Genomic DNA, 144179 nt, shown 5'->3' on the forward strand with positions numbered 1-144179 from the left:
CTCATGATGTAAACAAATGTCCTTTTCAAGGTCTACTTAGCACCACATTTTCCACATCTTTTTAATTTTTAAAATTGTTTTTTTGTTTTATTTTTAAAGACTTTACTTATTCATTTGAGAGAGAGAAAAAGAACAGGCAGTAGGGTGGGGCAGAGACAGAGAGAGAGAGAGAGAGAGGGAGGGAGAGAGAAGCGGACTCCCTGCTCAGCAGGGAGCCCGATGTGAGGCTCGAGGCTGGATCCCAGGACTGGGTGATCACCACCTGAGCCAAAGGCAAATGTTTGACTGAGCCATTGAGGCGCTCCTTTCACATTTTTTTGTGTAATTTTTTTTTAAGATTTTTTTTTTTTTTTTTAAATTCATGAAAGACACACGCACAGAGGCAGAGACACAGGCAGAGGGAGCAGGGTCCCTGCAGGGAGCCCGACGTGGGACTTGATCCCGGGTTTCCAGGATCACGCCCTGGGCTGCAGGCGGCCCTAAACCACTGAGCCACCTGAGCTGCCCTTTTTGTGTACTTTTTGTTGGTGATTTTGCTTCTAACAGTGGCCCACAAGAGTAGGCCATGTGAATGCTGCCTGGTGCTCTAAGTGCAAGAAGTCTGTGATGTGCCTTATGGAGAAAACATGTGTTAGATAAGATTTGTTCCGCCTGAGTCTCAGTGAGTCCAAAATCTGACGGCACAAGCTAACAGGCTGGAGACTGAGGGAAGAATTGCCATTCTGGTCCGAAGGCAGACAGCTAGCAGAGTACCTTCCTTGTTGGGAGAGGCCAGTCTTGTTTTAATAAGATCTTCAGTTGATTGGACTCTTCCACATTATGGAGGGTCATCTGCTTTACTCAGAGTTCAGCTGTTTAAGTGTTAGTCATCTAAGAAACACCTTCATAGAAACATTCCTAATAATATTTGACCTGATATCTGGGCACTGAACATCATGGCTCATCTATCTTGACACATAAAATTAATCATTGCAAAAACCAGTTTTTTTTTTTTTTTAAAGCATAGGAAATAGTACTTTTGTGAGGTTGACAGCCAAAGAAATATATGGTAATGTTATTAAGGAAGATGTCAGGCCTTTGTTGGCTGGTATATTATATGACTAATGATTTGTAGGAAATATATATTGCCTAAGGTGTCTGTAAACACCAATATACAAACAAGGATATCTATTAAAGAGTTGACAAAAATACTGTGATCAGAGGCTCTAAGGAGCCTAGTCTTTTATTTCCTAGGAGCAACGGCTATTTGCTAATTCAGTATTGGGTGGTGATGGTCTACCCAACTACCGTGAATAACCAGAATCAACTGTCTATGCAGATGGTGTAAAAATCTGTCTCACGATATCATACTCCTACAGTGATTTGCAGGCCACACATCCTCATGCCTTCCTGGTTGCCTAAAAGGAAAATTAAACCCCAAACGTTGCATATTGAATTATCTTAGCCATCTCTACCATCCTTTCTCCTACCTCCTAAAATTCTGTCCTTCCTTTACATTCCCTAACATCCATCAAAGAGATCATCGTCCAATCAACAAAGCAAGTCAGAAACTATGACACCCCTCTTTAGTCTTTCTTTTCCCTTAATAAAACTCCCATGACTCTTATGATTGACACATCCTGGTTTTGTTTACTTGCTTGTATTTTGACCTTGTACCTTCTGTGAATTCAAGTTATTCCACTCTCTCACTATCTCTGTGGTGTAGACTTGGCAGCTGAGGACACTAGGTTTACAGTCAGATGGAGCTGACCTTGATAATCAAAAGGAAATGAAATTGACTACACTTTAGTAGATAGGAAAGTATTGGGTAAATTAACTTAATATAAGGCTCAGTTTCCCCACTTGCAAAGTGTGGATGATAAAGCTACCTATGACACAATATAATCTGGAGGATTAACTGTCAACAAATTTACACACGAGTGCTTTGTACAGCTGTGACTGACACTATCATCCAAAGAAGTGATTACTCTTATTTCTCTAGAAGTCCATCACTGCTGAGGGCTAGAAATGTGACAGTGAATTTCCAATGAATGGAAGCCATGTCAATGGCTTCTGTTCTTATAAAATTTATAACCTATTTGTGGAAATTCTACTTAAATAAATAATTATGTTTATCTTAGCTTTTTCTTTTTCTTTTGCTTAGGCTGCTCTGTTTTCAGTGGCAATCTTCCCACTTGAGAACATTGGAATTGGAGTAAGAGTTGACATGAAAAGATAGGAAATGTCTTTATTTCATTTCTGCAACATCACACCACAAGAGTGGGTCCAATTTATTTCTAGCAAAGGCAGTTATCAACGGGTTAGGTTTTTTCCTGTACTGAAATACACATTCTCCACAAGACTAAAATCATTCCATTTGTTTCTTATTTTCGTCAACACACTGTAACTATCCTGAGGAACTGTGTCTTTAATTATCATGCTTTGTATAGGGGACAGCCTGCAAGGACCAGGACAAAGCAAAGCAGGGAAGAATGCCTTTGAATTCAAATTTCAATCACATTGTTGTTTGAGTCTTGAGATTAAAGATGGGGACAAATAAGAGCTAATGTGGGGCCTGGGGACAGTGAGAAGGGGTGTTTTGCAGATGTTTGAACGTCACTGAGAGCTACTGGGATAGGCCAAGGATCTATGCCTATTACCTCTATGTGAATGCCTCTAAAGCAGCATTACCCAGACATATGGAACAGGTTTTTCTGTCTCCAGAAAGAAATTAAAATTTACGGGAAGGAAGTAGAGGGAGCAGACACAATTTATTTAGGATGTGGCTCCTATGGACCAAGTTGCTCAGAGAACGACCCCTGCAAGCCCCCATGCCACAGTGGCTTTTGTGACTGACCAACTCAACCGTGTGTTTAAAGCTTTTTAAATTTCCCCAGAGCTGAACTCTCTGAAATGCAACTGAGATCTCTTTAGTTGATCCAAGAGGTTTACTATGACTTTGAACAAACCTCTTGGAATCAAATAAAAAAAAATTTAAAGGGCCCAACTATCCACTAAAGAGTTCAGAATCCACTGTAAATCCCAAATTAGCAGAGATTATTATTATGCTTTAACTTTTTTATATCTCTTAGCACTCTCGAGGGTAATTCTGGCTTTATCTTGCAGGTTAGAAGGTAAGAAAGCATTTTTAATGCAGCATCTTTTGTTTCTAAGCAGAACACACACAGATTCTTTTTCATGTGAAGCTCAGTAAGATACAGTATTTATCTCTAGAAAACATCAGTTTATTAAAATGAAAAAAGATGAGTGCAGTCCAAAGAAGAAAAGTATGAAGTACTGCTTCACAACAAGCAAAACACAAGATATTTAGTAGTTATGACTTATGTCCAAGAGACTAGAATCATACCTGTATTTTAGTTGTTAGGTTTTCCTCTTCTCTATATATTTACCCTTGATTATTGCCTGCAAAATACTCTTTCTTGGCAAACTTTATTTTCAGCAGCAGGAGGCAAATTAGACATTTAGAGAAGTCTCAAAGCAAAGCAGGGTAGAAAGTCTTTAAATTCAAATTTCAGACTGTTGTTTTAATCATGAGATTAAAGATGCGCACTAATAAGAGTGTGCAGACAGTGAGAATGGGGTGTTGTACAGATGTTCAAAAAGTTACTGAGAATTATAAATGGAAACACCCAGAAACTGTGGCAATTACCTCTAGCAGAATGGAAAACTACCCTTTTGCTAACCATATTTGTTATAAATACATTAGATTTGTAGTATGGATTCTGCAGATATGAAATAAAGACAATTTTTAACTTTTCATATCAAGTGTTGTTTTGATGTTGCTTTTCAGGAGTGAAAAGTCTTTTATTTTAATAAGGGTTTTAATGAATCTTTACATATGCAAAGTCCAAAGCTGATGAGTGGATTGTATAAATGGCCATATGTGAAAATGTGATGGGAAATGTGTTTCAAAGGCACCTGAGGGTACAATTGCCTGAGAAATGGAAAATCAGAGAGATAAGAGGAGAATTTTTAAAAATATGGCCAAAGCACAGAGAGAGAGAGTCTAGAGTCAGCAAAGGGTGGTGGAAAGAGGGATTCCAAGAGACACAGTGGTCAACTGACTTGTGAGAACACCCAAAAGCTTAGGAAAATGATACATACAAGAATGTTTTGGCAGTTTCTCTAAGGTATTAAGGGAAAAGAGATATGTTCCAAGTTTGAATTATTGTAAAAATCAAAGGAAAGAATGGTCACATGAAATAAATGTGAGACATTCTTAATCTACAAGAACACAAATGAAGGACTTGAAGTTAGTGTAATTTTGTATTTGCTGCAAAAATCAGACTTGGGCTAGCAGATTAAAAGGAAGCCTGGCTCAACATGGGTTTAGCAGAGCCTTATGAGTATGGAGATCTAAGGAAATCATTGGTAAAGAACTGATCCTAAAAAAGAAAGAAACCAAATAAAACTTGAAAGATTTTTTTTTTAACTTGAAAGATTAATGAGAAGAGAAATTTTTGAGTAGAACAGGGTATAATTACTGAGGCTTACATTGTACTTTGACACTAAGTTTGGTAGAGAACACCAGGGAAAAGAGGGGAAAGAAAAAAGGAGTTGAATCAGGCGTGCGCGCGCGCGCACACACACACACACGTGGTGGGTATAGGCAGTGCTCCTTTAGAATCTGTAAACCCAATGCAGGGCTAAAGAGGAGAGTATTTTCTTGTATTAGTCAACATGTATGTGTACTGGGGTTCACAACATGGCAGTCTGATTGAGGGATTTGGCCCAGGAAAGAGGGTGCTGCAGTGATCATTTAGCGAGACTAACCCAGGTCCAATAAAGAACTAACAGAGGGCCTTGTGGATGGGGCCATCGTGGGCCATGACAGCAGCAGCAGAACAGGAGGGGGAAAGAAAGTCAACCTCAGAGGGCGGCTAAGAGGCCTGTATTCCTGAGCACCTTTACTAAGTACCCTTTGGCTTATCTGGAGGACACTTGGGGAGGGTGGACTTGTAGAAATCTGCAGGTGGGAGCTAAACTGGATCACAGCATTTTGTTACTACTCCTATAATGATATTTCACTCCCATTCTGGTGTGGATTGAGTCAAAGAAGTAATCTAATTTTAAATTTGTCTCAGTGTTCATTATTCGGAAACAAATTACTGTTCAACTTTTGGTTCTTCAGTGGATGTAATATGTTGACAGCAGGCTTGTTGCTTTTAATAATTGCCACTCACCTGCTTGGAGTCACATCCTAGACTCACCATTGTCCACTATTGTGGACATGGGTGGAATGAGTCACACACATACAGACAGTATCATATGTAGGACATCTGCCGAAGACAGACACACCTTTCTTCTATGTCTTTCTTCTTTATTGCTTTCAGCGGGGGAGGGGGTGTTGGGAGGGATGGCGGGGAGGGAGTGAGGGTGGGTGAGGCGGGAGGGATGGATGGGGAGGGAGGGAGTGGCGGAGGAGGGAGTGTAGGAGGGGGATGGAGGGAGGATGGAGGGAGGAGGGAGGGGGTTGAGGGGGGAGGGATCGTGAGAGGGTCGTCTTGGGTTCTGGGTGTTTGCGGGGGAGGTAGCTTTCTTTCTTTCTTTCTTTCTTCTTCTTTCTTCTTCTCTTTCTTTCTGTTATTCTTTCTTTCTTTCTTTCTTTCTTTCTTTCTTTCTTTCTTCTTTCTTTCTTCTTTCTTCTTTCTTTTAAGATTTTATTTATTTATTCATGAGATAGAGAGAGACAGAGACAGAGACACAGGCAGAGGGAGAAGCAGGTTCCACGCAGAGAGCCCGATGTGGGACTCAATCCCCGGATTCCAGGATCACACCCTGGGCCAAAGGCAGGTGCTAAACCACTAAGCCACCCAGGGATCCCTTATTTGCTTCTTTCATGTTTGAAAAGTGAGTATTATTAGCAGATAAGATTTTTTCACATTCATAGAAAAGTACAATGTTTGCCTTCAGAGAAGAAAATGTTTGTAGAGAATAGCCTACCCTTGACTGTTATATGGAGGAAAGATAAACCAATGTATTTACCTGGTTTTGTCTATGAAAAAGCTTTTGACACTTTTCTTGCCAAAGGTATACTTTAAGGTTGAAATAATACGGTAATTGGGGCAAATTTTAGTTATGAGAAGTCTATTGGCTGAATCAAAGTCAGGGCAATCATAATTCTCTGGTTGTATATCCTTGGGGAAGTAATGTTAATGACAATCACCTTATATTACCTCTTTTTAAGGTGGTTATAATAATACCTTTTTAAGTCACAGGAATTTTGTGACAAATGAGATAATATGTGTTTAAGCACTTTGTAAGGAAAACAAAATTCTTTTAATTGCTTGTTAGTAGAAATTGAACTAATCATGGTAGAGTCCCTGAGAATTGCACCTGACTGACATTTATCCACAGTTTCTGTAACTGAACCATAAAAGAACTATTCAGTGATTTTCCAAGTGTGAGGATGATATAACTTCTTTTGGGTAATTAATAGGGTAAAATGATAGAGTATTCTTGAAGTTATGAACAGAAAGACAGATGAAGAATGTTTCTTTGGGCAAAGGTCCTACAAATATATATATAAAATGGTCATTAAACACATAAAGGAAAAGTTCTAGATAACATTTTTGATACAGATCTGAAATTGGTAAGCATAACAAAAAGGGTCAGATAGTAAATATTTCAAGCTTTGTGGGCCATATGGTCTCTGTCAAAACTACTCAGTTCTGCCATTTTAGTGAAAAAGTAAGCACTAGAATGATGAGTGTGGCAGTTTTGCAATAACACTTTGTTTATAAAAATGCACATGTCCAGATCTGGCCCATGGGCCATCATTTGCCAAGCCCTAGTATATAGTAAAAATAATGATATAATTCTGGACTATTTCCTGACAACTTTAGGCTAATAGAAGACAATGACATACAAAAGACTTTGATGGGCTGGCAAACTGAGGAACTCTGAGAAATTAAGTGCTTATATATTACCTAGGTAAGAAGACTTGCAGGACATGGGCTTTGTTTGCCTTCTGAGGAACAAACATGGGTTGCATGATGACTGGTTGTTATACTTCAATAATGCTATAATGGTGAAGAAAGTTTTTAAAGACCCAATTAGACTGATCAAAGGATTGGAAAGGTTCTTTATAAAGATACACTTAAATCATTAGGACTCACAATCTGGAAAGAATAACTAAGAGGTTATGTGTCTGAATTTAATAGAAATAACTTCATAGATGCTAATAGGTTTCATGTGGTTATTTATATGGTAAAGATAGCTTGGGGAGTCACTTCATTGAATGTTTTTGTGCATGCTACTTTAACAAAAAGACAACATTATAGCAGAAGAAGAAATAGAAGTTCTTTAAAAAATCATAGAGCTCAGATACTCAGCATTTCATGCTTTCCTTATGTATTGTCATTCAGATTTTTTCCGTACATATATATTTTTGCATTGTTCTCATAGCTGAGATATAATATTTTTCTCACTTACATTATAGTATATATTTTCATGTCATCAGTCATAATTCTATTCCATTTTGGTGTTCTCTTCTAATGCCTTTGACTTTTCACTCTTTAGTATTTATTACCATTTGATGTCTTCCTAATATATTTTATGTTTAGCAGAATTTTCTCTCCTGCACTCCAGATACTTCCTTCACTTGTCCATTGCATGTTCTTAGTCTACAGTTACTTAACATGTCCTGGAAAGAAATTACCATTAACCTTGCTCAGAGCTATTATGCTTCCTTTACTCATCATCTTTTCAAATGATGTCATAAACCAAACTCTCAAACAAGATTCTGAGGGTGAAGATTTCTCCTGCTCTGCTGAGTCCCTAAATGAATATATATTAAATCCTGTCACTTTTACCTCCTTGAAACCAACGTCTTAGACTAGCCAATAATTTTGTTCATTATTATTGTTGCGAACAACCCTTCCCTGTCTTCAGTCCATCTTCCATCCTGCTGCAAAAATGGTCATTCTATGTATACATCTGATTCTGTTCCTGGTTAAAATCCCTCAGTGACTCTCAATAATAATCCAGACTCTTTTAAACACAAATAACAGAAGTCTTACTTAAGCTGGTTTACAATAAATAAGACTTCTCTTGTTCACCAATTTAGAAGGATGTAATGGGCTGACGAGATCCCCGCTCAAATGATGTCATTTGGTGTCTTAGCTCTGATTCTCTGTTTGTGTATCTCTATCACTGCTTTCACTCTTTTTCTCTGCTTCATTCTTTCTCTCCCACCTTCCTTTCTCCAAATCATTTAAAGAGTAACTAAAAAGTTTGACATGTGTCTAAGTATCTCGGAGGAAAAGTGCATTCAAGAAAGAAAAAGAAACAGTTAATGTAGGGAAAAGAAGCCTAATGGTCTAAACATTGCTCATGCTAAACTCACGGATTTGTCTGGACCAACTGAAATCCCACTTGAGGGGCACCTGGGTGGCTCAGCTGTTGAGCATCTGCTTTTGGCTCAGGTCGTGATCCCGGGATCCTGGATTGAGTCCCTAAAAAAAATCGGATTCCTTGTAGGGAGCCTGCTTCTCCCTCTGCCTATGTCTCTGCCTCTCTCAGAGTCTCTCATGAATAAATAAAATCTTAAAAAAAAAAAAAGAAAGAAATCCCACGAGATTTAGACATATTACTAGACACACAAATGATTTTTATTTGAGTTATAATTTGTATGAATTAATGCATGTAATTTATTTCACCATTTAATTTATTCCAGTTCACTTTTGTTTCTGATTTTTTATTGAGCAAGTTAACTAAACAATATGCACCGATACTTTCTCCAGTCATATCTTATTAAATAAGAATATTAATAACAAAACATGAAAAGTGCTTTGGATATCTAGAATGTATAGACTGATACAAAACATTGAGAAATTTGAAAGTTGCATGTGTACACATAGATCCATACATACAACAAACTTTTTATTGTTTCATATATTCCAAACTATGTAATGGTGTTCAGTTCATGCTTTCTAAGTTAATATTCTTGAAACAGTAAATTGTAGGTGCTAATTATTATGGGAATCCAATACATCGATAATAAGGAAGAAAATAACAATTTTTAATTCAAAAGTATAGATTCAAAATGTTATTTATCACCTAATTTTTTACTCATAGTGACATCTGTAGATCTTTCATACCATATACTACTGCATGTTACAATGGAAACCAGTATAAGGAGGGCATTAACTCAAACTCTGGGGTGGTCCTCTGGGTAGGAACAAGGAGTATCAATTTACATATGCAGAAAGAGGTTTCAGGGCCTTTTTGCCTGCTGATGAAGATGGTTAGCTATGTACAGATGCAAGGAAGAAGGGTCTCCACAGCAGATCTCTGAGGTGAGTCTCCATCCTGATCAATCCACCAGACAAAGAAGGAATACTGCATTAGTAGATAGGATTTATTCATTCCCACGGTGATTTATGTATTTATAGACATGTGTTTCATTTTTTTAATTACTGAATCTTGAACCACTTAAAGCCAGACTATGCCAATCATCAACTACAGCTGTCTTAAATTTCAAATTTCTTGACAGTATTTTTAAAGTTTTCTTTTAAATTTTCATATACATAGATGCCCAAAGTCCCAACACTTGAATTCTCCCATTTAGAAGTTATATGAAAGACAATACTAATATTGTAATTCCTTATATGTATGATAAAGTTGTTATTTTTACAAGGGAAGAACATGATCTGTTATTTAAACTTTATTTTCTCTTTTTCAGGTGATTACTTTCCAATATAATTGAGACTGAATCATTAATAACTATCTAATGCTACATAAAGACATAATACTACATTAAGCATTATGAGTATTTACCTTTGATTATTATGTTAGTTTTTTATTATTTCTTGACTAATGATATTGAGATGAAGAAGGAAACATATACTTAATATATATAATTAGTCATCATATTTGTCAGATTATATTTTTTTATTTTTAAAGATTTAATTTATTTTATTCATGAGAGACACAGAGACAGAGGCGGAGACACAGGCAGAAGGAGACGCAGGCTCTATGCAGGGAGCTCGACGTGGGACTGGATCCCGAGTCTCCAGGATCAGCCCCTGGGCCGAAGGCTGCACCAAACCGCTGAGCCACCCGGGCTGCCTGGTTATATTTATTTTTAATAATGTGGAGGAGGTTATCAAAAAATAGTACATTAATATTTGCTAAGATTGGATATGTACAATAGAAACATTCTTAAATTTGACCATATTGCTAGAAACAAACAAAAAAGATAAGATCAGGTGATCATCAGATAACTTGACATGGAGTTAATTAACTCTGTAACTATTTTATCTATTTAACTATATGATAAGAAATCATGGGGGGGGGTACAATATAGTCCTAAATATTGACTCTGAACTTGAGAGACTAAAAATGAATAGCAGAATTCACAGAAACTTTGATAATGGTAATAAATGTAACACCACATTAGGGAAACATACTATTTTCAAACCAAATTATCAGAAAGCTCTGGTATCTCAGGAGTAACTCAAGGATTTTGAACTCTTTGGCTTGGAACTTTATTAATAATCAATATATTTAAATACTTAAAGTTGTCTTAAAAACAAATGAATAAATTCCTCAGTTTGAATACATTAGAGAATACCAGGAGAATAAGTTTTGCTAAAAGGCACAGGCACTTGAATTCATTTTGGTGCAGACCTAAAACTAAATCTCTAAACCCACCTCAAAATGCAAAATGAATTTCTTGTAATGCATAATGGGTTTTCATCTGAATTCACATCTGCACACAGGCACCCATGTAAAATGTATGTCTTAGTACACAACCAGAACACATGTGCATCAGGTGCCATTAAATGCCTAGTATGTCTCAACTATGTGTCTGTGAGCACATCCTCATCACAGGGTAATAGTTTGTTTTGGGTTTTTTTCCCCCAATAAAAAGTAGGAGGCATAACACACTGTGCTGTGATAATTGCATCATTTTAACATTTAAAAATTTTAGTAAATATGTTATTTTGGTATTGGGGGTACCTGTGGCACAGTCAGTTAAGTGTCCTACTCTTGGTTTTGGCTCAGGTGGTGATCAAGCCCTATGGCAGGCTCCTGTTCAGTGGGTAGTCTGCTTGAGATTCTCTCTCCCTCTGCCCCTCACCCTACTTGCTCGTGTGCTCTTACTCTTTCCCTGACTCTCAAATAAATAAATCTTAAAAAAAGGAATTGAGAGCAGTTGATTAAATTCACACGCTTTAAGGTTTCTAGATCAATTTAGTTCACCAGCATATGGTATTGCAAACAATCAATCAAACTATGAAACAATGTCTGGTTACTATGCTTTAAATATAGAGACTATTTCTGGATGATACATAGAACAAACTATTGCCAAAGTTATTCTTTGTAAGAGATCCTAGTTCTGGGTAGGAGGGAAGATTAATTTTTTTAGTTGTATTCCATTGCAGACTTTTTAAAATAAAATGGTTATTATTTAAAAATTTTACTATGTGCCATCTGTAACTTTTTAAATTAATTGTACAGCAAAATGTGGTAAATGTTATAATTAGGAATTGTTTTTTGAAATGTCATTTGCAACTTCTTGATCGTGGGAATCCAAATGGTCTTGATTCTACGCAACCAATATAAAGTGAGGTGGAACTTTGAAACATAAATATTCTTGTCAATAACCTTTTCATAGGAAAATATTTCATATTTCAACTCAGGACATACTTTATAGAAATGCATTTGAATATTATTGTTTTTGTTGTTGAGCTACCACTAAAAATTTCATCTAGGGAAAAGTTTCAATTGCCATTTTTTAAAAAACCACTGATAAAAGGCTTGACTTGGTGATACATTTTTGGATCATTCAATTCTTACAAAATATATATGAAGTGAGAATTACTATATCCATATTTATTTATTTATTTATTTATTTATTTATTTATTTATTTTTTACTATATCCATTTTTAGTGACAAAAATCGAAGCTCAGAAGTTTATAGCCTTCTCTAAGACCAAATGATTAGTAAATGTCAGAGCTGTGGCTTGATTCAGGTGTTCTAAACTCTGTATCCAGAATTTGCTCTTTTTTCTCACGATTTTTCACATGGAGGCATGATGTACACATTTTAAAAAGTATGTGGTTGAAACTATAAGACAAAGATATACAATAATTATAGGTGTTCCTCTTCAAGAAATTGAGAATTCAAAAAATGAGAAAGGAACGGAAATTCTAGCCCAGAAACCTTGTGAGGAGGTGGTGTGGCCTTAGTGCTCTGAACATCAGCGCAGATACCCATGGGAATCTCTGTCTGCATGTTGGCGCCCAGGTATCTGTTGGGTTCATCAGGCCTAAGTCCCTGTTTAAAGATTCTTTCTGCTCTCCCTGTTGCTTTAGGATTGAAACTTTGACTTTTTTTTCTCAGACTAGTGCCTGAAGTATAGTAAGTGCTCATTCACAAATTTCTGATGAATAAATTGTCCCTCTTTCCTGTCATCCACTCAGAAACAGCTTTTGTTTTCTTGAACCCAAAACTGATTATTAAGACATGATTACCTTTTGTTATAATTGTATAGAGCACCTAAATATTTAAATATTTAGAGATCTAAAGGGAAAAGTAGCAATATAATAGTAGTAGGGGATTTTAGCACCTCATTTACATCAATGGATGGATCATTCAGACAAAAATCAGTAAGTAAACATTTGCCTTAAATGACATGTTAGAACAGATGGACTTAACAGATATACACATAGCAATTCATCCAAAAGCAACAGAATGCGTATTCTTCTCAAATGTACAGGAAACAGTTTTGAAGATAGATCATGTGTTAGACCACAGACCAAGTCTCAGTAAATTTAAGAGTACTAAAATTATATCATGCATCTTTTCTGACCAGAAACTAGAAACTAGAAATTAATTACATGAAAAAAACTGGAAACTTCACAAATATGTGCAGATTAAACATTCTGCTGAATAATAAAGGGGAGGGGTGAAAAAAAAGAAATGTTTTGAGATAAATGGAAATATACCAAAATTTATGGGATGCAGCAAGAGCAATTTGAAGAGGGAAGTTCATAGCCATAAATGCTTGCCTCAAGAAAAAAGAAAAATCTCAATCTAAATTTACACCTCAAGCAACTAGAAAAAGAAAAAGCTCAAAATTAGGAGGAAGAAAATAAAAAGAGAAGAGACTAAAAAGATGAAGGATCGGTGAAATTAAGAACTGATGATCAGGACACCTGGGTGGCTCAGCGATTGAGCATTCGCCTTCAGCTCAGGGTGTGATCCTGGAGTCCCGGGATAGGGTCCCACACTGGGCTTCCTGCATGGAGCCTGCTTCTCCCTCTGCCTCTCTCTCTGTGTGTCTTTCATGAGTAAATAAATGTAATCTTAAAAAAAAAAAAAAAAAAAAAAAGCACTGATGATCTTGGAAAAGATAAACAAATTGACAAATCTTCAGTTAGATTGACCAAGAAAAAGGACTCAAATAAAATCATTAATGAAAGAGATTTACCGCTGGTACCAATAGAACAAAGGACTGTAGAAGACCACTATGAATACTTGCTTACACATCAACAAATTGGACAACCTAGAAGGAATAGAGAAATTCCTAGAAAGATAAAATCAAGACTGAATCGTAATAAAATAGGAAATCTTACCAGCCCAAATTCTAGCAGGAAACTGAGTCAATAATCAAAAACCTCCCAACAAGCAAAAGTCTTGAGCCAGATGGTCTCATTTCTGAATTCTAACAAACATTCAATAAAGGATAATACCAATTCTCAAAATCATCCAAAAAATAGAAGCAGAGGGAACTCTTCCAAATGCATTTTATAAGGCCTCCATTACCCTGATAGCAGAACCAGATAAGGATAGCACCTAAATAAGTAAATAGTCAAAAAAAAAAAAAAATACAGGCCAATATCTCTGATGAACATGCATGCAAAAATCCTCAACAAAATATAAGCAAACCAAATTCAATAATACATTAAATGGATTACACACCATGATCAAATGAAATTTATTCCAAGGATGCAAGGATGTTTCAACATCCACAAATCAGTCAGCGTGATACACAGCATTAATAAAATGAAAAATAAAAATCGTGTGTTCATCTCAACAGATGCAGAAAAGAGCACTTGACAAATTTCAAAATCCATTTATGATAAACACTCTAAACAAAGTATACAGAGAATGTACTTCGACCTAATAAAGGCCATATGTGACAAGCCCATGGTTAACATCATATTCAATGGTGAAAAGCTGAATGCTTTTCCATTAAAATCAGTAACAAGGGGGATCCCTGGGAGGCTCCGTGGTTTAGTGTCTGCCTTTGGTCCAGGGTGTGATCCTGGAGTCCCAGGATCGAGTCCCAGGTCGGGCTCCCTGTGTGGAGCCTGCTTCTCCCTCTGCCTGGGTCTCTGCCTCTCTCTCTCAATGTGTCTCTCATGAATAAATAAATAAAATCTTTAAAAAAATCTGTAACAAGACATAGATGTCTGCTCTTGCTACATTTGTTTGACTTAGTGCTGGAATTCCTAACCAGAGCATTGAAGGGGGGAAAATAAAGCATCCAAGTTGGAAAGGAAGAAGTTAAACTATTACTATTTGAAAATGACATCATATTATATATAGAAAACTCTAAAGACTCCAACAAAAATCTGTTAGAACTAATAAACAAATTGAGTAAACTTGTAGGATACAAAATTAACATGCAAAAATCTGTTGTGTTTCTTTCACTAATGAACTATCAGAGAAATTAAGAAAATCCTTTTTGTAATTGCATTAAGAATAATAAAATTCATAGAAATAAATTTAACCAAGCATCTGAATGACCTATATACTGAGAACTAGAAGACATTAATGAAAAGTTGAAGAAGACACAAATAAATGGGAAGCTATTCTATGCTCACAGGTTGAAAGAATTAATATTGTTAAAATGTCCATACTACCTAAAATGGTCTATAGATTCGATACCATCCCCATTGAAATTCCAGTGACATTTTTCACAGAAATAAATAATCCTAAAATGTGTTTGGAACCACAAAGGGCCAGAATAGCCAAAGCAATATGAGAAAAAAAGAACAAAGCTAAACATCATGATCTCTGATTTCAAACTCCATTACAAAGCTACAGTAATTAAAACAGTATGGTATCAACACAAAAACAGACACATAGATGGATGGAACAGAATAGAGAGCCCAGAAATAAGCCCACACACTTAAGGTCAATTAATTTATGGCAAAGGAGCCAACAATATACAATGACAGAAGGATGGTCTCATGCAAAAAAATGAAACCGGGCCACTGTTTTATGCCATACACAAATCAAGTCAGAATGAACAAAAGAATGTAAGACATGAAACCATAAAAATGCTAGAAGAAACATAGGTAGTAAACTCCTTGATATAGTCTTAACAAGGATTTTTTAATTTTTATTTTTTAAAAGATTTTACTTATTTATTCATGAGAGACGCACAGAAAGAGGCAGAGACAGAGGCAGAGGGAGAAGCAGGCTCCATGCAGGGAGCCCAATGCGGGACTCGATCCCCGGACCCCAGGAGCATGACCTGAGCCAAAGGCAGATGTTCAACCACTGAGCCACCCAGGTACCCCAGCAATGACTTTTTATTTTAATCTGACACCAAAAGCAAAAGCAACAAAAGCAAAAATAGGCAAGTTGGACTACATCAAACTTAAAAGCTTCTGCGCAACAAAGGAAACCATCAACAAAATGAAAAGCAACCTACCTAATAGGAGAAAAGAATTGCAAGTCATATATCTGGTAAGGGCCTGATATCCGGAATATGCAAAGAAATCATACAATTCATTAGCAAACTAAGATCCATTTAAAAATGGGTAGAAAAAAAAGAGCAGAAGATCTAAATAGCTTTTTTTGTTGTTTTTAAAAGAAGACAGGGACATGAAAAGATGCTCAACATCATTAATCATTAGGGACATGCAGATCAAAACCATAATGAGATATCATCTCATGCCAGTTAGAATGTCTATTTTAAAAAGAACAAAAAATAACAAGTGTCGGTGAGGATGTAGAGAAATGGGAATTTTTGTGCACTGCCAATGGGAATGTAAATCGGCACAACCACTATGGAAAACAGCAAAAAATTAAAAATAGAACTACCATATGATCCAGCAATTCCACATCTGAGTATTTATCTGAAGAAAATAAAAACACTAACTCAAAAAGACATCCGCACCCCCATGTTCATTGTAGCATTATTTACAATATCCAAGGCATGGAGGCAACCTAAATGTCCATCAATGAATGAATATGTATGTTCGTATTATTCAGCCATAAAAGAAAGAAACCTTGCCATTTGTGAAAAACATGAATAGATTTTGAGAGCATTATGCTAAGTGAAAAAGTCAGGCAGAAAGACATATACAGTATAATCTTTTTTACACATGAAATCTTAAAACAGAGAAGCTCATAGGTATATAGAACAGACTGACATTGCAGGAGGGGATGGGCAGATGGGAGAAATGGGTGAATTATTTTTTTATTAAGTTTAAATAAATTGAATAAAAATTTAAAGAAGACATGTAGAGACCTAATTCCACAATTGTTCTAATTCTCATGTTTTATTTGCCTTCTTGCATTATAAATCTTCAGCTATTCATTGGCCCCCATGTTCATGTTCAACTAACTAGTCAAAATACCAGAATATAACTTGTTATTTTAGGTTGTATTCTGAACCTCCCACCCCCATTCCACCGATGCATGCCAATTTGCCTTGCTAGGTATTATCAGGATCCCATGTTCTATCTTGTACTCCCAACCTCCTGAGGAGCTTGCAGCTTACGTCATTAACCAAGTGTTCATCCCACTTAGTTTATAAGTTTCGTTCCAGACCAGGCCTACTCCATAAACCCCCGCCTGTATATTTAAGTAGACTGTGTCCTGGCCTGAATCATCACACAGAATAGTATTTACCATGTTATTCTGTGCAAAGTTTCTTCTCTAGCAGATATTTGACAAAATGGGGACCTTGGAACATATCTTATGGTTCATTTATGGTGGTGTCACTAAGAATAAACTCAAGCTCTTGAAACTCCATTTTTTCCTCTCCTCTCCACTGCCATGTCTTCTAGTAGCTTTGCTCTCTCACGTCATCCACTACACTTCAGAGAAGCTTCAGCTCTGCAACTAATCTTAACCACTGTACAATACATATAAAGCCAATAAAAGCCATTTAATTCAGGCTTAAATATACGAATTTTTCTTTCAGTAAATTCTAGTTGATAATTTCTTTTCATCCACAAATTTCTTCCAATGATCTTGTTAACATGATTATTCTGGTATATCTCATTCCACTGTTTTCCATTCAGTTAAACGTGTTACTTTAGTTCTATATTTCATTTGGTCTTTGGAGGACTAGTGTCTTTTCTTTTATTTCTCAGTGTTTTCTTCCCAGTCTTTGTAGCATATTACAATGAATGGAGTTGGACTTTTGAGTCCAGCGTTTTAAGTCTTAGGACTGATTTCATCACTACACTTAGAACCTCATGTAATTTATTTTACTTCAGGAGACCTCAATTTCATTATCAAAAATTGGGAGTATTGATGTTGAAATCTCCAAGATCCCTGTTACATTACAATGTGACTATCTTTTGAAAGGTGTTGCTTTTAATGCTGACTCTGATTCTTTGGATTCACCAACCTATAGTATATTTTCTGCTATTTTTTTTGTCCCCATTAAGTATAGGTAAATCCACAAATTTTCTGCAAGTATACTCATGACTTCATATCACTTTAGGGAAGGATAATATTTTGTTACAACTGGTTGGGAAATATTTCAGGATTCTAAGGGGTTTTAACTATCAACTTCAGAAGAACTCATGTTGAACATGAATAATTGTATATTCTTTTATTTTTTTAATTTATTTTTTATTGGTGTTCAATTTACCAACATACAGAATAACCCCCAGTGCCCGTCACCCATTCACTCCCACCCCCCGCCCTCCTCCCCTTCTACCACCCCTAGTTCAATTCCCAGAGTTAGCAGTCTTTACGTTCTGTCTCCCTTTCTGATATTTCCCACACATTTCTTCTCCCTTCCCTTATATTCCCTTTCACTATTATTTATATTCCCCACATGAATGAAAACATATAATGTTTGTCCTTCTCCGACTGACTTATTTCACTCAGCATAATACCTTCCAGTTCCATCCACGTTGAAGCAAATGGTGGGTATTTGTCATTTCTAATAGCTGAGTAATATTCCATTGTATACATAAACCACATCTTCTTTATCCATTCATCTTTCGATGGACACCAAGGCTCCTTCCACAGTTTGGCTATTGTGGCCAAGGCTGCTATAAACATCAGGGTGCAGGTGTCCCGGCGTTTCATTGCATCTGTATCTTTGGGGTAAATCCCCAACAGTGCAATTGCTGGGTCATAGGGCAGGTCTATTTTTAACTCTTTGAGGAACCTCCACACAGTTTTCCAGAGTGGCTGCACCGGTTCACATTCCCACCAACAGTGCAAGAGGGTTCCCTATTCTCTGCATTCTCTCCAGCATTTGTGGTTTCCTGCCTTGTTAATATGCCCCATTCTCACTGGTGTGAGGTGGTATAACATTGTGGTTTTGATTTGTATTTCCCTGATGGCAAGTGATGCAAAGCATTTTCTCATATGCATGTTGGCCTATGTCTTCCTCTGTGAGATTTCTCTTCATGTCTTTTGCCCATTTCATGATTGGATTGTTTGTTTCTTTGGTGTTGAGTTTAATAAGTTCTTTATAGATCTTGGAAACTAGCCCTTTATCTGATATGTCATTTGCAAATATCTTCTCCCATTCTGTAGGTTGTCTTTTAGTTTTGTTGACTGTATCCTTTGCTGTGCAAAAGCTTCTTATCTTGGTGAAGTCCCAATAGTTCATTTTTGCTTTTGTTTCTTTTGCCTTCGTGGATGTATCTTGCAAGAAGTTACTGTGGCCGAGTTCAAAAAGGGTGTTGCCTGTGTTCTTCTCTAGGGTTTTGATGGAATCTTGTCTCACATTTAGATCATTCATCCATTTTGAGTTTATCTTTGTGTATGGTGAAAGAGAGTGGTCTAGTTTCATTCTTCTGACTGTGGATGTCCAATTTTCCCAGCACCATTGATTAAAGAGACTGTCTTTCTTCCAATGGATAGTCTTTCCTCCTTTATTGAATATTAGTTGACCATAAAGTTCAGGGTCCACTTCTGGGTTCTCTATTCTGTTCCATTGATCATTGTGTCTGTTTTTGTGCCAGTACCACACTGTCTTGATGACCACAGCTTTGTAGTGCAACCTGAAATCTGGCATTGTGATGCCCCCAGCTATGGTTTTCTTTTTTAAAATTCCCCTGGCTATTCGGGGTCTTTTCTGATTCCACACAAATCTTAAGATGATTTGTTCTAACTCTCTGAAGAAAGTCCATGGTATTTTGATAGGGATTGCATTAAACGTGTATATTGTTCTGGGTAACATTGACATTTTCACAATATTAATTCTGCCAATCCATGAGCATGGAATATTTTTCCATCTCTTTGTGTCTTCCTCAATTTCTTTCAGAAGTGTTCTATAGTTTTGAGGGTATAGATCCTTTACATCTTTGGTTAGGTTTATTCCTAGGTATCTTATGTTTTTGGGTGCAATTGTAAATGGGATTAACTCCTTAATTTCTCTTTCTTTAGTCTCATTGTTAGTGCATAGAAATGCCACTGACTTCTGGGCATTGATTTTGTATCCGGCCATGCTACAGAATTGCTGTATGAGTTCTAGCAATCTTGGGGTGGAGACTTTTGGGTTTTCTATGTAGAGTATCATGTCATCGGTGAAGAAGGAGAGTTTGACTTCTTCTTTGCCAATTTGAATGCCTTTAATGTCTTTTTGTTGTCTGATTGCTGAGGCTAGGACTTCCAGTACTATGTTGAATAGCAGTGGTGAGAGTGGACATCCCTGTCTTGTTCCTGATCTTAGGGGAAAGGCTCCCAGTGCTTCCCCATTGAGAATGATATTTGCTGTGGGCTTTTTGTAGATGGCTTTTAAGATGTTGAGGAATGTTCCCTCTATCCCTACACTCTGAAGAGTTTTGATCAGAAATGGATGCTATACTTTGTCAAATGCTTTCTTTGCATCTAATGAGAGGATCATATGGTTCTTGGTTTTTCTCTTGCTGATATGATGAATCACACTGATTGTTTTACGAATGTTGAACCAGCCTTATGTCCCGGGGATAAATCCTACTTGGTCATGGTGAATAATTTTCTTAATGTATTGTTGGATCCTATTGGCTGGTATCTTGTTGAGAATTTTTGCATCCATGTGCATCAAGGATATCGATCTGTAATTCTCCTTTTTGGTGGGGTCTTTGTCTGGTTTTGGAATTAAGGTGATGCTGGCCTCATAGAACGAATTTGGAAGTACTCCATCTCTTTCTATCTTTCCAAACAGCTTTAGTAGAATAGGTATGGTTTCTTCTTTAAACGTTTGATAGAATACCCCTGGGAAGCCATCTGGCCCTGGACTCTTGTGTCTTGGGAGGTTTTTGATGACTACTTCAATTTCCTCCCTGGTTATTGGCCTGTTCAGGTTTTCTATTTCTTCCTGTTCCAGTTTTGGTAGTTTGTGGTTTTCCACGTATGCGTCCATTTCTTCTAGATTGCCTAATTTATTGGTGTATAGCTGTTCATAATATGTTTTTAAAATCGTTTGTATTTCCTTGGTGTTGGTAGTGATCTCTCCTTTCTCATTCATGATTTTATTAATTTGAGTCTTCTCTCTCTTATTAATAAGGCTGGCTAATGGTTTATCTATCTTATTAATTCTTTCAAAGAACCAACTCCTGGTTCTGTTGATCTGTTCCACAGTTCTTCTGGTCTCGATTTCTTTGAGTTCTGCTTGAATCTTTATTTATTTATTTTATTTTTATTTATTTATTTTTTTAACTTTTATTTATTTATGACAGTCACAGAGAGAGAGAGAGAGAGAGAGAGGCAGAGACACAGACAGAGGGAGAAGCAGGCTCCATGCACCGGGAGCCCGACGTGGGATTCGATCCCGGGTCTCCAGGATCGCGCCCTGGGCCAAAGGCAGGTGCCAAACCGCTGTGCCACCCAGGGATCCCTGCTTGAATCTTTATTAACTCTCTTCTTCTCCTGGGTGTAGGATCTATTTGCTGTTTTTTCTCTAGCTCCTTTATGTGTAAGGTTAGCTTTTGTATTTGAGTTCTTTCCAATTTTTGAATGGATGCTTGTATTGCGATGTATTTCCCCCTTAGGACTGCTTTTGCTGCATCCCAAAGATTTTGAACGGTTGTAATTTCATTCTCATTAGTTTCCATGAATCTTTTTCATTCTTCCTTAATTTCCTGGTTGACCCTTTCATCTTTTAGCAGGATGGTCCTTCACCTCCACGTGTTTGAGGTCCTTCCAAACTTCTTGTTGTGATTTAGTTCTAATTTCAAGGCATTATGGTCTGAGAATATGCGGGGGACAATCCCAATCATTTGGTATCGGTTCAGACCCGATTTGTGACCCAGTATGTGGTCTATTCTGGAGAAAGTTCCACGTGCACTTGAAAAGAATGTGTATTCAGTTGAGTTTGGATGTAAAGTTCTGTAGATATCTGTGAAATCCATCTGGTCCAGTGTATCATTTGAAGCTCTCATTTCTTTGGAGATGTTGTGTTTAGAAGATCTATCGAGGTTAGAAAGTGCTAGATTGAAGTCACCAAGTATAAGTGTATTATTATCTAAGTATTTCTTCACTTTGGTTATTAATTGATTTATATATTTGGGAGCTCCCACATTTGGGGCATATATATTGAGGATTGTTAAGTCCTCTTGTTGGATAGATCCTTTAAGTATGATATAGTGTCCCTCTTCATCTCTCACTACAATCTTCGGGGTAAATTTTAGTTTATCTGATATAAGGATGGCTACCCCTGCTTTCTTTTGAGGACCATTCGAATGGTAAATGGTTCTCCAACCTTTTATTTTCAGGCTGTAGGTGTCCTTCTGTCTAAAATGAGTCTCTTGTAGACAGCAAATAGATGGGTCCTGCTTTTTTATCCAGTCTGAAACCCTGTGCCTTTTGATGGGGTCATTAAGCCCGTTCACATTGAGTTACTATTGAAAGATATGAGTTTAGTGTCATCATGATATCTATTCAGTCCCTGTTTTTGTGGATTTTTCCACTGGACTTCTTAAAGGGGAATTTTGAGAGTCCCCCTTAAAATTTCTTGCAGAGCTGGTTTGGAGGTCACATATTCTTTCAGTTCCTGCCTGTCTTGGAAGCTCTTTATCTCTCCTTCCATTCTGAATGAGAGCCTTGCTGGATAAAGTATTCTTGGTTGCATGTTCTTCTCATTTAGGACCCTGAATATATCCTGCCAGCCCTTTCTGGCCTGCCAGGTCTCTGTGGAGAGGTCTGCTGTTACCCTAATGCTCCTCCCCATAAAAGTCAGGGATTTCTTGTCTCTTGCTGCTTTAAGGATCTTCTTTTTATCTTTGGAATTTGCAAGCTTCACTATTAAATGTCGAGGTGTTGAACGGTTTTTATTGATTTTAGGGGGGGGAATCTCTCTATTTCCTGGATCTGAATGCCTGTTTCCCTTCCCAGATTAGGAAAGTTTTCAGCTAGAATTTGTTCAAATACATAATCTGGCCCTCTGTCCCTTTCGGGGCCCTCGGGAACCCCAATTAAACGTAGGTTTTTCTTCCTCAGGCTGTCGTTTATTTCCCTTAATCTATCTTCATGGTCTTTTAATTGTTTGTCTCTTTTTTCCTCAGTTTCCCTCTTTGCCATCAACTTGTCTTCTATGTCACTCACTCGTTCTTCCACCTCGTTAACCCTCGTCGCTAGGACCTCTAGTTTGGATTGCATCTCATTCAATTGATTTTTAATTTCTGCCTGATTAGCTCTGAATTCTGCAGTCATGAAGTCTCTTGAGTCCTTTGTGCTTTTTTCTAGAGCCACCAGTAGCTGTATAATAGTGCTTCTGAATTGGCTTTCTGACATTGAATTGTAATCCAGATTTTGTAACTCTGTAGGAGAGAGGACTGTTTCTGATGCTTTCTTTTGAGGTGAGGTTTTCCTTCTAGTCATTTTGCTCAGTGCAGAGTGGCCAAAAGCGAGTTGTATTGGGAAAAGGAGAAAAAGAGAGGAGAGAAAGAAGGAAAGAAAAGAGAAACAGAAAAAAGAAAAAAAGAAGAAAAAAGAAAAAAAGAAGAAAAAGAGAAAGAAAAAGAAAGAATGGGAAAAAAAAGGTGGGGGAAGGAAACAAATCAAAAAGCAAAACAAAACGAAACAAAACAAAACAAAACAAACAAAAAAAACACGGGGGAGCATCTTCTGATTCTGTGTACTTTAAGTCCCTTGACTTCCCCTGGAACTTGTCCGTCTCGCTGGTCTTCTGGGGGAGGGGCCTGTTGTGCTGATTTTCAGGTGTTAGCACCTGGGGGAGCTGCTCTGCTCCTGCCTGGTGCAGGGCTCAGTGGGGGTTGTTTACCCCGTGAGGCCGCAGGAGGAACAGCCCCAGTGGCGGGGCCAGCTCTGGAGCCCTGGAGTCAACCCCCGCAGGAACTCCGGAGCTCTCCGTCTGCAGGGCCTGGAGGCTCCGGGGCGGGGCCGCTGATCTGCTCAGCTCGGGACAGGAGCGTCCTCGCTGTCCTGGGCCCTCCCGGCCTCTGCCTGTCCCGGGGGAGGCGGGATCCTGGGCTGTGTCCTGGCGCCCTGTGCTCCCGGTCTGCACTGGTGGATTCGCTCTCAGGCCCCACAGCCCCCTCCGCGGAGCCGCCCCCCGAGCCCCCCCGAGCTGCTCCCGGCCGCGCAGCCCCCTCCGCACGGAGCCTCTTCCTCCGCCCGAGCCCCTCCGAGCTGCTCCCGCCCCGCAGCCCCCTCCGCGGAGCCTCCCCCGAGCCCCCCCTCAGCTGCTCCCGCCGCGCAGCCCCCTCCACGGTGCTCGGCGCACTCTCCCGGGGCGCAGGTGTCTGTTAGTGTCCCCGGGAGCCCGAGGGCATCCCCGCCCTCCTGGGTCCTGCTCCAACTCCCTGCGAGCCCCTTTCCGCCTGGGAAGGTCGGTGCAGCTCCTGCTTCTCTGGGACGGGGCTCTCCTGTCCTGGGGACACTCGCCCCGGCCTCAGCCCGGCTCCTCGCGGGGCCCCTCCCCCTTGGAGGCCTTTTGTTTCCTTATTTCTTTTTTCCCGTCTTCCTACCTTGATAGAAGCCGAACTCTTCTCACTGTAGCATTCCAGGTGTTCTCTCTTTAATTCTCAGGCCGAATTCATAGATTTTCAGGAAAATTTGAAGGTTTTCTAGGTAATTTGGTGGGGACAGGTGATTTGGAGACCCTACTCTTCAGCCATCTTGCCCCTCCCCCTCCTGTATATTCTTTGAATTCACTTAAAGTTGATTTGAGATCTTCTACAATGTTTAGCAAAAGGACAATTGCTAAGCCTTGCTATCTGAAAAACACTGGGGGGGAAAAACACGGTTTATGCTAATTGACAGATGGCTCACGGCCATAGGTTCCTTTTCATAAAACTTTATTTTTTTATCCCTTCATTTGGGATGAGGTAATCACATTAGTGAACTTTTCTTTTTCTGGACTTAATGGTTTTAGAGGTTTATGAACGACATCACATTAACTCCCGTGAGAAAATGCAACACATTAAGGCCAACACTCCCACTGGTGAAGTGATGTATGAAGTACAGATAGTCAAAGATGACTTAAATATTGCCCCTACCAATAAGAGTTTTTGTTAAGCAAGAGAAAATTTGTAAAGAGATATAATAAAAGGATTAGTACGATAACAGGGGATTTAGAGAAAATATTAAAATTTTGTCAGATTGTTTCCGGTTAGCTATGTTTTAATAACCTTGTTTTCTAATGTGCAAGGCTAGGAATAGATTTTAACAGTGTATTTATACAGTTTACATTACTTTTCTGAGGAATCTGGACTGTAATTTAATGTTGAATACTGTGAAAGTGGGATAATGTTTTGGCAATAAACTAGGCTTTCACATTAGCCCTTTCATTTTTTTTTAAAAATTTTGTTTATTTTTCATAGGAGACACAGAGACACAGGCAGAGGGAGAAGCAATCTCCTGAGAGAGCCCAATGCGGGACTTGCTCCCAGGACCCCAGGATCATGACCTGAGCCAAAAGCAGATGCTCAACCACTGAGCCCTCCAGTGCCCCTTAGCCCTCTGATTAACACTAGGCAACACACCACATTTCTACGTATGAGGCCAGCCATGGTTAAATGGAAAATGTTTCGTGTCGATGATAAATAAATTTATGGAACACTTACTACAGATCAGACACTAATTTTACTTCATTCACATAGTCCTGACAATAACCCTTTGGAGACTATCATGATACACACATCAATGAAAAAAATAGTGAAGAAACAGACACAAGACAGTAAAGGGAGTCACCTACTTAGGAATCATCACACAAGTGGGTTTACTTCAAAAGTTCACATTCTTAGTCTCTGCCTGTATGTCCCCTTCAGGTAAGAAAGCTGCATGATCCACTTCAAGGAGAAAGGTTCAGGGTCACAAGTCTCAGATATGAGCTTATAGGTGGAAAGTATGGCTGTAGGAGGGAGCAAATGGCTAGCAAATCACAGACTGTTCCTGAGACTGTATGAATCGTTTATTTTGATTTCTTTAGGAAATGAAGCCGAGAGAATATATGAAAAAAATATATATATGAAATGCATAGTTCACTTCTTTGAGTGAGGACTCTTCTTGCCTGGTGTTCAGCTTCTGCCCCATGGGTAGGAAGTACCAAGAATCGCATTAATAAACATAGATCTTACAAAGGCACATGTATTTAATTGGCATCTTTTCAGTGTGTGCATATGGGGTGCCTCACACTGAGAGATAAGTGCATGCCCCGGTGGCGGAAACATAGTTTGCAAAATAGTTGTACTGAAAGTTTGTTCTCTTACCATCACCTCACCATCAGAAATAGCTGGCATGATCACAGTATCAGAACAGCTGTGCTATTTAAAAGTGTTTTGATTCCTAAACAGCCTCCCACTATTACTCCCTGTTTTCATCCATTTGTACAAATGAGTTATTATTTGAACATGAAACAGAGCAGGAGAAAATATGAAAGAAATATGCTATGGTGCACATATTTTCAGGCACAGTGGTCATGGGTGCAACTGATTTGCTAATTACACTCAGTTTATACATTATTAAAAGATGATTCTATTACCAGGAAGCCAGAGTTGAGACAGTCCAGATTGGTCTGTGACAGTTTCCTTCTGTTTTTTTCTTTTTTGACATAATTTAATTCTGAGTCAACAAAATGTTTTTCTGTATCATGCATCTTGACAGTATTAATTGAATACTTCCCCTTAGAATTTGAATCATTGACAATGAAGCCAAAATTTTGTTTCTAAAGGTTAATGATCAGTCAGTAGTTTTCTTCGCAGGCATGGTTGTTCCCTATAAAAAGGATCTTATTATATTGTCACACAGTTTAATACTCAGCTTGCTGGGTGAGAAGGAAAACGGATCCATTGCAGGGTGAACGTAGTGTCATGATTACTGAGGTCAAATTTGCTTGTTCAAGAATCTGCTTTGAATTTTGGTTATTCAGCTGTGTTTACTAATAAACTATGCAAGCATATAAACAAGGGTCCTAGAGACACAATGGCTAGACTTTCTGTTTCCAAAATATTGGCCCAAAGTGCAAAGTCCATTCACAGAGAGTACATTTCTGTTGGCTAAGCAAAGGATTGCTAAGCAAAGGAGATGGAATTATTCTAATTTTGTGGTAGTTTTGATGGCATATTCCAAACATCTAAGGCATATCCTAGGTATTACTACCAAAGAACAAAAATAGACTGAATCGAATATAAATACATACCTTTAACTGCTACTGAGAGCTTAAAGAAAAACAAAGGAGGTAATGATAACATCTTAGAACTCAAAGGGATTTACATTTCAGTCACTGACTCAATTTTCAATTAAAGATTCTTTTAAAGAGCTACTAAAAGTTCCTCATTTCGTTTGTAAATGAAGGAAAGAAAAAATGATTTTGAAAGATTAAGACTGACTGTTTATGGGAACTAGAATGGATTTTTCAGGAACATCCAGAAAAATGCCATTTTTACAGGAATTTTTTCCTAGTTTTATAACGTGGATCAGTGGTTCACTTCAGTATTCTCTAAAATTTCATGGACTCTGGGTTTTGATCCAAACATAAATATTTGGGGGGGTTAAATATTAGCCAAAGCTTTGGAGAAGATTCTTGAATCTCCTCCGTATCCCCTTGGGACTGTGGCAAACCATTTTCAGCCTTGTGATAGAGTACCGCTGCAAATACCTCTATCAGTTTGCCTCTTTGAGGCCCATTCTAGTTTCAAAGCAGTGATGTGCTCAGGATTTCACACCCCCAGGGTCAACCCTTAACCAGTGGAAGATTTGGTGAGTGACAATTGGTGGATGACAGGCAAGCGCCCCATAGTTTCTCAGAAGGGAGTCAACAGAAAGGAGCATCATTTGCCACAGCAGAAACCCTCTCATTAATATACATTTTCCTGGCATTTCTTCCATTTCTGTCTCACTCATCTTACTGCTTCCCCATTCATGTATTTCCTAAGATCACCTAGACTCTATGCACATGAGTCCTTGTCTCATAGTTGACTTTAGGGATCACAAACTGAAACACATTGACTTCCAATTTCTATGAAGAGATACTTAAACATTTTCTAATATCAATAACCAAAAATTCAGTAGGACTCTTGAACATCAAAAACTCACTGAGCAATATTTTGATGAATTAAAGTTTAATGATTTAATGCCATATGACCCACTGCCTGTCTTTTGGTACAAAAATGAAATGAGAGTTGCTCCCACTTGTCCTAAATTTTTGGTTTTGGTGGTTTGTGAAACTTAAATGTTGCTTTACTGTTTATATTTGAAGAAAAAGGAGAGGAAGGAAGAGAGGGAGAGGAAGAGAATGGGAAGGAAGGAAGGAGAAAAGAAATATGGAAGAAAGAGAAAGAAGGAAAGAAAAAAGGGAAAAAAGAAGAAAGAGAGAGAAAAGAACTTGGCCAATTCTCTTACCATTAAGAGAACAACTTACATGACTGATGCCAAGAATGTGGAGATGTCCTCTCCAATAGAACATACGCCAAACCACTTATGTCCTCTGCGTTTAACATGATTTTTTTTAACTGAGTAATTCTAATTTTGTTTTTAAAAAGATCACAATTTTAGATGAACTATTTGCTTTATGATTCTCCTTTTTTTCCCTCAATAGTACTTCCCATTTACTTTAAAATATGAACAAAGTAAGCCTATCATACTATATTTGGTAAGAAATTAAATGAAATGGTATTATTTCTGCATCTTTTCAAGAACTACTAGCAGCCAATAAAACAGGAAATTCTCAAGTTCTGGAGTTTATATTGGTTTTCTTTTTTCTTTTTGTAGTGAAAATATATTAATACAGTATATAGGGATTTTTTCCCCTCAATTAAAATCCCGAAGCAGTGAAAAAACAAACAAAATCTCGAATTAGATGTTTGAGACAAATATAAATAATAATAGAAAAACATAACAAATAATCATTAAATAATTTAAATTTAATTTTATGTAATTAAGGCAACAAAAAAATCACAGGGAGAGGACTGAAGGAGACAGGTGAATAAATTGTCAGAAAGGCGATTTAGTCTGCCAAATCCTAAACAGACATAGATCTACCCAATCTAATCAAATGTCACTTGAAAACAGTCATGGTCTTGGGGCCCTGGGGGCTCAGGGGTAACCCCGGGTCCCGGGATCGAGTCCTGCATCCAGCTCCCCACGGGGAGCTGCCTCTCCTTGTGTCTGTGTCTCTCATGGATAAATGAAACCTTTTAAAAAAATAGTCATCAAAAAAAGGTGAAAGCTTTTTATAATTATACTTGTCTCATAGACAAATGAAATGGCTATTTCAGAGAAATTTTGTTTTCCCAATTTGTTATGTCTTCCTGTTGACATGCTCGTTACTTTATAGGGTCAAAGTGTCTCTTTGAAAAAACTTTGCCCTTTTCACATCCTCTCCCTTAAATACAGAACTTATACATTTTTAAAGTAGTATATCATTAAGAACCATAAATGAATTGAAACCTTTATGAAAATTTTCCTTTCCATATATTGACATACATACAATTCACTTTTCCTTTAACAGACAAAAGTAAATCTTGCACCTTATCTAGCTTCAAGGTAAGAGTCATCACCCTTTTAGTTTGTAAATACATTTTGTTAGGCATTACATTAACTAAAAAAAATTAATATTGATTGATGGATAATTTCCAGCAATCCATATCATCACAAATAACACACTTATTATTTTTATGGTAACTGTATGGGCGTTCATCTGAATAGTAAATTTGCAGGATGACCTCCAGGCTCAGTTGAGACTAGCTTTCCTATCTCATTTTCCTCCCTAAATTCTTTTCTGCCTCCTCTCTATGATGAAAAAGGAGAGAATTACCTCTTGATCAAAAGCCAAGAATATGACTAAATTAAATGAAAGTTGTCCTCTTTCTTCCAAACCTTCTATATTTTGGCTAAAACACTTCCTGGAGACAGGAAGCAATTAATTACGTGTTTTGATTTTTTATCGTCTGCCTCTCCATCTGGTACTTGACTGCACATTATATATAGGAGGGTGTGAACAGAAGATGGTGACGATGTCAACTAAGACTAACACTTTTGCAGTATGGAAGTAAAGAAGCTGATAACATAATTATGACGTTGAAAGACAAATTATGGAAACATGCAACAATGAATAATTGGAAAATTGGCTCTGTAAGTTGGAGTATATTCTTAGTTCAAAGATGTGAATGAAAAGTCATGTGTAATGAATTTCTTTTCATCAAACAAAATTAGAATACAGTTTCTCAGCAATATTAAAACTAACATTTAGGCTTAATATTATTTTAAAAGCCGCAGCTTTTTAATTAATCATTAACCATTAATTTTTAATTAACCATATTAATTTTAAATAATAAACTATTAATTATGTAGATATTCAAATAGATCATTTCTCTATATATGAATATTAATTTCATTTTAAAGAGAAGAGATCTAATAAATAAAATAAAGCATTAGAGAAAGAAGGTATAGTGTGTTGACAGATGTCCTTTAAAAAAGCCAACACCATGTCCTACTCCTTGGAACTTGTGACCTCATTTGTAAAAAACCAGTCTTTGCAGATGTAAATAAATATCTCAAGTGAGACTGTACAAGACTATGCAGGTGGCCTGGATATCCAATGACAATTGACCTTCTAAGAGACAGAAGAGGAAAGAGAACAGAATAGAGGCCGTGAAGCATAGAGGCAGAGATTGGGGTTACTTAGCGAGAGAATACGTGGAATCCCCAGAAGCCAGAAAGAAGCAAAGAAAGATTTCCTTTTTAAAGTCATACATATTATTTTGCATTCGGACACACATGGGATGGGGGCAAGAGTTTTCATAATGTATTTTAGAAAACTGTCCGTATTTTCTCATGTTCATCTGAATAGAAGACCTAGACACAAAACAAGTTACCCGAGCACTCAGTCTTTTTGAACCCTGTATCCAAAAGTCAGGCCTTTCCCCCCCCTTCCTGTTCATAATCATTATAAACAGAGTCCATAGGCTTTAGAGACCTGCCATTCCTGTGACAAGGCTCTTGAAGACCCTGAAGCCTATGGTACATGAAATGTGGTGCTGAAAGGAAGTGCAGGGCTATTTTTTTTAGAAGCAAAAGGGATTGAGGCTCTTAGAATACTTCTTTGCCTTCTCTACTTACATCCACTGCCTAGATGCAAGCCAGAGTATTCATTTGTCCAAATCGAATACCCACTAAATAAATATATCATGGGCAGCAACTCGAGATTCATTTTGGCCAGTCAACAGGTTGAAATTACTAAGTGTCCACTGGTCACTGTGTGCGTTATAAGAGTATTTGCTGGCCAAAGATGTGGCCCTTACTGTGGTCCAGGTCATTGCCTCCAGGGACATAGAGCTTTTGAGGAGAGTTCAACACTAAACACATCTTGATTTTGGGCTTTTGGCTTCCAGGACTGTCAGAGAGTAATTTCTGTTGTTCAAAGGCACTGATTTTCGGTAATTTGTTACCACAACCCTAGGAAACTCTTAGAGAAGGTGGCAATGCATTTTTTTTTTATAGTTTACGTCTTCAATTATCATTTATATAGTCAGTATTACATATTAGGAATTAAAACTTCTATTCTTTATATTCTCCAACACTAATTAGTGTAATTCTCACAACAACCGAAAGTATGTACCAGGAAAGTAGAGAAGTGCAGCACACATGACGTCACTGGCTGGGGGTCCCGTGCCACCCAAGTGGTGGGACTGGGATTTCTAACCCTAGCTGGGCTCTGGGGTTTATGTGCTAAATTGTCCTCTTAGATGAATTGAGGCAAAAACAGGTGATAGAATTCAAAGTAATACTCCACAAAGATGCTTTCATCTTCTTTTGAATAAGACTGTGAAGACAGGGAATTTGAGTCTTTGAAAATCAGATGGGCCACACAGGAGGATAAACAAATATATCAGTAATGAATCATGGTGTTCTTCAGGTCTGTTTTCTCCTTCCTAACACCAAAGACTATCTGGCTTATGCTGGCAAAAAAATCCAGTTACACATCTGCATCTTTCAGGTTTCAGTGGATTTGGAATTATGCAATGAACCTTCCCAACTAAAACTGCATGGAAACTAAATGCTTTCACTTACCTGACTGTGTCATTACTTTAGCAGATTATTTTAACAGGTGTAAGGAGGAGAAGATACTTATGAATGCAAACAAAAATGAACAAAATATTTCAGCAGATTAGAGCTTGTTTTTATGTTTTCCCTGAAAACCCATAAATTTAAACCAACCTTACAACTTTCTCTTGAGGGACGCCTGGGTGTCTCAATCGGTTAAGCATCTGACTTGATCAGGGTCCTGGAGTCAAGTCCTGCATCGGGCTCCCTGCTCAACGGGGAGTCTACTTCTTCCTGTACCCATCCCTGCTGCGTGTGCTCTTTTTCAAACAAATAAAATCTTTAAAAAAAAAAAAAAAAACAAAAAATTTTCTCTTGAAAACAACCATCCATAATTTCAAGGCTGGTACTCATGCACACTCTCTCCATATATATAAAATATAATTTATAAAATATAACAGTTCTATATTCATAAAATAATATGTGTATACTCTAATATTTTTTCCTTAAAAGTTGTTTAACCATATTCTTGTTTTTAATACATAATATTTTGCTTTGGTTCTGTGGCCTAAAAATACAAAGCAGTGGATCTACCCAGTTCGCTCACTGATCAAGAAATTCAAAGCATAAGAAGCTTGCCAGGCAGAATGTTGGTGTATTATCCTAAATCCAATAACAATTGTCCTTTTAAGAGATAAAAGGGCATTCTGTCTCAGACATTTTCAAGAAGTAGGAATTTTTAAAATAAAACTCTTATGAACATAGGTCTATTTATTTCAAATCCATTTAAGTCAATATTGATTTTACATGCAATGTCCACTCCTGAAATAAACCTGTTACAGATGGTCTGTATACCTTTGGCATATGAGTTCTTTCATCTCTAAATTTTACTAACCATTTCTTATACTACCAGTGTGACTTTTTACGAAGTATTTACAAAGGCCTGGACTGATGAAATGTTCTCATGTGACTGTTTTTGTGGCTTCTCTGTCCATGTCCTGGCTCCCTGAATTGAAGTACTTACTACCAAGAATACCAGCCCTAAGCTGTTACCATATAGTGCAAGTAAGTGGTAAAGAATGAATTAATGGAAAAATATTTGATTTGTTGTATTTTTAAAATATCAACTGAAATATTTTAACAGTCATAAATTAAATACATATGTATCTTTTTAAAAGTTTTTATATGGAGTTTTACTTCTGCATTCTTTAAATAAAGAAGAGTGGATTTTTCCATTTTCTTTCTCTCCTTTTTAAATACAAACTTACAATATTGATGTATCAAAAACATGTAGTGGCTACCACAGAAAACAGTATGGGAAGTCTTCAAAAAAATTAAAAAAAGAACTATTATGTGATTTACAATTCCATTTCTGTGTATATATCCAAGAAGAATTGAAAGCAAGCTTTCCTTTTTTATGATTGTATTTATTTATTTATTTTAGAGAGAAGGTGAACTTGCACACATGTGGGGGAGGGGCGGGGGGACAAGCAGACTCCTTGCTGCGTCCAGAATCCCACGATGGGCTCCACATGAGTCTTGATCTCAACACCCTAAGACCATGACCTGAGCCACAGCGAAAAGTTTGTCACTTAACTAACTAAGCCCCCCAAGTGCCCCAAAAGCAGACTTTCAAACAGATCCTGTAACTGCCATGTTCACTGTGGTACTATTCACAGTAGCCAAGAGGTGGGAGCAACCCAAGTAACCTTTGAGGGATGAATGGATAAACAAATGTGATGAATACATGCAATGGAGTATTAGTCACCTTTAAAAAGGAAGAAAATGCTGTCATGAACTACAGTATTGATGGAACTTCAGGGCATTATGCTAAGTTTGATAAGCTATTCCAAAAAAAAAAAAAAAACCCACTGTATGATTCCTAGAATAAGAAGTCTGAAAAAAAAAAAAAAAAAAAAAAAGAAGTCTGTAAAGAAGAAATTAGAGTAGTGTTTACCAGGGACTAGGGCAGAGAGAGAGAAAGGGAAGTTGTTGGTTAATAGATACAGAATTTCAAATTTGAAATTTGAATGATGAAAAAGTTCTTGAGAACTGTTTCACTACTATTTGAATAAACTTAACATATTGAATTTTACACTTTAAAATGGTAAATTTTTATATTACGTGCTCTTTACTGCACTTGAGAAAAAACACGAAGAAGAAAATCTCTGAAGCAGAAAGATGATTCATTCTTATAATATAGTTCACATTGCAAAGTAATAAAATGAAGGTATATTTTAAAACATCTGCCAGAGGAATTTCATTTTGGTTCCTTAATCAGGTACTTCTTAGATACTATGTTAGATGGTAAAGTCTAAGGGAAAGTTTTTGATCTAATTCTTCATGAGGTTGGGCAGAAATCCTTAAGCTTAGTGAAAAACGCTATAGAAAAGAAAGAAACCAACAATGAAAAAGATTTGATTTGACTTGCTTTGGTTGCATATTATTGATCACCTGTCATCATGCACCTAGCATTCGTGGGTTAGCTTATTTATTTGAATGGAATTAAAACAATATTTATTGGTAAAATCAGTAATTTTTTATGTTCAGCTTATTGCGGAAGAAAGAAGTAACTCATAATCTTTTCAGGTGTTTTTCTATCACCTCAACTTTTAATATACAAATGCTTTCCATAATTGCTGAAGATCTGTAGGTGTTCCTGAGGAAATGAAAATTTGTTTATAGAGGTCAACTGAAAATCCTTGAGTGTGAACATAGATAAGCATTGTTAATTGTCACTCAGAGTTTTTTTTAGTTTTGATCATCTTTGTGTTTCAAATAATTTTTTTTCTTTGTAGAAAGAAAAATAAAAAGAGGCAAACAGAAGAAAATACTTAATGTCTCCACAATGAACCTCTATAAGACATCAGCGTATGTGTCTGTTTTCTTTCTTCATCTACATCTTATACCTCCACACACACATACACGGGCACACCCCCACACACACAGCTTCTATGAAACCAAGCTATTGTGTAATTCATTCTCTTTGGCTTTATTTGTCAGGAAGTTGATTATTTTTTCTGCCCTTTTATTGATGGAGTTGCTCTTTGGTGTGCTCTTATTTTTGTTCTGATTTCATTTGCAGGGGTACCTGTTGCATTATCTGTAAAGAGAGTTGAAATTCTGGTGTCTAGAGTCCTCTCCTGACACAGTGATTCTAAATTCTATCCACAATCCCCAGCCACGACTACGGGGCTGCCTCTGGTTCCCTGGCCCACGTTACTGTGAAGGGCTGACTTCTCTGCGTTCCCGTGGCGACCTTACTCGTACAACCAGTGTGGTATCTACAGGGCAGCTGATCTCTGAAATTTGGACAACCCTAAGGATAGACCTATGTGTTATACTCCTTCGTGTTCAACATAAAGAGGATGCTCATTATCAACACAAAAAGTAATTCTCAGCTTTATGGTATTGTATTAGAAAGTCAGTGCCTGTTTCTTAATTAATTTCTTATCTTTCTCTGGGGTAAAATCTTTTAATAGAGTTTTCACCCAGGAGACTGATTTGAATGTAAATGAGAGTCAGTAAGTGTCATTTCTTTTGTTTCATCCCTTTCCCCCTTTGCATCCTCCTTTAGAAGTATTGTTTTCCTCACCAAAGAAAGAGCTTTGAACCAATAGATGTTTAATCATAGTCTGGAGATTTGTTAACACATAATTAAAATATGTAGTTGCTTGAGTTATTGAACAATAATGATTTTTTGATAGGTGTCAAGTTATCAGATATGCACTTAAGACAGACCTCAAAAACCCCTGTTTGCATATAGGTACATAGAGAATCATTAGTATAGACATGTGTTTGAAATCTAGCTTTGCTATTTATTTGAATTTAGAAAAGAAAATGGGGATCCCTGGGTGGCTCAGTGGTTTAGCATCTGCCTTTGGCCCAGAGCCTGACCCCAGGGTCCTGGGATCTAGTCCCACATCGGGCTCCCTGCATGGAGCCTGCTTCTCCCTCTGCCTGTGTCTCTGCCTCTCTCTCTCCGTGTCTCATGAATAAATAAATACAATCTTAAAAAAAAAATTTAAAAAAAGAAAAGAAAAGAAAATGAACCATTCTGCAACTGTTTCATCTGTAAAATGGTAATGATAAGTAAGAACTCTCTTGTATTTTTGTTGAAAGGATTCCTTAAGATGAGGTACATAAACCACTTGGCATTTCTTGGTATAGAAAGCCTCAATGAGTCGTGTTGTTAGCATCCCCGTTATTGTCTAGAGTACATTATTACTCACCTTTAGCCATGGCTTGCTTTGGATTGTCAGATTAATTTGTTGTTGTTGTTTAAGATTTCTTTTATTTATTCATGAGACACACAGGGAGAGGCGGAGGCGCGGGCAGAGGGAGAAGCAGGTCCCCGTGGGGAGGCGGACGCGGACTCGATCCCGGATCCCGGGGTCACGCCCTGGGCCGGAGGCGGGCGCACAGCTGCTGAGCCCCCGATCCCTGTCCGACTAATTTGTGGGACCTCAATGGAAGGCGTGTGGGGAAGTAGAGGACCCGTTGAGCCTCAGATCACGGAGCCTGGGGCCTCCAGGCGGCGGGGACTCCTGGGAACACACACTTGCTCACCACCGCCCCTAACACACGTGCGTTGTATGGATGGGCTGAGGGAGGCCCTGGGGGCTGGAGTCAGTGCATCTGGTGACGCAGGCAGGAGGGCGCCGGCGCGGTGGAGAGGACACACTCACCTGAACAAGTCGGGGGCGGCAACGACAGAGGCCCCGAGACCCGGCGGGCACGGCTGTTGGCGGAGCAGCGGCCCGCGGCGGGGCCCCGTCCTGTTGTGGGGCTCCCGGGGGGCCCGCTCGGCTGGCGCTGGGCGGCGGGGACCAGGACGCTGGGGGGCGGGGACCAGGGTGCTGGGCTGCCGGGATCAGGGTGCTGGGCGGCGGGGATCAGGGCCCTGGGCGGCGGGGGGCCAGGAGCTGGGGCCGCCAGGGTGCAGAGCTGGGGCCGCTGGGGTGCAGAGCTGGGTCGCCGGGGGCCAGGAGCTGGGGCCGCGGGGTGCAGAGCTGGGGCCTCGGGGTGCAGAGCTGGGGCCGCTGGGGTGCAGAGCTGGGGCCGCGGGGTGCAGAGCTGGGGCCGCCGGGGTGCAGAGCTGGGGCCGCGGGGTGCAGAGCTGGGCCGCCGGGGCCAGGAGCTGGGGCCGCGGGGTGCAGAGCTGGGGCCGCGGGGTGCAGAGCTGGGACCGCTGGGGTGCAGAGCTGGGGCCGCGGGGTGCAGAGCAGGGGCCGCTGGGTGCAGAGCTGGGGCCGCTGGGTGCAGAGCTGGGGCCGCGGGGTGCAGAGCTGGGGCCGCCGGGGTGCAGAGCTGGGGCCGCGGGGTGCAGAGCAGGGGCCGCTCCCCCGGCCACTCAACCCTGAGGCTTTCGGTTCTGTAGGGGAGTTGACGACACGTCCACCCCTTGTCCAGGAACCCCGCCGGGTCCGTGCGACAGGGTTCAGCAGCTTGTCCACTTGATATTATAGAAAACTTCAATATTCAACAAGGGAGAGGAGCCAAAACAAAGTCTCTTAAATGTTAATGGATTCAGCTCAATTGTGAAATGTCAGCATCACTCTGCCGTCTTGCCTTAGGACCCACAGCGCTACCTGCCTTAGGGCATGCGCCAAACTCTGCTAGGAAAAGGCCAGAGACACTCGGGGCTCCGGGGTGGAGCGCCCGCCTTCGGCTCAGGGCGTGACCCCGGGGTTCCGGAATCCAGTCCCGCGTCGGGCTCCCGCTTGGAGCCTGCTTCTCCCTCTGCCTGTGTCTCTGCCTCTCTCTCTCTCTCTCTCTCTCTCTCTCTGATGAATAAATAAATAAAGTCTTTAAAAAAAATAGAAAGAAAAAGGATCAGCATTTAAAAATATCTTCCAAAAAATAAAAATAAAAAAATAAAAATAAAAATCTCTTCCAATTTCCTAAAGCTGGATTAGAAAAATACACTGTCTTTGTTCCTTATTAGGCACCACTGTCACTAAGTGTATCCGATCATGTGAGCATAACCAGTTAGGCACCGGGGACTGACCGTAACCCTCCTACAGCACAACACAGCGGAAGACGTGGGGGCGCCTGCGGGCTCAGTCAGTTAAGCCTCTGCCTTTGATGTGGGTCCTGGGATCCAGCCCTGCTTGGGACTCCCTCCCTCTCCCTCTATCTCTGTCCCTCCCCCTTGCACTCTCTCAAATAAATAAAATCTTAATAAAAAATGTGTTGAAAATTATCACGCTGATAGGTATTTTATAAATTTGTATTTTACTTATATTTTATATATAGCTAAGAGTAGCAACTAGTAAAATACCCAGTTTTTTCAGTCTTTCTAATTACAAAATCATACAGATTATAACTGAAAAGATTTATATAGTAGAAATCACGTGACTATCTTATATCTGAGGTGAAATTTCCACCCCCCTCCTGAAATTTTTATTCTGTTTATTTATAAGAAGCCATTCTCACTGGCTTCTATAAAATCATTTACACCTAACTCTTTAAACATTAGTCATTTTCTTTAAAGATGAAATTTAAGATATCAAAACAACAAAGGGATGAATTTCTGAAATTTATCTTCTATCATAAAGAAGGCATTTTTTAAAAGCTTAATTCTTTGCAGTTTTCTAGCTAATTTTATATAGAAAAAATGAGCTTATCTCAGCATAACGTTATTAAAATAAGCTTGCTTTTGCCTCACTTAAAAAATTGATAATTTTTGCTTAAATTTGTCCATAACAAAAGGTGTTCAGTTTTTCTGTTCCATTGTAAATAAAGACAAACTTTAAGAGTGTTCTTTTATAAATCTCAAGACAATTGTATCTTAAAAAAAAAACCAAAAAAGCAAAAAATCCAATTTCTCAGTGGTGTTACAATCACTCAATCATGTCATAAGCACTGAAAGAAATTAGGCAAGAAATAAATAGCATTCAGTTCTGTCACATTGTAAAGGATAACGATCTCAACTGAGCTTGAGGGCTTGTTATCTCTGTTGACATCCATTGATACTATTCAAGATAGTATTGACATTAAATATTATTGAAACATTAAAATTTAAAGAACTATAAATGCAAGGCTATAGTTACAAGTGATGTTCCTGTGTATAAAATGTACTTTTCCTTTGTTTGTAAAAAGTCAACATTTATATACATAATATCAAGATTTTCTGTTTTCAAAGAAAGAAAGATTTTCTGTTTTACGTCTTTATTCCTTCAACCTTGGATGGCTTTCAAATGCCTTCATTAGCATAGGATTAGGCTGTTTCAAAATACTGTTTCCTGACCACGAATATTGGCAATGTGATATACTAGGTGAACTTGTAACTCTTGACTGATATCAAGCCTTGGCTAATGTCCTCTTTCTGAGAGTGCTCTACTGCAATATTTTTGTGCTTTGTTGATTTTCCTAGTCAGAATAAGTAGCTAATGTAGGAAAAGTGGCTCTTGTTCACTGTGATTTTTATATTCATGTAAAATGTTCAGTATTATTTTACAGTCTTCTTAAATGCAATCGGAAAAACTCCAACAACAACACCACCAAGAAATCTGGTATTCTCGTGGAAGAAGGTGTACTAATCTTGGCTGTTTTTCCAATAATGTGTTTGGCACTTAGTGCTTATAATAAACAGCTTTCTTTCTGTGCTCTGAGGGAATCAGATCTTTCACTGAGCTAAGTATTGCCCCAGGCTGTAGAGAAGATGGAAAGAATGTAGAAACCTCAAAGTTGGCTTCCATGAACACCTGGTCATTTATTTGAGACAGTAAATGGGAAGTATGGCAACTAAAAAATAATCCATTTCTAGACTACCATCATATATGTGCATTCACTTGTTTTCCTCCTTTACCACTTGGAATGATATTATGGAAGATAATCCTTCAGATTCTGGCTTGATTATCTAACTAAAGTACAGGATTAGTCACCAATCTTTAGACCAGATACCTAAAGAACTACCAGGTCATTAGGACTGGAAATCATAGTACATGGATAACTTAGGGAGATTTTGAAATCTTAGGGAATTTTTGAGCTCTTTGAAATTAGTCTTATGAATTCTTTTTTTTTAATTTTTTAAAAATTTATTTATGATAGTCACAGAGAGAGAGAGAGAGAGTGGTAGAGAGACACAGGCAGAGGGAGAAGCAGGCTCCATGCACTGGGAGCCCGACGAGGGATTCGATCCCGGGTCTCCAGGATCGCGCCCTGGGCCAAAGGCAGGCGCCAAACCGCTGCGCCACCCAGGGATCCCTTATGAATTCTTTTAAACATTAGGTATATTTGTGATTTTTTAGAGATGTGGAAACATATTTAGCATTGAGACTCATCTCTGTCCCTTTTTGTTAGTTGCTATTATGGCTGTTCATGTTCCCTGAAAGGTAAGAAGAAAAATTATCCCATTGTCTTTTAGAGTAAAATTAACCACAAATAATAGTTAATAAAATATGCTATCACATGACTTATATTAAACTTTTGTAATAATATTATTATTATTATAGTCTTATTGATTAGAAAGTTTAGGCTTAGAGTAGTTAAATGATTAGGTGCCCAAGGTGCCCAGTTTGCAAGTGGTAAAACTGGAATCCAGAGTCAGGTGTAATGATTCAGACTTTGAGTTCCTATTAGCTGCTACATTATACACTGAATCATTGGGCTGTATTAAGACATCCAGTATAACCATTATATTTGTAACTATGCACAGTCAGACACACTCCCCTGGAAATGAATATGGGTATGACAGGGACCTCTTTTTCTTCTCCTATCTTTATGCTTATTGGAAACTTTCCTAAAAAGTGAAAGGTCAGGGGCACCTGGGTTGCTCAGTGGTTGAGCATCTGCCTTTGGCCCAGGCCGTGACCCTGGAGTCCCACATTGGGCTCCCCCCCCGGGAGCCTGCTTCTCCATCTGCCTCTCTCTCTGTGTCTCTCATGAATAAACAAATAAGATCTTAAAAAAAAAAAAAAAAAGTGAAAGGTTCATCTTATGAGAATATTTTCCATAAATTCTGAATATTTGCATATGTCATGTTATCATCAATACAGAGCTCAGTGATGAGCATGGCTTCACACATTGAGATCTTTAATTTCCATTTAATAAACAGCTCATAGTTTGTTTCCAAGTACTCATGAAACACAGGTCAGGGTAGATCTTACCTTCAGGCAAAATCAGTAACTTGCTATATATGTAATTGACTTCAGAGGTGCCAGGAGAGATATCCTGCATCATCCTTCCCTTTTCACTTCCTTCTCCCACTCACCATGGACGCCTCACCTACTTATCACTAAAGTCTGATCTACCATGATGCCCTAAACATGAAAAAGCCCCCAGTGGGGAAAGGATTGGTAGTTGGAGGTGACTACAGGTTTGGGGCTTGATGTACCCCCATTCACAGAATTTAGGACAAGGCAGTCTCTCACTGGAGAAAAGTTATAACAAAGGCAAAAATAAAACTATGTGCCTTTAAAATTCTAAATGATGTTAGGGCCTAGAAAATGGGATTCTTTTCATCAATATCATTATAGAATTTCATAAAATTAGCTATATGGAAACTTTAAAAAATCTAATCTGATCCTTTCATTTTCAGATACTATTTTAGAAGTGATGTTTAATTTTCCTCATAAGATTTTGGTTGGAGTCAAAAGAAAAATCAGAAAAAATATTTTTAATGCTATTATTTTAAACTCTTTTTTTTTTTTTTTTTTTTTTTTGCTTTTCTTCAAACAATTCTATTGTCACTCCTATGGTAAATTACAAACATGGCCACAGATCTTACACTCCCTATGCACACTTACTTTTGCTATATACCTTTGTTTCTTATTTTGTGGTAAAAACATTTAATGGAAAAGCAGCCCTCTCAATAAATTCTTAATTACACAATAAAGTATTGTTAGCTATGAGCACTATGTTGTACATCAGATCCTTAGAACCCAGTCATTTTGCATAATTGAAACTCTACAACCGTTGGACAATGGCTCCCCGAATGCTCTGCCCCCAGCCACTGGCAGCTCTACTCATGTTTCAGAAGTTCCACTAGTTTAGATATCTATAAATAGAATCATGCGGTACTTGTCCTTCTGTAACTGGCTTGATTTCTCTCAGCAAAATGTCCTCCAGATTCATCCATGTTGTTGTATATGGCAGGCTTTCCTTTGTTTTAAGGCTGAATAGCATTTTGATTATATATATATATATATATATATATATATATATATATATATATATATATATATGATATAGTGTGTGTGTGTGTGTGTGTATCAAATTCTCTATTGATGGACATTTAGGTTGTTTCTATACCCTGAATATTGTGAATAATGCTGTGGTAGTACAAATATATCTTTGAGATGCTCATTTTAACCCTTTTTGATATAGACTCAGAAGTGGGATTCCTGGATCATATATTATCTATATTTTAATTATTTAAAGACCTTCTATACTATTTTCCATAATGACTATACCAGTTTACATTCCCAAGAAGTATTTCAATTTCTTCACATACTCTCTAACACTTTATTATCTTTGTGTGTGCATGTGTTTGATAATAGCTATCCTAATAGGTGTGAGTTGATATTTCATTATAGTTTTCATTTGCTTTTCCCTGGTGGTGATTAGTGACGTTGAGCACCTTTTTCATGTATCTATTGGCCATGTGTATGTCTTCTTGGGAAAAATGTTTATTCAAGTCCTTTGCCAATTTTAAAATCTGATTATTATTATTGCTATTATTTTTTTGATTAACCCTTTATCAGACATAGAATTTGCAAGTATTTCCCTCATTCTAAATAGTTGTTTAATTTTGTGGGCATCTTTTACAGTGCAGAAGTTCTTTAGTTAGATGTAGTCTCACTTGTCTATTTTTGGTTTTGATTCCTGTGTTTTTGGTGTGATAGCCAAGAAATCATTGCCAAGACCACAGTCAAAAAGCTTTTTCTTTATATTTTCTTTTTGGGGTTTTATAGTGTGAAGTCTTAAACAAGAGGTGAAATTCTTGTATATTGAAAACTAAAAAAAATTTTTTTTTGAAAAGTAAAAACTATTGATGAAAGACATTTTAAAAACAAAAATACATGGAAAGACATTCTAGATTCATGGAATTTAAGACTTGATTCCATACTACCCAGAGTGATTTTCAAATTCAACACTATTCCTATCAAAACCCCAGTGGTATTTTTTATAGAAATAGGAAGGAAAAAAAAAAAAAACCTCCTAAAATTCATATGGAACCAAAATCTGGACAAATAAGAACAAAGTTAGAGACATCACAATAATTTCAAAATATATTACAAAGGTACATAATCAAAACAGTATGGTACAGGCATAAAGACAGACCTATAGGACAGTGGAACAGAACAGAGAGCCCAGAAATAAATCCACACATAGACCGTCTTCAACAAAGATGCCAAGAATACACATTGGGGAAAGTATAATTTCTTCAACAAATGGTGTTGGGAAATCTAGATATCTAAATGCAAAACAGTAAAACTGGACACTTACCTTACAACATAAACAAAAATCTCAAAATGGAGTTTAACTTCACATCTTTTCTAACTTGCAACTCTTCCATGGAGAGAGAGTTCATTTTCCTTCCTTGATTCTTGTTCTTAAAATGTAACTTGCTTTTAGTAATGGAAACTTAGTAAGTATAATGCAAATATTCAGAAACTACCTATACATTGCATCTTGCTCTCTTGCTGCTCTTTGGAACCCTGAGACTACCCAAAGCCCAGGGTAGCTCTGGAGAATGAAAAACCTTTCTGCATGAGGACTCTGTAGACCAATCAACTTGGTAACCATCAGACACGCAAATGAGACCATTCTCAACCATCAAGCCTTAGTTGAGCCCACTTAGAGAGGGACAACTGCCTAAGAAGTCCAAAAAACCTTAAGAAGTAAAAAATGCTTGTTGTTTTAAGCCATTACATTTTAAGGTAGCTTGTTATATTGCAAAAGCTAATCTATGCATTTCCTAGTTTCCCTTTGTTATTGTTATTGCAAATACACATCTTTAAGGAAATCTCACAAGTACTTCCTAGAATAAAGAAAATATCTGGGAATATAAAAATATGAACTTCCACTCCAGTCAGTAATTCTAGGAGAGAATCTGATTCAGAAACACAATAAATGCCATTGCTCAGTTCACAGAGCAAAGCTAGTTCTCTCTGTGCTGCCAATATTATATGTGAAGAAAATAAGAAGTACAGTTCTGTTTGGGTTGACACGTCTTCATTGCAAGGTTAAGCATTTGATTTGTTTATACTGTCGCCCACTTCCCTGGTTGAGCTGCACTGTCTGGGTTTTAACAGGCTTCAGTGTTCCTCCATTCATTGAGACAGTGTCTGAGTTAAGGATTAACATTTGTATAGTTAAACATAAATGCTTGTGAATTGTATATAATATTTTAGCAAAAGATTAGTTTTACCACTTTTACAAATTTTTGGTCAAGCAAGCAGCCTTTTGTTATTCCCTTAGCAGCCCAATTTGATGGCTGCTAGCAATGCATTAAGAAAAGTAGATTCTTAAAAAGTCTGTAGATCTAAATAGGTAGCCGCTCTATGCTATGAATTAAAGAGAATATTTTTTACAGTTTATCTTTTCTTATTTCTCTTTTTCCTCCATCCAGTATGCCTATCTTAACAAATGAATCTAAAATGTTTAAGTAACGTTCAAATAAGTGTATATCCTGATCAAATTAAGTAAAAATAGTACTTGAAAAGTTTTTTTTTCACTACACAAACAATTCTATATGACTACAGCACATTTTTTTTCCATCTTGTGTATGTAAAGTTTGTTTCTGAAATCATTTAGTTTCCCTGTTTTGCCCTTATTTCATTCTCCTGGAGTAACCTCTTCCTGTCTTCAGAATCCAATGACCTAAATATATTAGAGCTGGAAGGAACTTAGAATTTCTTTGGAGTCTATATTTAAAATAATTTTTTCCATATGCTTTTATAGACCCCCCAACTTACTTTATAGTAAGTTTCACAAATTACTTAATAGTCAATGATGCTTGCAATCCTATTATTCCCTGTTTGTTCTCTTCTAACTGGTCTCTTAATGTTAGTCCTCAGTTACTAAGTTGATTTCATCTTTACTATTGGATTTTGACCTACTGATGGAAAAATTCCATTCTCTACTAGAAGGAAGAAAAACATCCACAGCTTTAGATGTGAAATGATGTAATCCCTTCTTCTTACCTCTCTATACTCTTTTCCTAGCAAAGAAGAGATTTGTCCCTACAGACTTCAGTCCATTGGCCAGAACATCTCATGAATCTTCTACTCTTGGATCTCCTTTTCTTTGATTTCTTGTTTATTACTTAGGACTCCCGAATTGATTTAGTTTATTTCATCTTTCTCACAGTTCTGTGTCTTGTCACTCTGTGCTCCTCAAACCCTGCTACAAACATACCCTACCTCAAGATACTCAGGCTCTGTTCTTTCCTAGCTCATGTTTATATTCCAGTGACTGTGCTCCACTTTCCTGCTCTTGGACACCACTCCTTATGATCACAGCCCTTACTTACCTTTGTCATCCTGTGGAACCCCAAGCATATAGGAATGATTTAGAATGCCTGGGATCACCAATGGATAGCAAGAATGACTTCCAAAAAGGAAGAAATGAAAGATATTACCAGAAGAAATGGGTCCCTCTACTGGTAGAAAACCATTTTCTTTATTTCATTAACTAATTTTTGCCCTTGAATACTTTTTTGTCACTTTTCCAGATAAATATCACACATTTAAATTGAATAATTTAAAATTTTACAAATTTTCCTTGGTGAGAAACAAGTCAGGTTACCTTTCATGTATAACGTGAAGCCCAGTCTCTCCCGACTCCCAGGGCCCTGGCTCAGGGAAGGACAGATCTTGCTTTTCTGTCTCTAGTGTCTGCTCAAACGTAGATACCCTCATGGCTATGAACTTCCCCAGCTTCTACTTTCCTTTGTCTCTCCCACACCAGGCTGTGCAATCTATCATTACTCCCACTTATCTACTTCCACTTTTATGAGAAATGGAGTAATGCTTCTTTCAAACCACAAGGTATCCACTCTTGCCAGGCACATCCAATTAAAGTGGGGTAGGTTTTTGAAATGATCAGGTTTCCACCATTATTTACAGGGCTGCTTACCCATAAGATGAAGATGCTGTAATATTGTCCAAAGAATCTCACTGTGGAATGAACTGAGTATCCTTCTCTTGAGATCTAAATCATCTCCCCTTACTTTCTTCTTTGCTCCTCACCAACCAGAGTTCTCAGGTACTGAGTTTATCGACCTCAGCTAGACGTAGATAGGAGGCAAAGTAGAGGGTCATTGGTCTCTGTAGGAAGGCTCCTGTGGTTTAGTAGTTTATGAAATTATATTTCTAACTGGTAGACTTCTATGGGGAGGAAAGAAATTCAGTCAGTGTGGGTTAAGAAAATGCTTGAGTGACAATAATCTCTATGTTTGATAATCACCACATACATTTTCTTATGCCATCCTTTTGTTAGCCAGATTGCATACTGATTGTTTCTATCACTTTTTTTTCACAGTAGAATAAATCACACAGTAATATGGTATCTTTCCTGAAAGCCAACATATAAATTGTTTTTTGATCCTTTTATCTGAAGAATTAACTCAAAGTTTTTCATATTGGAAAAGAAAGCAAAAAGTAAAATCTAGTCTTAAATAAAAGAACAGGTGGATATCCTGAAACTTGTAAGACTCCCCCCCAGCCAATGCAAGATGGAAAATTATAAGAGCAAGCTAAACACAAATGCTGCCAGACAATGTTCCCTAGACATAATTTGTAGGGCCTCGTACACCCAGTACAAAATTAAAAAGGTTTCATGTTCAAATATCATTAAAAGTTCAATATGGCAGTAGCAGACCATTACACCAAACTCAGGCCTTTCCATAGATCCTGAATTTAAGCAGGTACTTGCACAGACCATCCACCTGTAAAGCCAGCTCTGTCCCTAGAGCTTTTCCTGAAAATAGACTGAAAGCTTTCAGTCCCTTCCTCACCTGCTTCCTTCATTGCATCAACTAGTGTCTCTTCTATGTTTCACAGACAGACTTGTGAAATGATGGCCTAACTGCTAATAAATATTGCTGGAAATTCAACAAATATTTTTGAAATAATTGAATAAAAGTTATAGAATTACCAGAAAAAATACTGCTGGAAAAAAATATATATGAACACATGTGGAATAAAATAAAATGAAATTTTTACTTCATTACTACTTTTTAACTACTTTAAATAGTTCTAAAAGGATTCAGGACTGAAAGGTGAAAATATAAAAGTTTTAAGAAGTTATAGAAGACAATAGAGATGATGACTTTAGCTCAGGGAAATACTGTCTGAAGAATGTGCTCCCCCCCCCCCCAAAAAAAGGTAAGATTGGTACATTTAGCTATATTAAAATTTAAAAATTACTTTAGGAACACCTGTGTCACTCAGTTGGTTAAAGTATCTGATTCCGGCTCAGGTCATGATCTCAGGGTCCTGTGTTCAAGCCCCTCGCTCAGCGGGGAGTCTGCTTCTACTTCTCCCTCTGGCCCTCCTCCCTCGTACTTGCTCTTTCTCTCTCAAATAAATAAAATCTTAAAAAAAAAAATTACTGTAAGTTAAAACATGCTTTAAACAAAATGCAAAGACAAGCTATAATCTGAGAACATTATCTGTCATACATATAGCTGCCAAAGGATTTTATCACATTATATAAAGAATCCTTTTAAAAGGGCAATGATACATTTTAAAAATACAATATGAAAAATGAATAAATTTGAATGGTCAATAAGCCTATATGAAAAATGTTCCTTCTGAGAGCATGGAGAGGTACCATTTCACACCTCATACTCCATATCCTCATCTCTTTCCACAAGTGCATATATGCCAGCAGCCTTGGACACAGTCACAGAGCTTCTGATTCACCAGGGTTGGGGTGGGGCCTTGGAAAGTTAACTTTGAAAAAGCTCTCTGAGGGATTCTGATGTGTACCATGGTTGACACATAATTTCCCGAATTTCTACAAATCCTCGTCCAAAGCAATCAATCATCATATCCTAAAATTGTAACTTCTAGACAGTTTTTCAGTCTGTCATTTCCTCTCCATTACTTATTTCAGACAAGTTTAGAAAGGGACTTTGGTATGTAAAAAGAAGTTAGTCTTGAAAGCCATTTAGCAATGTGCTCCAGTTGTACAGGTGGTGTAAGGCCATCAGCCAGAGACTCCATTACCACATGGGATGAGGATGGTGTTCATGAGTCTCCATCTATGTTTTCTTTCTTAGATGTCAATATTTTCCTCTACTCTGTTTCTCTGTAATTCTACATTTCATTAGAGAGATTTGAATCTCTGAAACTCCACAAGAGCTCTGTCTCACTTGTTGCCTTCCTATTCCCAATAGATAGAGAGAAGGAAGTATGACTTCTTGGGAGAGAAACAGGGAGTCTGCTTCTTCCTCTGATCCTGTGCAAGTGCATGCTCCCCCTCTCTCTCCTTCTCCTCCCCTTCCTCTCAAATAAATAAATAAAAACTTTTAAAAGATTTTATTTATTTAACAGAGAGAGATCACAGCTAGGCAGAAAGATAAGTAGGGGGAGAAGGAGAAGCAGATCCTCCACTGATCAGGGGTCCTGATGTGGGTTTCCATCCCAGGGCTCCGAGATGATGACCTGAGCCAAAGACAGACACTTAACTGACTGAGCCACCCGGGTGCCCCAATAAATAAAATCTTTAAAAAATAAAATAAGAAGCATTTTTCTGATAACAATAACTTCTGTATCACCTAGATCATAACAGGAAGTTCACATAGCACCTTACAAAAATAAGTACTAAGTAGGTGTTAGAAATAATGAGAAAAAAAATTGTATAAATTAATGAAGAATTGGTATCTAGTCCATATTTTACAGGTAAAATCAAGGTGCAGATGTTTAATAACTTAATAAGCTCTCATGTGGGAAAACAGATAATTATCCATAAAGAACCAAGAAAAGGATGAACCAGAAACTACTGAAAATGCTTATTTACAGTGGATGGGAGGGAAAGGGTGGAGTTGGACATAAAATTTTTAACATAATTAAATATTTACACATAAAAATAATATCAAAAGTAAAAGGAAGCAAACTGCAAATTGTAATCAAAATAGAAAAATGAACTAACTATATATTAATAAGATAACTATATTATAAAAAATACTTCAAGTAACTTTTTAAAAAAGATTTTATTTATTCATCTGAGAGAGAGAGAATGGTGCATAAAGACAGAGAGAGAAGGAGAAGCAGACTCCCCAGTGAGCAGGGAGCCTGACATGGGGCTTGATTCGAGGACCTGGAGATCAATGACCTGAGCCTGAAGGCAGATCTGACTTCAAGTAACTTTTGAACACAGTGCTCTGACCACCCAATCTTAATAAGATCTATTCTAGGAATAAAAAATATTAGGAAATAAAAATCTAAAGATATTTATTAAGTACATTTATTAGTAGTAGTAATCTGGGACATTTCTAGTGTTATTTATTTTATGTGTGTTGTAGACAAAAATAAATAGGTTAATGTCATTAAAAGGAAGATTTTCACAGACAAAAAAAAAGGTACAAAAATAAAATAAAATAATGTAGGAAAAACTTAGTGTTAAATTTTTGTTAGAAATAATAACTTGGGAGCTCCTGGATGGCTCAGTCAGTTAGGCATCTGCCTTCAGCTCAGGTCATGATCTTAGGGTCCTGGGATCAAGCCCTGATTGGGGCTCCCTGCTCAGGGGGAGCCTGCTTCTCCTTTTCCCTCTGCCTGACACTCCCCCTACTTGTGCTCTGTCTCTGTCTCTCTTTCTCTGTCAAATAGATAAATAAAACCTTTTTTTAAAAACATTTTTATTTACGATAGTCTCATAGAGAGAGAGAGAGGCAGAGAGATAGTCACAGAGAGAGAGAGAGAGAGAGAGAGGCAGAGACACAGGCAGAGAGAGAAGCAGGCTCCATGCACCGGGAGCCCGACGTGGGATTCGATCCCGGGTCTCCAGGATCGCGCCCTGGGCCAAAGGCAGGCACCAAACCGCTGCACCACCCAGGGATCCCCAAATAAAACCTTTAAAAAAATAATAGATTGAACTCTTGATTAAAAATACTAACAGTGAGTGGCTATATCCATACACTTTAAAGGTGTAGAATGAGTAATGATAGCTGCAGTGAAATACCTAGCACTGAGATCTTAGTTTCTAAATTCCCTTTTTTTTTTTTTAGGATTTTATTTATTTATTCATACGAGACACAGACAGAGAGGCAGAGGCAGAGGCAGAGGGAGAAGCAGGCTAATGCCAGACTCAATCCCAGGACCTCAGGATCATGACCTGAGCCAAAGGCAGATGCTCAACCACTGAACCACCCAGTGCCCCTCTAAACACCCTTATTGATGAAACGAAATGAATATGTATTATGCCAGTAAAAAAAAAAAGTGCTAAAACACTAAAAGAATTCTGGAAAGAAAAGAAGGACTCAACACTGACCTAAAGGAACTTACACTATTTTGGTTAATTTGAGAATCTAATAGGATGACAGATTTAGATTATAATTCCTTTAAAAATGTAAGTCCAAAAACATTTTAAAAATAAAAGAAAGCTCTTTTTTTTTTTTTTTTTTTTTACAGAAGAATGTCAACTAATGACTGTAGAAGAAATGATGAAATTTGTGAACTAATCAGTATGTCGCTCCCAATGTAATAAACTAATTTAGGCTTTTACTACAAATAGATGCTAAAGCCATTGGCTAAAAGATTGTTAGAGGAGATAATTTTTTCTTGGTTGCAAGTTATCATCCCACAAATTACTAAATATAAGGGAAAACATTAAAGCAAACAGGTATTACGATCACCACCCTTAACCCCATGATCAAGCTGTCTCAACAATAGTGAGAAAATCTGATAAGATCTTACCTCCTTATGCAGTGCTATAAAAAGCACACAGAATCACACCTATGTGCCATTCTTGCTAAACACATTTTATGTGAATGTAATTACAAGGAAATAAAATAAGACAAATCCACAAAGTGGACCATTCTATGAGACAAATGGTTTGGACTCCTCAAAACAAAATGCAGCCAAAACAAAAAACAATGAAATTGTGGAAAATAAGATAAAACAACAATAACAACAACAGGAGAGTCTGCAATAAAATAGACTAAAGAGCTGTAACAATCAAATGCAATGTATGAAATTTGATTGGAGTCTATATTAGGAAAAAAACTATAAAGGACTTCTGAGACAATTGGGGATGATGATTGTAGACTATATTTTATGAAATTATTTTATATCTGATAGTGTGGTTATGCAGGAGTATGCCTCTATTTTTAGAAGCTGATGTTGACATATTTGTGAACTATTATGCCTACATTCTACTTACAAACTGGTTAAAAATATACACAAATATATATAGAGATAAAGTGATAATGAAAGATACGGATACTTGGTAAATCTAGGTGGGAGGTTTACAGTTATTCATTGTAGTACATTTTTTCAGTTCTCTATAGAATTGGCTTTTTTAAAAGTATAAAGTTGGTGGCAGAGTAGGAAGAAATTTCTATTTTTACCTTTTGCAATGTATTCTGCAAACAATATCACTTCCCTTCCCATATGGTACCAAAAATCCCTCATTAAGCAGCCAAGCTACAGCAACAGTAGCCACACCACTGCACCCCCAAACTGATTGTTTGCACATTGTCCTTTCACTTCAGGGAGCCAAGGCTTCTTGCTCTTCCTGCCTCTCCCCGCACTGTCTCTAAAAGGAAGAAGCCCAGCTAAACAGTGACCCAAATTTATATTAATGTATAATATATATGTATACCTGGTTTCGATTTAAGGTAATTTTGTTATTGTTATTGCTGTTGTATTTGTCCATTCATATGATTTTCCCCAAAAAACAAAAGGACCATATGAAACTGGGATTTGTACTTTCTAGCTTTAGGAAAACTACAATTACCTAAAATCCTCTCAACATGCTAAATTATATGGGTTGATAGGATATCCCCACAAAAATTTCTAGTAGGTAAATATTCACCTCCTGAAATAGTCATCCTACTTGTCATTTTTTTCCTTCAATATCAGTCTTCACTCTTCTTTTAAAAAAAGATTTATTTATTTATTTAATTTTATTTTTAAAAAGGTTTTATTTATTTATTCATGAGAGACACAGAGAGAGGGAGGCAGAGACATAGAGGGAGAAGTGGGCTCCATGCAGGAAGTCCGATGTGGGACTCGATCTTGGGACTCCAAGATGACGCCCTGAACCAAAGGCAGAACTCAACCACTGAGCCACCCAGGCGTCCCTATTTATTTATTTTAGAGAGAGTATGTCTATGTGAGTGGGAGGGCAGAGAAAGAGAGAGAATATCAAGCTGACTCCACAGGAAGCACAGTGCCTAAAGCAAGTCTCAGTCCCAGGACCTTGAGATCATGACCTGAGCCAAAATCAAGAGTTGGATGTTTAACTAACTGAGCCACCCAGGTGCCCCTCATTCTTCACTCTTAAATTACATCTGTATGATGTCTAAAACCTATGAATGTTTAATAAATATATGGTGAATAAATCACTGAATGTGTAGTGACTTGGAGACCAATAGCAATAAGCAATAGATCAGTCTGTGAGCATAAGAGAGGTCTTCAGAGAAGATGAGTTGAGAGAAAAGAAGGCAAATCGAAAAGGAAAAAAGGAAATGAAAAGGAGAAATTGAGGAAATAAATGCAGACAATAGTGATAGTGGGTAGCATAACCAAAGAGTGATATCTCATTGATATTCTTTATTATTCTCTCAACCTTATTTTAAATGTGCTCACTAGCCACATGTAGCTGAAGGCTACCATGTTGGATAGTGCAGTTTTCAGAAAATTCCCTTATTATGAAAAGTTCTATGGGACATAACTGGTTGAGAAAGTATAGAGCGAAAAAGGGGCAAAGAAGTAAAATCTGAAAATATAAAAAATGTATAGATTAGAAAAGTATGTAAGGAAGGATAAATAAAACTAAATATTCAGTAGAGGAGTCTAGAAGAATATGGTATCAAAGGAAACTAGGAAAGTAATATAATCAAGAGTGTTCTTCAGAGGTCAGCTTCCTCGAACATATTTACTTGCTGCTTTAGGGACATGGTGGAAGAGATCACAGAAATCCATTACGGAAGTAACCTTTCCAATTAAAATTGCCAAGTTTGAAAGGCATGAAGCAATATTTATGCTCCTGATTTTATATTCTATTAACATATTAAGTTTGGCTTCTAATAGATTCTTACTTTAATATTTCTAAATATTACAGGAAATAATTCACATTAACATTAAAAGAGATAAAAAAAACATTAAAAGAGATAATAAAGACTCCTACAACCAGACCCTCCAAAATTGTGTTTGCTGCATACAAAATAATCATTGCTGTAGCAAATGTCTCAAAAGCTAAACTTGAGGCACTCCAAAGATGTGTGATGGAAAGAGAGGGGGAGTTAAGTCAAGAAACAACAATTAAGGAAATGTCTTAAACACCAACTCTATTTTGGTTTTCTCTAGCCTTTCCACTGTTCCCACTTGTGTTAGTCACTATCCCACAGTTTCCTTTCATGTCACTGAAGCAAGTCAAGTCAAAAAATAAAGAGTCATCTGTCTCGGAGCTTCCACGAATCTAAAAACAACTTGCATTGCCCACTACTAAGGCAAGTCTAGTCATACTCATTTTATTCAAGTACCTTTCACTGTCTGCTCAGAATAAACAGTATTGGAAAAATGTGCTCTTGTAATCTTATGAGAGTCATTTCCCCTTCCTTGAACTCAAAACATTCCTTAAATATGTGAGCAGGGCAATCCCAGTCATCACACTCAATGGGATTTCACTGAATCCTCTGACAGTTCAGATAAACTGCTAAAAGAATGTTTATTGGAAGCATGCATGAAGGCGATACATTATAGGGAAGAAACTACTTGAAGAAGTTATTCTACCTGTAAACAAGATTGCCTAGATGGATTTTATTTCATTCCTAGAAAAATGCCATGACTTACATGGAAAACTAAAGAGTATGTCACCATAATTTTGTTTGGCTGAATCTGCATCTTGTATGCCTCTTCCCATAGATTTTGATCTTGGCCCAAGTCAACACTTGACAACAAACTATGCATTTTGCTGTTCCTAAACATCATGACTCTTGAAAAAAAAACCACACATTATCAGCTGCAGTGATCACAGGAGCTGATGAAAACTAGTGTGTGTGTGTGTGTGCATGTTTGTGTGTGTGTGTAGGCCATTAAGTATGTGTGTATATTTACAGCAGTCCTAAAGGCTTTCATGAATACTGTGCTTCTCACTAACAGATCTCAAAGTTTATTTTAACTGTCATCATTAAACCCAACAATAGCTAGAATTTACCTTTATTTTCAATAATAGTTTTAACATAAAATGTAACACTCAATATCAACATCTATATGATACCTTTAACTACTTTAAGATTTATTATGTTTTTATTATCAAGATTCTACTCAAAAGAAAAAGTAAGATCTGTTAAGAATCTAGATAATTCAATATGTTATTTTATAATAATCTAAAAAATAGCATGGCTAACTAGAAAACCATGGCCATGAAAACATATACAGTCAGAATAGAAGTGAAATTTGTGTTATATTGGACTTTGGGCATCCTCAGATGACTCTATACATGATCCAAATTGTTCATCATAATACTATAGCAATGTTATGCATACATTCACAGTTATTTAATTTAATGGCTTATCTTGTCATTTCACTCTGTAAAAAAATGCACAAATAATGCCTTTTTTAGGTAGTGTGAAGCATTTGACTAAGCAAAATATTCCTTTATATCAATACCCAAAAGAAAAAAATCAAAGCGACTCATGTCACCAAAAGAAACAGGAAAGAAATATTCTTTAAAACCTACTCACAGCTGTTACCATAAACTATTGTAGACTTACCATGTAAGATGGAAAAACAACCATAAAATTACATAATTGTCCTGATTTTTATTTCCTTCCCCCTGGGAAAGTGACCCTTACTGGACAGTGAAACTTTTTTCTATTTCAGTGCAGGTGAAAAGAAAGGAGGCTTTGGTGTTTGTGTTGAGTTACTGTCATTCTATAAGGATACTCTAAAATATATTTTCATATTAATCTCAAAAATTCTAAATTATAAATTCTAAATCAAAAATTCTAAATCAATAAAGATAAAATGCAACAATTTTCAAGTCATGTAGAAAAAATAGAAACTTTCAGATTAAAATTATATGTATATACCACAAAAGACCCTGAATAGCCAAAGCAATCTTGGAAAAGAAAAGCAAAACTGGAGGTACCATAATTCCAGATTTCAAGTTATACTACAGAACTGTAGTAATCAAAACAGTGTGGTGCTGGCACAAAAATAGAAACATAGATCAATGGAAGAGGATAGGAAGCCCAAAAACAAACCAATAATTATATGGTGAATTAATTTTCAACAAAAGAGGCAAGAATATGCATGGGAAAAAGTCTCTTCAAGAAATGAGGTTGGGAAAACTGGACAGATACATGCAAAAGAATGACACTGGACCACTTTTTTTACATCATATACAAAAATAAAATAAAAATAGATTAAAGACCTAAATGTGAGACCTAAAACCCTAAACATCCTAGAAGAGAGCACAGGCATTAATTTCTCTGACGTTGGCCATAGCAGCATTTTTCTGGATATGTCTCCTGAGTCAAGGGAAATAAAAGTAAAAATAAACTATTGGGACTACATCTTCTATACACTGAAGGAAACAATCAATAAAACTAAAAGACAATCTACCAAATGGGAGAAGATATTTGCAAGTGAGATAGCTGATAAATGGTTAATATCCAAAATATATAAAGAACTTACAAAACTCAACATCCAAAAAACAAAAAATCAAATTTAAAAATGGACAGAAGACATGAACAGACATTTTTCAAAGAAGACATCCAGATGGCCAACAGGTACATAAAGATGTACTCAACCTCACTCATTGTCATCTATTAGAATGGTTAAAATCAAGAGCACAAGAAACAGCAAATGTTGGCAAGGATGTAAAGAAAAAGGAACCCTCTTGCACTGTTGGTGTGAATTTGAACTGGAGCAGCCACTCTGGAAGACAGTATGTAGTTTCCTCAAAATGTTAAAAATAGAACTACTCTATAATCCAGCAATCACTCTACTGGATTTTTACCAATACAGAAGAATACAAAAGCATTAACTTGAAAGGACATATGCACCCCTATGTTTATTGCAATATTATTTATAATAGTCAAACTATGGCAGCCCAAGTGTCCATTGACCGATAAATGGATAAAGAAGAAGATGTTGTTCATCTATAAAAATTAATGAAATCTTGTCATTTCCAACAACATGGATGGAGTTACAGAGTATAATGCTAAGTGAAATAAGTCAATCAGAGAAAGACAAAATACCATATGATTTCAGTCATATGTGAAATTTAAGAAACAAAATAAAGGGGGAAAAAAAAAGAAACAGACCAAAAACCAGACTGTTAACTATCGAGAATGAATGGTAACCAGAGTGGAGGTGGTGGGGGGAATGGGTGAAATAGGTGAAGGGAATTAAGAGTACACCTATCATGAAGCACATTGAGTAATGTATAGAATTGTTGAATCACTATATTATACACCTGACAGTAATATATCACTGCATGTTAACTGCGTATATTAAAAACTTAAAATTATATATATTTGTATACACACACACACACACACACACACATATCTCCTATTTATTCTGTTTCTCTGGAGAAACCTAACACAGTACTCAATCATACATTACACATAGCAAGTTGTTACTACTCAAAAACTGTTAGATGAATAAATAAACACAAATCAATTTTCGAAATCCTATTCTATATAGAACAGTACTGCAGAAGAGCGCAAGGGTGTGCCTGAGGTGCAATCAGTAGAGTTCCCAACACAAAATTTAATATGAACTTATTAAGCAGAATTTATGATAAAGGGTTTAATAAGTAAATATTAAATAAATACATGGTTTTTTAAAAATATATATATTATGGCCCCTAAAAAGGAGCACGGGAATTTGTACCCATTACACAATAAATATTTGTTGGTGTGAGTTGATGTAGTTTGAGTTAAAATGCCTCAGTTAATTCCATTTAGCTTAAAAAGTTCTGTTTTGGAAAGGGTTATTTTTCCAGTTAACAGGCATCAATGACAGTTTATTACCACCACATCTTGTCACAAGAAGACCATGTTTTGACAATGGCCTCAATCATAGTGCTAGTGTATTCTTTTTTTCTGAAAGCAGCACCAAGCTGTAATAGCCACCCACCCCCAGCAGGACGCTGTGCTCTGATTGGACGGTGAGCTTGAAGGTGGGCCTGCTTAGACTCTGACCACACCAACTGCATTCCCCAGAGTTGTGGTCATGAAATTGGAAGCCACCTTTGTGAAGCAAAAAGCCTCAAAGTAATTGCTATGTGCTGTAACCTTCCCTCTCGTTTGGAAAACAGAAATAAACAGTGCGTTTTCTTCATGAACCTACTGTATTTACCAATATTGTTTATGGGGTATACTTTGCCAGTTGACATTACTTTAGTAAACTTATTATTATATGGTCAACACCTGCCCCATAAATATAGAATGGAGAAGTTATATTATATTTGTGTTTGGTGAAATGAAGTGTTACCCAAACTCTGATGTGGGGAAGACCTTTGGTGCTCTCTGTATTTATGGGAGCTACATGCCACTTAACATATACCAAATCGGGTAAGCAAACATGCTTGACTCAAAGTTCAACTTTACATGATCTCTGTGACCGGAGATTGGGTCATTTGGTTTCTAATGTATAGTTTTAACTACTTTAGGATGCTAAATATGTTTTTAAATTAGCTTTTTGAGTTTTTATTGAATAGCTGTATATTGAACAAAAAGAAGCCATGTATACCATGTTGATGGGTTTACGTATTTGCATAGGAAGCCATTGGAAGTTTAATCCAAGATTAGATAATCCTTAAGAAGATATAATTAGAAAGTACATAGCCTTATCTTTTTGTGAAGCAACACGATATAATGGTGAGAGAGGCTGAAGTCAGAGAGATCTGGACTTGCAATTCAGCTACTCACTGCAGCTGTGTGTGCTTCAATCATTCAACTCTCTGAACCCTGATTTCATTATTTAAAAATACACACCCTATCCTGAAAGCTGATTTAAGTGTCTAGAGATAGCTCATGCAAACGGCCAGTCTCTGATAGAGAAAACTATAAATATACATATTGTTGTGCCTGTTTTTAGTACACTACTCTTGTACTTTTATTTTTATTTATTTTTTTTACTCTTGCACTTTTAGAAAAATATTTTATCACCTCATTACCCATAGTTATTTCCACTTGTCTGATTGTGAAGGCACCAAAAAACTGTTATCAGCACCAGTAACCACAAAGATATTATTGAATGTCTACCGTGTCCACTTGTTGCTAGACAACAGGGCTATAAGAAATAAAAGATAAACACAACTTTCCAGCCTCTTTCCTCAAGTCAGTTTTCATTGCTATTGAAAAGGAATTTGGTCAGAACCTTCAGAAGAAGTTATGGTAATAGAATCAGGAGTCCTAATCCCTTGAATTAATTAACAACAATTTATTTTTCAGATAGGAATAGAGACATATAGAAATAAAGTGAACTAATAAATAAGTGATATATTTTTAAAAATATTTAACCCAATTACCTTCAGGTGTGGCTAAGTACCAAAGCACAAGGGAAACGTCAACCTTGAGTTCTTGTAAGTAAATTGTCTACTTCCCTCAGACTGAAGGAAATGACGCTATCAGGTGAAAAGGTAGTGAATGTCTATCCTGCTAAGGATACTGAAAATTGTGGATTGGAAGATAAAACAGGGTAATATCCGTTAAGGAACTTCTTACATTGAGAAATATGGCAGGTTACTAGTTTCTCCGTTGAATACAATGTCCATTGTCCTGCTGCTTCTTTTACTTAGGAGCAGAATTTGGGATTCGAAATATGCTGCAGTGACTACTCTTGCACATATATCTTGGCCCACATGTGCAGGTGTCTGTGGCATGCCTTCCTGAAGCAGAATAAGAAGGTCTGAGAAAATACTAATTTTTAATTTTGATTGAGAGGACAAAGTTGCTTTCTGGTGGATTTTGTTCCCTATTTTCCTGGTGCTAAGAAGGCTTGGGAGTCTCTGCCCATCAGTAGGAAGAACTGACATGCGATTAGTCATGTTTCTATACAATGGCATAGACTACAACCATTTGAAATAATTGAAGCAGCTTTATATAAAGTGAATAAATCTTAGGACATGTTAAGAGAATAGAGCAAAGTTTAGAATGAGAATATAATTCTATCTTTTTTTATTCTGGAACTTAGCTTAATTTCATTTTTTAAAATTGTGGTAAAAAATACATGACATGAAATTTACTATCTTAACCATTTTAAAGTTGAAAGTTCAATAGTGTTAAGTATATTTACATTGTTGTGAAACAGACCTCGAGAACTTTACTATCTTCCAAATCAGAAACTCTATTGGATGTATAATGTATGTGTACATGCATACATATATGATATATATACATACATATATATATATATAATTTAGCTCACACAGAAAAGGGTTTTAAGAATAGAGCAAAATATCATCTTAATTCCTTACTAAGAGAATATTATTATTCTTCCCAAGATATAAACACTCTTATCAGTTCAGTATATATCCCAATGATTATTTTAAATAAACTTTCAAATGTATATGTATGTATAAAAGTAGGACTATATATTCCATGGTATCGTATTAATTATTCTGCTATGTTCTTTTTAAATATAACACTCTTTTGGTGTTATACTTGTGTCAGTAAATAGGACTCTATTTCATTCATTTTAACTCTTGATTAAATATACGATAATTCTTGATTATGTGCAATGCTTCCACTTCTACCTTTCTTTTAGCTATTTTTGAAGTTTCATGCACATATAAAAAAGTGAACATACTGGTCAACATTTCTAGCCAACCTTCAGAATAACCACTATCCTGATTTTATGAGCATAGATTAGTTTTGCCTCTTTTTGTACTTCATGTAACTGGAATCATATGTAGCATTCTTTTTTGTGTCTGGCTTTTTTTCCCCACTCGGCATTGTGTTTGTGATCTTTATACCTACTGCTGTAAATAGTGGTAGATTTTTCATTCTTATTGCCATGCATCACATTGTAAGAATATAAAAATTTATTATTCTACTATCATTTATTTTTTAAAGGTTTATTTATTTATTTTAGAGAGAGAGAGAGAGAATACAAGTTGGGAGAGGAGAAGAGAGAGAATCCTCAAGCAGACTCCCCAGTGAGTGTGGAACCCAACACAGGGCTCAAACCCAGGACCCTGAGATCATGACCTGAGCCCAAATCAGGTGTCCCTACTTACTCTGTTTTTAATAGGAATTTATTTTTTTTTTAATTTGGGGCTACTACAAATGGTGCTGTTATAAACAATCTCATTAATTTCTTTTGGTACACATATGTACACATTTCTGTTAACTCTATATCTGAGAGTAGAATTGTCCATTCATAGATTTAGCAGATTCTAACAAATCATTTTCCAAAGCACCTGTATTAATTTTCAATCTGGTCAGTAGTGTATATATAGATAATTTCTTGACATTAGTGTCACATTTAACACTTTTGATCATTTTTATTGTAGTCACTTGGGTGGGTGTGCAGTGGTATCACACCGTGACAGACATACACAGGCCATTATAACCATGGGCCATTTCTGGCAATACCACATAGTACTTTGGTGATTGGCCCCAGGGACCTAGAATTTAAGTGAGCTTTATAGGAAGTATTACTTTTCACTGTGTATTCTTTGAAATTTTTACCATGTACCTGCATTACCTCTTTAAAGTGTTCTTTCATTTCAGTTCAGTTTTCATTTTTAAAAGAACAGTTATGTGAGCCTAAAGTCTTCTCACCTATAGTCTCAGTCTGCAAAGCATTCAGTTTTGCCTCAAAGACACCAGGAGTAGGATAATCATGTCCTTAAGGAAATATAAAGCACTACATTTTTTGCCAATTCCTAAGTTGAGGACAGTTCAGGGAGATAGGATACAGGTCAGGGAATAAGACTGAAACCCTGGAGGAACATAGACAGTCAAATATCCAGGGCCTTCTGAAATCTCTCTTTCTGTTTTCTCCTTTACCTGATTATAGATGCTATAAGATTACACACACACATACATACCATCTCCAGGGAGCTGGTTGAGAGTTGTGAAGATGAATGCATGTCTCTGCCTCCTCCATCCTGGTTGGCAGATTCATACTGACTTGAGAGGAGGTCAAGGGAAAAGCCACTGACCTAGAATATAGGGACTGGACTACCACCTCACTGTTGTTAAGAGGCACAGAATGCAAGGGCAAGATAGACTTAAAAAGCATAATATGACAACATTTTTGTTTTTTATTACTTCTGGATAGAATTACCCTGTAGGACTTAATAGATTGATGACTATTTGAGAGAATTGTACTGTTTGGAAAATTCGTCCTTAGATGTTAACTACCTGTAATTGCCCTGAGAACCTATAGGACCAAGGCTAGTACCCTATGAGTGTGACTGTGGAGATTACTCAACAGGAAAGTGCCTCCCAGTGGGTCAAAGCGATGAATTTGTGCCACTAGCAGAGAGGTCTGAGCTCGTGATTATTCCTTTCTGCTTTTCAAAGAGGAATATTTATTGTACTGTCTTTATTTGTCCTAACACTGTCTGTTGTGTAAGATGGAATGGTTATATTTGTAATTAGAATTTTGTTATAGTACTGTGGGGACTCACATCTGGATTTGATTAAGAGAAATGCATTTTACCCAGAGAGGCCAGCCTTAGAACAGGATGACTTAATGTGTCTTTGAGTTGTGCCCTTTTGGGAGAGGATGAGTACATTTTTATGGTAAGTGAAATAATTATGTTAGGTGGAGTTACTCATCAGATTGTTTATATGCGTGTTATCTGGGCATCTAAGAGATGAAATCCAAAGGACAGAATTTTAATACCTTTATTTCTCTGCATTTCATGTATTAACAACCAACTCTATCCTTTCTTGAGGAGCTTTTTGGTGGGACCAGTGTCATGCCTGCTTCCATATCTTTTTCTCTCTATAGCTAGTGAAATATCTGGCATCTGTCTGACTTATAATACACATCACTCTAGCCACAGTCATTGGCCAGTGATGGCAATAAAACAAACTCTTTATTGGCATCTAACATGTAGATGCTAGAGTGGAAAATAGCATATTCCTTTGAGTTCAGTAAGCTTTGCTAATAACAGTCTTGCTCCTTCTGTGGACATAGTATTACTACTTCCTCTCAGTTGGAGAAATTTTACCTTTGGCAAAACTATGTGACCAATAGAGAAAAAAACAAGAGCTGAAAAAAACAGGAGACAATGAATCCCAAAGTCACTAAGTACTGTGTGGCCTCTAAGTAACCCCAGAATCAGAACTTTCTACAATTCTACAGCAAAGCAAGAACTAATCAAATAAAGATATCGTGGATGAGAGGCAAGCTAATTAAGTGATGGTAACCTAACTCTGAATCAACCTGAATCATAAGAATTTGATCATTTGTTTTGAATATTTAGAAAATCATGATAATAATAAATCTGAAAAAGCTTTATGTAAAGAAAAATGGTTGCTTTATGTAAAGAAAAAACTCTAAAATTCATATATTCATTAGTCAAAGATGAATATTTATATAAGTATGCAACTTTATGTATTGCTTGATGTATGGTTTTCCACCCAGTTTGTCTAGCCTATGAATCAAACACAGTTTAAGTGAATATTGAATAATTAATTAATTAATTAATATTTAAAATTATTAAGAAATAATATATTAAACATATCACATTTTTATCAAAACAGACACATTAAAGGCATAAATCTATTTCATATTATGCATAATATGTGGTTATGATTGTTAGAGGTGAAGCAGAAATATGCTCTTCTTACCAGGTATTTAACACTACCTAATAATATATATAGAAAGATAAACACTCAGGAAGAAATAAAGATTTATGTTCTGCTATAAAGCATAATTTTATATTTTATTTAAGATTGAGCCTTACCAAAAAAAAAAAAAAAGATTGAGCCTTACATTGATATTAAAAACTGTGCTTCATGGTTGGAGCATAAAATTTAGTTCATACTATATTAAGCCAATTTAGCAAAAATAATCCAGTAACTTAAATATATCACATTTTTTAAATGATGCATTGGAGAAACAGATACCTTGCTGCCCTAATAATGGTTTGTAACATGAAGCACTGTAAAAGTCTAATCCCTTCAGGATATTGCTTTTTCCATTTTCTCAGCTGAAATGATCAAATGAATCTTTCTGATTCATGTTTTGAATGAGTTATAATCAGCAGTATCCTGTGCTCAGTTAACAGACTGTACCCAGAGCAAACAGGTGTGAGAGGAAACAGAATGTGACTCATTATTTACCTGGACTTCAAAAGACTGTCTTTTCCCTCACACACTGTCAAAATCGGATGTTGTATCATAAAGCTGAGCCTTCTTCTAAACCGTGTTTTAAGCCACTTAGCTATATATTGACCTTGTGAAGCAGTGGCAAAAAGGAAAGGATATGCATTGATTTTTTTTTTTTTTTTTGTACTCTGCTGATAGACAGGAAGAAACTGCTTGCTTAAGCAGTGTAATTGGCAGACTTTAGATTTGCTAAATGATAAATAACTGTAGGCTTTAGAGATTATAAATAAGTTTACCTATTAACTTATCTAATATGATGAGATTATTTTCAATACAGAATGCATATTTTCTATGTTTGATTCATGAACTACATGAGGTTATTTACCTATTACCTTGTTAAACTATCCATGATGAAGACCCAATCCTATATATGTTTTTTAAATGGATATTCATTAAGAAATATATTAATGGGGCACCTAGGTGGCTCAATTGGTTAAATGCTCAGTTTTGGCTCAGGTCATGACCTCAGGGTCATGAGATCAACCCCACATTGGGCTCTGCACTTAGCACAGAATCTGCTTGGGATTTTCTCTCTCTCCCTCTCCTTCAGCTCCTTTCCCTGCTTTCTCTCTCTCGTATAAATAAATAAATAAATAAATAAATAAATAAATAAATAAAATCTTAAAGAAAAAAATATGATATTAGTTTATACTCTATAATGATGAGTGATTAAATAACTGGTTATTAATTGCTCAGACATGGTTAAAAATGTATATTAACTAAATATGGGCTTTACAAATTTTTTTGAGCGTACATAGTTTGTGCTCTCAGTGTATTGAAGGTACACAGGGTGGGGTATTATTCAGTGACACGGTTAAAACTAGTGCTATTTTATAACAGAGAGGCCAAAATTTCATGGGCTGGGCTAAGATTGTGTTAGAGGAATTCAGCAAAGTAAAGCAAAATTTTTTTATTTGTTTTTCTCAGAAATTATACAAATTAATGATGCAAGGCTCCTTGGAAAATTCTTGCATGTGAATCTAAAGAGATGCTAGATAGTTTCTTTCCAAGATATTAAAATAAGACTCTGCTTGGAAAGAGGTTAGATAAACTTTGGAGGACCCTCGGGTTCTCGAGTCAGTGATTCTCTGCTGTAAGCAAGTAAGACAGTATGGATTTGAAGTGGATATGTTTTAGCCAAGTCTTTTTAGAAGCCAAGCTAGTCATCTGGTTTTAATGAGGCCCCTTGGAATGCAAGAATTTTAATGTTTTGCTTGAGGGCACTTTAGTTTTAATTACTGGTATTTGACATGTGTTGAGCCTCAACTAAGCACTAGTAATTAACCAAAGACAGCACTTGGGCAATGCCAGCCTCATTTAGATTGAACTTTAAAATGACAGCATCTTTCAGGTAGAATAAGGGTTAAGAAATATAATGATAGGGCATTGGTATTTCCAATGAAGCCTGAAAAAATTCAAAATAATCTAGGGTTAGCATGACCTTCTGTCCACTTTTTTTTGTACATAGTCTTTCCAAATATGTAAAAAAATAGTCTGAATCATGTAACTTAAATGAGAGGATTGTGACTATTTGATCATAACCAGATGTCTTCACTCTCCACTAACTACAGACAAAAGGACAGAAGATTATAGACTGCATCAGTTAAGGACAGTTACTTCACTAAGGTGAAGGAAATTAGTATCTACACCTTTTCAAGTCTGAAGACCTGATTTTTAACGTGAGCATGTTTTGTAGATATCCGCTAGGGAGTAAGTAGTGATGCTTTCAGCAACTTCTGATTAGGATAATGTGTAACAAATTATCATGTGGTCAGTGATATCTTCAAATAAGTTTATGATTTAAAAATTGTATCATGGGCATTTGAAAAATTAAGTATGATATGGGAGATACTGTTTACTGAATCTACAAAATCATCCATAATAGATTTTCAGACCCCTTGTTACTACTCTGAGAACTCCTTGAAGTTTCCTTCATCTCAATGATAAGATTTACTTATTAGAAACTAATCTGTTTAATATCAATTTACTATTTAAATGAAGAAATCCTCATCATGCAGGGGTGCCTGGGTGCTCAGTCTGTTAAGCACCTGATTCTTGGTTTCTGCTCAAGTCGTGATCTCAGGTTTATGAGATCAAGCCCCACATTGGCCTCTGCTCAGAATCTGCTGGAGATTTTCTCTCTCTGCTCATATACTCTCTCTCTCTTCTCTCAAATAAGTAAGTTAAATCATAAAAAAAAATCCTCATCATTTAAGCCTATTTTCAGAACACATAAAACTGTATAAATACAAACTAAAAATAATAACTGAGAAACAGGGAATATACAGTTGACCTTTGGAAAACAACTAGTTTGAACTACATGGGTCCAATTATACATGTTCTTTATATATATAAGATAGTACAGTACTATAAATGTATTTTCTCTTCCTTATGGTTTTTTTAATAATACTTCCTTTTCTCTTTCTTCCTTAAGAATTCAATATACAATAAATACACAAAGTATGTGAGAAATGACTTCCTATATTATTGGTAAGGCTTTTCTAGTTCGCAGTAGGCTATTAGTAATTAAGTTTTGGGGGAGTCAAAACTTATATGTAGATTTTCAACTGTGCAGCAAGATTGGTGCTTCTAACCTCCTCATTGTTCAAAGGGTCAACTGTACTTTGGAACATAATGGGTATATATCATAGAAAAAGTTTATTTTTTATCAGTTTTGATAAGCCAGTCTATGTTCTGCTAGCCTAAATTAGAAGCAAATTTAGACCCTCACTCACCTCCTATGGCCTGCTGCACCGCCTGAACGCTCTGCCACTGTCCCACAGAAATGCTTCGATTACCTGCAGTCCTCCCCCAAATTAGGCCAGTGTCCAGAGTGCTGGCTCCTTATCTCGCTTGGGCCTATGCCAAAGATGTAAAATCTTGTGCAGATGCCCAAGCCTTAATGCTTCAAGGTGTAGACCTTTTAGCCAATGCTGTAGCCATTACTATGGGGCCAAAGAGAAGAACAGTGATTATTGAACAGAGTTGGGGAAGTCCCAGAGTAACAAAGGAGGATGTGACCGTAGCAAAGTCAATTGACTTAGAATATAAAAATATTCTCACTAAACTTGTTCAAGATGTCGCCAATAACATAAATGAAGAGGCTGGGGAATGGCACCACTACCGCTACTCTCTGGGCATGCTCTATTGCCAAGGAAGGCTTGGAGAAGATTAGCAGAGTTGCTAATCCTGTGGAAATCAGGAGAGGTGTGATGTTAGCTGTTGATGCTGTAATTGCTGAACTTAAGAAGGAGTCTAAACCTGTGACAACCCCTGAAGAAATTGCTCAGGTTGCTACTATTTCTGCAAATGGAGACAAAGAAACTGGCAACATCATTTCCAATGCAATGAAAAAGGTTGGAAGGAAGAGTGTCATCACAGTAAAGGAAGGAAAAACACTGAATGATGAATTAGAAATTACTGAAGCCATGAAGCCATGAAGTTTGATCGAGGTTATATTTCTCCACCTTTATTAATACATTGAAAGGTCAGAAATATGAATTCCAAGATGCCTATGTTCTGAAACATAGTGAAAACACTGAGCGAAAAGAAAATTTCTAGTGTCCAGTCCATTATACCTGCTCTTGAAATTGCCAATGCTCACCATAAGCTCTTGGTCATAATTGCTGAAGATGTTCATGCAGAAACTCTGAGTACACTCATTTTAAATAGGCTAAAATTTGGTCTTCAGGTTGTGGCAGTCAAAGCTCCAGGTTTTGGTGACAGTAGAGAGAACCAGCTTAAAGATATTGCTAATGGTGGTGCAGTGTTTGGGGAAGAAGGATTGACTCTAAATCTCAAAGATGTTCAGCCTCACAACTTAGGAAAAGTTGGAGAGGTCATTGTGACCAAAGATGATGTGATGCTTTTAAAAGAAAAATGTGACAAGGCTCAAATTGAAAAACATGTTCAAGAAGTCATTGAGCAGTTAGATATCACAACTAGTGAATATGAAAGGGAAAAGTTGAATGAATGCCTGGCAAAACTCTCAAATGGAGTAGCTATGTTGAAGGTTGGTGAGACAAATGATGTTGAAGTGAGTGAAAAAAGACAGAGTTGCAGATGCCCTCAATGCCACAAGAGCTGCTGTTGAAGAAGGCATTGTTCTGTGAGAGGGTTGTGCCCTGCTTCAGTGCACTGCAGCCTTGGATTCAATAACTCCAGCTAAGGAAGGTCAAAGAATTAGTATCAAAATTATTAAGAGAATATTCAAAATTCATGCAATGACCATTGCTAAGAATGCAGGTGTTGTAGGATCATTGATAGTTGAGAAAATTACACAGAGTTCCTCAGAAGTTGGTTATGATGCTAGGCTTGGAGATTTTGTGAATATGGTAGAAAAAGGAATCATTGATCCAACGACGGTTGTAAGAATTGCTTTATTGGATGCTGCTGGTGTGGCCTCTCTGTTAACTACAGCAGAAGTTGTAGTCACCAAAATTCCTAAAGAAGGGAATGGGTGGAATGGGAGGTGGTATGGGAGGTGGTATGGGAGGCGGCATATTCTGATCCCTAGAATAGTGCTATAGCCTTTACAAATTTGATTGTATCAACAGCACAAACTAGGCTATATTTCTATGCATCACTATATTAAGAGGGGCTGACAAGTTATTCACTGACCATTTCCTTTTTCTTCTTTAGTCCAAGCAGATCAATATCTTAGAGCTGTCTATGCAATTCCATAAGCAGCAGAGTTAATAGATATGGACTTCCTATTCACAGGTGGTGACCAATTGGGCAGATTAAATATTTAGAGCTGGCTGATTCTTGCTTGGTCATGTCATATAGGCTACCAGAGGTAACATGATGAAGGCTAGATTATTGAATACCGGAAGGAGAATTCAGTTAAATGCTTTAGTCTGTTCCATAGGGTTTCCTGGGGATACAGAAAGTGAAAAGCAAGAAAAAAAATGTCTGTTAATAGTACGTTCATAAATTTTATCAGCAAAATTATTTAAGTATTTCCTGTCACCCTTAGCTTAGCAAGTGACCACTTCATCTTGCTAATTTTGAAAGTCAGAACTTTCATGTTATTTCTGACTCTGGTTTTTCTCTTCTACCATATGTCAAATTCATCAGCAAATTCTGTCATCCATGGATTCAGAATCCCCGTGCGATTTACATATCCTCCAAGTCTTTATGTTTACTGCCTTGTTAGGGTGCCACAGTCTTTCCCTTGAAGTACAGCAATACCCTTCTCATAAGCAAATAAAGTGCTGAGGAAAGTACACGCGTGCCCAGTCAGGCAGAGAATCACAGCATAGTGGTTGAGACAGAGAAAAACTTAAGGTGGTATAAGACTATACATATATATATAAATTATTATAATCATTAATATATCAGCATATATTATGTATGTATATTTGTATATGTGTATATGTATATATTTATAAATATGCATTTCTATCAGGTGTGTATTTATTTTAAACATACATAGCTTTACAAAATATAGAATAAAGCAAAAAACCCTCCAATACCATGAAAATAATACATATAATTGAAATGCTCTAAATATATATACTCGTCAGTAATCCTCAGTGCTGCCACGATCTACAGTGGTTCAGTCTGTTCCTCCAAGTCCACAAAATGTGGTTATCAGAGCTTCTGAAGTCCAAGTGCTAGACTGGCTTAAATATCAATCTTGAATCCTGTCTATGGTAGATCATAAATGCTGATTTTCATTCTTTGGAAAAAAGTATATTATTTATTCTCACTAAAGTATAATCATCATTCTATCGAAACAATGCATATGCCAAATAATTTTAGATTTTTAATTTGTATTTATAATACAAGCTGAAAAAAGTTGATCTTATGGAACTAGTAAGTATAGCCAAATAAGAAATCCAACAGAACTATTACACGTTCAAATCTGGTAGGTGGAATTTTACTCAGTTTTTGTTTATTACTTGTGTCCTAGTTTCTAGGCATTGTGCTCAGTCCAGGAATCCAGTAATGAATAACACAGAGGCTCCAAACTCAGAGTTCACACTTTACTTTCTATGATGTTCAAGAAAAATCATCCTTGCCATGTATCTGTGTGGTTCTTTCTCTTTGTTTGCAGGAGTATAGATAACAACTGCCTTATTTATCATCACTTGAGATGACATAAAACATTGTGCCTTATATATAAATATTAAAAAATAAATTATTAGATATAATTAGCTTATAAAATTGTTAATTGTGTGCTACATTTTACAATTTTAATTTCTACTATCTGGGTTTTTATTAGTGCCATTAAACATAATAAATACTTGTTTTGCTTAAGAAAGTTCAATAGTATTCTTGATACATTTTATAATAAGCTAACTGTGGTTTTCCATATGACTTTCCCTTTGTATATACAATATTATTTAAAAATAAGTTTTTGTAAAATAAGCCAAATGGTTTTTATTTTAATGTATATATTATTAGTAGATTGCTTATTTCCATTTTATATGCCATCTACTAAGTTTATATTTACCAGGAAAATAACTACTTTGGTGACTTAAGTCATGTCTTCTTCAACTTCTTCTTATACTTGGCAGTAAGTGTAGGCGTGTGTCTGGGCCACTCGCCCAACTGTACCAGTGGTTCCCTTTCATTTCCTTTCCCTGATTCAGCAGCCAGTATGAGTGACAGGATGGTCACCAATCTTCTAGACAAAAAATAGTTTGACAAGAGTTGGTGTTTCCACTGTGTTAGTCATATGGGAGTCCTCTCTGTGGTCAGTACCTGTATGGAAAAAGAATGAAAAGTGTGTTTTCACTGATAACATTCCTTCAAATATATTTTGTTTCACAGAACAACAAACCACAAAGATGATTCCAGTCAAGACATCCAAATGTTTACTCTGAGTCATAGACCGGCTACCACAAACCGAGGTAAGGGATTCCCTAAGTAGTATCTCGGTTTTCTATAGACACTAAAAGCTCTCAGATATGGATTTGAGTGGCCAAGTTTTATTTAGTTTGCTGACTTTAAAATTTCACTCAGTGACTTTTTTGACTACTCTGGGCAAGACACGGAGCTATATTCTGTAATACATAGAAAGTGGAATAAAGAAGAGTTCCCACAATGAGATAGTTTATAGGTATATCAGATGAGTGTAAGAAAATATAAAAGTAGCATCGTTAGATTATAATTAGCATCTTAAAAGAGCGTTTGGGGGATTTAGAAGAAAAAAGGATTGCAACTTTTTAGTAATACCAAGAAGACTTCATACAGGGTAACATCGTCAAATCTATAGAATTTCAGCGCTTAATATGATGGTGACTTTTTAGGGAGAAGGGACATCACTGAGTACCTGTTTCAGGAAGAGAAATGATACAGTTGGATTGGCCTGTTGGATGCAAGTAGGGAATTACTAGGGCTAAAGCTGAAAATTAAGTTGATGTTAATTTTGTTTGCTAATTTGAATAAACCATATTTAATGTGGTAACCATTTTTTTTAGTGTAATAACATAATCTAAGTGTGACTTAGAAAAACTAATCTGAATTATTCATTAGAATAAAATGATGTCAGAAAGACTATAGAAATGAGACCAGTGAAGAGATAGGAGTAAAAGAAGATATAGTGTAAGGTAGAGAAATAGGAATCAGAAAGGCCGAGTTGACAAAGTAGGGATTATATGATTAGCTGATTATGAGAGACATTTGATAGAAACCAAAAATTTCATTATTTTTACTTTGGAATAAAACCCAATTGTTTTTCACAGATTGAAGGATATGCGAATGGATTTGGCTTTTCTTTATAGAGTTTGAATCCCAGGTATTTCACTAGGTAGTTTATATAGTGGATGGACAATTGACAATAGGGAAGGGAAGTCGAGAGAAAATTGGATATCATTCAGTTGGAGGTAATTATGACAGTTACTAAATGACAAGCTAAAGACCTTTATTTTTGACAATACTATGTTATATTCAATATGTACTATGATTAGCTTTATGCTATATTTTCCATTGACTTCATCTTGATTTTTCTTCATTCATGGGTTCTAGATGAAAATGCTTGGGTGTACAGAGGCTGATGGAGATTGTCATATTGGCCATATCCACTTATTCTTTCCCTCTTTACTCAGCCAGTAGTAATAGATTTTATGTGCTCAACAAGGTAGTAATTATAGTGTAATATAAAGATGAATGAAATCAAGTTCTTGCCTTCACAGAGCTAAGTTTGGTTGAGCAGAGTAGGAAGTCATTGCTAGTAAGTCTGGTTTTAGAATCATCAGTTCATAATTTCCATTATACTGATGAATTTGTTGTCAAGGCTCACTTAGAAATCAGTTAGCAAATATATTTATCAAAAATATCTAAGAACCATGTAGCAAGTGGCTATGAGACAAAGAATTATTTAAGAGTCTGTATTCATAAGAAATAAAATCATACTTTGGCAATAATTGCCTTGCTGTGGAAAATCATCTTTTTCAGTTTGGCATACAAAGCAATTTGGACAACTACTTGTTTATAATAAAAGTGAAGTTTTATACTATTTAAATCATACTTCTGATTCTTGAACTTAATATGCTACTGTCTAAATTTGTTTTAATATGTGACATTAGATTTATTTCATTTGGAATGTGAAGACTGACTTTCATGTTGCCAGGTATTTATCTGTACTTTTTTCTTTTGTTTCTTTTCTTTGGTTTACTTTGCTTTGCTTTTTATTCCTCTCTTTTTTTGTCTTTTCTCTTTTAATTTTTTCTTTTTTTTTCTTTCTTTTAATTTTTTCAAATGAACTATGAAACTGAGATTTTATGTCTGCATCTGCATATATAAAGAGCTGTAGAGCCGTATTGTCATTATGGCCCTACTAATACACTTAATGTTTTGTTTAATTTACCATAGTCAGGGGATCCCTGGGTGGCTCAATGGTTTGGTGCCTGCCTTTGGCCCAGGGCATGATCCTGGAGTCCCGGGATCGAGTCCCACAGCGGGCTCCCTGCATGGAGCCTGTTTCTCCCTCTGCCTGTGTCTTTGCCTCATTCTCTCTCTCTCTCTCTCTCTCTCATGAATAAATAAAATCTTAAAAAAAAATAATTACCATAGTCTTGGTGGACAACAATCATTGGATGAACTATAGAAAGAGGTACCTCTTGACCGTTTAAGTACACGTCACCAAATAAAGTTAATTCTGTCAAATTTTGTTACCTGCAGTGGTGACTCCTTGGTAACATTAGCAATTTTGCAAGCCCCCAGAAATAAGGTATTCTTTTTGCAGGTTTAAAACTCCAAACCTCTATTTTTAAAACTATTTTTGAGCTTCTGAAAACTTTTCCTTAATTCCAGAATTCCATTTCAACTTAAACAATGTATATCTAAGTACATTATTTTTCAATGTTGATATTTAATTTCCTGTCCATTGTGCTTAAAGAAAAAAAGAAAAATCAAGTAATACTACTACTACTAGTAATGATTACTTTTTAAGCATGCCACCTCTACCTGGAAATAATAGATTAGGTAATACGGCATGACATTCAATTTCCATTTTCTACTTGGTCACCTTTATTTTTCTGGATTACCTGTGATTGTGAATATACAAGAAAAACTTTGGATTTTTAGAACTCTAAGGCCACTACTACAGTTAAGGGGGAAAAAAAAGACATAGCTCTTGCCATTACCTTACTTTTAAGGCTTATTTGGGAAGCTAAGGTTTACTAGGATGTCTTTGTCTCCTCTGTAATCCTCACAAATGAGATTTTTTAGAAACCATCACTAACTTGGTGAGAGTTTTGTATAGTGTCTGAACAGTGACTTCAATGACATCACAGAAAGTGAAGTAGCAGAAAAAAATTTCCATTAAAAAGGAATATTTGGAGCACTTCAGAGTAGGTGCAGAGTGTTGTTTCTCTGTAAGTTTGTTGAGTTATATCTCTAATTAAGTATCTCCAAGTATTTTGTGTACACATAACATTGTATAATACCATACCCTAACTAGTTCCTCATGCAAAGATCAAAGTTTTTGAAAATATAATGGTTTCTTTTTACTGGACTTACTTTTATCCCCTTCTTTTTCCACTTTTTCCATTGGGGATACACTCTCCAAAGTTGTTTAAAAAGAAAAGAAAACACCTTTAGATCTTTGGGTCTCCTTATTCAGCCAAGGAAAACATTGAATATGAACATCAAATGCTCCAGTAACATTTCTATGATTTGTCATTAAACTATTTTCCTTCCTTTGAATTTTTTTTTAAATAGTGTTTAAGTCTATAAAAGATCATGGTCCCCCAAAAGTCAACAATTTGCTTTAAATTAAATTTTTTATTAATTCAGTTCAGTCTTTTAAATTGGAAATTGAACTTTGATGGTTACTCTATCTATACAATATTAGTGTTCTTGCATTATGAAAGTTCCAAAAGTTATAAAGGAAAATGGTAATAAAGTTTTTGAAAGAAATTTCAAATGTTTCTGTAGAAAAGTATATATAATTGGGTCAACATATAACTGAAAAGGTTCAGAACTTACTAAAACAATTTCCATTGAAATGAATGTTCTGTATCCTTTCTTAAGATATTAAATTTAAAATGTTACATTTAAAATACTATCTGTATACTGTATTTTAAAATGAAATAGGAGTTGAGTTCAAAATTGTTATTATGTATAAAACTAAAAGTAAAATCTCCAAGAAACTAAACTTCTCTTTTTTAATTGATTTATTGAAGATTTTTAAGTAGGAATTCCTTATTTAGCTAGTATATTTGGCATCTATGTGCTAAATCCATTGGTAGATTTGAGGAAGAAAAGGTAAATAGGTAATTGATTCTATCTTGGAAATGTCCACTCAGGGTTAGGGGGATAAAAATTACATTATATCAGAAATAAATGGCTATTTTTCCTTGAAAAAAAGTTCATGGACATAAAAATGTTAATGGAAATAATAAGTAATTTTCTACTCTTAGGTGACTATTTTTATCTATATGAAATTTTACTAGCATTATCAAATTGAGTTAATGCTTTATCTATAAATTAAATACTTATTATATTTAAATTTTTTTTTGAAATGTTTTATCAGATTCAATTCTGTAACACCTCAGTATTTCGCAGTAATGGGAAGGAAATTCACCTCCATCAGGTAGATAGCAGTGAAGTTGAAAAATGGTGTAGTTTTAAAATGCTTAGAATAAGTCAAATGAAAAGGCTGCACGATTCATGTTTTATTTTTATCTTTCAATGTGTAGTCACTTTTTGCATCACTGATGGGTAAAGCTTGAGTTCATTTATCCAACTTATTACTAAAATGTTTTATATTATAAAGATTGAAATTATGATTATTAGAGATAGTCACAAAAGGAAAAAATATATACTCAATGTACTAATATATTTTGAGATGTTTTCTATCATAAGATTTTGTTAACTCACATATTAAACTGTTTTTAGAAGTAATTGGTAAAAGGCTAGTGTACTAAAATCCATGCCCCTTCCCTCCTGCAGATTATAGATTTTAGTTATAGCCATTGTGTATCTCTCTGATGTGTGTGCTCAGCAAGGATGGAGGATGGTTTTCTTTTATGGGAACATGACCTGGCAATCATACATTAAGTTCTGTGACCCTTTGATAACTGAATAGCAAACTAAAAATGATATAACGTGCTCTATATTTACCTTTAGGGTATATTTTAGTATAAAGTAATCAAAGAGTAAATGTTTAATTTGCATATCACAGTAAAAGAACAATTTCCCCTTTGGGTGTTGACAAGACTCAGAGTGAATTGCCTGGTCTATTCTTTTGGTGGTTTTTTACCGAATGAACACAAACTTACCATTATTTTGCCTTTGTCTTTGATGTTGAATGACTGAAGATTAAAGATTTTTTTTTCTTGACATATGGCATTTCTTTAGTGACAATGTCCCCCTCACCCAACACCTTTTTGAAGTACTGATCACGTGAGGACATGACATAAAAGATTTCATTTGGTATTTTTCACTCTAAAATTTCCATTTGGTTCTTTCTGATCATTTTAATTTCCCTTGTAAGATTTCTTTTTTTTTAGTTACAAGCATATTTTCCTTTGTGTCCATGAACGTAATTATAACAGCTGCTTCACGATTCTTGTCTACTACTTTTTGCATCTGGATCATCTCAGATTGGTTGCAGTTTCTTGAATACGGGTCAAATTTTTGGTCGTGTCCTGGGTATTGGGAAGGAAAAAATTGTAGAGATTCTGCTTTGGGTGATAGTCTTAAAAAAGATGATTGCTTTTTCTTTGTGCTAGTACTCCATTAAGTGGCTGAACTCAAACTCAAAACTCCCTTCCTGGGGCGAGCAGACTCAGAAATCTGGAAGTTCAATGCTTCTAGGCTTGCGGGCTGCTAGTGCCCCCATGTCCACGCGTGACTCGGGCTGGCCAGGGGTTCAAGCAGAGCTCGTGAGCAGACTTGGAGGCGTTTAAAACAGGAACCTCTCCTTTCTCGTCTTTCCTGCCTCCTCTCCGCTTGCTGCGATGCCTCAACACATCCCTGTGGCCCATCAGGCTCTAAGCTCTCTGGGCTCTTGTGACCTCACGTGTCACAGACCGGAGCCCAGTTAAGGGAATGTTCTTTTTTTTTTTTTTATTTTTTTTAGGGAATGTTCTTAAAAGAAAAAGGGGACAGTCATCCAGTGACATTTCCATCCTCCAGATGGTGACTACTCGATACCTTCTGCCTGCTTTTGGCGAATCTCTAGTGCTTCCAGGTGATCATGTATTATTTTTCTGTGTCCCCCGAAGATGGTACCTGAGGTCTGCTAGAGGAAGTCCCACCGAAGCCCTCCTATCCCGGCTACGAGCAGGAGGTCCTCCACGAATGTTTGTATCTGATTTTCTAACAAATTTATCTCTAGCAGAGAAGAACTGTGTCATTAAATTCATGACAAATATGTGTCTCTTTTAAGAATCATTATCTTAGGGCAGCACGCAGGACTCAGCGGTTCAGCACAGCCTTGGGCCCAGGGCGTGACCCCGGTCCCGGGATCCAGGCCCAGGTCGGGCTCCCTGCATGGAGCCTGCTTCTCCCTCTGCCTGTGTCTCTGCGTCTCTCTGTGCCTCTCATGAATAAGTAAATAAAATCTTTTAAAAAAAAATCAAAATACTGAAGTTTAAGAAACAAAAAAATACCACTTTTTTTTCTTTTAAAGAATCATTATCTTCAAAATAACTTCAACTTACTGCCCAATACTATGAAGAGGAAATGTTTTATTCATTATAATTACTGTTAAAACATCTGTATCTTACAACAATATGCAATTTCTATCAATATTTACCGAATTTCGTGCAACCACCTCCACATTGAAAGAGTGGTAAACCTGCCACATAAAACGGGGCGTATCAAAATATGTATGATAACCATACACTTAAAAATCACTTTAAAATATATTGTATTTTTACATTTTTACATCAACATATCCATTTGTCTAATAGTTCATGTGTTTTGTAATAATTGGCAGCATTTTTGGATATCTTGGTGGCACATACAGTAATGGCAGCTATAACTGATGATGTTTTTGATTTTAGGAAATAATTTAAATGCTTTTCATACATTCATCTAAAATGAGGGAATTGTAAACTGTTGTAGAAACTGTACCCTTTTGTGTTATTTTAGATTTAGAAATATATACTTTAATAATGATGAATCAAAACTAGTACATACTTCATTCACCTTTATGCAACTTTTTAAAGTATGTTACATAAAAAATGCACTTAAAATGTTAATCTGTTTTTTTTTCTATTTGCCATCATGAATGTGTCTCTTTGTGTAGAAACAGAACAATAAACATTAAGTAATAAAATAGTATCTTCTAGAATGACAGAAACTAGCACAGCGCTATAAACGCAACACGCTAGGGGTAAAAACCCAAGAAAAAGATCATATTCACATGGGTTCTAAAATAAGGCATAAATATCTCCATTTTTCCAGATAGAGAAAATTTCAGCTATAAAAATTAATGACAGAGAAAGCTTTAAAAAAATAGATAAAAGGAATGTGCTTTTGAAACTAGGCACTTTGCCAGTTGTGATTACTGTCTAATTCTGCAAATATGTTTTAAAGCCAAGCTTGTCAAATGAGCTTGAAAAAATTACCAGAATTATGAAATCTTCTGTACAGACAACTGTCCTGGGATCCCTGGAGACTCTCTCATAGTAAATCTTGTATGGTGGCCAAAACCAGTCAAAACATTCTCTATTCAGATTTTCTTCACTTGGTCTTTTCATCACAATTTTAATGTTAGAAGGATGTTAGCACTGGGTGCTACAGATCCTAAGCAATTAACTTATTTATCTACATTTCCCAGTTATGTGGTGGAGCGGGGTGCTGAACTATTGACATGCTTTTGGAAGAATGGATGAGTCTAGAAAAGGAAAGAAATGAAAAAAAAAAAAAGAAATGTAGGAGAGTAAAGATTCACTAAAGCTTATAGATACTTCATCATAGCAATTAAATTAGAGCCACATATTAAGGAATTATCAGCATTGAAAAATAATTGATAGATTCTAGTTTGGAGTCCCATGTTTTAGCAGACTATTTTCTCTCAAAAGAAATATTTGAATCCTTTTTGTGTTTGTAGACTGTAACATTTTATTAAAATTTGTGATAGATACATACCTGGTATTTGACAACATTTGATATGCCTTGTTTTTCAGTATAAAGTTATGCTTTTATTAAAAAATACTTTTAAACATATTTAGAGAAATCTTTACTTATTTTGATTTACATATATATATATTTTTTTTCTTGTGAAGATTTCTCTTACAGTTGGTTGGTACATTCCTAGAGATGAGACCCTTGTGATGTGTTCCTCTCTGCAAGGTCTGGAGTATGCATTCAAAACTGAACTAATTGCATCCAGAAGTCTTCAGGTACCCTAGATTCTTTTGGTATTATTCCATTTTTTTGGTATTATTCCTAATTAGGGAGCATTTAAGGAGTCTTAGCCCAACAACTGAGCAGCAGATGACCACACAACACATGGCTCACATTGGCATGTTTTCAGCTTTACTAACTGATTTCCAGCATTTTTTCCTGCTTGTCATTTCTCAAAATTGAATTCCTGTGGGGAAAATTTTTGCCTTGATTTTTGTACTCTTTTTACTGGACTCAACCTTGGCATCACAGTCCAATTTCTGGTCCTTCCATTCAATCAACAAATATTTACTGAATACATTTTATGTGCCATGCACTAGTCTAAGTAAGTGCTTCCTATATATGCCGGAAGCGAACACTGAGGGCTTCCCTTATATAGCTTAGATTCAAGCAGCAGGGAGTGGAGAGGAAGACCATTAATAAGCAGGAAAAAAAAAGGAACATGAAATCGTATGCTAGAATGAAGTAAGTGCTAAAGGAAAAAAAAAAAAAGCCAGAGTAAGGGGTATCTAGAGTAAAGAGAGCTGAGAGTTCCTTGCATTTTAAGGAGGCCGGTCATCGAGAAGGTGATGTCTGAGTGGAGAAAGGAAACAAGGTGGAGAGAATTGTTCTTCACAGAGGGCCCACCAGCATGGAAGCTTTTCTCAGATTCATGGAGAGGCAGGAGGCCAAGAGCGGAGCAGGGGCGATCTGAATGAGAAAGGGAGCCAAGGAGGATGAGGTCAGAGAGGTAGTAGGGGGAGAGTCCAAGCATGGTGTGCTCCATGACAAGGATTTGTTTTCATTCTGAGGAAATCTGGGAGTCAAGGCAGGATTCTGCTCAAATCTTCCAACCACATACTAGTCTCTGTCTTTACGTCCCCTATTCATAACAGAAAGTGTTGAAATACCTCATAATAATAGTAGATTTGTCTGCTTTCCCTGTAGTCTTATAAATTTTGCTTTAAATATTTTATTAGGTGAATACAGTTAGGAGCTGCCACATATTTCTGGTGAATTCAACATTAAAAAATTATTATATCGAGCTATTTCTAATAAACCTGTTTTGCATTCTAAAATCTGTTTTGTCTGAGAGTAATATATAGCTATTACAGTTTCTTTTGGCTACTATTTTCTGGTGTTTTTTTTTTTTTTTTTCTTTTCCTACTTTATTGCTTCCAACTTTTCCCCAGCTATTCATGGATATATCTCTTAGAAGAAACAGAGATGAATGTTTATTTTTTCCTTGTTTTCTTTATTCCTTTTATAATCTAACCTGATAATCTCTGTCTTTACATGACACATTTTTTTACATTTGTAGTTATTGTGATTTTTAGACCTTTCATATTTTTATGCTGTTTCATTATCTTTTTTAATTTTACGAGTTGATTAATTTTTGTTATTATTAACCTTGAGTTTTATTCTTTTCTTTTCTTTTTTAAGATTTATTTATTTATTCATTAGAGATACAGACTGAGAGAGAGGCAGAGACACAAGCAGAGGGAGAAGCAGGCTCCATGCAGGGAACTTGATGCGAAACTCGTCCCGGATCCAGGGATCATGACCTGAGCCAAAGGCAGCTGCCCAACTGCTGAGCCACCCAGGCATCCTTATTCTTTTCATTTCATATACTGATTTGAGAATTACACATATAATTTCAGTGTCTAAAGTTTATTTTTGAACATCTAGTATACTTATTCAATTAATTAATGAATATGAAATTATTAGCTTAGTTACCACTGGAAAACACCAGGGGAAAAAAATTTTCAAATTTAGCTAATATACATTGGACCTTAGGAAATTCAACTTTGATCCCTTTACTGTTAGTACTGTATAGTACTCTAGTTGTGTTCTTTTGTTAGGTAGAAGCTAGATATGAGCAGTAAAAGGAATGCCCATAAGCAAAGTCCCAAGTCCTTGAAGGGGACTGATAGAGACCAGAGCTAGAGGCACAGAAGGTGATAAATAGGTTATATACTAGAGGCCAAGAGCACAGCCTGACCTCGTGGCTTCCAGAACCCTGGGACTAAAAGACCAAGAGCCAGAGGTGCAGAGCACGTGCTCACCTATTCCACCTCTGCCCCAGGGTAGCCCGTAGACTCATCATAATGAGTCCACATTGTGGTTGCAGCCCCACTCCCCTCCATGGAGAGAGGTTGCCATGACAGTTCTGGTACAAACCTTGTGGGGTCAAATCCCCCCCAGCCCCAAACTGTGGAAGTAGCTCCCCAAATGACTGGAAGCAGTCTCCACTAGAGACCTCCCTGTCCGTGACCCAAGACCCTGCAGACGCAAAAGGAAAGGACTCCTGTGGCCTTAGGCCCCTCTGGTCCTACGTGCTCTCCCACCTTGAGAGTTTACTGTCCTTAACAGCCTGCTCTGTGCTTGCTGCTTTCTTTCTGTCTTTATTCTAGTGCAGATCATCACCTAATTGTTTGGTGGGTTCCATTAGTGGGCAAACTAAGAACCAAGACTTTTTTTCACACAATGCAGACTCTTCCATGGGTAACACTTTTTTACAAAAGTGATTCTAAATTAAAACATCATTATGAATTTATTCATGTTTTATAATAGCATTATTTTATGCAAACGTTATTTTGAGGATTTGTGCACTTGTTTAACAATTCTTGGGGATCCCTGGGTGATTCAGCAGTTTAGCGTCTGCCTTCGGCTCAGGGTGTGATCCTGGAGACCTGGGATCGAGTCCCGCATCTGTCTCCCTGTATGGAGCCTGCTTCTCCCTCTGCCTGTGTCTCTGCCTCTCTCTCTCTCTCTCTCTCATCAATCAATAAATAATTAAAAAAAAAACCCACACAATTCTTTGTGCATTATTTCATTTTGCAATGCTTCCTTTCTTCGTGGTGGAGTTATTTTTCCTCTTCCTACTTCATATCTTTTGAAAACTTCTTTATGACAGATGGTTAGTGGTAAGCTTCTTCCCCTTAAGCTATATTTCTCCCTCATTCTTTTAGTTCAGCTGTGCATATAATTTCAGTTTGATAGTTACCTCTATTTTTCTGAAACTTTTGAAGGTATTCATTTTTTTCACTTCCATTTTTATTTTGAGAAGTGGCTATTATTTTTTCATGGTTTCTTTGTAGGTGATCTCTTTTTATTTTGACCCATTATTAAGATCCTCCCAATACCTTTGGTTACCTCCTGCTTACCCACACTGTACCAGTGGATATTTTTTATTCATACCAGTTGGTATATGTTATATTTTCTTTATCTTTACATTTGTGGAGGTTTTTATCCATTCTTGAAAATTTCAAGCATTTTTTCTCAAATTTTGTTTCACCTTCATTTTGTTCTATTCTTTTTTGTTTAGATGTATGTTGGAAACGCTCCATATCCCTTATCTTCCTTCATCTGTTTTACTTTTCTTTCTGCACCTTTTGGACTTAGATCTTAACATCTGAGCTCCAATTTAAATATGCTGTTTTCATTGGATTGATTCTGTTGTTCTGTTGAATTGTAAGTTTCAAAAATGTATTCTTTTTCTTTTCTAGAAGCTAGATTTGTTTGATTTTATTTTGTTGGTTTTATTTTTTATTTTTGCTCTGCCCCTCCCCCCTCTCCATCTGGTTATTTTTATAATGTTTCATTACTTATTTATTTTAATGCACATTTAATTTCTTAAAGCAAATCAAAGATATTATATTTCTTTAATAAAGAAATTTTCAAATTTACCCAGTATACATTGCAGCTTGTTCAAGGCTTAAAATAGCCTGATATTTTGTTGATACTGGCATTTGTCCTCAAGTGAGCTTACCCTTTATTTTTGTTCATTGCTTAGTATTCCTCGCTAGGTGTTTGGTTTTTTTAAAAGATTTTATTTATTTATTCATGAGAGACACACACACACACACACACACAGAGAGAGAGGCAGAGACCCAGGCAGAGGGAGAAGCAGACTCCATTCAGGGAGCCCGACATGGGACTCGATCCCAGCTCTCCAGGATCACACCCCAGGCTGCAGGCATCACTAAACCACTGCACCACCAGAGCTGCCCAGGCTTTAGTTTATAATATGCTTATGATAAGTTAGTTGTGTGTGTGTGTGTGTGTATTTTTTTCTTAGTTGTATTAGAAAGTTCTTTTCGCCTTTTACCTTGGTTACAGATAGACATAACATTTAGTACCGGAAGAAGAGAATGTTTACTTGCATCATTTTGACATTATGTGTGACTGTCTCTAACAAATTGACCAGATGTTAATCTCAATGTAACAAAATTACCATGTTATTCAAAACAATAGGCATTTAAGTTATTTTTTAAAATCCAACTTGGGATCCCTGGGTGGCGCAGCAGTTTGGCGCCTGCCTTTGGACCAGGGCGCGATCCTGGAAACCCGGGATCGAATCCCACGTCAGGCTCCCAGCATGGAGCCTGCTTCTCCCTCTGCCTATGTCTCTGCCTCTCTCTGTGTGACTATCATAAATAAATAAAAAATTTTAAAAATAAAAATAAAAAAATAAAATCCAACTTGGGTGGGTTGGTTAGTTAATTAAATTTGTCTCTAAAATTATTCAGAAGAAATGATACTTATTTTGTTTTATAATTATTCATGATAATATGGGAAAAATGACAATTCTTTGTTACTATATTTTTAGATCCTCTTCATTGTGGTGATTCCAAGGTTCAGAAAGCAAAGTCAGATAATATTATAAGAGAACAGCTTTTATGCATATGTGCTGGATCATCTTTTCCTTATAATGTATATTAAATTTCCATTGTATCCATGTTTTGAATAAAACATATAGCCTAAATTTTTTAGTCTTTCAAGTCAACTATTTCTCAGAATATTATTCATCTTTCTGTGTCATTTAGTGGGCTGGGCTTTTAAGCCTATAGTATGATATGAGCTTATTCATTTTTGATGTAGCTATTTTGACACTCTTTTTTAGGTATATACATATTTAGATTTCTTATGTCTTCTTGAAGAATTGTCCACATTATCAATATGCAATGCTACTCATCATATTTGATTGCCTTTCTTATTTTGAATTACATTTTGTCTGAAATTAATATAGATATTCCAGCTTTGTTTTGATTTTGTGTCAGCATTGTATACCTTTCCCCATCTTAGCTTTTTTAAAAAAAGATGTATTTATTTATTCATGAGAGACATACACAAAGAGAGGCAGAGACACAGCCAGAGGGAGAAGTAGGCTCTATGCAGGGAGCCTGATGTGGGACTCGATCCCAGGACCCCAGGATCACGACCTGAGCCAAAGGCAGACACTCAACCACTGAGCCACCCAGGCGTCCCAACCCATCTTAGCTTTTAACCTGTCTGTGTTTATATTTAAAATTCACTTATTGTAGATATTGGGGTTGGGTCCTGTTTTTGTTTTTGTTTTTGTTTGTGTGTTTTTTATGATAGAGACAGAGAGAGAGGCAGAGACACAGGCAGAGGGAGAAGCAGGCTCCATGCAGGGAGCCCGATGCAGGACTCTATCCCGGGACTCCAGGATCAGGCCCTGGGCCGAAGGCAGGCGCCAAACCGCTGAGCCACCCAGGGATCCCTGGGTCCTGTTTTTCTTAATCTGAAAATCTTTATGTTTTAATTGGTGTATTTAGATCATTCACATTAAAATAATTATTGACATAATTGGATTAATATGTACCATTATTGTTCATTGCATTTTCCTCTGGGTTTTTTTCCCTCCTTTTTGCCTTATCTAGTATCATTTGAGCACTTTATATGATTCTATTTTGTGTCCCCTCTTAGTATTTTGATACTTGAAAATTTTTTCTAGTGGTTGCTCTAGAGTTTACCACATACATTTTACATGGATCTAGGTTCAACTTCAAAGAGCATTATATGATTTCATGTGCAGTACACGTACCATACAACAGAGGACTCAATTCCTTCCTCTCATCTTTTGCGACACTGCTGTCATTCATTTCATTTACATGTATGCATAGCCACCCAGCACATTTATTACTAGTACTGCTTTGAACAGTTATTTTATTTATTTATTTATTTATTTATTTATTCATTCATTCATTCATTCATTCATTTATTTGAGAGAGAGTACACAAGCATGCACAAGTAAAGGAGGGACACAGAGTCAGGAAGAGGAAGAGAAACTCAAGCAAACTCTCCCCGGAGCACAGAGCCCAAGGCCAAGCTCTGTCTCATGACCCTGAGGTCACGACCTCAGCTGAAACCCAGAGTGGGCCCCTTAATAGTTATTTTTAGATCAATTAACAATAGTGAAGTTGTTTTAAATTTATTTTATCTTTATTTATTCCTTCTCTAGCAGTCTTTCCTTTTGTATAAATCCAAATTTCTAACCTATATTGTTTTTCTTCTGCCTAGGAATTTCTTTTAGTATTTCTTGTAGGTGCAGGGTCTGCTAGAAATAAATTCTTTCAGTACTAATTTCTTTATTATCTTTCAATCTTGAAGGATCATTTACCAGACTATAGAATTCTAGGTAAAGCTTTCCCAAAACTTTAAATATTGTACTCCACTTTCTTCTTGATTACATAGTTTCTGGTAAGATTCCAATGTAGTTCATATTATAGTTCCTCTATAGATAAAATATTTTGATTCCTTTGACTTGCTTCAACATTTCTTTTTTGTCATTTCATTCCTCATTTTAAATATAACATGGAAAAGTTATGAAGTTTTTTTATATGTATCCTTCCTGCATGTTCTCCAAGCTGGTTTGTGAATTTGTGGTTTGGTACTTGTTATAATTTTGTAAAATTCTTGGCCGTTATTTCTTTTTAGTATTTCTTTTGCTCTGTTCTCTTTTCCTTTTCCTTCTGGTATTCTAATTACATACATATTATACCTTTTGAAACTTTCCCACAGATCTCCAATGAGATCTCTGGGTTTTGGGGTGGGTTTTTTTTTTCATACTTTTTCTCCTTGCATTTCAGTTTGGAAGGTTTCTGTTGACCTTTCTTCAAGTTCGTTGAATTCCACTTGTGGCACATTTACTGATGAGCCCATCAAAAGCATTCTTTATTTCTGTTCTTGCATTTTTTATTTCGGAAGTTCCTTTTGATTCTTTTATGGTTTCCATCTCTCTGCTTGCATGACCCATATGCACTTACAGTGTGTCTATTCATCCCATTAGAGCCATAATAGATTAATTACAGTTAGTTCAAATTCCTTTCTGATAAATTCAACATCTGTGTCACATTTGAATCTGGTTGTAATGATTTCTTTTTCTCTTCAGACTATATTCTTTCTTGGCTTTTGGTATGTTTTGTTTATATTTGTTGAAAGCTACATAGGATTTTTCAGGTAACAGGAATTGAAGTAACGGGCTTATAATGTGATGATTTATATCATGATGATATAGACAGATGATTTAATCTGACTGGAAGCTGGGATATATTTAATGTTTCATGGAGCTGTAGGTAGTGTAGGCTTCACATTCTCCCAGTAACCTTATTTTTGTCTTCTCTCTTGATCTTAGGCTTCCTCATTCAGAGTCTGTGTCTTATAGCTCTTTACCTACATCTACTATTATTATACTGGGGTCTTGATGGCAATATGTGGGAGAAGGTGAGCGTTCCATAATCTTATGGTTAAACTTCAGTCTCTTAATGTCTCTATCTGAAGACTATGACAGCATTTTTCTTCCTTCCTCCCAATCTCTTCCGTAGTACAGCAGATTATACATCCCTTTCCTTAGAACTTTCATTTCTGTTTAATGTGTGCTTGATTTTTTCACTTAAGTGAGAGAAAGGAATAGAAGAGCTGGGAGTGGGAAGGAATTATCTTCCTCTTGTTGAAATAAGAATTCAGAATTATGCTATGGCAGAGTCCTTTCACCTGAAGAGTAGGTCTTTCTTCTGAAGAAGGCTTGGCGTATATTCCTCAATGCTCTTGGTATCTCCATTCCCATCTCTGCATCAAAAGACCCCCTCAACTTTCTACTATTACTCATCTACATCCTCTACTCATTCTGTTATAAGTTCAGAAGTTTTTTCCTAAATTTCAAGCGTTCTGGTGTGGTAATAGCTGTTGTTTAGCACATTTTTTTGAAAAAATTTCCTTTTTAATGTAATTTTTCCTGCAACTTACTACTTGCTTTTATTTGTTCAACAAAACTATATACTTGCAGTAGGATAAAATCCAACACATATTCATGATCAAAATTCTCAGTAAAGTAGAAATAGAGAGAAACTTTCAACCAGATAAAGACTATTTACAAAATACCTGTAGCTGATATTATACTTAACGGTGAGAGACTCAAATCTTACCAGTAAGGTCAGATATGAAGCAAGGTTATCCTCTTTTGCCACTCTTTTTTAACATTATCCTGAAAGTCTTTGCTAAAAGAATAAAGCAAGAAAAGAAAAAGTATACAGATTAGGAGAAGAAAGCAAAAAACCATTCATATATGACATGATTGTCTATGTAAAAAATCCAAAGGAATCAACAAAGAGCCTCTTGGAACTAATGAATTATTATAGCAAGTTTGGAAAATAGAAGGTTAATTTGCCAAAGTCACTTGTTTCCCTCTATACCAACAATGAACAAATGGAAATTAAAACCACTGTACCATTTGCATTAGCATAAAAAATGTAATATTTAAGTGGAAATATAACATAATATGTGTAAGATTTATATTAGGAATACCATGAAGCTCTGAATAACAGAATCAAAGAAGAAATAAATAAAGTGATGTTCCATGTTCTAGGATCAGAAGACTCAATATTGTCAAAATTTCAGTTCTCACCAACTCGATCTATAGATTCAGTGCCATCCCAATCTAAATCCCAAATTATTTTATGAATATCAACAAATTGATTCTAAACCTCATGTGGAGAGGCAAAAGGCCAGCATAACCAACATAGTATTGAAGAGAAGAACAAAATTGGAGGACTGACACTGCTTGACTACAAGATTTACTATAAAGTTACATAGTATTTAAAAGAGTATGGTTTTGCTAAGAGAATAGGTGAGTTAACCAATAGAACAGAATAAAGAGCTGAGAAATAGATTCCCATAGGAATGCCTGGGTGGCTCAGTGGTTGAGCGTCTGCTTTTGGCTTAGGATGTGATCCCAGAGTTCTGGGATCAAGTCTCCCATCGGGCTCCCTGCATGGGGCCTGCTTCTCCCTCTGCCTGTGTCTCTGCCTCTCTCTCTGTATCTCTCATGAATAAATGAATAAAATCCTTAAAAAAAAAGAAATAGATTCCCATAAATATAGTCAACTGATCTTTGACAAAGGAGGAAAAGCAGTAATGGAGTAAAGATAATATCTTTAAACAAATGGTTCTAGAACAACTAAATGTCCAGTTGTTAAAGAAATGAATCTAAATGGAAAGCTTACACCCTTCACACAAATTAGCACAAAATGGATCATAGGCTTAAATTACAATGCAAAACTATAAAATCCTAGAAAATAACATGGGAGAGAAACTGTGGTGATGTGATTTTACATACAAAATCAAAGACATGATCCATAAAAGAAGTAATTGATAAACTGGACTTCATTACAATTTAAAAAAACAGTCTGCTCTGTGAAATACAATATGAAGAGAATTAGAAAACAAGCCAGAGACTGGAAAAAATATTTGCAAAGCACACATCTGATAAAGGACTGCATGCAGTCCCTTGCCATAAAATCTAACAATCACACTTGGTATTTACTGGACAGAGTTGAAAACTATGTCCACACAAAACCTGGCATAATAGATTTTTATAGTGGCTTTATTCATAATTGTCCAAACTTGGAAGTAACCAGAATGTCCTTCAATAGATTAATGGATAAACAAACTGCAGTATATAAAGATAATGTAATGTTCTTCAGCATTCAAAAGAATAGAGTTATCAAACTATGAAGACATGGGGGAAACCGAAATGCATACCGAATTTTTACCAAGTGAAATAAGTCACTCTGAAAAGTCTACATATCATATGATTTCAGTTATATGACATTCTGGAAAAGACAAAACCAGGAAGACAATAAAGAGATCACCGGCGGCCAGGATTGGGAGGGGTGGGGAGAGATGAATAGGCCAAGCAAAGGTGATGTTTAGGGCACTGAAACCATGTGAGATGATGGCAGTGTAAACACTTATACATATACCCAAACCCATAGAATGTACAATACTAACAGTGAGCCTGTGGGTAAACTATTGACTTGGGGTTTATGGGATTATGAGGTGTCCATATAGGCTTCTTCCTGGTAAAAAAGTGTATAATTCTGTGAGTGTGAGTGATGTTGATAGTAGGAGTATAGGGGAAACCTCTGTACCTTCCTCTCAATTTTGTTGTAAACCTAAAACTTCTCTGAAGACTTTATTCAGAAGATTTTTTAAAACCCAAGCAATTAGTAAATTGATTACCTATGTTGTACTTGCCACTTTCATAAGTGCTAAAAGCCTCTAAAAGAATAAGATGAACACTATTCAAAAGTCATTTACATTTTATTAGCTGCAAAAATAATATGATTAATATATAAAAATGTAATTTAATACATTTAATAATACATACTTGAATAAAATGTAGGTGGTAAGATACTTTCTTTTTCAAAGTTAATTGAAAAAAGTAATAATCAACAAAAATTTTAAGAATGATCTAACACTAAAAAAATGAGAAGCCCACATGAATACTCTTATAATCATACCTCTGACTTTGGAAAAGAAACTAAAGTATCTTGGGATAATAAATATTCTTTCAGGTTTTACACAGAAAATATTGACTTTTTCTTCCTGATGTCCTTTTGCTATATCTTTTTATGACTTCTTTCTTTGTTAAACAGAAGATCCACAGTGTATTTGAGGCCAGTTTCCTGTAAGGATTTTTTTTTCCTTTACTTTTTCTGTAATGTTGAAAAAATGGATTTATTATGCAGAGACATTTTAAGAGTTTACTATTAATCAAATTGAATTTTAAAAACTTAAACTTACATAAGCTCATAACGTAAAAACAAAACAAAACAACTACTCCATACCAAATCAATAATGAACATACTTCCTTTTAGAAAGTAAAATAAACAGAGATTCCAAATCTCAAACTCAATTACTAGAAAAAACAAAATGAATTCTAATTTATTTGGGGAGCACTTAGAATATTTTTACGCAAACAATGAACAAATAAGTTAGCTTTCCAATTCCTACAAGACTTATGTACCTAAATTATTCATAGAAAATTAAATATGTGTTCTAAGCAAAATACTCCCTTCTTACACAAGGGATGGCATAAAAATAATTAACCTTTATTTGAGACTTTAACTTGAATTTTTGAATATATAATATGTTCCATTTGGAACACAAATGTTTTGATGGGCCACTCTGGCAGCAAGAAAACAATCACATCCATTTCCTTCTGCAAGAATTCATAAATAAAATAATTTCTTTTAAGAAACAAAACTGCACAGTTTCATAAGAAAATAGAAAATTATCTTAAAATCAAAATAACTTCCCATATTCTTGTATTGTATATGTGATATTTGTGATTGGACTATGAAGGAAGGAAAATATAGTGGATCATAAAAGGTATCATTCTTAAGTATGATTATTTCTAATCTTTTGTAGCAGGGTTTATAGAACTACAGTGAGCTAGAATCCAGGAATTGACTATGTCCCAGTGGTAGTACTGGTCAGCTACTAAGTAGATGCGGGTTGGGTTGTTACTATTTCTAGACTTCAATTTCTTCACACATCATTCAGCTATCAGTAAAACCTTCTAAAGACATTAAGAGCAGCTATCAAGTAATTCTTCTTCATACTGTTGAAAGGGAAGTATATTGTTCAATTGGATTAGATTTGCATTTAAAAAATACATTTATTTAATGAAATATAGGCACAGGGTTCTACTTAAGTAGATATAATTGGTCAGAGTTAATCAAAATTTTGTGGCAATATACGCTAAAGGAATCCAGAATGGCATATACCTAGAAACCCGGTATTATTATAGTTTTGGCACCATTATTGAAAAATAATTCCTAAAATGAAGTTAATCGATAAGTTGAATTTGCCAAAATAATATACAACATGCCTTGGACAGAAGGATGTGGAAATAATGCAGCGATACTTTGTTATATTGCATATACCAATAAAATCTGAAAAAGCCCACACAAATTTTCAGAGCTACCATTTGATATCTACAGCCTATACACATTTCGTATGATCTTAGTAGATTAATTTGCTTAAGCAGAGAAAATTTAATTGTGGGCACTCAATGAAACTAGCTTGCAATGTGTTGAGCTGGAAATAAATGACTATATGTTTTTGAAGCTCAAATATTTGTATGCCGCGTTACTGGCTTTATTTACTAAAGACTAATAAATAATATCCTATCTTAATGGGATCCTAGTTGTTAAATTAGATTTAAAATCTATCTGCTTCCAGAATTTACAAGCAAGTCATTTGATTTTTTTGTTACTGTCTTGTACTAGACCATGCTAGCAGAAAGAGCAGTGTAGAGAAAACAGGCCTTCAGTCCCATTGGAGCATGAAGATCTCTGCACTTACAGTTATACATGTTATAGTAAGAATTCTTGATTTTTTTCATAACACAAAACATCAATTTATGATTTTATAATTCATAATAAAACTATCAAGGGGCTGAGTTTTCAATTTATAAGGAAACATGTTATTTATCTATAGAAAAGTCTACCCAAGTAGCCAAATTCTAATTGTAAGGGAATGTGGATGGTTTGAAATAAGAGAAAGTAGCTGTTACAAAGTTCAACGAAATTGCTTCTGCTTTTTGCAAGCAGTTATCACACTATAGTAGTTATTGAGCCATAATTGCATATACTTTTGTTTATCTATTGCATTTTTTATTTACCAGACCATGTATTTCATGAGGACCTTGTCTGTGTTTCCACTCAGGATTTCGGAGAGCCCTCAATATGTGAGCAATAAATATTTGTGGAATGAATAGATAAACAAATGACTGGCTAGTAATGTCTATCTATGCTCTTAGAGACTTTTTAAAGTAGTAATTGAAACTTTAACCGCCAAAAGAAAATAAATAAGATCATTTTTAAGAGTATTTTCAAGCTGGTAGAAAAATAGGAAACACATTTAACTCGCCTCTGTTTTCTTCACAATTGCATAAATGTGTATCATCTCTTTCCTGTAAGCTTGATTCTGGTTAATTGATTGATTGGTTGATTCTTCCTTCTGGTTGCAATTATGATTTACATATATATCTCTATGTATATAATAATAATATAAATAATTATGCATATATACATTGAACTTCTCAAGAATAAATTGCAACCAAGGAAAAGATTAAAGCCCAGGCACTGAAATTTAAAAATATTTCTTGAGCATTATTCACAACAGTCTTCAATAAAAGACTGCATTATAATCATACACAAATATGTATGGTTCTCTCTGCAAAAAGAAAAAAATGGATTCTCTCTTTTCTAAAGAAAAAAATGAATTTAGCCATCAACAGTTGGCCTGAAACTTTTACTTATCTTCTATGCTCTGCATGGTTGCAATGTCTTGCCAACTTCCAGTGAACAGAATTACATGGGTTTTTAAAAGCAAATAAATGAACGTAATCTTACACTAAGGGAAGAGGGAAGGTCAGAAAGAATTCTGTTGTATAAGCACTCAGTCTGTTTGCCATGTGGCATGTTTCCACTGTGATAAAGACGACTACCAAATTCTAAACTGATAGAAATGTTTTGTATGTGCCTGCAGCGTATTTCTGTGCCAGCACTCGGCAGCACATCTAGACCTGAAGTAGAAAAGCCCGCAGAGAGTGAGGCTGTGAAATCCCAAACCTTCATTTTCAGAAGAAGTTTTGCACTGGTAGCAATGTTTTCTTCAGTTGGAAAAACTACTCTCTGTATATTTGCTTCTTTGTGGGTGTATTTGCACACAGATACAGAACTTACACGACCCAGGCCAGACACAGGCATGTAGATGCCGCAGGCAAGCTAATAAATCGGCACTGCATCAAACCAACATGCTTTCACTATTTATTCTGTCTTCATGGAGAAGGAGGTCAACTTCTTTATAGGAGAAAAGGAGAGAAGGCAACTTGATCTCTGATCTCTTCCTAGGTGCTCGGTTTGTCCCTGTCCCATGTTATACTAAGCAAAGCGGTAATCCTGCAGTGAATGGTGCCCATTTTTAGGCAGGCAGTGTAGTATTGTTCTCTTGATACTCGATGACTTACCAGTTTTTTACTCATCTGTTTAAATAAATTATCAAAGAATTCCCACAACGTTATAGAAAAGTATCTACTAAGCATAATCTCTCTGTGTTTACATTTGCGTGATTTTTCAGCCCTTTCTTGAATGGTCTGATACCGAAATCAGGTCATGACCCACAGAGCTGTGCAGCCCACCCAGCCAAAAATGAGGTGGAAGCAACACTCGGGTTTCCATCGTTAACAACTTTATCACTTCAGTACCATCTGTCTTCATCCCCTTTCTCTTCCTCCTTTCTTCTGGAGCCTCCTGCCTGTCCTTTTCTGATTCCTCTCACTCTAACCTCCTTTGCCTTCTTGGCAAAAACCTCATATCGGCCATGTGTATATATTGGAGCAGGTGAGTAAGTATTTTCTCCTCAAATATCATCCATATTCAAATACTCCCTCTAGGTGCCTAAACAGCTTTGTTTCTTTTCAACTATACTGTAAAAATCTAAAGACAAGGGAGGACAGGATTTGGTGAGTGGTACAGAATGCCTATGGTCATACTGCCTACAGAGGTACTTAAGGGATTTAGTGGGTTTTTTTTAAATCACAATATTTCATTTCATGAGTTAAAAGTTTTACAGAGTATCAAGTTCAGTGACAAAGGCATAATTTATTTTAATGTGGCTAACTTAATTTCCAAACATAAATAAATGGAAGCTAGTTTTCATATATTTCTGCTAGACACCAGATGTTGGATTATAAGTGTATATAAATGAACATATACATAAGAACACATCCGTGTGAGCACACACACCGAGTGTACACACACAGTATGAACAATCTCTGGAAGCCAAAGGGATAACAAGCTTTGACAATATTACATATTGATCGCTTTCCCTGAGATACACAAATATACACATATGCACATTTACTCATAATCAGAAATCATACCTGAATAAATACTTTTTATTCTTTTTAGGTAACTAGGATAGGCTTAAAAGAACCTTTTATTTTGAAGTATAGACTCAAAGGAAGTTGCAAAACAGTAGAGACTGCAATATACTCTTTACCCACTTTCCCCCAAGAGTGGCATCTTACACAGCTGTAGTATAATTTTAAAACCAGGAAATGACATGTTTCTACTGAGTAGACAATAGTATTTTCACCATTTTTAAATCTGTATTTATTTGTGGAAATATAAAGTTCTTTGCAATTTTATCAAGTGTATGGATTTGTGTAACTGCCACCAAAATCAATATGTAGAGCCATCCCCTCACCACAGAACAATTCCAACATGCTGTGTCTTTGTATTCATATCCACAAACCCACCACACACACACTACCTGTTCCCTGGAAACCACTAATATGTTCTCCATCTTTATATATTTATCATTTTGAGAATGTCATATAAATGGAACAATACAGCTTGAACATTTTAAGACTGAGATTAAGATTGTACTTCTTCAGCATTCCTATTGTGTTCATATTTTTTATTTACTTTCTAATTGGATAGCTTGTTTTTCTTCTGTTGAGTTTGAAGAGTTCTTTATATACTCTAGATATAAAACTTTTATGTTAGATACATAGTTTGCATATATTTTACCTGGGTTCTGGCTTGATTTAAATCCACGTTACATAGGGCCTTTTGCATTACATGTTTTTAGTTTTGATCAAGTCTCATTTGTTAATTTTTTTCTTCTCTTGATTATATTTTCAGTATCACGTCTAAGAACTCTTCACCTATCAATGAGATTCACAGGATTCTTCTATTTTCTTCTGAAATTTTTATAATTTTATATTTTAATATTTAAACACAAAAATTATTTTGAATCAAGTTCTCTTTTCTGTTCTTTTAATCCGTAGGTCTTTTCCTCTGCCAATACCACAGTACCTTGATTACTGTAGTTAAATAACAAGTTTTAACATTTGGTAGAGTGATTTCCCCATTTATTCTTCTTTCTAAAATTTGTTTTAGTTATTCTAGTTACTTTAACTTTCTGTATGAATATTAGAATAAGCTTGCTTATGTGTATAAGAAATCTTGCAAGGATTTTGATAGGCCTTGATTTAAGCTTATATATTTATGTTGGAGAAGATTGACAACTTTACTGGATTGAGTTTTCTAACCCATTAACTCATTATCTGTCCTTACTTTTTTTGATTTTTTATTATTTCTTTCATCGGTATTTTGTGATTTATAGTGTATGGTTCCTTTATGTGTTTTGTTAGATTTGTAAGTCGGCATTTTGCTGTTTTTGGAGAAATTATAAAAGGTTTTGTGAGTTTAGTTTTGGTTTCTACTTGTGTGTTGCTAGTACGCTAGAAGCATGGTGGGGGCAGGGGGCTTTATCTCGTGCCTTGCTAACTCACTTACTGGTTCTGAAAGTGTTTTTTTGTTGTTTGTTTGTTCCTTCCTTATAATTTTCTATACTGACAATCAATCATGTCATCAGCAATAAAGTCTAAGGAGCAGTTGTATTTCCTCCCTTTCCTGTTCACATGTCTTTTATTTCCTTCCCTTATACATTATTGTGCTGGCTAACACTTTCAGTTTATTCTGAATGGTCAAAGGTATTATTGGTTTTTTTCCTTTGATTTTAGGGGAAACATTGTCTTTCATCACTACATATGATGTTCGCTGTAGTTTTATAGATGCTCTTGGTCAGATTGAGGAAGTTTCCTTATCTTAATTTGCTAGAAGCTTTTTATAAAATTATTTATCATAAATGGTTGTTTGTTGAATTTTGTCAAATAATTTCCTTGTATCAATTCCTATGAGCAATGGCTACATGCCAGTTACTAGAGGATGTGTTAGTTTGCTCCATCATTGAAACCACATTAGTACAACACCTGCAATAGCAGTCACCCTGTAGTGAAACTGACAAAAGTCCACTGTTGTTCTCTGAGATCCATCTGTCTTCTGCACAGACTAGATAGGAAATGTGATAGGAATTACCACTCCTACAACTTTCATGTCCATTATGGTGACACTAATGTCTAATGATCCCTCTAAGAATATGGTATTGCTTTTGGTTTACTATTTTCCTAGGTAAAGGTAGTTCTTGTGGCTTGATCCAACTTCATTACTTCCGTCATTATCCCAGAGCCTTTGAATCTGTTTCTATGCCTGTTTCCCAGATATCTGTCTGTATCAATTAAAAAGCTCAAGTTGTTATTTTTGATATAGTGCATCTCACCATGGGTCAAACTTTGGGTCTTACCTTTAGGGAACTGCTGAAATTTTGGTCTAGGCACTATGGGATAGACAAAGTGACCAATGAAAAAAAGCAGATTCCAGAAACAGTTTTCAGAATTTAATTTATGATAATTATGGTAGGATAGATTGGTAGCTGAAATAATGGAATTTTCAGTAAGTGATACAGAGATAATTGGTTAGTCATAAGAGAAAAACAAGGAAATGATGGGGGGAGAGAGGTGGAAAGATTGGATTCTTGCTTCATACATAATCAAGGATACTGTCCAGGCTGATTAAAGATCTAAATGTGAAAAGCAAAAATGGAAACTTTTACAAAGCAACATAGATTTTATTATTCTACTTTGGAAATGGGGAGAATTTCTTAAGTCACAAAAAAATGAATGAAGACAATAAAGAAATGGATTGAGAAATCTGACTAAGTTAACATAATCATTTCTGTTTATAAAAATTAAGAATGGGAAAAGACAAGCTGTGATGTGGGAAGAGAGAATTGCAACATATATTATCAGTAAAAGATTAGTATCCAGGATATAGAAAGAACACCTTTGAATCAATATGAAAAACTCAAGCAACTACATGGGGAAGTGGGTAAAAATTAATTCAAATGCACATGATAGGAAATATTCAGGGTGCATAATCATGAAAAGGTGTTATCTTTAATTAGTAATCAGAAAAATTTCAATTAGATATTATAATGTTAAGTGCATGTACACACATACACATGCACACACACAAATTAGCAAAAAAAATCAAGTGGGCAAGGATATGGAGCAAAGAAAATGGTATCCACTGCTGGTGGTAGTTAAAATTGAGTACAAGCTTTTTGGAAAACTGGCACTACCAATTAAGGATGAGGATTTCCATATATTATGGGCCAACAATTCCACTCTTAGATAGATATACATATGTTAAAGCATAAGACTGGATTACTGCATATGTGATCCAGGAGTCCTGTATAAAAGCTGTGGCAATGTTCATAATTTAAAAAAAGACTGAAAAATCCCCAAAAGAAGCAACAACCCAAATGCATATCATCAATACAATATACTAATGAATTACTTAATCAATTAATTTATTTGAGAGAGAAAGAGCACACATGTGGTGGGGGAGGGGCAAAGGGAGAGGGAGAGAGAGAAACCAGAGCAGATTCCAGGCTGAGTGTGGAGCCCTACACAGGGCTCAAGCTCATGATGCTGAGATGAGACCTGAGCCCAAACCAAGAGTGGATATGCTTAACCAACTGCTCCATCCATGCACCCCATAAATGATTTACTTTGTAATGACACATTGGATGCCATTGGTGAATTGGATGTCAGTGGTAAAAATAATAAAATCTGAGAGTATGACCATGGATAAATCTCAAAAAACATACTATAAAATGGAATAAGTCACAAAAGAATATGTGCAGAATAATCCCATTCGTTAAAAGTAAAAATAAAATAAAGGCAAATAATAGATTTTTAAGAAGTGCATAATAATATATTCACAATTTTTTCAGGATATATAATAACATTACAGAAAGATAAGGAAATGATTAACAAAATATTCAAGAGTGAAGCTTACCTCTTCGAAAGTGACTAAATCTGATCCATCCAGGCATCATTTTTACCAGCAAAATTCTATTTTTTAATTGAATAAGGGTAATACAGTGGTTATTTATTATTATTGCTTAAACTATACTTATAATTGCATACAGTATTTTTTACATGTGTTGAGTTTCCCAATAAAATAACATGAAATAGAAAAAAATGGTACTGCTCCATTTTATTTTACTTTAATCAGCTACTCTAGTCTTTTCTCTCTGATATGGATACACACGTACACACAACTCCCTTTTGCTTTTTGCTTCACGTTCTCCACAACTTAACTTTATGTTTGATGACCTTATGAACTAAATAAATAGAAGAATGTGTTTTTTTCTTCATACAATAGTTTTTTTTTTTCAGCACAGTTGCATTTTAATCCTATTTCTTGTACTCTAAATATGATTCATACATTTGAATATTGTCAGAGCTTCCTGTGGAATGTGGAAGGAGGGGACAACCTAAAGATTTTAAAGTCAGTTTTAATTTTTAAAAAGCTTCTAGGAATTTTATAAAATCTGGAATTTTTAAGGATAAAATCAGCCTACCGTTTTTATTTATATGTCATCTTTATGTATCCATCTGCTTAATAAGCTGCTAGATAAGCTGCTTTTCATATCATTGTAACTGATATAAACCACATAATCAAATACTGAAAATACACAGGCATTTATCAGGAGAAAAATATGTCCTGTTCTCCTTTAGGAGTTAGATTTATTTTCTAATCATGAATTAACATCTTTCCTTGTAATTCATTGGATTTTATTGTAACTCTCCCTGGGTTGGGCCCCAAATAATCCTAAATCTATCACTCAGACTTAAATTGTGCTATGCCCCAGGTGAACATGTCCTAGCACACTGCCAAAGTTAATATCTGTCCAACTGGTCATGTACTTGCTGACCTTAGAAAAGTGCTTATCTGTGTGATATCAAGGATGATAGGAATAACAACTGTGATATTTGTTTAGAGTACTTTGTAGTTCACAATGGGATATAAAGTATATTATTATATCCCATCCTTGGACAAATAAATGACTGATGCTATTATTTTACAGATTAGGGAAGCAGGCTCAGAAAACTTAAGAGACATGCCAAAATTCCACAACATTTTAGTTTTGGGCGATAGCTCTTCATGATGTGTTTATCTTGTAAGCTAAGGCATTAACTGCTCTTTGGCTCTGGACTATCATTTCAAGAACATTTTTGTGTATAGAATAACTGTGTAAGATTAAGAGAGCGTCTCTTCCAGAGCAAAGGTCAGTTTGCTTACAGCCCATCATAAAAAAAATTTGGGTTCCTTTAGTTTGATATTTCTTAGCTGTGATGCAAACCTACTGTGTTGCCCATTCCTGTGGGATCTTTCACTTTGGTCCTTTCCAAATTGGGAACAAGGGGAACTGACATGAAAATGAAGCCACGGATAATGGAGTCCTTTGTCTCTAATATAGAAGTCTTGTGTTTTCTGCCAGCATCCATAAAGCTGGCCAACTGCTAGTTTGAAAGTATGGTAAAATCTCCGACCTGTCACAGTTCTTGAAAAGAAATTGTAAAGTAGAGGAGCCAAATACTTCTTTACTTTCATAGTTGAGTACACATTGTATATAGTACCATGAGCCCCAAGACCCCAAATCAATATATTCAGATCCCCAGGACCTTTTATTTTTGGCAAGATATGGGAGGATGCACGTTATTGCTTCCAAACTGAGCTAAGTATCTCATATAAACCACTTTGATTTTGGGTGTTTGTGTGTATAGGCTCTCTCTGGAAGGATACAACCAGCTGGTGGCAATGGTAGCATTCAGCAAAGGCAGCTACACACTTGAAGATGTGACGCAGTTTTCTTGTTAACCATACTTATATTTATACTTGATGAATACTGCTCTTTGCAGAAGGCCGTATACTATAACATTCAATAAAACCAAGCTCTCTAGGTTTATATTCTCAGCCAATTGACTATAATACATTTATCAGGTTACTTGAAATTAATTTCTATATGCTTCAACTTCCTTATTTGTAAAATTGTGCTATTATAGTAACCACCTTACAGGTTGTGAGGATTAAAGGAGCTACTACCTAAAATGTTTTAACATTGTGCCTTAGAATAAGAGTTCCACTGGGACGTCTGGGTGGCTCAGTGGTTGAGCATCTGCCTTTGGCTCAGGGCATGATCCCGGGGTCCCTGGATCAAGTCCCACATCGGGCTCCCTGCGAGGAACCTGCTTGTCCCTTTGCCTGTGTTTCTGCCTCTCTCTCTCTGTGTCTCTTATGAATAAATAAATAAAATCTTAAAAAAAGAATGAGTTCCAGTAAGTATTAGCAATAATGATTCAAAGTCATTTTTAAATGATTTTCACATTAATGTTCTCCTAAATTAATTTTAAATAACAGTATTTCTTTACATGAATCCAGGTTGCAACATAAAGTGAAATTACTGATAAATAAACAAACCTGTACAAACCAATGGCTTCTCCTTCGTGCTGAGATGCAAATGACGGATGGTAGAACCTACACGTTGACTATGTGCTGCTTGAGAAGAGGCACGAGAAGAGCACTGGATACACCACGATGGGCTGATCATGAGTAGATGCGGTAAAGAAATTGTGCAAGGGACTCTCAGCGTTGAAAACACAATATTTTCAGTGACAAATTTGTCCCTCAGATGAGCACTGGTCCAATAAATGGTTACTAATTAATCCCATTCCCTTGAGTTTCTTATTCACTCATTGATTCCTTAATTCAACAGCTATTGATTTAGCAGCTTCAACCTTTCTCCCAGGCTAGTGATGAAAAGAAATGTTAATCAATTAATACATGATCTGTGATAAGTATTATTATTATAACCATATAACACGTGAAGACTGAGGCTTAAAAATGTTGTCTACGTTGCTGAAAACCACACAGCTCAGTTTTCTTATTCGTCAAATGTTGATTTAAAATGTTACCAAATTTTTGAGGTTTAAGTGAGGTAATAATAGGAAATCACTTACTCCAGGGCTTTTGACACTGATCTCAGACACACCATCGTTCTTGAACAGTCTCCCAAATGCCAGGAATTAACTCAATCTAGTATTGCCTTTTTTTTTTAATAATAAGTAACAATACCACTTATGCAGATAATTGCCATATTCCTATAACATATCTGTTAATAAATTTTTCCTTTCCCTTAAGTGATGGAGCATCTCTGAAATTAAAATTCTAGAAGCTCAGCCTGGGCCCTGGCCTGGGGAGAATTCTCTCTTCATTGCATAATTACTAGCTGACTGTCCGTGTTGAGTCTTAAGACTCATTTTTTAATGTCTTAAGACCCCATTTTTTGATGACCTGTCTCCTTCTCAACTTGGTACATGTTAGCAAGGTGTGCTTACCAGGCATGAATTACAGTTGGGAACGATACAAAGTTTATCATAACCTAAGTCAAAAATGAGAGGCAATGCCATTGGAAGGTAAGTCAGGGGAATCCCTGGGTGGCTCAGCGCTTTGGTGCCTGCCTTGGGCCCAGGGCGCGATCCTGGAGTCCCGGGATCGAGTCCCACATCGGGCTCCCTGCGTGGAGCCTGCTTCTCCCTCTGCCTGGGTCTCTGCCTCTCTCTGTCTCTCTATCATGAATAAATAAATAAAATTCTAAAAAAAAAAAAAAGGAAGATAAGTCAGTTCTACAAAGACATTTCTTAAGCAGGAGATCTTGGAATTTCAAAAACTGTATCTTTTTAGATAATCCACCACATTTCTATTTGCCTAAATATTATAGGCATACAGAGGCAAAATTCTGATGGCTCCTGAGATTCCCAGCCACTGGTGTAAATCCACCACCTTCTCCCATCCCAGTCAGTTAAACTCTGATCTGGGTGCATCTGTGAAGGGGCTTTTCAGGAGTAACTAACAGGCCGAATTTGTTGGTTTTAAAGAGGGCAGGTACCATCTGAGACTCACCCAATCATGTGTGCTCTTAAAAGGATCTGGGCTGTTCCCAGTGACCGAGATTTTCTCAGGGAGAGGAATTCCACGTGCAGGAGCTCCACTGTTGCTGGTTTTGAGGAGGCCAGGGTCACATGACCTCTTGGAGATAACAGTGGCCTCCAGCTGACCGCCAGCAAGGAAATGGAGACCTGAGTCTAACAACCCCAAAGACCTGAGTCGGGTCATTCTGCTGCATCTGGCTTTCAAGCTTCAGCTGAGAATATGGCCACCGGTGTGAGACCCCGAGCAGGACCCCAGTCGCACTGCCCCGGGCTTGTCACCTGCAGAACTGCGAGCTGGGAAGGAAGCGTTGTGTCAAGCCGCCAAGTAATCGCACTTTCTTACTCAGCAATAGGAAAGTAATGCGCAGCCTGGCTGTGCTTGAAATGCAGCTTTATTGTACCATTTGCTGCTTCGAATTCTTTCTAATCTTCCCTCTTCTGCTGGGTAACTGGATCAATGGGAAAAACTCCAACGGGCTCTCTGACAGGTCACAAAGGTGGAGGACATCTCGAAGAGCTTGCACATGGGCATACACATAATAAATGTCCTTGCCAACATTTGGTAGAACAACATTTGTCTAAGTGTACATATCACCACAACGTTGAGCAGATAGCTAGCTGCTTACTTGCAACAGAATAAACAGCTTTTTATCCTCCTTGTTGCGAGCTCAGGAGCTCTACTTGGTCTTCTTTGGCACCGTTTACCATCTGGGAGTCTTACGTGTCTATAGGCAGTTATACCAGGCTGAGGCATTTCTGTCTACCCACGTACCACTCCAAGGTGAGTTTTCTTTAAACTTTCCATGACTGGGGCACCTGGTGGTTCAGTGGTTGGGCGCCTGCCTTCGGCCCAGGGCGTGACCCCGGGGTCCCAAGATCGAGTCCCACATCGAGTTCCCCGCATAGAGCCTGCTTCTCCCTCTGCCTGTCTCTCTCTGTGTGTGTCTCTCATGAATAAAAAAAATGAAATCTTAAAAATATATAAATAAATAAATAAATAAATAAATAAATAAATAAATAAATAAACTTTCTATGACATGACAATCTTTCATTTATTTCTCAGTTTCCAAGGCATTTCAACCACACTTCAAACTCTTCCCACCCTGGCAACAGCTCTGCTTCTTGGCAAATAATCAGCTGTTTAAAGTTGACACTGGGTTGTATAGGCTGCATTAACGTCTACCCCGAAACATCACTGTGATGATGCCACTGATGCCTGTGATCCCCAAAGTGAGAGGGATTCGCGTTTGTCATCCCCCTTAATAGAAAATTCTCTCCTGCACACCTCTCGTGGGTAGTTGTCTCTGTTGCTGTGGAGGAAGTGGCCCCAGGTGATTGCTGGCCCCAGTTCCAGCCCCGCCCCCCGCCTCCCGCAGTAAATAGTGCCTGTACTCTGGAATGACAGCACAGGTACCCCCTCGTAGTTTCTTGTGTTGGTGGCTTTAGCCATGCTATGTGAGGTGCTGTCTTGTAGTTTAATTTGTATTTCCTTGATATCAGTGATATTGAGCATCTTTTCATGCATCTGTTGGCCACCTGTATGTCTTCTTTGAAGAGCTGTCCATTCATGGCACCTGCCCATTTTTTCATTGGATTATTCATTTTTGGGGTGTTGAGTTTTGTAAGTTATTTGTATATTTTGGATATTAACCATTTGTCACATATGTCATTTTACAAATATCTTCTTCCATTCAGTAGGTTGCTTTTTAGTTTTATTGATGGTTTCCTTCACTGTACAGAAGCTTTTTATTTTGATGTAGTCCCAATAGTTTATTTTTGCTTTTGTTTCCCTTGCCTCAGGAGACATACCCAGAAAGAAGCATCTATGGCTGATGTCAAAGAGATTACTGCCTGTGTTCTCCTCTAGGATTTTTATGGTTTCCTGTCTCACATTTAGGTCTTTCATTCATTTGAGTTTATTTGTGTGTATGATGTAAGAAAGTGGTTCAATTTCATTCTTTTGCCTGTTGCTATCCAGTTTTCCCAGCACTAGTTGTTGAAAAGACTGTCTTTTTCCCATTTGATATTCTCTCCTGCTTTGTTAGAGATTGACCATATAGTCGTAATATATTTGTAATAGTTTCAGAGTTTGTTTCATTGACCTATGAGTCTATTTTTGGTTCTAGTACCATATTGTTTTGATCTCTATAGCTTTGTAATATAACTTGAAGTCTGGCATTGTGATGCCTTCAGCTTTGCTTTTCTATTTCAATGTTGCTTCAGCTTTAGGGGTCCTTTATAACTCCATACAACTTTTAGGACTATTTGTTTTAGTTCTGTGAAAAATGCTGTTGGTATTTTGATAGGCATTGCATTAAATGTGTAGATTGCCTTGGATAGTGTAGACATTTTAACAATATTTGTTCTTCCAATCCATGAGGATGGAATGTGTTTCCATTTCTTTGCGTCCTTCAATTTATTTATCAGTGTTTTATAGTTTTCAGAGTAGAAATCTTTCACCTCTTTCGTTAGGTTAATTATTAGGTATCTTATTGTTTGTAGTGCAATTGTAAGTGGGATAGATTCCTTAATTTCTCTTTTTGTTGCTACATTATTGGTATATTGACATACAACAGATTTCAGAACATTGATTTTTATATCCTGCTACTTTACTGAATTCATTTATTAGTTCTAGCAATTTTTGGTGGAGTCTTTGGGTTTTCAACATAAAGTATTATGTCATCTGCAAAGAGTGAAAGTTTGATTTCTTCCTTGCAGATTTGACTGCCTTTTATTTCTTTTATTGTCCGATGGCTGAAGCTAGGATTTCCAGTACTATGTTAGACAACAGTGTTGAGAGTGAACATGCCTTTCTTGTTCCTGATCATAGAGGAAAAGCTTTCAGTTTTTCCCCATTGAGGATGATATTGCCTGTGGGTTTTTCAAGTATGGTGTTTATTATGTTGGAAACATGTTCCCTCTAACTCCACTTTGTTGAGGATTTTTATCATGAATGGATGTTGTACCTTGTCAAATGTTTTTTCTCTACATATCTATTTATTGAGATTTTATTATTTATTCATGAGAGACACAGAGAGAGGCAGAGACATAGGCAGAGGGAGAAGCAGGCTCCCTAATGGGAGCTCACTGTAGGACTCAATTCCAGGGCCCCAGGATCATGCCCTGAGCCCAAGGCAGATGCTAAACCCCTGAGCCACCCAGATTTTTTTCTCTACCTATTTAAATGGTCAGATGGTTCTTTTCTTTTATTAACCTGGTATGTCACATTGATCAATGTGTAAATATTTAACCACTCTTGCACCCCAGGAATAAATCCCACTTAGTCATGGTGAATGATTTTTTAAAATGTATTGGATTCAGTTTGCTAGTATTTTACTGATATTTTTTGCATCCATGTTTGTCAAGGATATTGGTCTATAGTTTTCATTTTTAGTGGAATCTTTTTCTGGTTTTGCTTTCAGGGTAGTCCTGGCCTAATAGAATAAATTTGGAAGTTTTCCTTCCTCTTCTATTTTTTCCAAATAGTTTGAGAAGAATAGTTATTAACTCTACTTTAAAGCTTTGGTAGAATTTGCCCGTGAAGCCATTTGGACCTGGACTTCTGTTTGTTGGGAGGTTTTTTAAACTTATTATTATTGATTCAATTTCTTTGCTGGTTATTGGTCTGTCCAAGTTTTTTTTTCTTCTTCTTCTTCTTTATATTTTGGTAGTTTATATGTTTCTAGGAATTTATCTATTTCTTCCATGTTGTCCAATTTGTCGGCATATAGTTTTGCATAATATTCTCACAATTACTTGTATTTCTATGGTGTTGGTTGATATTTCTCCTCTCTCATTTGTGATTTTACTTGTTTGGGTCCTTTCTCTTTTCTTTTTGATAAGTGTAGCTGGAGGTTTATCAATTTTATTATTTTTTTCAAAGAACCAGCTCCTGGTTTTATTGATCTGTTCTATTATTTTGGTGTTTCTATATCACTTATTTATGCTCTTATCTTTATTATTTGCTTCCTTCTGCTGGCTTTAGGCTTCATTTGTTATTCTTTCTCTACCTCCTTCACTTGTAAGCTTAGGTTATTTATTTGAGATTTTTCTTGCTTCTTAAGGTAGGCTTGTACTGTTACTATACATCCCTCTTAGCACCATTTTTATGGCATCCCAAAGGTTTTGGACCATTAAGTTTTTTATTTTCATTTGTTTCCATGTATTTTTAAATCTCTTCTTTGATTACTTGGATGATATACTCATTGTTTAGTAGCATGTTGTTTAGTAGCATACCCTTCATGTATTTGGGGTCTTTACAGTTTTTTCTTGTGATTGACTTCCAGTTTCCTAGTGTTGTCGTCAGAAAAGGTGCATGGTATGATTTCAGTCTTTTTGTATTTGTTGAGGTCTGATTTGTGACCTAGTATATGAACTCTTCTGGAGAATGTCTCATGTGCTTTTGGAAAGAAGGTGTATTCTGCTGCATTAGGGTGAAATGTTCTGTATCTATCTGTTAAATCCATCTGATCCAGTGTATCATTTAAAGCCTTTCCTTGTTGATTTTCTGCTTAGATGATCTGTCCATTGCTGTAAGTAGAGTGTTAGAAGTCCCCTACTATTATTGTATTATTATCAATGAGTTTCTTTATATTTGTTATTAATTGTTTTATATATGTGGGTGCTCCCCAGTTGGGGGCATAAGTATTTACGATTGTTATATATTCTAGTTGGATTATCCTCTTTATTATGATATAGTGCCTTTCTTTGTCTTTTGTTACAGTCTTTGAAGTCTACTTTGTCTGAGGTAGCGCTACTCCAGCTTTCTTTCAACATCCAATTCCGAGATAAATGGTTCATCGTCTCCTCACTTTCCAGCTATAGGTGTCTTTATCTAAAATGAGTCTTTTGAAGGCAGCATATAGATGAGTTTGTTTTTTATTCATTCTGACACCCTATGTCTTTTGATTGTTTAGCCCATTTACATTCAAAATAATTATTGATATATATGTATTTTATTAATTTATTTAATAAAACAGATTTTATTATCTGTATTGTCATTGTTTCTGGAAATTTTCTCTGATGCTTTCTTGTCTTTGTCATCTTTGGTTTTTCCTTTCTAGTCAGAGCCCCCCCCCCCTTTTTTAAATATTTTATTTATTTATTCATGAGAGACACAGAGAGAGAGAGGCAGAGACACAGGCAGAACAGAAGCAGACTCCATGCAGGAAGCCTGATGTGGGACTCAATCCCGGGACTACAGGATCATGTCCTGGGTCAAAGGCAGGTGCTAAACTGCTGAGCCACCCAGGGATCCTGCAGAGTCCCCTTTAATATTTCTTGCAGGACTGGTTTAGTGGTCACAAACTGCTTTAGTTTTGGTAGTCTGGGAAACTATCCTTCTGTTCTGAATGGCAGCATTGCTAGTTAGAATATGCTTGGCTGAAGATTTTTCCCCTTCAGCAGTTTGAGTATATCATGCCACTGCCTTCTGGCTTGTCAAGTTTCTGTTGGGAAATCTCTAGTTAGCCTAATGGGTCTTCTTTGCAAGTTAAAGACTTCTTTAGTCTTGCTGCTTATAGGATTTTTTCTTTATCACTATATTTTTCAAATTTAACTACAATATGTCTTGATGTTGGCCTGCTTTTGTTGATTTTGATGGGAGTTTTCTGTGCCTCCTGGATCTAGATGTCTTTCCATCCCCAGATTAGGAAAGCTTTCAGCTATTATTTCCTCAAATACATTTTCTTCCCCCTTTTTTTCTCTTTTCTTCTCTTGAGACTCCCTTAATATAAGTGTTACTACATTTAACGGAGTCACTGAGTTTCCTAAGTCTGAACTTACATTGCATAATTCTTTTCCTCTTTTGTTCAGCTTCATTATTTTCCCTTATTTTATCTTCTAGGTCACTAATTCATTCCTCTTATTTTTTCACTCTACTGTTTATTGCATCAAGGCTGTTTCCAATCTTGTTTATTGCATTCTTCATCTCTTACTGATTCGATTCTTTTTTAACTCTTTCATCTCTGTGGAAAGAATCTCCCTGGTACCTTTTATTCTTTTCTTGAGTTCAGTGAGTATCCTTAGGATGTATTAAATTCCCCATCAAGCATGTTAACTTAGAACAGTTTTTGCTTAGATCTCTGGCTATGACCCCATCTTGTTTTTTTATTTGGGAAGGATTTTTCTGTCTTTGCATTTTATTTAAGTCTCTCCTGCCTTCTCTGTATTAGAAAAGCCAATTGTGTTTCCTGTTCCTGAAAGTAATCACATTGTGAAGAAAAGGTCATGTAGTGTCCAGGGCCTGGCACTTCACGGAGTGTCTCTAGTGTGTGCTGCATGCACTCTGATGATGTGTTTTGGCTGTTCTATCCTTCAGACCAGTGGTCTGCAGAGGCTCTCCTTGCCTGCTCTGGGCAGTGTTTGGTCCTTGGTCTGATTGTGACAAGTTCTAACTGGATGTGTCTGATTTGCTTATGAAATGAAACCTGACAGCACTTCCTGCAGAACTATCTGGTCAGGTCACAGACCTGTGGGCAGGGGTTGGTCTGCCTTTGGGTTGTTCAGCTGCTTTCTCTCCAAGAGCAGGGCAGTGCCTTCCAGGCTCTATCTTAGCCAAACCCCCTGATCTTTAAGACTCCAGGCTTTATGAGGTTCAGCCCCTCTCCATTTCTAAGCCAATGGCTTTGGAAAATGTTCCCCTTGTGGGTTCCCTTGTGTGCTCCCCTCTCCCACGATTCTCCATGGCTCACCTCCACTGCACTTGCGATCTGTTTCTCCCTTAAACCATAACTCCACATGTCTTACGTTCTTTGATGTGGGCTCTTCTTCCCCTTTAGTTGTGGGGTTCATTCTGTCAATCTTCAGGTTGATTTCTAGGGTATTTAGAATGATTTGATAGTTACCTAGTAGCATTCATGAGATGAAACGAGCCTACAGTCCTCCTGCTCCACCACCATCTCCCTCAACCAGGCCCAGATAAATGTACTCTTAATTCCCTCCACCTATTTTGCCTGTTTCCCACTACTTCCTCTCTGGTAACCACATGTTTGTTCTTTATAGTTAAAAGTCTGTTGCTTGGTTTGTTTCTCTCTCTTTTTTCCCTTTGTTCACTTGTTTCATTTCTTAAATTCCACATATGGGTGAAATCTTAAGGTTTTTGTATTTCTTTGACTGGCTTATTTTGCTTAGTATTATGCTCTGTAAATCCATCCATGTTGTTACAGATGCAAGATTTTATTTATTCTTATGGCTCAATAATATTCCACTGTATCTATATTTTGTATCTACCATGTCTTCTTTATCCATTCATCTGTCAATGGACACTTGAGCTTCTTCCATTGTTTGGTTATTGTAAATAATCCTACAATAAGGAAATCTCTGGGTTGCTCAGCGGTTTAGCGCCTGCCTTTGGCCCAGGGCCTGATCCTGGAGACCTGGGATTGAGTCCCACGTTGGGCTCCCCGCGTGGAGCCTGCTCCTCCCTCTGCCTGTGTCTCTCCCTCTCTCTCTTTCTATGTCTATCATGAATAAGTAAATACAAAAATCTTTTTAAAAAATCCTACAATAAGTTAGGGATGGATATATCTTTTCAAATTAGTGTTTCTGTATTCTTTGGATAAATAATACCCAGTAGTGTGATTACTGGATCATAGAGTAGTTCTATTTTAACTTTTTGAGGAACCTCTATACTATTTTCCACAGTGGCTACTCCAGAAAAACAGGTAAAAAATGAGATAAATTAGTTTTCTGAATAGGTTACAGATTTTGTTTGAATTAGAATATATATGTAATTAACAAAAAATATAGTAACATTAAATAAAATACAAATAATATGAAAGAAAAAATAAAGTATATATAAAATATATATTAAATATAAATGGTATATATTATATATGATAGTATATGTATAATTTCTACTTTATTGCTACTGTTTTGAATAATAACACAGTATCTCTTTACCCATGTATTTTATATATAAATTCATTATGATATATATAAAATTCTCAGGGGTATGACTGTCACAGCCAGTCATACCAGTAGCTAAAATGTGGGTTACATCAGATTTATGAAAAGCCAAGTAGAGAAAGCGGTTAGACAAATATTTGAGAAATCTGTTTAGACAGAGGAGATGTGAATCAATTAGTTTAGTTACACATTTCATCAGTTTTAGAATAGATAAATAATAAACCCAATCTACAAAATTCAGTTCCATATACCCTATTAGTGTTGTCATAAATATCCTAAAAATAACTTAGAAAGTTATGGATGGATTTGTAATTTGACTAAGCTGTCTATCTTAATGGACTTTGTAGCAATCTTTAACATGTAAATATCATTTTAACCATGCCACATTTTCAAATATCATTTCTTTTTATTTTACTCATAAAGTATTTTTTATAAAGATTGACTGCCTCAAAATGTACAAACTTGCCAAATAAAAATAATTCTCCCCAAAATGTTTTGTATTACTGCTTATGGAGCTCATGGTATCCACAACTGTAAAATCATTACCAGTCTCTATGTTTTGGAAAACTCTGTTTTTCCAAGCTATACTAACACTCAATTCATTTGCTCTCATTTTATGGAGAAAGAATGCATAATTAATTTTCAGTATTTCTTGGAAGCATTCTTTAACTTTTTGGCAGGAGGAGATATAGTTATACGTTTGTAAAAATACTCTATTATCAGAATATCTATTAATCTCTAAGCCAATAAGAGAACTGGGGAGGGGAGAGTTATCAAGATTCTTTTCTCTCTCTTTTTTAAAAGATTTTATTTATTTATTTTTGAGAGAAAGAGAGAGAAAGCAAGTGAGCACAAGCAGTGGGAAGAGGCAGAGAGGGAGAGAGAAGCAGACTCCCTGCTGAGCAGCAAGCCAGACACAGGGCTGGATCCCAGGATCCTCTGATCACGACCTGAGCCAAAAAGGCAGACAGTTAACCAGCTAAGCCACCCAGGCACCCCAAGATTCTTTTCTTTTTATGTTATTTTAGAACAAACTTTTTTTTTTTGTAAAGAGCTGGGGTTTTGCAATATGTCTAGAAAATTTTCAGAAATGTTGTCATTTGTTCACTGCTTCTCAAAGAAAGCAAATCATCATAGTGGTCTTTTCAAATATTTTAGTCTTTGGCCAATATGGTCTGAATATTCTCTATACTTTTTTCAAAAATGTGCTTAAGAAAAAATATGTTTAAGCCTCCAAAAACTTCCTAACATTTCTAAATATGGAAGTTTACAACTGTGTTGTAGCTGTTTACATTTTTATGATTTTCTACTTAAAAGATTATCTCTATCCAGACGATTTTTCTACTCATCCCATAAATATTGTTCTAAGTATTATCTTAATATGCTGATTCCCAAATTAACTTCTTTGGTTCTGACCACTTATCTGAATTTCATATTCTGTATTTAACAGTTTAATATTTTATGTATATTTATAATAGGCAGTACCAACTTATGAAATGGTAAAAATAGAATCATTAACTTCAACCAACATCCCTGAACCTACTTGCCATTGTCTTTCCCATAAAAAAAAAACAAAAAAAAACAGCATCAAATAAATACCTAGAAGTTTTCTTGGATAGTCTATGTTTCTCAGTACCCATATCTATTCTCTCAGCAAGTTTAAAAACTATCTGAGATCTACCCACTTCTATCCACTTATACTATGATCATCTGTGATTGGGGCCACAAACTTTGTTGTCTGGACCAATTAAATGGTTTTCCCACTCTTGAAGTTCTAGAATCCATTCCCTGATCTTTAGTAGTATTTTTTAAAGTACTAGTTTGATTAAATCACTTATTAAACAATTATATCACTTACTGGAGGATTTTAAAACGCTCAAATAGCTTATAGCAAAAATCTCAGTCCCTGTAGGACCTGGCTCCTTCCTATCTCCCTTCCACTTTGCCTCTTGTTCTCTCTGCTCCAGTCACAAGAGTGATCTTCCTGTTTTGACCAAGCCAATGGGCTTGACCTTTGGGCCTTCACACAGCTCTTGGTTCTGTCTGTGATGTTCTTGTGCTTGATTTTTGCTTGACTGCCAACTCTCATTCAATTTCAGTTTGTCATCATTTCTGAACATTGAAACTTTTTTTGTCTTTGTAGCAACAATTGCAATCTAATTTTTTGTTTATTTTTTATTTAATAAAACATAAGTTTACTGAGTTTATCTTGTTCACTATTATATTTTTAGTTTCCATTATATATAAGACAGGAAAAAACGAGGTAACAATTTTTTAGTAAGAATTAGTGTGACAGGATAACTTGAATCAAGAAGCATTATTTCAACTCTGATTTATTTGACAAAATTGTGACAAAATCAGTTAGAATGCAAAGGATTAAAACAGAGTAGAAGCATTGTTTGAACAATATTAATTTACACAGTACTTATGGGAAGTTATTGATCTGTTACTACATCTTATTCATAAGTCATTTTTAGTTGGCAAATTATCCCAAAGTATTTTAATATACATTTTGTCTTTTGCCTTGGAGAAAGAAAGCACCTCATGATGATACTATTATGTTATGAGTTTATGGCTTAAGTCATCTCATTGTACAACTTTATTAAAACTTTCCTAATTTTGGGAGCACTTGGGTGGTTCAGTAGGTTGGGCATCTGCCGTAGGCTCAGGTCATGATCCCAGTCTCCTGGGATGGAGCCCAGCATAGAGCCCTGCATTGAGCGGGGAGCCTACTTTTCACTCTCCCTCTATACTCTGCTCCCCATGCTTATTCTGTCTCTCTGTCAAATAAATAAATAAAATCTTTTTAAAAATTAAAAAAAAATCTTCTCATTGTTCCCTTGTCTGGTGGAAATTTCAGATGCATAATTTATTATTTTGTCTTATACTCCTTCATTTACATTAGCAGCCAGAATTCATGTTGTTCTTCTCCCAAGAGTTAAACATCCTTCAGTAAAGGCAGGATGCTCTCCTTGCTTAAGAATTTTTTCATTGCTTTGATTTAGTTTTACTTATAGGCAAGAATGAAAATGTGACAGCCTTTAACAAGCTGCCCTAAGACAGAACTTGTAAATATACATATACTTACATTTGCATGTGCATGCATACAACACACGCAGACAACCAACACACAAAACACACACACACATATATTTGTATGTATGTATGTATAACAAGTGGTAAAACAAACACCCATTTCCATTGTCATAGGATTCATGTGGGGTCTCATTCTTTTAATTCAGTTCTCTATTTAAGAAGAATTTTTACTGAATTTGAGTTAACTAGTAGAATAAAAAATATAGCCATTGGGATGTTAGAAATAATGCTCAGTGCAGCAAATTCTTTGTGGTATAATTAGACAACATTTTTAGGATGCCTTAAATATACTGTTCCCATTCTTTAAGTGGCTACTTGTATGACATTGTAAAGTGTCAAATATTCAATGTAAATTGTTTACTCTAGGACTTCCTTTTTTGGTACTTTTACATAAAAATGTGTACAGTAAAGCATAGTGATAATGATGGGAGAGAATGAACAAAGTGAAAAATGGCAAACACTTAACAGTGTTAAAGGTATGTGAAAATTAATTTTCATTTTTTGTGAATACCAAATGCCTCAAAGATTTTCTTTACTTTTTGCATAATTCTAATATAATATAGTAAGACACAAGTATTTTAGGTTTAGATTTTATTAAGTAAAGCCTGTATGAATTATAACTTAATTAAATTTTAACCATCTACTTTATCTTGTCTGAATCTTACTTGAAGTAGCTAACTTTGTCTTATTTTGGTGTTACTTTTGTCCCTTTATAATCTGAAGTCCATTTTTCTGTCTCATTAAAATCTCAGAAGCTACTACATTTGCTTTTTTAAAGGATGTTACAAAGGAAACCCCTTGAAAGCACACCATCTATACTGTACTGTTGTGTATGTGTTCATGTCACTATCAGTAAATATTTGTTGAAGGAATAAACTTGAAACAAAGAAAGTGAAGGATTATGCATAATTATCCTACATTATAAGGTCAATTATTATGTCTTATTTTACTTAATGTAATGCTCTCGTGATCCTTCCATGTTGCTACAAGTAGTCAGATTTCCCTCTTTCTCATAGCTGAACAATATTCCATGGTATGTATGTATATGTGTGCATATGTATGTATACATACGTACTTGTACATACACATATATACACATAAACACCTCACATCTCAATCCATTCATCTGTTGGTAAGTAGTAAGATGATTTTTGCTTCTTGCCTTTTGTGAATAATGCTGCAATGAACATGAAAGTGCAGTTACCTCTTTGAAATTCTAATTTCATCTCTTCTGAACATATACTCAGAAGTGGAATTGCTTAATCATGTGGTAGTTTTGAGGGAACTCCATACTGTTTTCTGCAATGGCTGTACCAATTTGCATTCCCACCAATAGTATACAATGGTTGTATTTTCTCCACATCCTTGTCAACACTTGTTGACATTCGTTATCTTTGTTTCAATAACAGTCATTCTAACAATTGTGTGGTTATATCGCACTGTGGTTTTCATTTGTATTTCCCTGGTGACCAGTTATATCAAGTATGTTTTCATGTGCCTTTGACCATGTGTATATCTTTTTGAGAAATGTCTGTTCAAATCGTTTGCCCATTTTTAAATGGTGTTATTTGTTTTTTAGCTATTGATTTGTATGAGTTCCTTATATATTTTAGATATTAACTCTTATCAGATAAATAATTTGCAATTACTCACTCCCATTCCAGACATTGCCTTTTCACTGTACTGTTTCCTTTGCTTCCAGATGCTTTTGTGTTTGAAGTAGTCCCACTTGTCTGTTATTGGTTTTGTTGCCTACACGTATGGTACTATATCTAAGACGTCATTACCAAGACCAATGTCAGGAAGATATTCCCAGTGTTGTCGTGGGTTTTAAGTTTTCAGTCTTCAATCCACTTAGAGTCGATTTTTTGTATATGGTGTGAGATAAGCGTTCACATTCATTCTTTTCACATGTGGTTCTTTACTTTCCCAGTACCACTTATTGAAAAGACTATTCTTTTCCCATTGTGTGTTTGTGGCACCCTGTTGAAAATCACTTGACTATAGATTTATTTCTAGGGTCCCTGTTCAGTTCCATTGGGCCTAAATGTCTGTTTTTATGCCAGTACTATACTGTTTTTTTATTTCAAGTATAATTAACATACAGTATTATATTAGATTCAAGTGTATACTATAATGATTCAATAGTTCTATATATTTCTTAGTGTTCATCAAGATAAGTGTACTCAATTAGTACTATATTGTTTTGATTACTGTATCTTTGTAATGTTTTGTTTGTTTGTTTTTAAATTAGGAAGTGTAATACCTGCAACTTTGGTCTTCTTACTTAAGTTTTCTTTTTTTTTTCTTTCTTTTTTTTTTTTTTTTTTTTGCTGTTTAGGTCCTTTTATGATTTCATATGAATTTTCAAATTATTATTATTATTTAAAGATTTTATTTGTTTGAGAGATAAAGCATTCAAGAGAGAGCAAGAGAGAGTAAGAGAGAGCATAAGCTGGGGGACAGGCGGAGGGAGAGGGAGAAGCAGACTCCCCGCTGAGCAGGGAGCTGAGCACCATGTGGGGCTTGATCTCAGAACCCTGGAATCATGTGAGCTGAAGGCAAATGATTAACCGACTGACCCAGCCAGGTGCCCCTAAATTACTTCTTTTTTATTTCCTTAAAGAGTGCCATTGAAATTTTGGTAGGACGAGGATGTGGCCATTTTCAGTTTTTGTGCTCCAGTGCATAGCTGCAACATGTGTATTGTGTTCCAGAGTTCTTGCAAAGCATTTTTGCACTGAGTAGCTGTTAAATCATTGTTTTTGTGAAGAAACAAGTGCTGGGATCTCCTAATGTTCTCTCCTGTTCATGTCACTCTATTACTTTGTAATTAATTGTTTTTGTGTCCATGTCCTTGAATTTTAAAAGCAGTGTTATATCTAATTAATCCCCAGCACATTCCATATACACAGTGGAATTAATTTTAAATAAATCAATATTCAGACTCATTGCAAAGATTGGAAAGTCAGTGCAAGAGTTGAGAACTCATAAAGAGTAACTACATAGGTACCTAGTTACATTAGATTATTGAGGATTAAAATAATCTTCTTACTACTTTTCCTAGTGAATAACATATTTATATACATAGCCTTGAATTTAAGACCCACTAATATTAACTACCATGGCCTTTGATCCAATTATTGTTCACTCAAACACAATGATTAACGAATTAATTACTGAGATTTTCCAAATGTGGCTTTTGAAGATGTATTTTAAATGCTGTTTTCTATTAAAAGCATCTTACCTGTGTTTCCTGAATCTCCACTCTTATAAATGATGTTATACGCACTGTACTAGTAGAAAATCATCCTTGGTATTTGTATAAGAAAGAGCAGAGTCTTGTCTTCGGCACTTTTTTTTTTTCCCAAAGGTTTTGTTTATTTATTCATGAGAGCCACACAGAGAGAGGTAGTGACACAGGCAGAGGGGAACCCAATGTGGGACTCAATCCCTGGACCCTGGGATCACACTCTGAGCCAAAGACAGACACTCAACCACTGAGCCACCCAGGCTTCCCTTCTCTTCAGCACTTCTGCTTCAGTGGTCAAACTGTGCCCACCCTTTTACCCATCATATTCTTGTTGTGTTATGTATGGTTGAAGGAAGTTGTACTTAATCAAATATTAGAACTCAAAGGACAAGAAGCATATCCAAATAGTGCTGAATCTGTGGTTTTAGTTATAACTGTAGAATTATGTGTAGGCTAATTACTCTCATTGAATCACACATAGACATAGCTTAACCCTAAAGGGGAAACTTGGTATTAGTTTTGGAATACTGTTTTTTTAGGTCAAGATAACTATATAGTCAAATGATATCCATAATCATAGGAAAAGTAGGATTAACTGTGTAAATGATAGTTGCATTAGTAGACTGTATGCAGGTTTTGATAATGAAAGTATAACAAGATTGTTAGGAAACTATTCTTTCAAAAAAAAACAGCTTAAAAATACCTGAAAATATGAAATACCAATTATTACTTTGCATGCTATCTACACATGTATAATATATGGGAAAACACATACTGCTTTGATTTTGGTATAAATTTAAACTGTAATACATAAATCATAGTAAAACTTTGGAAATGTCATTTACCATGTATTGTACGCCCAATGTGTGTCAGATACAGTATCAAGGATTTTACATATTTCATCTAATCACCACAGTTCCTACATTAACCAGCCTATACTATCTCACATTGCCAAAGGAAGTACCTGAGGCTCTGAGCAGTGACTTGACAACTGGAAAGTTCAAGATCAGTTCTGTGTGTCCCACCCTATAGCTGTCTCAAATTCAATAAACTTAAGGGTCTTTATATTCAAGAATGAAGCCTCACTTTCAGGAAGGTGCATAATGTCTGGCAGCTGAAATACTTGGGTTGTTTCTCCAGTGTGCTCTTCTGTTTCATCATCTGTTCCATGTGTCTACAATAGTGCAGCATCAGTGGAACTGGCCTCTGTCTCAGGCGCTCCCTGTTTTAGTCTGTTTTGCAAAGCACAACTGGCTGATGCATCCTCCCAAAGCATCAGGGTAAACTCTTTGAAGATGGGAACTAGGTTCTTGATGATACATCATGTATGAGAGCCACTGAGTAAATCTGTGCGGCCTCTTCCATGGATCATAAAGTCTCTTTGCTAGAAAGGCTCCCATATGGAGAAACGGGGCCATCTTCATGATCTTTTTTTGTTGTCACTGTTTAAATCATTCAGTCTGGGGAGAGATATCATGGACCAAAAGATTCTGCTCATCTAGGCCAGCCAGCAGCCATTGTGTATTTCACTGCGGACTGAGTCTGCAACGTAACGCAGATGTTAAACTCTTTCTAGTATCACCTTTTGTACATGATATATCACATATATTTATATATAAACATATTTTATATATATACTTAGTGTTAAAAAGTACATTGGGAGAAGGTTAAAATGAAAATTACACACAATAACAAGTGTTGGTAAAAACATATGGTGTTTGAGATTTTCATTGTAGCTGGGGAAAGTGATAAGAGGTACAAGCACTTTCAAAAATTGTTTGACAATAGCTATTCATCCAAGCGATTCACAAATCTAGGTTATATACCCAACAGAAATTCATATATAGACGTAGATATGCATCAAAAGATATGTATTATAATGTTCATAGATGCCCTATTCATAGTAGCCCCAAATTGGATAAAAAATTGTGGTACACTCATTCAATGAAATATGTGGCAATGATGATGAACAAATGACAGCCTGGCTGGAACTCCACAAATATTATGTTGAGTGAAACAAGCACTGAAGCCTATATACTGTGTAATTATATTTATATAAGTTCAATAAAAGGCAAAGCTAATCTATCGTATCACAGAAGACAGGGTGTGGTCACCTGGATGCAGTGTTGGAAGTAAGCATTAGGCAACCCTGGCATGCTGTTATTTTCTATTTCTGGATCTTATTGCTGGTTACTTAAGTGTATTTATATTGTAAAAAGTACCATCAGTTGGGGATCCCTGGGTGGCTCAGCGGTTTGGCGCCTGCCTTCGGCCCAGGGCGTGATCCTGGGGTCCCAGGATCGAGTCCCCTGTCGGGCTCCCGGCATGGGGCCTGCTTCTCCCTCCTCCTGTGTCTCTGCCTCTCTCTCTCTCTCTCTCTCTCTCTCTCTCTGTCTATCATGAATCAATCAATCAATCTTTAAAAAAAAAAAAAGTACCATCAGTTCATATCATTTGATCTGTGTACCTTTTAAAAAAAAGATTTAATTTATTTATTTGAGAGAAGAGAGAGAGTACGAACAAGGGGAGAGGCAGAGAGAGAAACAGACTCCCCTCTGAACAGGGATCATGACCTGAGCTGAAGGCGGATGCTTAATCGACTGAGCCACCTAGGCGCCCCTGATCTGTGTACTTTTCTAAATGGGTGTTATACTTCAATATAATTTACAAAAAAAATTTTAAAACCCACTTTATTCTTCTGAGTATGGGATTTCAAATATGTTTAGCTGACATGTCTTTTAAAAATCTATTGCATTAATGCTTCCTTGTTTCTTTCCCACTTATCCATGTAGCCCATCTCTCTAAGTCAATTGAATGGAAAGGGTCAAAAATGCTTATCTTGGTGTGAGTCACACTATATCTGATTTAGGTTGATCATGAAGTGCATTTTATCACTTCTGGTGTGACTTCAAGGTCTATTGAGAAAACTCATTTGTCTACAGACATCTTCCCCATTTATTTGGTGTGGATCGGAATTTCATCCTTGGTCTTTGTTTTATGTAGGAAGCTTTATGTTTTAATGTACATTTACCTAGTGGATTAATATTTTGGTTTTTTTACATTTCAAAGTATTTTCTAAGAATAAACATGAAATTCTCAGAGCTAGAAGGTAGGAAAGATACTCATGAAAGAGAAGTCTAGAAAACTCAGAATTTCCACTTGTTGATACTTCTCCACCTTCTGAGGTTTATTCAGAGCCTTGGTTTGCAAACCATCCCTTCTAGTAGGATGGAGGCAGACAAGGCCTCTGAGTCTAATATTATCCACTTTGAAGTACATTTAAGACACTAGTAGCAGCTTTTGGGCAATTGCATTTGTTAATAGAACTGAGAAGTAACAGTATGATAAGCAGCAACACATTTTCCACTCCCAATGCCTGCAGGCTTGGACTTCTTTCTTGAGCAAAGGAGCTAGTAGGTCAGCTCCATGTTTTTCAAAATACTTTATATAGCAGGTTTGCTCTAAATTAAGAACCCACAAAATCTGCATGACTCTAAACTGCAAAAAGTACTTTTTATTGAAAAAGAATATACTTACAGTGCTATATTCATTTTTGTTCTCTCCTTCCCTATTCACGTGTTTACAGTACATATTCATGCTTTTAAATAAGATATGTGATACATAATATGGAAACATGCAGATAAATACTTTCACTTAGGAGAAAAAGTAAACAAAACAAAACAGAGACTTCCATGAATCTAATGTTAGTAGAATGCTTCTTACTTTTCTTCACTGTCCTTGCTCTAATATTTAAGTTACTTCTACTCAGCAATGCTGCCTGGCCTGGAAACTTCTATACTGCTATTCTGATGACACATGTTATACAAAAAGCCACAATCATGACCAGGGACAGTGAGGAGAGAATGCTAGTAGGTTCAGTCACCTCTGACCTTCGTGCTTAGTTTTAAGGCTAAGAGTGCCCCCCCCCCCATCAGTTTAGTTATTACATATACATCCAAATCAGTTTTTTAAAATAGGCTTAAACTCCTACCAGTTTTTTGAAAAGATATGATTTCATTATTTAGTCACCATAAAGAATTTACATTACTACATTTCTATCTGTTTCTATTTCACCCTTCCTTATTCCTCTACGTACATATATATATTTTAACACAAAGTTGTTTGTGCATGTTTGTGCGAGCTGGAGAATCCGCCAACACGGAAGCAGCCCTGAGAACGTGTCCTGGGGCTCCCCAGGTAAACCCTTCCTAGGAGCAGAGGAATCAGGCAGGAGTCAGCCGGAACTCTTACTTCCCTGGAAACTCGGATTTTAGACTATATTTAAGACTTCATGCATTTCAAATATGACAACCATGTACTCGTCCTTAGGAAGATAATAGTGAAGAATTTCAAAAGAGGATTTTATCATTTTCCCTGAAAATGGAGCTCTAAGTGGGTGCGCACCTCCTCTGTTTGCAGATCTTTCGGATCCACCTTCGTTTACGTACTGCCACCTGCTGGTCGCTGCGTGTGTCTGCCCCCAGGCGGACCTAGATGCTGATTTCCACAGGATGCGATTATTCCAGAGCTTTGGATTCCGAAAGAGTTCTTCTGTTAACTACGAGAAAAACAAATTTTTATCGACATTTAGATAAAAGGAAACACTAGCTTCTTATACAGATTTTTTACTTTACGTTAAATCAGTTATTTTGCTTTAGACAAAAGCAAGCAATACTAGTGAAATATACGATCAGCATTTCAGACATACATGGCACGGGATCAAGTGATTCCCAGTGGCCTTTGGTTACTACCATCATTTTTTATGATTTTTAATGTATATATTCATTAAAGTTAAAATATCTGATCCAATAACAGTTACTATTAATATTGACAGTGTAATTTAGCATAATTATATATATTATCTCTTAATTCTTGCAACAGTATTATGAGGCATTTACTAGAAATCATCATAAAGATGAGTTCAAGGACATAGATCTGATAAGTGGTGTAGAAATAGATCACTGAACATTACTAACTATTGGATGAAACCTCTTTTAAATGAAACTAGTTTTTAAACTGGTTGATCTAGATATTGATCAGCTGTTAATTCTCCCAAACCTGCAAACCATTTTATTCTTTTGTAATAAATCTCATTACAATTCTACATTTAATTCTAAAGGACTCTATGTAGAGAAAATGGACATGAAATCTATGGCTGCTTAAAAACACATAATAGAGCAATTAAAATATGTCATTAGATAATACTTCATAAAACCAATATGAGACTAAAAAGAAAATGCAGACATTTCAAACGAGGGTCTGGAACTATGGATGGAAATGTGGAAAACAAAAATGTGGAAGACATGTTTATAATAATTGTACATATGCTGTTATATAAATATGAGATTTTTTTCCCCAAATAGATCCTAGCAATTGGCTGATTTAATAAAACAGAAAATATACCTATTTAGGTATATTTAGGGGACACAGGTTTTTTGTTTGCTTGTTTTAGTCACACATTTTATTTTGAGAGCATTGTAGAATCACATGCATTATGAGAAACAAAGCAGAGAAGCCCCAGGTATCCTTCATCCATTTTCCCCCAGTGGTAACATCTTGCAGAATTCGAGTGAGGTATCACCCCGGGATGTCAACACTGATGCAGTCCAGATACAAAGCATCCTGTCATCACAGAGATCTCCCCTGTTGCTCTTTCTAAAGCCACACTCATCTCTTGCCCCACTCCCTTTTTAACCCTGGGAACCACTAATCTGTTTTCCATCTCTGTAAATTTGTCATTTCAAGAATGCTGTATCAATGGACTTATACAGTGTATAGCGTTTGGGGATTGCCTTTTTTTCACTACTCATAATTCTCTGAAGATTAATCCATGTATAGAGTGTATTTAGTTTTCCTGTTAATTTCTGGGGAGTATTTTATGATATGAGTATGCCACAGTTTGTTCAGTCATTCACCCATCGAAGAACACCTGGGTTGTTTCCAGTTTGGGGCTATTACAAATAAAGCTGCTATAATCAGGCATGTACAATTTTTTGTGTGAACAGACATCTTCACTTCTCTGGGATACAATGCATGAGTGATCTCCAGTTTCTCCACAGCTTCACTAGCATTTGGTGTTTTCACTACTTTTCATTTTAGCTGTCATGATAGATATATTTTGATCTCTCACTGTGAATTTCCTAAGTGGCTAATGATATTAAACATTTTTTAAAAGATTTATTTATTTATTTATTTATTTATTTATTTATTTATTTATTTGAGAGTACCTGTGTACACACCTGTGTGTGTGCATGCAGGCACATGCCCATGAGTCAGGGCAGAGTAGAGGGAGAGAATCTTCAAGCAGACTCCCTTCAAAGTCCTGGAGGGGCCCTCACCATCCTGAGGTCAGGGGCACCATCATGACCTGAGCTAAAACCAAGGGTTGGACATTTAATCCACTGAGTCACCACCTAGACACCCTATGATGTTAAACATCTTTTAATCTGCTTATTCCCATTTATATATCCTCTTTGATAATGTCCTTGCTCATTTTTAATTGGATTTTTTTTATTGTTGATGTTTGAAAGTTCTTTACATATATTAGGCCCTAGTCCTTTGTCAGATATGTGGTTTCAAATATTTTCTTTTACTCTGTAGTTTGTCTTTTATCCTCTTAAAAGTGACCTTTGAAGAACAGGGGCACCTGATGGCTCAGTCCATTAAGCATCCAACTTGATTTCATCTCAGGTCATGATCTCAGGGTTGTGAGATGGACATCTGAATTTGGACCTATTTCTAGAGCCCCTGCATCTGTCCCTCCACCAACATCAGAGAGTCTTTATTAATGTAGCTATCTAATAAGTCTTGAAATTGGGTAGACAAATTCCTTTGTTCTTTTTTTTTTATTTATTTTCATTATTGTACTTTCTCTGTATTTTCATGTAAATTTTACAGTAATCTTATCTATATCTATAAAATACCTTGCTGAGATTTTGATAGGAATAGCATTAAACTTGTATATCACTTTGGGGAGAATTGGCATTTTCACTATGTTGAATATTCCAACCAGAACACAATCATTCTCTATATTTATTTAGATCTTCCTTGATTTCTTTCATGAGCATTGTGTAGTATTCAGCATGCAGGTCTTGTGTATGTTTTATTAGATTTATACCTAAGTACTTCATTTTTAAAAAAAGATTTTATTTATTTATTTGACAGAGAGAGAGAGCACAAGCAGGAGAAGCAGGACAGAGAGAAGCAGGTTTGCTGCTGAGCAGGGAGCTCAATGTGGGGCTCCATCCCAGGACTCCAAGATCATGCTCTGAGCCAAAGGCAGACGCTTAACCAACTGAGTCATCCAGCTGCTCCTAAGTACTTCATTTTTTGAATGATTGTAAATTGTAGTGATTGTTTTTCTTTAGCGGTGAAAACTTAAGAAGCCTAAATAAAAATCTCTGATTCAAAGGACTTAAAGTCTAGTTGGAAAGACTTATAAACAAATAATTACAATGAAGTTTAAGTTAATAAAACTTTGTTCTCTTTTCTTTCCTCATTTTTGTCTTCCAGAAATACTTATTGCTCATTATATTTTTAATTTTTTTTCTTTATACACTGTGACCTCCTTCACATATATCTCCCACCTCCATTCCCCACCTTTCCCTTGGCAAGCACCAATCTGTTTTCTGCATCTGTGAGATGAATTGTTTGTTTATCTGTTTTTAGATTCCACATATAAGAGTAATCATATATCATTTGACTCTATCTGACTTATTTCACCTCCTTAGGTCTATTTATCTTGTCACAAATGGTAATATTTAATTATTTTTGTGGTTAAATATCCATTACACACATACACACACACAGAATATGATTCCTTTTACATTCTTAGATTGTTTCCATATCTTGGCTATTGTAAATAATTTTGTGATAAACATGTGGGGGGTAGAGTTTTGAGTTAGTGTTTTTATTTTTGAGTTAGTGTTTTTATTTTCTTCAGATAAATATCCATAAGTGGAATTGCTGGGTCATATGGTAGTCCTATTGTTCATTTTTTTTAGGAAATTTCATCTTGTTTTCCATAATGGTTGTACCAATCACATTATTGGTTTTCTCTTTTTTTCTCTCTTCTCTTCTCTTCTCTTCTCTTCTCTTCTCTTCTCTTCTCTTCTCTTCTCTTCTCTTCTCTTCTCTTCTCTTCTCTTCTCTTCTCTTCTCTTCTCCCTTCCCTTCCCTTCCCTTCCCTTCCTTACCCTTCCCTTCCCTTTCCTTCCCTTACCTTCTCTTTCTTCCCTTCCCTTCTCTTTCTTCCTTCTTTTCTTTTTTTTTTTTTTTTTGTTTTTTTCTGCTACTGAGTTGTAGGAGTTGTTTGATATTTTAAATATTAGCCCCATATCAGATACATGATTCACAAATATTTTCTCCCATTCAGTAGATTGCATTTTCATTTTGTTGATGGTTTCTTGCTGTAAGGAAGCTTTTAACTATGAGGTAGTCCCGTTTATTTATTTTTGGTTTTGTTGCTTTTGCTATTGGTGTCAGATGCAAAAAAAAAAAAAAAAAAAATCATTGCCAAGATCTATGTCAAGGAGTTTATAACCTATGTTTTCTCTAGGAGTTTTGTGGTTTTAGGTTTTATGTTTAAGCCTTTCACCCATTTTGAGTCAATTTTTGTAGACGGTATAAAACAGTGGTTGAGTTTCATTCTTTTGCATGTGGATGTCCAGTTTTTCCAATACCATTTATTAAGGACACTGTCCTTTCCCTCTTGTATATTCTTGGATCCTTTGTTATAAATTAGTTGATCATACGTACATGGGTTTATTTCTAGAATCTCTATTCGGTTCCATTGATCTCTGTGTCTGTTTTTATGCCAACCCTATACTGTTTTAATTACATTAGCTTTGTTAGATGACTTGGAATCAGGAAGTGTGATGCCTCCAGCTTTGGTTTTTCTCATTATTGCTTTGACTATTTAAGTTTTTTGTAGTTCCACACAAATTTAAGATTACTTGTTCCATTTCCTTGAAAAATGCCACTGGAATTCTGATAGGGATTGTACTGTATCTGTAGATTGCTTTGGGTAGTATAGACATTTTAACAATATTGATTTTTCTCCTTCATAAGCATGGAATATTTTTCCATTTACAGTTGACCCTCGAACAATACAGCGATTAGGAATGCATAGTTGAAAATCCACATATAAACTTTGACTCCCCCAAAACTTAATAAGAGCCTACTATTGACTAGAAGCCTTACTGATAACATTAACAGTTGATTAGCACATATTATGTACATTGTATTTATTAGATATTGTATTCTTATAATAAAGTGAACTAGAGAAAATAAAATGTTATCAAGAAAATTATAGGGAAGAAAAATTACATTTATAATATTGAAGTATATTTACTGAAAAAAAAAATCTGTGTGTAAGTGGACCCACAGTTCAAACCTTTGTTGTTCAAAGGTCAACCATATTTGTGTCTTTATCATTTTCATAGATGTCTTGTAATTTACTTTACACAAATGTTTTACCTCCTTGGTTAAATTTATACCAAGGTATTTTATTCTTTTTTTTTCTTTTTTTTGTAATGCAATTATAAATGGCCTTGTTTTATTTTTCTTTCTTATAGTTTGCCATTAGTTATAGAAATACAACAGATTTTATTGTGTATTTTTTTTGTATCCTACAGTTTTACTGTATTCATTTATTTGTTCTAGCAATTTTTTATGGAGTCTATGGTTTATTATATATAATAGACTGTCAGCTGCAAATAGTCTCGATTTTACTTCCTTTCCAATCTAGATATCTTTTATCTCCTTTTCTTGCCTAATTGCTATGGCTAGGATTTTTTGTTGAATAAAAGCAATATGAATGGTCATTCTTGTCTCATTCCTCATTTTAAAGGAAAGACTTTGAGTATGATGATAGTTGTGAGTGTATCATATATGGTCTTTATTAATTTGAGGTATGTTTTCTCTATATGCACTTTGTTGAGAGTTTTTATCATAAATTGATGTTAAATTTTGTCAAATACCTTTTCTGTGTCTATTGAGATGATTGTATTATTTTTTTATCCTTCTTCTTGTTAATGTAATGTTGACTGATTTGCAGATGTACAACCATCCTTACACTCATATAATAAAACTTGATCATATTCTATGATCATTTTAATGTATTGTTGAATTTGATTTGTAATATTTTATTGAGGAGTTTGCAGATATGTTCATCAGAGATACTGGCCTGTAATTTTGATTTCTTGTAGGATTTTTGTCTGATTTTGATATTGGTGATACTGACCTCATAAAATGCAATTGAAGGGGTGCCTGGGTGGCTCAGTTGGTTAAGTGTCTGACTTTGGCTCAGGTCATGATTTCGGGGTTTGGGATTCAAGCCCCACACCGGCCTCCCTGCTCAGCGGAGAGTCTACTTCTCCTTCTCCCTCTGTCCCTGCCCTCTACTCATGTTCTTTTGCTCTCTCTCTCTCTTTCTCAAATAAATAAATACATAAAATCTTTTTAAAAAGTAAAACAAATAAAATGAAATTGGAAAACCCCTCTTTTATTTTTTGGAAGAGTTGAGTAAGTTTGGTAGAACAATTTGATAGGGTTCATCACTGAAGCTGTCTGGTCCTGAACTTTTGTTAATTGGAAGTTTCTCATTACTGATTCTATTTCCTTACTTATTTATGATTTATTTAAAATGTATAATTTTATTTAATAAAAAAACAATCAGTCTGTTAAGATTTTGTTTCATCACGATTCAATCTGAGTAGGTTGTGTATTTCTAGGTTATTTATGACAAAGATACATTAATCTACTTTTTGAAAAGATTCTCATTTAAATACTGAATGTATCCACCTACATAGATGTGAGAGCCAAAGACAATGTTAGAATGATGAAAAACCTGATTTGTTTTACCATGCTCTGCTACAAGACACAGCTTTAGATTTAACCATATTAATAGTAACCATATATTCTTTATTTACAGGGGCAATCAGGACATCATATAATTAGATGCTTTTCAATAAAGATGGCCAATTATACTTACAATTAATATGATTACAACTTTAGAATTGTAGAATATATTGTTTAAACTCAGTACACAACAAAATGTTTCTATTGGATGTGCTCAATTTATATTTGGTGAATATAATTATTCTTTGTATTAATAATCTTTTTAGAAACAAAGGACTTTGTATCAAAAAGGAAATATGGATTATGATCTTTCATTTTCCAGTATGTCTAGAAATATCCAGCTTTATTAAAAGATGCAAAATGTGATTATCTGTATGTAGTCAGATTTTAGGATTAACTAAGAGCCTATGCTGATATTGCCCTTTTGCCTACCTCCCTAAGTTGTTACTTCACCTTTAGGTGTGTATTCTTTTATTCAAAGTAAACATAAACCTCATTATCTTAAATAGAATTACTTTGTAACAATCTCTGTGTATTCTAAGTGTCTGTATAAATGGCTTATATTATTTTATAGGATCATGTGTCATAGAAGCTTGGGAAGAGAGTTTAATCCCAAAGAAGGAAGCAAACTTCATCTACATTACTGTTATCCCTATCTATATGATATAATGGCATTTTTAAAGAGTCAACCTAATGTAAAGCCTACTTTTCATACTCTGTCAATGAGTCCATAAATCATGGACTCCAGTTCCAGATTATTATAAGACTAAAAAAAAATCCATTTTAAAAAGCTTATATTTTTATCCAGACTGTTGACATTTACGTTTAACAGTTGTACTGACTTTATAACACATTCCACATAGGTTTTTTCCCTCAAATTTAACTATTGTTAAAAAAAAAAAGTTTTTTTTCTCAAATTTAACTATTGTCAACCCCATACATAGATCAAGTCATGCTATCATTGTGAATGCCATATCACTTTTCCCTGTGTGCTGAAATTTTTTTTCTGACTGTCTGTTAATTAAAAACACATTTCTTATGGGGCTTCAATGAAACCACCACCCACTGCCACCACAAAGAGGACACATATATGGACGAGGTAGAGTCTTATCTTCAAAAGTTTTATAGCCTGATATATTGATAGATGCCCAACAACCAGCTCTCAGGGGAAAGAGAGAACTTGCAATTGACAAGCATTCACCAATATTTATGGTGCATATTCTCCCTTCATGACTGGTTTTAAGCTAACTTGAAGTCACTGAACTAGATATTAGGAAGAGGAAAAAAAAAGATATTAGGAAGAAATGTGCATATTTCACTATCGCAACCTGGTGAAGGTTAGCTGCAGCACACGGTTGGTTATGCAGACATCATTTATAGTCCCATGTGATAAATGATTTGGTTAGGGCATGTGACAATGCTTAGGAAACAAAAAATTGGAAAGTGGGTTGTCCACCAGAATCAGTGAAGTCTTTCAATAGTCAGGCATTGGCACAAACTGTATCATCTCAATACTTCTTCAACTTGTTTCTCATCCTGATGTTTGTTCCTATACAAACATACATAACAGTATTTTTTCAATTACACATCAGTCATGAAATTCTAGATTTGCTATCACTTTTTCTTATTTTTTTTTCCACCACAGCGCATCATTTACTTTTGGAACCCCATTACGTCTACTTTTCTTAAAACATTGATGTGGATCCCCCAACATTATGTTCTATTCATTGCTATATCCTTAGGACCTAGCATAGTGTCTCAAATTAGGTTATTCTCAATAGATATCAATTGAATAAATATATTTTTTAAAAAATATACTTATTGAGGTATTGAATACATTATCTTATTTCTTTTGCTGTTCTTTAATTATGCTTCCCATCCATTTCTACTTCAGTTTTTATTTCCTGAAGCATGGTTCTGTTTTACCTACCACCACATTCATCCTCCCCGCTCCTAACAAAGGTACTCACGGTGGCAACATTCGCAACTAAAGGACCATATTTGTTGACCTCTTTGTGGCTGGGAGTTGGCCTCTTTGTGACTAGTCCCATGCAATGATATGTAATTAGGAGTATTCTGGGATAGTTTCAAGAAGTCTCTCTAAAAAGATGGAGGACTTTCTCCCCACTTCCTGTTTTCTTTTGCCAGAATACAAATATAATGGCTTACGTTCCAACAGCCATGTTAGAACATGAAATAACTTTAAGAATGGGCTCTGAAAATCACTTGTTTCCATCATACACTGTATCTTCAGCTTGGGCCTCCAAATTACTTACTGTTTAAAGATTCTTAAGGCCCCAAACAGAATTTTGGGGGTCTTGTGCAGGTTTTGAGGACTCTCCGAATATCAAGGCCATAGCAAATTTGTTTGCGATTCCTGTTTGTTCCTGATTTTTGAAGTATCTCTCAGCCATATCCCAGAAATACCCAAGTTCTCTAAGCCAAAAAAGCTCATACATTATCTTACAGATGATAAACAGTCCATCTAGCAGAATTTGTCTCTTGATTGTATTTCTCTTTCCCGGGTTTAGCCTTTTTTCAGCTATAGGTCACTGGAATTCGATATGAAAATATCAGAATCTGTATTTTCACTTTAGAAAGAATGGAAGTTTGGTTCACCTCTTAAGAGACATAGCCTAAAATATTATGGTATAAGTAGCTTTCTGTCACCACAGATGTGGAATGGAAATAAATTAAACATATGTAATTCTTTATAACTCACAAAGTCTTTGCATCAGTTATCTCATTGGAGCTTCACAAGACCTAGTGAGGAAAGGATAAGCATTACTGTATGTTGCAGAGGAAAGGATTGAGAGTTAGGGTTTCCTAAGAAATCAGAAGTAATTAAGTTCAGTATAGGCATGCATTTTTTATTCTAAATTGCTTGATTCTCCTCTTTAATACCTCTTTCGGCTTCTATTAAGCCATATTTGAAATTACAACAAATGCTTTAAAAGGCAATTAATGAACTGTTCAATTGCCACCCTAGGCAAGTTTCCCAAACCCTATTTCAAATATTGTTAAAAACAATTAGGACAAAAAGAAGCCTCAAAAAAGACTGAGTCAGAAGCTGTGGGAAATTGTGGTGAATGAAGATACTTCCAGGGAAGTAGAAAGAGGGCAAGGATTACCGGTTGCTCTGATAGTACAGTGCCTTCAATATATTTGCTCAGAGAGATTTCAGAATTGCTATGGATCAGAGATTGCCAGTTGTCTCACATTTCACCACTCTCCGAATGGGAGCATTTATCCCAACCTGTGGTCACGTTCTGCAAAATAAAAGTGTGTGGGATCGATAATTTATGTTATGTTTTTATGTCTCCAAATTTAAGGGAACTGCATCTGGGTAAAATAAATAGACTACTGTGCATCACCACATGCTACCTAGAAATCCTCTGCTAAGAGCTATGTCTGGACTCTATGGTATTGTGAATTCCCTTCCTTGAAGGAGTAAATTTATGTTTTAGGCTGAAAGAGAATTGAGATACCTATTTTATGATCAGAAGGCAACCAGAAGGGGATACTATGATAGACATTAATAGACATTAAGTATGTTACGTATGTCTTTTCTATACTTATACACCACTTGACATTAAGCATGACCACGTCTTGTTTGTCTAATGACATGTGAACAGAATTGTCATTTGAGACTTTCAGTGGTTCTTTAAGACCCATATATATTCTTGCTTTCATAGCCACTTATCATATTTCATATGACAGAGGATTAATTAGCTTTGATTGCCAAATGAGAAAGTGTGATAGAGCCTCCATGATGGGTATTTTCTGGAGCCAGGAATAAATTGTTGTTGTATGCCACTAGGATTTTGAAGTTCTTAGCTACTGCAGATTAACCTAGTTCCTTTTGGCTGACAAAAGTCTTTAACAAATAAAATTATAATGCTAAGCACTATGAATGATATGAGATGAATAATGAAAAATAGGCACTGATTAATTATTTAATCAAAATGTTTCAAGGGCATGGGAATTATAGGTAAATGTATTTGAAACACTTTTAAGTATGTTCATTATTTTTCATTAATAAGTTTACTTTTGTTTGAAGAGAAGTCCTATGTGGTACACATCACTGTCTAATAAAAAATATTTGCTTTGATTCTTCTTATCCTTGATGAAGGTGGAGTCACAATGAATATTACAGAGGCTCTAATGAAAACCTGACCGTTTCTATCTAACTCCTCAAAAGTAAGCTTACAGAAAAAGAAAACTCTTAACATAGTAGCTGACACCAGGCCTGAACATATTCATGAAACTATCTTTGATTAAATACTGTGCAGGGCCAAATTATGGTACCATTTGCATTTTCTTATATCTACGTATTTTTGGTGCATATATGATATTAATATGTTTATCTCTTCATAAAAGTGACAGTAAAATAAGTAATAAACCCAAAAATAATAAAATAAAATAAGTAATAAAATGAGAAGTACTAGGATGAAGAGAATCACTTAAATTGTGAAGTTTTGTTTCATGTCAGCAAAAGCAACTCAGATTTTCCCTATGGGCTATAATTTCATTAAACAGCATTTTAAAAATAATCCCTATTTTTTTTTAATTTATTTATTCAGAGAGAGAGAGACAGACTGAGAGGCAGAGACACAGGCAGAGGGAGAAGCAGGCTCCATGCAGGGAGCCTGACGTGGGACTCGATCCTGGGTCTCCAGGATCAGACCCCAGGCTGCAGGCGGCACTAAACCGCTGCGCCACCAGGGGTGCCCCAATAATCCCTATTGTTAATGAACATATTGTATTTAAAAATTAAAATAATCTATTTATAAAAAATTCTTTTCCTGAATTTTGCTTTTAAATCAACTTAAAATGGTTAAGATATTGCTTTTGAATCAATTTAATTCGCAATTCATCATTAGCATCAATTAACACTATAAGCATTTCATCTGATCAGTGTAAGACATACTTCACTTTATTTTCACTTAAATGCAGATACAGGCGGAGGATCAGTCTCAGTTCCTGAGCCTGCATAGGGAAGAAAATCGATATGGTACCTTCAATATCTTCAGTGTATGCTCAAAATTTTATGGTGTTAAGTGTCATTATCTTCAATTAGTATTTAAGGAACTTTCCCAGCATCTGTAGCCAGGCAGAGACAGAGCTAACATTTTAATTCTAGTCTGTCTTATTTCAAAGCCCAAGTTTATTCTGATCTATCAGGTAATCCCATTTCCACAATTGATGTAGTGTAGTCTAATCCTTTCTTCCCTAATCTTGGTATTTACCTGGTTGAGATGAACCTGAAGTACTCAACTATACTTGGAGTTTCACATCTGCTACTTTTGCAGAGCTCATGTAACCTGGTTTCTATTTGGATGAATAATTGCACCCTAGTTATCCTTTCGAAATAGGAATCTTAACATTTTTCTAGCCCTCCCTAGTAAGGGCAACCCATATATTTCTAAACTCCTTAAAAATAGAATGTGGTAGGGTAGGCAGGGTTCCAGTATGGTCCCCAAGATTACTGCCTCCTTGGCTTCCATGCCCTGTATAATCTCATTCCCTTAAGTATAAGCACATCTATGAAAATGATGGGATATAACTCTCATGTATATGTTACATTATTGGGCAAAAGTGATTTTCAAGATGTAATTAAAGGCCTTAATCAGCTGACTTTGAGTTCTACAGAAAAGAGATATTCTGGATGGGTCTGACTCTTAAAGAAAGTCAGGAGTTTGAAGCTGGAAAAACTCAACTGCTAGCAGTAGAAGCAAGGTGCCATGTTGTTGAGACGGCCATGTGTTAGGGAATGATGGGGATCCCCCTAGGAGCTGGGACCTTAGTCCTACAACCCCAAAGAATTAAAATCTGTCAACAACCTGAATGTTCTTGGAAATGGACCCCAAGCTCCAAAATGAGAACACAACCCAGTTGATACTTGGATTTCAGTCTTGTGAGACCCCGAGCGGAGAATCCACTTATACCAAACCAGTGCTTCTGATCAACAGAAGTGTGAGATGATCAATGGGGGTGGCTTGTGGCAGCAAAATTCATGGTAACTTATTACACAGCAATGAAAAGCTAATACACAGAGCATTGCACTTTCTATGTTTCCTAATGTTTGGCTTTTGCTCCAAAAAAATGAGCTCTCTTAAACAGAGACACTGTCACACGTCTGTTAGTCTTAATACAATATAAAATGACAGAACTCTTGTCCGCCAAGTCACGGAGCTGAGTGTTCCAGCTGGGCTAGGAGAGACCGAAAGGGGCCACATCTCATGAGGACTGGCTTCAGATGCTGCGGTTTTAGATAAAGGTTACCTTTGCTGTCACATTGAACCACTTAACGCTCTGCCCTCTGCTTCTGGAGTCCTCCTCCTTCCAGGGGCCATCAGTGAGATTCCTGTCTCTTATAGAGCAAAGCCAGGAGGAATTTCATCAGACATTCTGTTAAATGGATTAAAATATCCTGTACTAAAAGACGTCAATGAAGCTGCCACGTTTGAGTTGGTTGTTAACATCCGTCAGATCTCTAATAACATACTCCTCTGAGTGGGAAAAAAATGACAGATACAGATTCTGTGAATTCAACGACACTAGCAGCAGGGCTGTCTATTTTCTAGCATTTTCTCCGTTATGATGTAAAGCCATGTTTAACTTTCACTTAGTTTCATACTTCTGATCAGACAGGTACTCCGCCCTTTGGTTTCATGTGCTGACCTCTCCCTGCCATCTGCCCGAGTCGCGGCTACTTCGAGTGTATATACATACATCTGCCCGGCTCTCACCGTGTTCTTTGAAATCTGCATAGTGCTTGAATTCCTTTAAGCCCATCTGTACTGCACACCTCAGTATATCATGTCAATAGTGGAAAGTTCATCCCGAGAACAGAGATGATGAACAGGACACCACAGCAGGAAACTTTAAAATAAAAGAAAAACATGTTTATTGGCATGAGCCGTAAGAGGGTGAGAGATGTATGCGGTGCAGGGAACTTACTGCCAACTCCTCACTTTTAACTCCCAACAGCCCTCCTCCAAAATAGAAAGAATTCCTCCCCATCTAATGTAAATTCCTTTGCAGCTAGAAGAATCTGCATTGGACACAAGGGAAGAGATAGGCATGCTTTCAAGAATTCATAGAGGTTAGCAGGAAATTAGTAAAGACAAAAAACAGCCAAAGTGTAAAGTAACTTGGCATTTCGGGAACCTGTAGAACAAATCCAGAGCAAGGAAGGGCACTTTAAAAGCTGGGCAGCACAGCCCCTGATAGATTTGATTTAAATTAAAACTACATGTCTCTTCCATTTTTAAAATGTGGATCTTGCTTTGTAACTAACAACAAACAACACAGTGGAAAGCTGGCAGCCGAACTGCTAAACTGGAGTTTGGCCCTGCCTTCAATTTAATCTGCAGTCTTGAGTTAAGTCACTAACCTGTCAAAGCCATTGGTTTGCAGATGTTCAAATGACTGAAATAATATTTACCTAACTCACAGGGGCACTTTGAGGGTTTCATTAATTCTTATTTGCAAAATGTCTTTTTCTCTTTAAAACCTGTAAGTGAAAAGTACTGAGATATATAAAGTAATATTATCATTTCCTTTTAACTGACTGATTGCAAAAATACAGTCATGTGCTAGTTGTCACCAATAAGAGTCAGGTCAAAATTTAAAACTGATTATGTCTTAAATCTTGTCCTTTTTTTTTTCTTGATGAAATGTTTCAGGCTAAATGTACAACATATCTTAAATATATGGCAAGAAAAGAGGTAAAGACAACTCCATGTGCATGTTTATCTTACTATATTCAGTAGACAGGCATTGGTCTCAAGGTAACAGATAGTCGTTATCTCAAATATTTGAAAATAAAACATTTGGGGAAAAAACGCACGATTTATATACCCTTGTGGTTTAATGCATTATTTCAGAACAGAACAGTGAATTGTACTGTGACATCTCACTTTAGGAGTCTTTTATAGTTATGTTGAATAGCTTTCAAACTGCTCTCAGAAAATATATGTATACGTACATACAAACACACTACAGGGTCTTATGATAGACAGTTTACACTACTAACTATTATGGGAATCACAAAGAGTGTAAGCATTCATCCCTAAATGAACCTAAATTTTACATTGGTAGGTAATATTTGTAAACATAAAAAGTTACTGAAAATATAACTAAAATACAAAGCACAACAACTTCCAAGTGAGCACTAGGAAAATTAAGTACGAAAATGATAATTGCTCTCAAATGCATTTCTTTTTAAAAACAACACCGAGATCACAACTTCTCTTTCAAGATTGATATTATTATTTCCATGTAGAAACAGACTCACAGAGTTTCAGAAGCTCTGGAGTCAAGAACAGGAGAAAAAGCATATCTAACTGTCCATGACATCTGCAGGGTAAGGAGTCTAAGCTGACTGGAGCATTGGGGTCTGATGGAGAGAAGTAAAAATGAGACTAGAAACAAAGGCTATGTAGAAGGTTTTTTTTTTTTTTTTCTTAAAAACTTAGGTTCATTATTACATGAACACACAAAATGTCATCTAAGACAATAGAGTTTTGCTTTTCATTTTTTCAGCATTGTCTTCTTGTTTCAAGTAGACAATATTTCTACTGGTCAATATGAGTATAATGGTGCAGTAGTTGATGCTTTTTTATTTTACCTTTTTTTTTTTTTTTTTTTTTTTTTTTTGCCGCCCAGTATCCATTAATTCTTCTGACATTAGCCACCAGTTCCCACTTGAGGTTCCATACCCGCTTCAGTCTCCATGGATGGGGTCTGCTGACAGCATTCCCACCCCCAAAGATGGCACAGAGGGATCCCTGGGTGGCGCAGCGTTTTAGTGTCTGCCTTTGGCCCAGGGCGCGATCCTGGAGACCCGGGATCGAATCCCTCGTCGGGCTCCTGGTGCATGGAGCCTGCTTCTCCCTCTGCCTGTGTCTCTGCCTCTCTCTCTCTCTGTGACTATCATAAATAAATAAAAATTAAAAAAAAAAAAGATGGCACGGAGTAAGCCTTATGCCTCCTGGAACAGTGATTAGATAAATAAGAGAAACAATTCGAGCCAAGCCAATGAAAGCCAAGGAAAGTAAACTGAGACTTTTATTTTGATTAAGAGACACGGCTGTATTCTTTAGTACAGAGCTGAAAAGGATGTGGGTTAGAGCCGTCGCTACATCCATCTTGACAAATTGAAGGAAGTAGAGCTGAGGGGAATCCAGGAGATTAAGAGGGAAATACGGTCCTGAGGGTAGCATTTATGAAGGTATTCTGGATGGAACGGTACTTTGCTGGCTTTGAAGATGAAGAAGAAACGGGGCCATGACCCGAGAAATGTGGGCAGCCCTTAGTAGCTGGAGAAGACAAGATGACAGATTCTTCCCTAGAGCTCCAGAAAGCAACGCAGCCTTAATGGCACCATGATTTTAGAGAGACGCGTGTCCAGTGGCTAGCCTGGAGACCTTCAGGATAATAAATTAGTACATGTTTAAGACACCAAGTTTATGGAAATTTATTACAGCAGCAATAGGAACTACAGTGAACAACACATAAATGCTGTCCCCTGACTCTCACACACCTGTTTTTTTCTTTTTTTTCTTTTTTTAATTCATTTTGGGTCAAGTTTTCTTTCATTTGTAGTTGAATTGAGAAGATACATTAAAAGTTTTAAAATAATTGAAATAGATTTAGGGCATTGTGACATGGCCCAGAAACTAAATAGAATATCCATAGTTCAGCAATTTGATCATCATTTTGAGAAACTGAAGCAAAATCTTATTTCTGGGACAAGCTAATTCTTTGGAAAAGTAATATTGGTCCAGAAAAGCAGAGTGAGCTATTAGGTAAATTTTATGTTGTTATCAGTTTTGCTTTAATGCCATATAGCATTATTACTTTCATAAGAATCTTTACAAAATCTGTTGTCAGAAGTAAGAAGTAACTACAGGGTTATTAGTTTTAATTTAATAATGCAATGTAATTTAAGTAAAATGAATTTTCTATATATAATCAAGGGAAAATTGTATCAATTTAAAGTAACATAGGGGAATTCAGTATTGCATTTCATAAATTATTTCTATGAAGTATCTGTTTTATTTACTACTTATAAAACTGTATTGCTCATGAAATGTGGTTAATCATCCACTCACATCTTGGGAAATACAAAACAAAATGTTATCCTATATAGAAACGATGCAGCCATCTCATTTAAAAATACCAGCCACATAGTTTTTTTAACTGTTTTCCAACTCATAATGTGTCTAAGAGTGTTAGTGGATTATAGAATCCCAACATATGGTTTTTATTCAGTTGTGGCTTGGCACCTTTGGAGGAGCTCTGCAATTCAATCAAGTAATTTGCAACCATGGTTGAAACATGTGAGTCTCTTCCTTTCTCTTTAAAGTTGCATATTTTGTGTCTCTACACAGGTACTTAACAGCAATTGTGCAAATCATTAACAATTATGAATTAATTTAAACTTGATATGTACGCTTAAAATGAATTTATCTATGATAATTTTATAGCTGTTACTAAAAACAAAAGTGAATGCGATATTTGAAAAAAAGTTTAGTGGACAGAAAACCAGGCTTACCGCCAGATTGGACAAACCTAAGTACATTTTGTGGTCCTAACCCAGAGACCACCAAGAAAGTTATGCGACTATCTTGAAAACTTCTAATCTGTGAGGCATGCAGGAAAGCAAAAAGAAAAGCAGTTATTCCAAAAGGCCTGTTTGGCTTCATTTTGACCTGTTGATAATGGAAGCAAAGAAGCCATAGAAAAACTAAGGATCCAGACAAATCTCCAGTTCCTGAAAAAATCCATGAATGTCATCCACTTATTCTCTAGAACTGGATAAAACAATGCTTATTAAAGTGTTGAGTTGACAAGTCAAGATCATAAAAGAAAAACTATGTTGAGAAGAAGAAATTAACGGTTTGAAATTTGGACCAAATTCTTAAGCCATGTATTAAATAAAATACTTAAGTGAAGAAATCTCTTCTTCACTTAAATTTCTCCCCTCTCTCCCCCAACAAAGAAAGAATTAACTTCACTTAATGTTACAGAGTAATAGGCTCCCAGAATAGCATTTTTAAAACACTTGTAAAATTTTATTATGGTTATACCTTCTGAGACTATTTTCTATTAATAGAAAATTTTGGGCAACTTACTGAAAGAAATAAATAATTTATGGTCACACATTTGATCCATTATTGGTTCTTCAAGCACATGTACTTGTGCAGAAGAAATCTCCATAGGGTTGTCTGCACAAGTAAGAGAAATCTTACTCGGCTGTCTGCACTGAGGTTTGTTCATTATATGTGTAGGAACAATCATGTTTCCTCATGTCCCCGAAGATGCCATGTAATGCCAGTGCCACATAGTTGCAGACATTTGCTGCTCTAGGAACACAAATCAGAATCTGAGTATAAAAGTCGTCATGAGAGAAATGCTATTTTATTGCTAGAATAAACCTTAACAGTATGCTGAATCAATTATCCTTTTGGAAACCATTCTAGTATTATAGTGTTGCCCAGGATATATTGGCATATTGCATTTCTGGCTTGCTATTTAGAAAAAAGAAATGAATGTTTACTGATTTCAACATTCCTTTTTGTGTATAAATGAGTAAAGCAATTATATTTGGTCCTAGCCAAGTCTAAAAAAAAGGAGTATTTCATTTATCATGATAAACAGATCATATAAGTAGGGTAAGAATAGTAATAAATAGGATAGAAAAGCATGTTCTTAGAGCCACCAATACTTACTAAATTTTATAGGGAAAAAAACTCAAGGAAACAATTTGCTATAATAAAATAATAATAAAATAAACATTTACTGTATATACAATTTCTGTAATCTGTCATTTCCTTCCCGTCCTTACCATGTTGCCCTAATTTAGATTATTATCTCTTCTCCCCTAGATTGTTGATCTTTCTCCCATGCAGCTAGAATGTTCACACTGAAACATAAACCACAAGATCTCCATGCTTAAGTTTTTTCAATGGCTCTCTAATGTCTAAATCTATTACTTAACCCTTACTGAATGGTGGTTTCAGTCCTTGTCACTCTTTCTTTTATAATTTAGTAACACAAATTTTACTCATTGGAGTTCCACACCTACATTCTGACAGGCTTTCTTGCCTTGTTCATATCCTTGCCTGAGTCACCTGCCTATGTCTTTTTCACCAGGATAATTTTAGTTTATCATATATGAATAAGTTTAAATGGAATGGAGTTATTCTCACAAGAGTATTTATGCTCCTTTAGAACCCCTCTCCCTTGTACATCTCTATCTTAGCATTTATCACCATATTTTGACATTTTTTGTCTTTCCATCTCTTTAGACCCTAAATTCTCTGAGACCATTTTTGTATCCTTAACAACTAGCATAATGCTTGACATATAATTAACTCATCATCAATGTTTGTTAGGATGAACTGAATTAAGTTCACAGAGCTTGCACTATTACTTAAATAATTCTCCTGCAAATATTTAAAGTAGTCACAACTAATATTATTATTCACATTTTATATATGAGAAAACCGAGGCATAAAGAGTTATACTGGCTGATTCCAAACCACATGTTGAGTGAGAGGAAATGCTGAGACTAAAATTCAGGTCTTTTGCTATTAGACTTGGTTATCTTTCCATAATATTCCATTGCTTTTCTAGAATATAGACACCAATGAATTAAAGTTCTGGTCTCAACTTTTACACTAAACTCACTAGATGGCATTAAGCATGTCAGGTGAGCTCATTTGGTTTCAGTTTTCTCTTTTGTAGAATTTGAGCATAAAACTAGACCCTAGAGTCCTGCCCTTTTGTTTTATGGTCTACTGAGGCCAAAGTAAACAGTTTTTGCACAGCACCACATTACTCTGTTTTTTTACTTCTACTTAGTTTTTTCCATAATTTTAACATTTTTAAAGACCTAACTTTTTGCTCATATTCAAATGATGCCTTTGTGTTAGTTATTGGGATATTGAGAGACTCAACTCAATAGCTCTACTCCTGTTTTCCTTGGGTTTGGACCAAATGAGTATAAAAGAAGAGTTAGCAGATAGAGAAAGAAAACATTATTATTGAAACAGGCTAAATCAGAAGATATAATTTAGTGTGGCTGTGAATATAAGCTAAGTCCTGTCTCTCAGGATAGACTCTGGAATAACCCAAAAGCACAGGCTTCTACTGCTCTAAGTGAATAAGCAAAAAGCAAAAGCGAAAAATGAAAATAAAAGCAAGCAAACAAACAAAACACCCGAAACATAACGAAACAGAAAATCTTTGAGGAGCAGATGATTTATTAATTATTCCTTCAATCTACAAACATGACTAATAGCAATCATCCCTAGTCAAATAACTCACTTCTATGCTTTATCTAGCTGTTATGTAACTCTATCAGTTAACACTGTGTAACAAACCATGCCAAAACTCAGTGGCTTGAAACAAGAAGTATTTCTTTAGCTCATCAAATGTTGGCAACATATGGAGCTCAGCTAGAGGATTCGTTTGGTTAAAACTAGATTGCTTTACATAGCTGGGATTTGATTGTCTACTGATTGATATAGGATGATCTTATCTAGGACTGCTTTGATGACTGGGACAATTCATAATGGTTTTCCTCTCTCCGTGAGATTCTCACATCTTTTAAGCAGATGAGTCAGCATGGTTTCATGATGTGACACAGGTACGAGAACAAGCACGCCAAATTGTTCAAGAAGGAAGCAGAAATAGCAAGTGTTTTTTGAGATCCTGAATAAATTATATTCACTACTATCCACAGAAGGTCACATGGTCAAGCCCACAGTCAGTGTGAGAAGATATAGCTACAGAGATGTAAGAAATGGAACCTTTGATAGTCACAGAGAGAGAGAGAGAGAGAGAGAGAGAGGCAGAGACATAGAGAGAGAGGCAGAGACATAGGCAGAGGGAGAAGCAGGCTCCATGCACCGGGAGCCCGACGTGGGATTCGATCGCGGGTCTCCAGGATCATGCCCTGGGCCAAAGGCAGGCGCTAAACCGCTGCGCCACCCAGGGATCCCGGTCAGAAGTATTTAAAAATTCATCATCTTCCTGGAAATGAAAAGACTGAGCTAAAGGATTATTCTAATATGCATATAGGTCGTAATAGCTTCATACCAAGAACTGGTTGGATCATTGTCTTAAGGAAAGGTAAAGTCATGAGTTCAGTAAGTGTGTGAACCAGCAGGTTTTTCATAGAATATACATCATGGTTTCAAATATACAGCCAAGTCGCTAATATCAGCTCAAAATCCTGAAACAGACCAGCTAAGAGACTGAAGTCATCTCAGTTAAACTCAGCACACCTATTAGTATAACAAATAAAACATATTTACCTTCACATCCTTTATACCATGAGGCAGCAATTACATATGAAACCATGCATAGATGCAATTATGTATTCAGAAATAGTGGGTAGCTCTTGTCAGGCAAAACTTTAAGTAGATAATAATCATAAAATGTGGACAAAATATTAAAAAACAACCACCTTGAAGGCATTGGAGAGTGACCAAGAGAAACAGAACCCAGTCAATAGTAAAAAGGTAAAAAAAGCTACTGATACACAGAGCTTTAGGTGGAGTCTTTCAGAAAAGAGCGCGCACTACATGATTCCCTTCATATGCGGTTTGAGAACAGGTACAACTATTTGCTAGTGGGAAACAATTAGAAGTTATTGCCTCTATGAGAATTTAGACTTACTGGCAAGAAGGAGGAGGGGACTTCTTAGAAGTGTGGTAATATTTTGTATCTTGATAGGACTTAAGTTTCAGAAGTTTCAGATGCTTTTTCAACTTGTGCATTTCACTTACGAAAATTTTACCTAAAAATAAACTAGGAATAAATATTGAACTCTTGTTGCTAATATGCATGGTGAAGTACATAGGATGAGGTAAACAGATATCTATAACTTTGAAATAAAGTCAAAATAATGGACTCATCGCATAAAAGCTAGATGGATAGATATCTAAGAAAGCAAGTGTAGTTAAATGCTTGTTACAAAATCCAAATAGTATGTAGATAGGTGCTCTGTGTATAAGTATTTCTAGTTTTCTATAAGTTTAAATGTTTATAATAAAACAATAGATAAATGGAAAGTGTGAGTATATAACATAAATTACATATATATAAAATATTATAAGTAAATGTAAAATATTTTGCCATGGCACATCCGGAGGCAGTTAAAAATTGAACTCAACTGTGCTTCATTGGCTCCTGATTCTGATTGCTATTGCAATCTCCAGTCTCCAAGAAAAAAATTAAAAAGAAAGAAAAAGAAAATAAAGGAAAGAAAAGAAAAGAAAAAATAACTATGGCCCGAGTGTTTGTAGGAATACCATTTCTTATAGATATGTGGTTGCTCCTGACATCCATGGAGTTGACTTGACTCCGACTGTAGATTGAGGATAAATTCTTTATTATTCCCCTCATCTCAATGCAATGGGTAATGATCTAAGAAGGTCCAATTAGAACGAATCCCAATATGTCTGCTAAATAGCTGTGGAAGACGTTCCCGCTCCCCCATATGAGGACACGATGCATACACGACACTCTTGCTCCCGGAGTAGAGCCCATCTGACAACAGAGCAGAGCCAAGAGAGCCACTGGGAACTGCAGTTGTAGTTCCCCAAATATAGTAGCCTCTGGATCAGAACAACTGAGACTAAAGTTATCTCTGGTTATTCAACTTCCATACATTTTCACGTTGTTTTAAGGTATTTTCAATTACAATTTTAAGTAATCTTCAACCAAAGTCATATCACTATTGCACAAGCCTATGCCTTATATAGATTAAAAAATATATATCCTGTCATCTGAAAAGTGATATTCCTCCTTTCGCATATTCTCATCTTCTGCTGTGTTTGCCACGTCTTTTGGGCACTGAACAGGGTGCTATGCTAACAGACCTGTTATCCATGCCTGGTATGTTTAGTCCCACATGCCTTCCCACCTCGGTCTCCTACTTGCTGCCTCCTTCTTCTTCGGCTACTCCAGTGGACTAGAGGCGTCAGATATGCTCAAAGACTAGGATATTGGGGAAAATATGTTTCTTCTCTGTAATGTTTAGAGCAGAGCTGTTTGTGCTCCTCGGTCTCAAAAAGATTTTACTGAAACAGATAATAGTTTTGATTTCTGGCAATCTATCTACTTAGAACTGAGGCATGTGTCTATGGGTTTTGGATCCATAGAAAAATGAATGAAAAAAAAACAGATATTAAATGACATACAAAACCTCTTCTCTATCCCAATTTTAAGGCTTCGGTATTCCTTGGAGTTTGCCATAATTGAGTTTTTTTGGTTTGGCTGAATTATTTTGGAAGGGCCTTCAATCAGTTGTGCAAATAGCATTCTAATGCTACCAGTCAGATATCCCTGATGTGGCTGAAACGCAGTCACTTACGTCCTTACCACGTAAAAATTTCATCACCCTGAAGGGGAGGCAGGACCTTTTGTTTAGTGGTTGGTCTTCCTCTCATTTAGAGTCACATAGCTTTGGTATGAACATGAGATCAGCCTTTTTTTCTAATTTTGTAATCTTGGATAAGTTTCTTAAATTTTAAAGGTTTAAAACTGAGTTTCTAATCCCTATAATCTGCATTATTTGTTATATAGTTGCAACTAGCAACATGAGGCTATCAGGCACTTGACTGTGTATTTTAAGTGTAAAATACATACTTTGGGGAGATTTAGTATTAAGAATATAAAATATCTCACTAATATTGTTAAATATTGAATATATGTTGGAACAGTATTTTGGTATATTAGTATATTAGGTAAAGTAAATCCAGTTAACATTAATTTTATGTTTCAGTTTACTTTTTAAGATTGTATTAGAAAATTTTAAATTGTGTAAGTTACTTATAGTTGAAATAATCACTCAATAATTATAAATGAGTAAACAGTGAAATACTGTTACATTGTAATTCTATGGGACAGCATTATTGCTGATAATAATAACATATATCATAAAATTATGGCAAAATTTAAGAAAAGTTTGTGAAGTCATTAATGGAGTTAGCATATAGTGAAATCTTAATAAACATTAGGCATTTTATTTCTTTTTTATGAGTAATGTACATTAGTAGTAATTGTGAAATTAAAATGTTTGTATCTAAAGTACATAAAACTTAAATTACATAAAGTTTGTATAAAGTTTTAGTTAATTCTGAAAAACCAAACTCTGATATTTTTCTAATATAGTTACTTCGCTATTAGAAATAATAAAGCTTAAATTAGTAACTTGCTTATGAACATTTTATAAATGTTGGTCCCATAAACAACTGTCATTATTCTAAAAATAAGCTTATAGTTTATTTTACTAATAAAATAATTTTAATGTTAAACTTTTAATAGTCTTCAATGTGATAATAAAGTCAACTCTATTTTTAGTTTATTAAAGAGACCAAGAATCTCAACTCAGATTGTTATAAATTTCCACCTCGGTGATTGACAGCTAAGCAATAATTCCCCTAAGCTACATCTATTATTATCATGGGTTATAGGCCATGGTATTTTTTCTTCATTCTTAACACTTGCTTGCTCACTTTTGTTCAATCTCTCTCTGACACAGATTAAAGGAGATCAAATTGAAAAATGGCAGAAATTAAACTGTGGAAGGAGCCTCGGTGTCCATCGACAGATGAATGGATAAAGAAGCTGCGGTCTAACGTATACAATGGGATATTCCTCAGCCATTAGAAACAACAAATCCCCACCATTTGCTTCGACATGGATGGAACTGGAGGGCATTATGCTGAGTGAAGTAAGTCAATCGAAGAAGGACAAACATTATAATGTCTCATTCATTTGGGGAATATAAAAAATAGTGAAAGGGAATAAAGGGAAAGGAGAGAAAATGAGTGAAAATATCAGTGAGGGAGACAAAACATGAAAGACACCTAACTCTGGGAAACGAACAAGGGGTAGTGGAAGGGGGGTGGGCAAGTGGTTGGGGTGACTGGGTGATGGGCACTTGACGGGATGAGCACTGGGTGATATGCTATATGTTGGCAAATTGAACTCCAATTAAAAAAATATTATAACGTACAAATCTATGATAATTGAGATAGTATTGTACTGACATAAAGACAAATAGATAAATGGAACAAAATAAAAAGTCCAGAAATAGATGGACATGTATATGAACAAAAAAATGATAAATTCATTAAAATGATTTTTAAAATGGCAGAAATTTAAAAGAATTCCTCAAAACCCAATCAATCATTTAATTGATTTATCTAGATGCTTAAAAGTGAAATTGGCTCAGTTGGTTAAGCAT

At 36.0% G+C, this 144179-nt stretch overlaps 1 long non-coding RNA gene and 1 pseudogene across 1 annotated transcript; both read left to right on the forward strand.

The window, feature by feature from the left end:
* The first annotated feature begins 34792 nt into the window (after positions 1–34792).
* Positions 34793–99499, forward strand: LOC119864108. Its single transcript, XR_005372926.1, has 5 exons — positions 34793–35041; positions 69927–70006; positions 75685–75907; positions 77840–77956; positions 99239–99499. It is a non-coding gene; the product is annotated as an uncharacterized LOC119864108 (long non-coding RNA).
* On the forward strand, positions 65932–67655 carry LOC100686643 (annotated as a pseudogene).
* Positions 99500–144179: the final 44680 nt, after the last annotated feature.

This window comes from Canis lupus, chromosome 18 (genome assembly GCF_011100685.1).
Source record: "Canis lupus familiaris isolate Mischka breed German Shepherd chromosome 18, alternate assembly UU_Cfam_GSD_1.0, whole genome shotgun sequence".
Taxonomy (NCBI): domain Eukaryota; kingdom Metazoa; phylum Chordata; class Mammalia; order Carnivora; family Canidae; genus Canis; species Canis lupus.